Source organism: Ovis aries, chromosome 12 (assembly GCF_016772045.2).
Source record: "Ovis aries strain OAR_USU_Benz2616 breed Rambouillet chromosome 12, ARS-UI_Ramb_v3.0, whole genome shotgun sequence".
Taxonomy (NCBI): Eukaryota; Metazoa; Chordata; class Mammalia; order Artiodactyla; family Bovidae; genus Ovis; species Ovis aries.
In genome coordinates, this window is record NC_056065.1 from 11,211,492 (window position 1) to 11,344,232 (window position 132,741).

General features: G+C 38.3%; 2 protein-coding genes and 2 pseudogenes across 2 annotated transcripts; 3 read left to right on the top strand and 1 right to left on the bottom strand.

Annotated features, from left to right (window-relative positions):
* Positions 1–21,109: 21,109 nt before the first annotated feature.
* On the bottom strand, positions 21,110–110,306 carry CDC73 (cell division cycle 73). The gene is made up of 17 exons (XM_027976263.3): positions 109,953–110,306; positions 107,297–107,402; positions 103,653–103,722; positions 101,628–101,690; positions 101,496–101,548; positions 98,303–98,391; positions 94,345–94,561; positions 90,622–90,720; positions 88,702–88,780; positions 87,077–87,141; positions 48,054–48,111; positions 41,671–41,706; positions 41,288–41,375; positions 33,000–33,161; positions 30,385–30,485; positions 25,110–25,251; positions 21,110–24,239 (listed from the first exon to the last, which is right to left on the bottom strand). The coding sequence occupies exons 1-17, from the start codon at positions 110,081–110,083 to the stop codon at positions 24,203–24,205; spliced, it is 1,596 nt and encodes a 531-aa protein (XP_027832064.1). The 5' UTR covers positions 110,084–110,306; the 3' UTR covers positions 21,110–24,202.
* On the top strand, positions 35,219–36,276 carry LOC105611802 (calponin-2-like; annotated as a pseudogene).
* On the top strand, positions 39,205–40,501 carry LOC101120763 (nucleosome assembly protein 1-like 1; annotated as a pseudogene).
* Positions 59,349–66,975, top strand: B3GALT2 (beta-1,3-galactosyltransferase 2). Its single transcript, XM_004013581.5, has 2 exons — positions 59,349–59,911; positions 64,308–66,975. Exon 2 carries the CDS (start codon positions 64,432–64,434, stop codon positions 65,698–65,700), a length of 1,269 nt encoding a protein of 422 aa, XP_004013630.1. The 5' UTR covers positions 59,349–59,911; positions 64,308–64,431; the 3' UTR covers positions 65,701–66,975.
* Positions 110,307–132,741: the final 22,435 nt, after the last annotated feature.

The window sequence follows — 132,741 nt, forward strand, 5'->3', positions numbered from 1 at the left end:
GAATAAAGTAGAAAATTAATTCATTTAAGAAATCTATAATTTCACCACCCAAAGCTTAATCTCTAATCCTTTGATTACTTATTATATACTTTCCACACTAGTTTTTAGCCTGGATAGTATCAAAAGATATGCGATTTTACCCTGATTATAACTTGCTTTCTAATTCAACAGTATTTTGCTCACACATTTCTTTTCAGTAATGCGGCATCAATATTATTCTTGATGGCTGCATTAGTATTTCACTCTATGGATATATCATCCTTTGTTTAAACATTAGGCATTGCTGGACATTGTAATCTGTTGTTAAGCAGTCCTAAAATAAACTTTCCTATTCGTAACATTTGTTGAGTCCTTGTCAGATTCCTCCTTTAGGATACATTCCTAAAATTAAAATTTCAGGATTAATGGTTTTAAGTGTTTGGATACACTCAATTTATCTTATCAAGTGAGAACTTCTTTCATTTCTTAAAGGATATATTCAGGATCCTCCTTGTTGTTTGATCATTTTATATTTTGTAATATAAACAACTCAATTTCTCATGCCAATGCGTGTCTTGGATGACCACTGGAGGTCATCTAGGAAATTAAATATCCCACCTGCGACTCAAATTTTTCAGTCAGAGATTGACCTTTAGGTAAATCAAAGAGAAAAATCATCTTGAGTTAATGTTTGCTAACTCGAATAACATTAAATATTAAAGTCAAATCTCTTTCCTTCCGCCACATCACCACCTGCTTTTAAAAAATGACTTTGTGTTTGTGGAAGACTCAGCAGCATTGGATTGTGTTCTTTTTGTGGTTGAGAGGTAAGTTAAGAGCTTATGCGGAGCACATGTTTCTCTTTCACAATATTTCCTGTTCCTTTCATGTATTTTGCTCTATTGTACTCATTTGAATTAGTTTATGTCAAATGGTGAATCTAAGAAATCTTGGAATCAAAACGCCTGGTGGAGGTTTGCTCCTGCTCTATTATGGTGGCAGATGTGTTTGCTACCGTATTCTTCCTACCCCTCTGCCACGACATAGATTATGCCAGGGTTTGGTTAGCACTTAATGTTTTGTTGATATATTTTCATCTTGATGGGTATATCATCATAATTTTCATTCTTGAAGGCTGTGGTAATTATACTTTTTAAACCATGTAATAATAAAATTTTTAATTCATTCTAATAATCTTCTATGATTACTTCGAAGGTATACTAGAGATGAGCAACTCCACTTAAATATATGTATTACATATAGAGGTATTAGTTTATATTCTGAACATTTAAGTAGGCACTTATGTATCAAGAAAGTTGTCACACTGATCAAGTGAACGCCTTAATTTTTCTTCTTTTTCAGACTTAACTTTTGATTTATTTATATAGTATCTATCTCAGAGTATGTAACATATCCTGATATAACAGAAATTATATAAAGATTTCATTGTGGTGACATTTATATTATACACATACACGTACAATGTTTTTAAAGTTAAGGGCTGTCACAATTTGTGGTAAGCGAGGTGCTTCATCCTCTTTTGCTGTAGTCTGCTGAAGCTATTTTGACAATCTTTTACAATCTGGACTCATTAAAAGACATGCAATAAAATGTGATAAAAGCATTCAGCTTCTCACATTCTAATTCATACTTCACTCTATTCCAACACAACTAGAAAAAAAAAAAATCGTACCACATCACCTGACAATAATCCCTTGAAGGTCTTTTCTCACAGAAAAGTAGCCTCAGTGGGAATAGATACAGGGATGAAAATGACACTGAATTTCAGGGCACCCCAAACACTGCCAGGCTGAATATGTGCCCGTTGAAAGCCACTTGCAGCAACGTGGATGGACCTGGTGATTATCGTGCTGAGTGAAGTGGGTAAGACAGAGAAATAGCTGTCATGTGATGTTGCTTACATGTGGAATCTTGAAATATATGGATGATCTTATTTGCAAAACAGAGGCAACGGCAGCGAGGTAGAGAACAGACTTGTGGCTGCCAGGGGATGGGGAGCAGAGGGATGGGTTGAGAGAACCGAACTGACATAGACACGCTACTGTATAAAATAGATAACCAATAAAGACCTACTGTGGGCTTCCTAGGTGGCGCTAGTGGTAAAGAACCCTCCTGACAATGGAGGAGACATGGGTTCAATCCCTGGCTCAGGAAGATCCCCTGGAGAAGGGCATGGCAACCCACTCCAGTATTCTTAACCGGAAAATCCCATGGACAGAGAAGCCTGGTGGGCTACAGTCCAAGGGAAGCAAAGAGTCAGACACGACTGAAGAAACAGCGCACACTCATGCAAGGACCTAGAGCACAGGGGACTCTACTTGATGCTCTGCCTATATGGGAAAGGATGCTTAAACAAAGAGTGGATATGGGAGTGTTATAGCTGATTCATTTTGCTGTACACTTGAGGCTAACACAGTATTGTAAATTAACTATATTCCCATAAAAATTAAAAACAAACACAAACATTGTTTATATGATCTTGTTTTTCTCTCTATGCTCTGGTGCTGACCGTGGCATATTCTTCAGAGTTCTCAAAATTTTATTCTTAGGGTATCTCTAGACTCTTAAAAATTATTGTAAATGGAAGTGTAATTATTTTTTAAACATATTCTTGGACTACAAGAAAATTATTGAGGCTCTGAAAAAGCTTTTCTCTATGAGTATATATATCTAGAGATACTTAGTGTATTCAAACTTAAAACTGAAAAAAAAATTTTTAACATATGGATGATTTGTTTAAAAATAGCAAACCCCATTACATGTTAACATAAATAATGTTTTAACGGAAAATAATCTTGGGAATTCCCTGGTGGTCCAGTGGTTAAGACTTGTGCTCTTATTACTGAGGTCCTGCTTTCAGTTCCTGGTCAGGAAGCTAAAATCCCACAAGCTGCGTGGCGCAGCCAAACAAAAAAGTCTTAGTTTCTAAAACTTAAAAATTAACTTTAGCGAGAAGAGTAGCATTGTTTTTATTTTTTTGCAAATGTCTTTAATGTCTGGCCTAATGGAAGACAGGTGTATTCTTATATCTGCTTCTGCGTTCAATCTGTTGTGACATCACAGGTCAGGCAGCCTCTGGTGAACGTCACTGTGGGCTTAAAGCGGAGTGAGAGTAAGAAGACGAATAATGTTTTCTCATTATTATGAACATAGTTTTGATCTCATGGTCTCCCTGAAAAGGTCTTGAGCACCCCCAGGGGTTCCCAGATCACGCTCGTGAAACGCTGGGCTAGATTATAAAAATATGGATATCCTTATACGTACATCTCTCTTGAGGAAGAAGGGCATTTATGGGGACCGTTCCTGCATGGCAGTCCTGGGGAGTCCAGGCTAGGGCTTGAAAAGCTGCTCTACCATTCAGTGGCTTTGTTGCCATGGAGAGTCAGACATCCCAATCTTAGTTCCCTCATGTGAAAAATGAACATAGCAATGTTTACTTCATGGGGTTGCCTTTAAGGATTGGCACTCTAAGTGACCTGTGATCTCTCTTGTGCTGTTCCTGAGAAACTGCTGGGCTCATTGATCAAGACCCCTTTCTGGTTCTGCAACGTGGAGAACTTGGCTCTGTATTGGGGTCCATAGAGAACAATTGAATCATGGGATGTGTGACCCTGGGGCATCTGTGTGCCGTCTCGGGGGCCCACAGGAGGACACGCAGGTGTCATGAACCATGGACAGGGCCAGCGGCTGCACAGATGAGACGGAAATCGGAGCCCACCTCCAGAGTCTGCCTCCCTAGCCTGTTCCTACACAGCTTCTCTAGGTAGCATGTTGATGTGATGCTTCACATCATGGAACTTGAACCTAGAGTTTGTTTCTTGTCATTTTCTGAACACATTTTACATTATGGAAAAGTTATTAAATTTACATCAGTCCCACCTTTGTGTACTCATGGATACTGCTGTAAGAACTTTCACTATAACTGCTATTCTTTGCATCTGGTTTGATTTTGTCAGAATTTTATGTTACTGATGGTGTAGCTGTCTTCTCAAGTTGCTCTTTCTATTCAGTGTCTCAGCCTGATTGTATAAGGAATAATTTTCAGCATGGTTATTATCCAACTAAGATGTGCTTTTCTAATTTTTAAAAATATTTTATTTTTTCTTCCATTTTTATTAAGATATAATTGACATAGAGCACTGTATCAGTTTAAGATACAAAGATTTAATGTGTGTATATATATATATATCAGGGAATGATGACCATTTTTAAAATTTTTAAATAAAGAGAACTGTATGACTCTTACTTTAAAGAGAATTTTTTTCATGTTTGATTTAATTGAATTCTTTTATTTAAATGAATTTTTATCTGTACTGGACTACCCTATGGTATCAGTGACATTATTCTCCAAAGCAACTGAAATTAGGGTAATAGGTTTAATTTGGTTCCCTCCAACATATATTCGGTACAAAAATTGTAATTTTTACATATATGTAGCAGTTAGACAGCTGCATCAGATCTCAGTGTTAAGAAAGGCTCAGATTAATCTTTTCTGAGAAGTTTTACTTTATCAAGGAGGACACTTCTGTGTAAATCTGGACCGCTAACAGTCATTGTTTTGCTTGGATAAACCACATGGCACAATTTAGGCCATAGGTTCAGCTCAGTTTAGTCGCTGAGTCGTGTCCAACTCTTTGTGATACCATGGACTGCAGCACGCCAGGCTTCCCTGTCCATCACCAACTCCCAGAACTTACTCAAATTCATTTCCATCGTGTTGGTGATGCCATCCAACCATCTCATCCTCTGTTGTTCCCTTCTCGTCCAGCCTTCAGTCTTTCCCAGCATCAGGATCTTTTCCAATGAGTCAGGTGCTCAAAGTATTGGAGCTTCAGCTTCAGCATCAGTCCTTCCAATGAATATTCAGGACTGATCTTTAGAATGGACTGATTGGATCTCCTTGCAGTCCAAGGGACTCTCAAGAGTCTTCTCCAACACCACAGTTCAAAAGCATCAACTCTTCGGTGCTCAGCTTTGTTTATACTCCAACTCTCACATCCATACATGACTAATAGAAAAACCATAGCTTTGACTAGACAGACCTTTGTGGGTAAAGTAACGTCTCTGCTTTTTATAATGATGTTTATGTTGGTCATAGCTTTTCTTCCAAGAAGAAAGTGACTTTTAACTTCATGGCTGCAGTCACCATCTGCAGTGATTTTGGAGCACAAAAATAAAGTCTGACACTGTTTCCATTGTTTCCCCGTCTATTTGCCTTGAAGTGATGGGACCAGATGCCATAATCTTAGATTTCTGAAGTGTTGAGCTTTAAGACAACTTTTTCACTCTCTTCTTTCACTTTCATTAAGGGGCTCTTTAGTTCTTCTTCAGTTTCTGCCATAAGGGTGGTGTCATCTGAGTGAGATTATTGATATTTCTCCCAGTAATCTTGATTCCAGCTTGTGCTTCATCCAGTCTGGCATTTCACATGATGTACTCTGCATATAAGTAAAATAAGCAGGGTGACAATATACAGCCTTGGCATACTCCTCTCCCTATTTGCAACCAGTCCAGTTCCATGTCCAGTTCTAACTGTTGCTTCCTGACCTGCGTACAGATTTCTCAGGAGGCAGGTCAGGTGGTCTGGTATTCCCATCTCTTTCAGAATTTTCCACAGTTTATTGTGATCCACACAAAGACTTTGGTGTAGTCAATAAAGCAAAAGTAAATGCTTTTCCGGATCTCTCTTGCTTTTTCGATGATCCAGCAGATGTTGGCAATTTGATCTCTGGTTCCTCTGCCTTTTCTAAATCCATCTTGAATATCAGGAAGTTCATGGTTCATGTACTGTTGAAGCCTGGCTTGGAGAATTTTGATCATTACTTTACTAGCATGTGAGATGAGTGCAATTGCGCAGTAGTTTGAGCATTCTTTAGCATTGCCTTTCTTTGGGATTAGAATGAAAAGTGACCTTTTCCAGTCCTGTGGCCACTGCTGAGTTTTCCAGATTTGCTGGCATATTGAGTGCAGCACTTTCACACCATCATCTTTTAGGATTTGAAACAGCTCAACTGGAATTCCATCACCTCCACTAGCTTTGTTTGTAGTGATCCGTCCTAAGCCCTACTTGACTTCACTTTCCAGGATGTCTGGCTCTAGGTGAGTGATCACACCATCATGGTTATCTGGGTCATGAAGATCTTTTTTTGTATAGTTCCTCTGTGTTTTCTTCCCACCTCTTCTTAATATCTTCTGCTTCTGTTAGGTCCATACCATTTCTGGCTTTTATTGTGACTATCTTTGCATGAAATGTTCTCTTGGTATCTCTAATTCTCTTGAAGTGATCTCTAGTCTTTCCCATTCTATTGTTTTCCTCTATTTCTTTGCATTGATGGCTGAGGAAGGCTTTCTTATCTCTCCTTGCTATTCTTTGGAACTCTACATTCAAATGGGTATATCTTTCCTTTTCTCCTTTGCCTTTAGCTTCTCTTCTTTTCTCAGCTATTTGTAAGGCCTCGCCAGACAACCATTTAGCCTTTCTTTTTCTTGGGGACGGTCTTGATCACTGCCTCCTGTACAATTTGTGTTAATAAGGGTCAGCATTGCCATCTGGACCATAAAAGAAGCCCGCCTCTCGAGGAAAGAAATTATCTCGTTTCTAAGCTTGTTATAAGAGCTTCCTTTAATTTAGAAAGATGGTAATGATAACCCTGTATGAGAGACAGCAAAAGAGACACAGATGTATAGAATGGACTTTTGGACTCTGAGGGAGAGGGAGAGGGTGGGATGATTTGAGAGAATAGCATTGAAACATGTATACGATCATGTAAGAAACGAATCATCAGTCTATGTTCGATACAGGATACAAGATGCTTGGGGCTGGTGCACGGGGATGATCCAGAGAGATGATATGGGGTGGGAGGTGGGAGGGGGGTTCAGGATTGGGAACTCATGTACACCCGTGGCGGATTTATGTCAATGTATGGCAGAGCCAACATATTGTAAAGTAAAATAAATTAAAAATAAAAATTTTTAAAAAGCTTCCTTTTAACTACATTTATTTAATTATGATATTGAAGGGAAATTGCATCCTTTCAGGGACAGTTTTTAAAATATTTCATAGTTAAAGCTGGCACAGATGCTGTGAAATAATATGGTATCCGTGGTTTGGAGAAAGATCTGAACAAAGTGTGAGAAATTAGAGACTGATCGTGGTCCTGTGCTCGCTGGCTCCCCTTACGTAGAGAATTTCTGGCTCTCTCTGCCACCCATCTCCTCTAAGCATTTTGCTTTTAATCTCTTTTTAACCCTGAACTCTATGTCTCGCCTCTCCAGGGTTTCTCATTGATCAAAGGCATCAACATCTTTCTTGCTCTTCTACTAATTCTCTCTAAAACAGACAGACCCCTACCAGGCTGAGTCTGTAAGTTTTCCAGATCATTCTGTTGCACAGTTTCATTTCTCAGGGCTGTGCCATTTCCTTCTCTACTCCCAGTCCATCTCCATCTATATTTGCTACAAGGAAGCATCCTCTTTGTGTGTTAAAAATAAAACTCCACTTTATAATGTATTTTTTTTCTTAAAAGAAATACAGTTTGAAGTATAATTATTTGTTACTATAAATAGGAATCCTTCTGGTGGCCCCCTAATTAGGTGACATAAAATCTTATACATCAGCCTCTGTAACTTAGTAGAATAATTATATATCATTTATATACTTCTGGGGATTAATAAGTCAAATGAGATTTTAAACAATTTCAAATATAAGTGATTTTTAATAAGGCAGATCTAAACATTTGGCTTAGAGAAACACTGAAAAATCTCCTTCTGGTTTGGTTTACATTATTGATGCCTGATTTTCATTTTAATGGATTATTTCAACCCCAGACTAGACAATAAGGAAGAAAACACAGATTTTGGGAGACAGAAGACCGTGCAGATGAACAGTATTTTTGATGTCCTGAAAGGATTGCTCACTTTATATCTTGGAAAATTATTAAGGATTTTACAGATCTGTTTTCCCAGGAATAGCAACAAGAATCGCTTTTTAAAAAGCCATGCTGAAGGCAAGGATTCTAAGATTTCTCCATTGAAATCCCATGGGGGAGAAAGGACTCTAAGCATATCGCCTAAAAAGTTTAATCCAGGTTCAAAAATCATGTCTTAGATTAACACAGTCTCCCATGTGTGGGAGTCAATGTCTTTTGTTGTTGCCCTAGTTGCAGCTGACTCTTTGTGACCCCATGGTCTACAGCACGCCGGGGTCCTCTGTCCTCCACTATCTCCCAGAGTTTGCTCAAACTCATGTCCATTGAATCAGTCATGTTATCTAATCATCTCATCCTCTGTCATTTTCTTCCCCTCCTGCCTTCCATCTTTCCCAGCACCAGGGTCTTTCCCAATGAGTCGACTCTTCACATCAGATAGCCAAAGTATTAGCGCTTCAGCATCAGTTCTTCCAATGAATATTCAGGGTTAGCTTCCTTTAGGATTGACTGGTTTGATCTCCTTGCAGTTCAAAGGACTCTCAAGAATTCTCTCCAGCACCACAGTTTGAAAGCATCAGTTCTTTGGTGCTCAGTCTTCTTTATAGTCCAGCTCTCAAATTGGTATATGATTACTGGAGAAACCAGAGCTTTAGCTTTAACTATATGGACCTTTTGTCAGCAAAGTGATGGTTCTGCTTTTTAATATGCTAAGTTTGTCCATGTCTTTAGTGATTACAATTTGAAACTTTTTCTGTCAAATGAGTACATTTGCCAGGGTGAGGTGGTACACTGCATTTTTCTTTTGGGTGGCTCCTTAACTTGTCCCGATAGGGCTAAAGTAGGAAGCAAATGAGCACTGGCATGTACAGACTCAATGGTCAAGGAAGCAAATGTGATCAGTACATTTCTTCCTAAAATACTTTCAGATTCATAAACTCTTATGAAGCACAAGAATATTCCAAAGGGTTCTTTCTTCATCTCCAATCCAGAGTGGGTTGAGAACATCCAAGAAGGAAATGTTGATTATTCTTCTGGGGCAAAAAAGACATCTGCTGTTGATTCATCAGTTAATCTGTTATTTCAGTCAACGGCGATATAGTGAATACTTACTATCAACTGTCTACGAGGAGTTCTTCTAGTGCTAGAAGGTATTGCAGTGAATAATAGACAATACTTCTGCCTACTTTGGGCTAGTTGAGATGAGTGGCTGCTTGAGGGGAGAAAGAAAATTGGGTTGTTACCCGTTTCCGATTTTTATAAATTTTGTTGCTATAAATATTCTTATATGTAGCTTTTGGTGAACATTATACATACATACATACACACATATACATACATACACATCTCTTTGGGATTATAATTAGGAGGAAATATTTAGGATTGTGGAGAAGATATATATTTGGCTCCAGTCAAAGGTAAGATGTTCAGAAAGTTCCTCTTCTGTGATGGCACATTAGTAGCTTGAAATTGGCTCTCAGGGAAGCATTTACATCAGAGGCAATATTAGAATCCACACCCCTCTTTCCCAGTCCTGTCCAGTGCTCTCCTGAGAGTCAGCTGTTCAGCATTTACAGGCATTCCACTAGCTTTAGTTATTTGCTTATAGTTTTCCAAATTTGTATTTACTAGCTTACCAGTTTATACTCCTGTCAACAACATAAAAGAATTCATATTGTTCTATATTCTCACCACCATTTATTATCTTGATTTTTAATTTTAGCCATCCTGGTGGGTATGTAATAGGATGCCACTTTGAGTTTAATGGCACTTGGGAAAGTTTTAGGTTATTTAAATTAGCCTGCTACATGGATTTGTGAACATAGGCAAGCATTGCGTGAATAAAATTGCCTAAAATTCATGCTTCAGGAGAAATGCTTTTCTTCTACAGAAGACTAGAAATGCCCTCTATGTTAGATAATTTTCATCCTTTTAGAGATTTGAAACTTCATTTTAAACTTTCTCACTACTTCTTTTAGGTAGACATGTCTGGATTTTGATATCAAATGAAATTTACCAATGCCCCTTTAAAAAAAAAAAAAAGACATGTGTGATGTCAATATAAAAGATGAATTTCCTCTTGACTCCTACTTGTGTGGTCCAGTGGGATGACAGATGGTCTGAACAACAATGAGGTATTGGCTCTAACACCACATCAACTTCCTCATGGGTGTTTCGGGGTTGGGGAGGGGTTGCCTTTCTGTCTGTTTCACAACTGCAAGCAGCCTTCTCACTGGTGATTTGTGGTGATTGCTCCAGCCTCTTTAGCTTTATCTAAGTTACATGTTCTTCCACATGAAGCGACTGACTGATGGTGGCAGAGTTTAAAATAACTCAGTGCATTTGGATTTGAAAAGTTAAAAACTCTTTTAAACTAAAGCAGTGTTTGCTACTATATTTGAAAATGATCTATCTATCCAGTTGGACAAGCACAGCATATGCTTTTTGGTACATTTATTATTTCTTTCTTAATTTGGTAATGGGAAGTAAATGAGGGGATATAGGAGTATATAAATACACACATTTTCAAAGAAGGGACACATTCTACAAAGCACTGTAGACATTATATCCGAGGAAGAATTTGAATGCCATGCAGATATGAAAAGTGCAAGTGGCGTGGATGGAAATGAGTCCCCAGATACTGGTGATATAAAAAAGATACTGAGGAAGAACATATGGAAAACTCTGTATGGTGATTCTGGATCTTGCCACTTTGGGGGGCCACCTTTAATTTATCCTTTGTCCTAAAATGTTTTGCTTATCGCATTATGTTGTATAAATAAAACTGTAGGACAACTGTGTTAACAAAACAAACCACAAAATCCTGTATTGATTTGGCTGTGCCATCTTTGCAAACATTTGTGCATTTAGCAAAGTAAACAGTTATTTACACAGAGTTCTTAGGGATTTTAAAGCAGATGGGATGTGTCGATGGTTTGAATCCAGAAAGAGATTTGAGAGTCAAAGTGTAAATGAGTGTGATGGTGTAGCTCAGAAATTCTGAGGTCAGGAGGAGGTGACGGTGACAGGGAACAGTGTTCTCCAAGCTTCTACCAGTAATTCCACACCTCAACTTGGGTCCAATTTTTCCCTATCTCTGTCTCTCTTCACAGTCTGTCTTTCACTTGTCTCTTGGGCCCCATCCTTGCTTCTCAACCATAACTCTCTCCCTGGACCATTCACAATCCTATCAGAACACAAAGATGCTCTGATGCTTCCTGTCTTTGGGACAGAAATATCAAACCTTCTAAGTTTCCCCCACCAATATCCCGTTCTTAGCTGAATGTGAAAGAGACAGAGGTGTGTCTGTTTCCCTGTTGGCTTTCTCTCCTACTCATCCTGGCGGGAGTCTTGTTGCTGGCTCTTCCGTACTATTCCCTGAAGTTAGCTACAGTGAGCGACACTGGTCACATCAAGGTTGCCAAGTCACCAGACATTTCCGCCCTGGTTTTCCTCTTCCCTAGTTCATCCTTCCTTCTCTCCTCTTTGTTTGCCAGGCTCCAGTCACAGCTGTCTTCTCTTGGATCTTTGAACAAGTCTAGCTCTCTTCCCCCTGAGTGTGTGCACTACTTCCATCTTGGCAGGGGAGGGCTTCTCTCCACTCCCTGCATGGTAATTTCTCACTATTAAGTCTGAGCTTTAAGGTCATCTTCTCAGAGTTGCCTCCCCTAATAATTTTATTTAAACTCATCCCCTCAGTGCTTCTCTCTTAGCTACTTGTTTCTAGTTTGCATTTACAATACATTTTACATATTTGTGTGCCGGGGGCCAGCGTGAGGAGCTCCGCCCATGGCAAAGGTCATGAGGAAGGAGGCTTGGCATACGCAAAGGCGTGATCAAGCCTCAGGAAACCCCCTGTTCCCGAGCATCTAACCCCAAAACCAGAGTCTGTTTTATGCTCTCACCTACACCTCTGACTTTACAGGGGGCTCTCCCCCATAACCGTTTCTCTCGGAGAAGGAGTAAACGTGCAGCTCCAAGGCAATAAAAATTCCTGGGCGTGACAAGAGTGTTTCAGCTTACGGACTCCTCTGAAGGTTATCTAGCCCACCTGTATAGGTTCATCCGGCCACATGTGATTGTTTACAGCCTCCCAACCTGAGAGGCACGAGATGTTTTAGACTTACTAAAGGCAAATTCTCTTGTGGAGTTAGAAATTATTAGTATAATGGGTTGGTTAGGAATTATATTGGTGAAGGGTTTTTTCATTTGTTGTGTCAATAATTGCTGCTAATTCCCTGCTCTGGGTGGGACAAGGATGTCTCAGGTCAAACCTCTCAGCTGACAGACTAGCTTGTGTGATAGGATTATCCATACTCCTGCCACATGATTGTTTACTACCTCTTAACCATAAACAGCACAGAGTTTTGGAGTATTTTGAGAGTCTTAATTAGCATAGGGCTTTTTCTTCTTGTTGAGTCAATGATTGCCGCCAGGCCTCCATATCCTTAGGCACCTAGGAATATATTAATCAATGTATTTGGAATATAGAAAAGGAAATATGGTAGTTTTTGATGTTAGCAATACTAGACTTTTTGAGTTAATGGATTTTCTCTTTTGTAATAGATCACTGTACTTTGTTATAAATCACTGTGTCCTTGCTATGTAAGAATGTAACTTTATCATATCTTAAGACTAAATAGATCTTAAGGGGAGCATTGGTGAAAGGATTTTCATTTGTTAGGCTGATGTTTGCTGCTAAATCTCCATGTTCCCTACACTTATAATGAATATAACTAGCATATAGGAAGAAATAAGTATTAACCCTTAAGCATATAGGAGAAATAAGTATTAACCTTTAAGATTAATCTTGTTAACCTTGGGTTAAATAAATTCCTTTCTTGATTGTACCTCACTACACCCTCACCCTATAGGAATGTAACTTTATTTGGAGGGTGGTGCCTGGTTTAAGAAAAAACACCCTTGGAAGAAATAGGTTTTTTGGTTATCAGAAAGAAAGAATCATAAAATGTCAGCAGGTCTCACTCATGGCCAGAAGATGATGTAATATCCCTAAGACCTTTTTTTATACATTTATGTGAAGCACCTGATTTTAAAGGTCAGGGCTGCTGACCCCCCGGCGACTCTGTATTCATCCCTATGTGTAACAAAAGGTATATAAGCAAACCCAAAAATAAAGAAATCGGATCAGTTTCCAGAAAGACTGATTCCCCCATGTCGCTTCTTTCTTGCTCCCGTTTTTCTGGCTGAATTCCCATCTGGAGCATGGAGGCTATTCCACGTAATCCAAGTTATTCAGCCTCCTTTTCTCCACTAATCTTCCTACTACACTATCCATTTCTAATGTCTCTATATCTGTGATTAAATATGTATTTTTCCAAAGACGCCGACTCCGTCCCCACCTTCGAATCACCCTGGATCCACTGGGGCTGGACCCCGGCATTTGTGTATGTATGGTCAGGGGCTTGCTTCTCATTTTCTCCGTCGTCCTCAGAGTATAAACTCCATAAAGACAGTTCATATTCTAGGGACCAGGAACTTACCTAGAACTGTGCTAGGTATTATCTATGAATGAGTAAAAATGGAACCAGATTACAGTTCATATTATTACTATGTTTTCATTCCAAAAAGTGTCATTTTGAATTCAAGTAACTAAGTGAAAGAGGAGAGTCTCAAGTATTTTGTGTGTGTGTTCGGTCGCTCAGTCCTGTCTGACTCTTTGCAACCCCATGAACTGTAGCGCGCCAGGTTTCCCTATTCTTCCCTATCTCCCAGAGTTTGCTCAAGTTCATGTCCATTGAGTCGGTGCGTTTTTTAAGAGTTTCATTTTTCATATATGTGATACTGCTATAAATAAACTAACTTTTCAAAGAATTTTCATCCAAAAAATTTAGGTAACATTTTAAAAGCTTTGGATTTCATCGTCTAATACCCCACTTAACCGAATCTGAGTGCATTCAATTTAAGTAAAAGTGTGTGCCTTTGTGCACTGTGAAAGCTGCTAATATTCCTCATCCTCAAGTCCACTTCTCTCCACTGGGTGACTTTGAGTTCTGCCTTCCTTCCGAGCTCTAATGTCATATGATTTGGGTCACTCCCCTTAGTCTTGTTAGCTTTCGCTTCCCAGTGTAATTGCAGCCAGAAGTGCAGGGTAATTTGAACGCTTTTGACAGGAATAGCTCTGGATAATCTTTTATTAATGTAATTAGCTTGGCTTAATTAAGGGTCAAACCTGAGGGGCTTCTCCAACCATTGGTATTCTATACCCTGCTTTAAATGCTTTTAGTCTTACCCAGGGAACTTCCATTCCACAACAGATAAATCCCAGCAGGACGTTCTGACCTGGTTCTGTCCCCAGAACACACAAACAGATAAATCCAACTTCAGCTCCACGGTCCTGGTGTTTTTGACTTGTTAATCTTTTCCAAGGCTGCATGGCAGAGACATGACTTCTGTCCTGTTTTTACTTCATTCTCTCTTCTTAACTCTCAATTCTCTTTTTTAACACTAAAATCAAAGGATTATCTTCAAAAAGCTATTGATAACTACATATATGTCTGAGAAAAGTGGCAGACCCTGATAGCGACACAAGGGTTTTCCATTATTCCTTTTCTTCAGAAGACAAATTCTTACAAAATAGCTTTTTTTTAAGGAAAAAAAAAGGTATTATTGCTTCATACTGCTGTCAGTTTCTGCTGTACAGCAAAATGTATCATCCACACATATACATATATCCCTTTTTGGATTTGCTTTCCAATCAGATCACCACAGAGTTCCCTGAGCTATACAGTAGGTCTTCATTAGTTATCTGTTTTAAACATAGCAGTGTATACATGTCAATCCCAATCTCCCAGTTCATCCCCCTTCCCCCCTTGGCATCCATATGAATATTCTCCACATCTGTGTCTCCATTCGTTTTGCAGACGGGCTCACCTGTACCATTTTTCCAGATCCCACATATACGCATTTTTTTCTCTTCTGACTTCCCTCTGTATGACAGTCTCGGGGTCATCCACATCTCTGCAAAGGACACAACTTGTTCTTTTTTATGGCCGAGCAGTAGCCCATCTTATCTACTCATGCTGGTGGACATATAGATTGCTTCCATGTCCTGGCTATTGCAAATAGTGCTGCAGTGAACATTAGGGAGCACATATCTTTTAGAATTATAGTTTTCTCTGGGAGTGGGGTTCCTGGGTCATATGGTAACTCTGTTTTCAATTTTTTTTAAGGAACACCCATACTGTTCTCCATAGTGGCTTTATCAATTTACATTCCTACCAACAGTGTGAGAGGGTTCTTTTCTCCACATCCTCTCCAGCATTTGTTTGTAGATTTTTTGATGATGGTCTTTTAACTGGTATGAGGTGATACCACATTGTAGTTTTGGTTTGCATTTCTTAAATTACCAATGACATGTTTCACAGAATTAGAACAAAAAAATTTTACAGTTATGAAAACACAAAACACCCCCTGCCAAGCAACTTTGAAAATGTTCTATTTCATTCTTTCACATGTAGCTGTCCAGTTTTCCCAGTACTACTTGTTGAAGAGTGTTTTCTCCATTGCAGTTTCTTCCCTTCATCATAGATTAATTGACCATAGGCATCTGGATCTACTGACGGGTCTTCTATCCTAGTCCGTTGATCTATGTCTTTATTTTTGTGACAGTAGCATACTGTCTTAATTATGGTAGCCCTGTAGTATCATCTGACGTCAGGGAGCCCGATTCCTCCTGCTTTATTTTTCCTTCTCAAGATTGCTTTGGCTATTTGGAGTCTTTTGTGCTTCCATACACATTTTAACCTTTCTTGTTCTGCTGCTGCTGCTAAGTTGCTTCAGTCGTTTCCAACTTTGTGCAACCCCATAGACAGCCGCCCATTAGGCTCCCCTGTCCCTGGGATTCTCCAGGCAAGAACACTGGAGTGGGTTGCCATTTCCTTCTCCAATGCATGAAAGTGAAAAGGGAAAGGGAAGTCGCTCAGTCGTGTCTGACTCTTCACGACCCCCTGGACTGCAGTCTACCAGGCTCCTCTGTCCATGGGATTTTCCAGGCAAGAGTGCTGGAGTGGGGTGCCATCGCCTTCTTGCTCTAGATTTTTTTTAAAAAATACCATTGGTATTTTGATAGGGATTACATTGCATAATACATGCATATGAATAAAAACCCTAAAATTATATTTCAAGAATCTTGTCCTAATTTTTATTACTCCTGATTGCCTTTTCTCATAGGAAATTTTTTTTTTCCTTTTTCCATAGGAAATCAAATTCCATTTTGTTCTTTTAGTTGCTTTTAAAAAACCTATCACCCTTTTTATCAAACACCCCTAAGTGCAACTTCAGCGCCTGAACTTCCGTCATCTCTGCAGGAGCCAGCTCTGGGGCTCTAGGTCACTTCCCTGAGTTGTGTACAAACAGGCTCTCACGTCCAGTCCACCTCCTACCTCCTATGCCCCTTACCTCACATGAAGACTTCCCTATTGGCACTGAGGTATCAGCTGGCACACTTGGTGACAGTTTGCTTAACTTAACGTGAAGTGAACCTTCGTCCAGTGAGATGTGGAAGCTGGTGATTGTCTTCTTCCCTCTGTTACTGTTTAGTTGCTAAATTGTATCTAATTCTGCAGCTCATCGACTGTAGCCCACCACTCCTTCCTCTGTCCATGGGATTCTCCAGGCAAGAACATTGGAGTAGGTTGCCATTTCCTCCTCCAGAGGATCTCCCCAATCCAGGGATTGAACCCAAGTCTCCTGCATTGGCAGGATTCTTTACCACTGAACCTCCAGGAAAACCTTTCCTGGATTCCCACCAGAATGGGCTGTCTCCAGTCATGGTCATTTATATGGGATTTCACTGGATGTTCTTGCGAGAGTGAACCAGTGGTTGTGCTTGATGAGAGGCTGACCTGCTTTACACCTTGGCAACCACCTTTCATTAGTGCCCTTATTTCCCCATTTATCCTTCTCTGTCCCCAATAAAGGAGCAGCTTGTCTGCCTCTGCCTCAGGGTCTGCATTCTGAGGAACCCAGGTCAAAACTCTGTATTCCTAAGCAACTTGTTCAAAGTCGTATCTCTTGATTTTTCAATTTAAGACATTATCCATTGAATTTCTTCATGAAAGATAAGGACTTAGTGGTTTTACATTTTTATTCACCACCCAATACTTTTTTTCTCTCCCTATTCCCTCTACTCCTGGAGAACGAAATGGCAACCCACTCCAGTATTTGTGCCTGGGAAATCGCATGGACAGAGCAGCCGGGCTACAGTCTGGGGCCACAGAGTTGTACACGACTGAGCAACTAAACCTATCCCCTCTATTGGCTTCCTCGGTGGCTCAGGGGTTTAAAAAAAAAAAAAAAAAAGCCTGCTAATATAGCCAAACACTTAATCTATAAATATCCTGTTTACATACATAATTTTCATAACCACTTTACAATGTTGCTATTACCATCACCATGTAGCAAAAGATGTGCTGAGAGGTTGAGTGGCTTGGCAAAGGTTACACAGTCGGGTGATTTCTAATTGGTTGTCTTTCATATTCATTTGAGATTCTCTCACAGTGAATCCAGGGAAGTTTACATAATCTAAATATCCTTGGTGAGAGCTGAAACACATTTATAATCACACTCTACCAAATGCCTAAGTCTTTTAGAAAGTTGCTTTTGGCTAAATGGTGACGGGATCATAAACCTTACAGTCTTATGAAAGCACTCAGGGGCTACACATTTTTTAAAAATTTCATTTCTTGTGGAAAACAGAAAACGTTCTTAGTTGTATTCTGTTGCTGAATTCTAACCCGGGAGTAAGAGATGCCTTTCTCTGTGAAACAGAGCAGGACACTTTCATCTGTTTTCCCCTGAGGGGCTGGCTTTGGGGGCGAATTTTTGTGGCAAGCTGACTCAGGGTCAGGGAATGTCAGGAGTGCAAAAGCCAACAGAACCCCGGACAGGAAGAAGAAAGGATGGGATCAGGTGAGGACCATATATAGAATACCTGTCCGGGAAGGGTCAGACCCTGGTGATGCGGAGTTAACCAATCAGTTAGAGCTAGATTCAGGTTCTATACACCACCAGGTTGGGTCTAAATCTGGTTAATGAAGCTGAAGTCCCAACTGGAGATAAAAAGTTTAAGCTGGGGAAGCTGCAAAAGTCACGTTTTATAAAAGTGAACACATGCTAGGATTCCCTGGTTGCTCGGTGGTAAATCACCCGCCTTCCAATGCAGGAGACATGGGAGATGCAGGTTCGATTCCTGCGTCAGGAAGATCCCCTGGAGAAGGAAATGGCTCTCCATTCCAGTATTCTTGCCTGGAGAATTCCATAGACAGAGGAGCCTGGGGTGGGGGGGCTACAGTCCATGGGGTTGCAGAGTCAGACACAACTGACTCACCACCACCACCACCTGCAGCTAAATGCTGGTGGAGGTGGGGGGCGGGGGGGAGTATCACACCACAGTTCTGCCTAGTTACTGTATGACCAAAACCCCAAAAAGGATACACTGCTGCCCAAATCCTACTTTATTTCTCCATGGGGTGGAGTCCCCTTATAATTTTTCTCCTCAAATTCCTACATCAACTTGCTTTAAACTACATTAATGCTCCTCAATTTATTTCATCATCAGTAACTCTTTTATACTTCCTTTTTGTGCTCAGTGGTGCATTATGGAATAAAAATGCATAACTAAGAATGCCAACTCTTTAAAATCAGAACCACCATAAACATCAGTAATGCCCAGCTGGGCTAAAATAACTAATGAGCCACGAACAAGTTCCTCTGATCTCCCCCAACCATTACAAATACACTGACTTGATAAATCTTCACATTACTGCATTTTAAAGAGAAACATGTTCATGTTATTTAACAAGTTTAAAAAAGAAAAAAAATCAATGCTATCACCACACTTACATCTTTAACACTGTAAACTGCATAATGGCAGTTCTGTGAATATACATTACCATATTTTTTCACAGTGAATGTTGTATGACCCAAATGAACCTCCACTTGGATTTTTTTGGCAAATGAAGCCCAATAAAATATCCAAATGTGATAAACAGAATCTCTCAGATGTCTTGTTTCTTATGGTCTCAGCCCCATTCATATCAGTTTCATGATATAAATCAACATTCTCTAGATGAGGGTGAATTGTAAACTATAAATAATTCTATGCCAAAGGATCTACAAATAATTATAAGGCAGATTCAACAGCACAGTCTTCTCCAGGGCTAATTTTACTAATTTTACTGTTTTTCTGTGGTTAAACTGACAGGGAAAGTCTTCTAACCAACCATAAACGCTGATCATTATACAATTAAATATAAAAGGAAAGTGTTTTAGAAAATCAGAGGAAAAAACCTTATTTGGCAATGTGCTGTTACTTACATACTAGCACCTCTGAGCCCTAAAACAAATTCAACGTTTACAACTCATGCTACATCTATTTTAGTTAGGTGAAAGCTCACCCAAGAGCAGAGGTTTAAGGAACAGGGAGCAGAATAAAATACATATTTAGTGGGCACTTATGAATTGGATGGAAATTAAGTTTGAATATGGCCCATTGAACTCTTCATTAAAGACATTCTGCTGCAGAAGATTCACACATTATTACTGGCCCCACCGATATGCTGCTGCTGCTAATGATTTGATTATGTGGGAGCAGAGTTTTTTTGAAACTTTAAAAGTTGGGATGCTCAAACTGTAAAGATAATGTAATTTATCAAGATACACTCTTAATTCTATTACAACAAGGATATAGGAAACGTGACCATAACCAAGCTGTAAGTTCAGCCAGGCACATAGTTTATCTTTATTAAGAACTATGAGTCACTATATTGTTTAACTTATTAACAGAAAAGGTGACTATATATGTACTTAGTTTTCAAAGTGGAAACTTATATTCCATTTATTTTCCAAGCAGAGGAATACTACGCCTGAAAAAAAAATCTCATGAATCATTTATCATCTATATCCTACCCCACACTACAGTTTTTGTCTTCTTGATTGAATGTAATTTTTCTGTCTTCTTGTTTGGTGGGGGGAGAGAGAGAGAGAGAGAGAGAGAGAGAGAGAGAGAGAGAGAGAGAGAGAGAGAGAGTGTGTGTGTGTGTGTGTGTGTGTGCGCGCGCATGCATGCATACTGGGGTGGGGGGAGTAGTATTAAAGCACTACAAAACATTTTATTCACAATTAAACCTGAGACTTAAAATCCAATGAAATTAAATTAGAATGAGTAGAACACTTTATCAGGTTTCGACTTAAACTCTATTCAAGAACCACTTTGAGAAATAAACAAACTGATGGATAAACAGTCACTTATACTGCCTACACCATGTACATCAACCGCATGACATATGAAGCACTAAAATCAAACACGGAGGTTAAATAGCTTTTGGTAAATTTGAAGTGGATAGAAACGGAATTCAGTGGCAATATTCTGAGAGGTAGGTCATTTACTAAAATTTGACATAGGATCACCCCACTTTTTGAACTTCGGCAATAAACCTAGTTTTATTTAACTTTACTCACTTAAATGGCACACATTTATAACTCCCAAGAAATTCTTATAAACACTACCTAAAATAATACATAAAAAAACAGACCAATAACCTGCAAGTGTTATCCATTTACTAAATGTAATTCTTTATACATCTATTATACATTTAAATTTATTTTCTTACTTATTATTCCAACATGTTAATGTAGAAACCGTGCTGGGGTCTTGAGTCAGCAATGAGCTGGCAATGTGGCAACGAGCTGGCCAGAACACGTAGCACGTGGCATTTCAAAATTTCTAATCCAATTCTTAAGTCAAATTCAGTCATTTCTCCCCTCTTTCATTTCTAAAGTTAATATGCCATAGATAGAGTAGTCCATTCCACATCAAATACAACTGAATAATAAAAGCTCAGTCATATAATATTAAAGTTAATGCCATTATTTTTCATGGTTCTTTTAATTTTGACCAGCTTTTGTAAAGAATGCATTTGTAATATTATAAAATATACCACTGGTCTTAAAAAATTTTATAAACTAATTTATAAACTAGTAAGACTCATGGAACCGTTATCTGGAAGAGTGGCAATTTATTCCTGGCCACATATGTATACCCTATCATCACAGCCTCTATTATTAATACCAATAAAATAGAATTGCTATGTAATAAGAAATATGGCAACTAAATACCCCCCTCCCCACCTTCCAAAAAAAGAACAATGTCATCACTTTAATTTTATTAGGAGTCACAATATTTTTTATTTAGGAAAAATATTTCCTTCAATGTTCATTAGATAATGAATCTTATTTAAATGAATAATTTACTTTTACTTTTCTGTGTAGACCAATTAAAAAGTATGCCTCTTTCCCTTCATAAGCAAACTCTAATTCTGCATGGCAGATAAGAAATTAATACTTTATTTCCTTCTAACTTAAAAATTATGAAATTTTCCTCATTATGAATCAGTTATTTCTTTTGGACTGTTGTCATGCTGCTGTTGAAAGAAAAAGTTAGTAAAGGATGGATACATGGGAAACAAATCATAAAGTATAAGACTAGTTTATAAGGAAATATATTAAACATTATTTAAATATTAAACAAAATATTCCTACATTAAATAAATAAGACTTGAATTTGTCATCTGGAACCATAGGCCAATACCACCAATAATGGGGATGGTCTAGTGCAAAAGGTGGCCACAAAAGAAAAAAACAAAAACAAAAAAAAGGAGGAGACGACACAATATTTAATTGTTTTCATATTTAACCAGTGATTTTTCAATCCTTTTTCAACAGAAAATTATCTGAAGGACTTTTAAAAAATACTGATGAACGGGTCTCATCCCAGACAAATAAAATCAGAAACAGGATTCAGGTAATGGAATTTTTTAAAAGGGCCCCAAGTGATTCTAGTATACAGTCAGAGTTGAGAGCTGCTGATGGAAACCCACAAGCTTCTGATTGTTGCCCGACTCAGAAAGGTATCCTATGAATGAAGAAAAGGAGCTTTATTTTACTGGTGGGACAAGACACGGGTGTCTCCAGTTACTTGTGGATAAATCAAGCTTACTAATGTGTATTTCATTTCCATCAAAATATGTGCATAGGACACTTCATTCACTGTAATTCTATATTTTCAAGCTCCAAGATCAAGTAGAGTCAACGCTTTGTAATAAACCAGTTATACTGAAACTCCATCACTCATTCATGCACAGAACATTTACTGAAAATGCCTACTATGTGCAAGGCACTGTGACAGGCACTGCTATAGGACCTGGAGTCATGAGAAAGGAAGAGTGATTGGCCAGAAGCTTGGTTGTTTTTTTTTTCCCTTAGAATTCATGGCTATAAAATGAATTCCATGGACCTAGATAAGGGAATGAATTTTTTAAAAAGGAAAAGAAATTAAGTATGTATTAAAGGTCTGATTTTAAGATACATTAAATAGCATATTTGTACTTTTCCTAATGATTTCCAGAGCCTTTGAATACACGTAAGGCAAATTCAAGATAGAAAAATAAACCCTATTGAAAGCAGATGTTCTGAGTTATAACCACACTCTGTAAAAGTAAATTTCATACATAAGTATAAATACTAAAAATCTTTATAGAAAGGTAGTTCATGTCCACTTGTAGTAGTCTTAACAAGTAATCTTACATTAAAATATTACAGATTCTAGTCCTTGACTATTTCATCATGGAGAAAGTTCATACAATACATAATTTATTTTGAAAACAGACTTATATACTGAGAAATTCTAATGTGAACAAATTTGAGTTTTCTTTTCAAGAAGAAAGGATGCAGAGAAGGTAAGAAGGGGGGGTGGGGCACAATCTGTTCAAATCTTATACATGTCCTAAATCCTAATAATTTAAAATGCTGACTGCTTTTTTCCTGAAGAACCTAGTAAATCCCATATGAATAAATACTTTTCCTATTCATTACTGACATGGACTTTTGTGGTTACTTAAAAAATAAATAATAAGTGCTTCCCATTTTTATGACAGCATTAGATTTCAAAATGAGGCTAGGTAATGTCAGCTTAACCCAGAAAGCAGCTACATGTGGGGGGAGGGGAAGGATGGGAATGGCACAAGATGAATGATCAGCAACAATTCTAGTGGTAAAAACTCTTTAGGGGAGTAAAGGGTCCAAGTTGCTTTTTAAGGAATAAAGGATGGATCAAGACTCAAGAAAAATGTTCATTCATTGTACCTTGGAGGCAACACTCTGTCTAAAGTACAGAAGTAGTAAAATATTTTACTAAGTTAAAATATAGGTTTTATATTTTATATGATATTGAATACACACAAAAATACCAGTGTTTTCATCTTGTTTCTGTTCAGACACTTAATTAAGCAAATATGTTCTTTGGTGTCTGGGAGAGTTATCAATATTAAAGATAATGGAAGATAAGAACATGCCTAGAAATAGAAGACTCAAAATCCTATACCATATAAAGGAAGAATTGAAGGTGGACTTATGAGAAAAGATAAACTTACTCTGCAGAAGGACTTACACATTTCTTTCCCCCGAATCATATTCTGGCTCCCAAAATAAAAAGTATTATAGCCTATTAGGTTTTTAATCTTGTGTTTTGAGATTTTTTCAAGTGGAAAGATATCACAGATATCACTCTAAGTTTTACAATTACCAAAGTCAGTGAGAAGAATGTACATTCATTCAATGTATTCATTATAAGTAAAGAAGTCTTGAAAAACTGAACAGTTCAACCAAAGCTGAAGAACTGTTCTTGATTTTTCATTATTCCTTTTTAAATAAAGAGAAAGTATAGTACACATACAGGCTGACATTTTGATTCATTCAAAATAGTCACATCCCTTTGCTTGGTTTTTGAAGTTTCAGAGACTAAAATTTAATACCATTCATAACATAGTATTTTCAATAAAAGGAATTAAAGAGCAATGAAAAATCAGAAGCAAGATGGCTTAGAGAGCCTTATAACCTCTACATATACACACATTTGTAACCTGTATTTATTTTCTAGAGAAACAAATTTTAAGTGATGCTAATGTAACCAATGGAGAAAAAACTTCTATCAAAATATACAATTTCCATTACAGACTAGAAGACTAATATTAAAAAAATAGTTGTAAGCCAAAAAGTTTGCTTATATGGATGATAGGCATCATCCCTTTGAAGCATAAATCATCAAATAAGGTTTTATAAAAGATCGATCCGTGACCTTCTTCACTTTTAAGTTCTTGATAAATTCATAAAGCTTCAGTCCCAGTCTTTAGAGCATGGTGTATCCACGGTGTTATCATCTTAATTCAGATTTCCAGAAAAGCAAGAAAACAAGTAACTCAGAATCTCAAGTGAGATTTGTGCTTTACCATGTACCTGAAAAATATTATAATAGGTCATAAGGATTATAGGAATTTTAGAATTTTTAGAATACTACATGTAAAAATAAGTATTGGTATTTTTAAAGCTTAAAATCAGCAGTGGAAAAGGATGTTTTGCTTTCTAAAAAGTAGATACTGTAACCCTTGGGAATATAAAGATTTCTGAAGTAAGCCAGAAAAACCATTCATCTTATGAATTTCTACAATGTAAGAGCTTCTGGCTAAGATAATTAATGATTCTCTTTAATATATTATCAATTACAACCACTGGGTAATCTCAATCATCTCTGTCTCTGAGGAAACACCCAAGAAAGTTACAGTTACTTTCTAAAAAGTACCTCAAACGAGAACAGGTTCAGTGGTACTGTGATCATACGCTGTCCTTACTTTCCAATTATAAAACAGATATTATTGTAAACGGCTTTAGAAAAAAACAATTTATACTAGTAATTAAGATAAATTCAAAAACCAAATTCCTTTCACGAGCTACCAGGTACCCATACCTCGAGTCAGAAACCTTTCGAAAGGTCCTGTCAAAAAATGACAGGACTGCTTAAAGCCAGTTCCTTGGATAGACAGAAAACAAGGTTCAGACAAGTCACAGGGCTCATCAGAGCCAAACTGCAAAATCAAGACCAAATCTGAGTCTTTGAACTCGGGTTTAGTGTTCTCCCTACTAAGCTTTAAGCCCTTTCTCCCTTTGTTTCCAAAGTCAATACAACAAAGATCAACATCAAATTAGGCAATGTTTCAAAGGGGAGCTGCGGGATATGGTTCACAACTTTAAGGAACCTAAAATACAACGGAGAGACAGGAAAACTACTGCAATAAAGCAGAAGTAAGTGCATTTTAGGATCATGATTACCTATCCAATGTTTCCCAGAATCGTAAGAAAACTGGTCTGTCCAGATGACGTTTGTGATAGCTGAGTTCTAATACTGTTACGTCCCATTTCTGAACGTTTGGGTCCAGACGAACTTCATCATATTTGAGATGGAAGGCTTTAACTAGAAGTAGGAGAAATAACATTCTTTATTCAAACTGCAATCAACATTATAAAAATATTTTATTAAGGAATAAAAAACCAACCACAGACATTAACCGAAAAAACTTAAAAGAAAAAAAAGTTCAATCTTTCTTCTACCGAAAAAGCTTCATTACAACCTAAGTGATCTCTAAAATAGAGGCTAAGCACTGCAGTATCCCCCAAAACATTTAATTCAACAAAAATTTACTGAGGCTTATACACGCCAGCCACTGGGGACTGCAATGAAGAATGAAGTAAAATAAAATGTGTACGATCCAGTGAAGGATAAGAAGAAAATGCCTACTCACATACAGCATGATAAAGGTAGTAGAATATCACAGAAACACCAGAGAGTAGTTTACCCAGATTACGGGATTCAGAAAAGGCTTGGATAGTTAGGGTGGCATAAGAATTAGGCAAACACAGAACAAAAGTGACCCAGTTAACAAAAGAGAATGTTCAAAGAGAAACTAGTTTAGTTTAGAAACTAAAGAAATTTAACAAAGTTGCGTCATGCAAAGTAGCACCGGAAATGGATGAAGGATAAGACCACAGAGATTCAGAGCAATGTTGGTCCTAAAGGCCACATTAAGGAGCTTGCATGGTTGCCTAAGAGATATGACAACCCACTCTGCAAAGTGTTTAGCAGAGACCAATGATACGGTATAAAACCTAGAGGAGAGACAGACAGATCTGCTCTACTGGGGAGAACATACACATACGACAGGAAAGATTCAAGAGGTAATTAGTAAGTGGGACATGGTAATAAATGATGGGACATGGTAAGAAATGATGAAAAAGGAAGAGGAATTGGAAGGTCTCTAGAGAAGTTGACCTGGAAATAGATATTTACTTGATATAAAAAGAGTCTAGCAAAGATCCTGAGAAACAGGATTTCAGGCAGGAGCAAGCTCAGAATGCCCTACCCAAGAACAACTCTCTGTAGGCAATGTCCTACGTGTAGATCCTACTCAGCCATGATTTTAAAAAATCTGAATTTTACTTCAAATGTGATAATAAACCACTGGGTAGTTTGAAGCAAGAAGGTGAAATTATTTTCACTTTCAAACGCTATCTCTGGGGAGATTAGAGACTCTAGGACAAAACTTCCCAACAAATGTATGCTGCCAAGGTTGATAGGTTTTGACCACAAAACACTGACTCTGAATCTTCCTCCTTGATCATCTATCTGGCTGGATAGATGGCAGTTTATCCTCAGCAGTTTATCACTAGTGGTATTTGTAGTCAGTTTATCATCAGTGGAGTGTTAGTTTTACTTGTGCACATGGAGGACATTTTGCTTTTCTTTCCTTTTTTTTACTTTTTCTTCCAACATTCAAGATATAAACATTACTATAACCATTATGATCTAGTATTAAGAGTTTCTAAAGAGAAAATGATTGACTGTTAATTGTTTTTAATAACTCTTTATAGACTGCTTGTTCCATATCATTTGCAGGCTTACTGGCTTTTGATGTTAATAATTAATCAAGGTCTAATTCTTGATTAAAATACAAAATAAACCATTTGTGACCCTCCAACAGCCCAAAAAACACATAAACATTATTGCTAAAGTATTTGCTTTTATACTCTCCTGAGTATATTATTTGCTAAAGTATTTGCTTTTATACTCTCCTCACTGAGTACATTATTTATTTTGAATTTAATTCAAAGTAATCAATTTAAACCAGTTCATTAAAGGGGCTGTATGTTATGGATTCAGAAAAGCCATTTTCAAAATATTTATTATATATGGAGAAAATATTTGTTTCTTTAAATTTTTAAATCAAATGAAGTCACTATTCAGTACTCTCTACTCTGCTCATTACATGTTTCTGTTTTCTGATCTTCTCATTATTTGTTTCGAATCATTCTTAAAAATACATGAGTTATAATTTTTTAAATGACTTATTTAAAGTCACAAGGGCCAATAATCCCCTTTACTAATTTCAATAGATATAGTTTATATAGCATTTATTTTTCAACAGAATGCATAATTTTTAAATTGAAACTGAATATCAGAGTTCAAAAAGTTTATGTTACAAAATGAGGAAACAATTTCTTTCATCACATAAAGTATCTTATTAGCATGAAGCAATGGTGGCAAGCAAACTTAAACCAAGACATCACCATAAAATATCTTTCTTACTCAGAAAAAGACATAGTTTTTAGGCCTCACCAAAAATGGAAGAAGTAAGATTCTTTTATAACTAGACAGTTATCTGGGAGTACTAAAGCAAAACTTTACAAAATGTGTTGTTCGTTTTCTGCAAACTGCATGACTGTTGTCGATACATTTTTTGCAGAAACAAAGAAAAGAAACAGAAAAGGTGCTCTTATATAGCATTTTGGTAGATACATGATGGCATGGAAAATGACAAAGGGGCAGCATAATAGAGAAGATTATTAAATCAGAAAAATTTCTCAATGATAACTAAAAAATTTCAAGAAATTGTCATTTAAAAATCTTGGACTTGAAGCCTAAAAAACAGTATTTTTAAAAATCAGTATCAAGCTCAAATTTCTCATAATTTTGAAAAGATTTTATTTGGCAAAATTTTATAGTTTAATATTTAAGATCTTCTCTAAACCTCTATTTTATTATGCAGCAAAAAGAAAATACATTTTTTTACCAAGTACCCTCAGTTTACCCCTATGCTATACAGATATTATCATTTTCCATGTAGATTGGGGGAAAGGTGAGAAGCTACAACACTCAAGAGTTAATTTACAGCAAGGAGACCAGCTCCTCCGTCCGTGCAGTTTTCAAGACAAGAGTACTGGAATGGGTTGCCATTTCCTTCTCCAGGGAATCTTCCCAACCCAGGGATCGAACCCAGGTCTCTCACATTGTAGACAGACTCTTTACCATCAGAGCCACCAAGGAAGTCCAGCTAAAAGCTAGGAGAGGACATATTTCTAAATTTCTGGCTTATGCAAATTACTAAAAACACTGAGGAAAAGAACAGTCTGGGGAGGAAGGAGAGCATAAGACAACAGATTCCTCTCAGAAGAGGCAGAGCCCGATGCACCAATGGGACTTCACAGGGAGCCACCTGGTCATCGGTGAGACAGAGAGGCCCAGAACATCAGCCAGAGACATAACTTAGAACTAAGGACAGAGATGGTGACAGGAAGCCACCAGATCTCGAGTGCGTGTCTATAATTAAAGCAGGAGAGAAGTGGGAACACAAAAATGTCACTGATGTCACTGAAAGCCAGAGGAAAGATAGCTAGAGTCTGAGTAAATGTAACAAGCCCTCAGAAAAGAGCATTTTAAGAAGAGGAAATGGATCAAGAGTAATATGATAAGGAGACCAAAAGTAGCCAATATCTGGATCCCTGTGGGAGCAGCTCAGTGGGTGAGCAGGTACCACCACAGCTGCCTGCGATCAGACTTGGCTGTGGAGGAAAAGGAGAGGAAGCTAGAAGAAAAGGTGAGGGAAGAGGAAAGGGTTTTTCTTCCATGTGTTTTAGATGGAAGGGCAAGAGTACTTTCATTTTAAATGCTGGTTAAGTAAAGAAGGAAGGTTTACGAGAAAGAATAATTCATGGAAGAAAATCATAATTGTTCATTAAAAAAAATCTCTAAGTCCTTATCTAAATTTCTGAAGACTAATGATCTGAACAAAACTCAATTAAAAGTTACGTTCTTAATGAAATTTGGAGAGTATTTTCATCTTCAAGACATTCTAACCATTGTTTATTACAGTACTAGTCAACAAGGCAAGCAAGTAGGTGAAACACAACAAAACTAGTGTTCAGTGACATTTTGCTTTCATTAAAATTCCCACTCTCTCTGTATCTTTGACTTCTATTTATCAAATCTGTGCATTACTCAGGTTTTAGAAATAACAAAAAAAACTATAGTCATATTAGCATTCATTTTAAAAACTGAATGAAGGTAGGAGAATAATGATTAAAAGCTTTCAAGCTTGGGCAGGTTTTGGCCTAAAAGAATGGTGGCACCACTGACAAAAACTGAACTGCTTTATTTAAAACAACAAACAGCTGGATTTCACAGTAGCACAATCTACATTCAAAATAACTAAAGTTATTATTTCTAACAAACATACTTGTTTATGAGGATGCTTTTTAAAACACGATTTTATTACTGATACTAACTTCACTGGGTACTCAAATTAAATAATAATTTGAATATCCGTACGTATAAAAGGGCTTCCATGGTGGCTGAAATGGTAAAGAATCTGCCTATAATGCAGGAGACCGAGGTTCAGTCTCTGTGTCAGGAAGATCCCCTAGGTACTGGCAACCTACTCCAGTACCCTTGCCTGAAGAATTCCAAAGACAAGAGAAGCCTGACAGGCTACAGTTCATGGAATTGCTATTCAGTCAGACTTCAATTCTTCTTCTTTTGGTGTATCAATAATGCCAAAATGTGACCAATGAAAGATATGATACATGAAATCTACACATTTAACAGGTGTCTACAAAATGGTTCCCAATGCCGTGCTCCTTTCTGTGCTGATGACACGAGAGTCAATGAGTCAGACCACGCTGCTCACATCCTAGAAATGGCATGACAGCCAAGGAGGACTTACAATACAGATATAAAAATGAGGTCAGGTCAAGCAACGAACGTTACCATGAGATCACCAGGAGGAAGTAATGGCTACTTCCAGGATGGTCAGAGGAGGGAGCTCCCTAAAGGAGAGAGTAATCGGCTGAGACCTGAACAAACAGAAAAGGGCCAAGTCTGCTGCAACCATTTCAGACAGCAGGAACAGCAGCCAACAGTCAAGTGGCATTGTTAGTTCAGCAAAAGTCAGCCTATTTAAAGACTGGCGATCAATTCTACATGTACGTACATGCAACAAGATTAATGATTTCTAAGCAACCTACAAAGTAATTATTAATGTTGAAACACAGGCAATAATTCACTTTTGGATATAAAAACACAGAAAACATTAATATTCCAAAAAAGGCTTTTAAAATATTTCACAGGTGTTTAAAAGTAAAAATATATGGTACTTACTAAGAATCCTTTGATATACACATCACATGTGCAGAGCCCTAGATGGCTCTTTCTCTTAAATAATAGAGCAAAAACATTTCTACATTAGATAGGCAGTAAAAATAAAGAGAATCTTACTTTTAGCAAATATGTCAACTGGTGATCCATCAGGCAAAAGCCAAGGCCAACCTTTGAACTGCCACGCAGGACCCTGCACAAAAACTGCTACAACCCGGTCCCTGTTAGTGGAGAAGAGGAAGGGGAGAGCGGAAACTGAGTGGCTCAGGCATTCTCAGTTACTACAACCCTTAGGGAAAGAGTCTCACCATCACTCCTGCAGTGGAGTCTCCTGTCCACACGTCTGTGAGGGGAAACACAGTGCTGCACGTCCACCATTTTCTTTATGTTACAGCAATAGAGTGTGTTAACGACTGCTATACTCCCCATATATTGTTTTTAACACCTAAGTCATTTAAACATAATTACATGCACAGTCCTTACATGAGATCCTTTCAGCCTTTTATCTCTGCCCGATCTGTTAATTAGTGGGCCTATTTTTCTAATGTAATAGGGAACAATAGTGTATCTGTTAATTGAAAAAGTTAGTTTTAAAATCATTTACAATTCAAACACATCTTAAATGTTTAATTAAAAATATCATAAATTACAGTATTTCACTATTTTGAATTCACTACTCACTAAAGCTCCAACACCTTAGTTTGAGTTCTGATTATCTGGAAAATAACCTGAGTATAGAAACCACCTAAACTTTTTCAATTGTTTTACAACTATTTCACTCACTCTGAATTCTCTACTTGGTGTGGTGTGTGCGCGCGCACTAAAGCAACTAGTTTTTCCCAGACATTTAACTTCCTTTTCCGAAAAAAGCACAAATCTCTTTCTGGGGCCTTACATTTCTTTACAAAATATTAATTAACTTGAGAAATTACAATAAAAACAACTACCATAAACAGTTTAAGCCTACAACTAAAGAAATGGAAACAAAATAGTAACATTAACAATAATAACCAACATTGTAAGATTTACTACAAGCATTCACTATGTGCCAGTGCTGGTCTACACAGCCTACTCACGTCTATACATTTAAACTTCAAAATAATCCTGTGAGGTAACCTATTACCCCTATTTTATAGAACAGCAGAGTATGTTGGAGACCAGGAGGCAGGAAGCGGGGAGGGAGCAAGAGCGTGGAGAAAAGGAGGGTGTGAACAGAGAGAGGGGAGAACCAATGACTGGTCATGCTACCGTCCTATATGGGGACTGATAAATCATGACAACAGCCAACTCACTGTTATACTGGAAAACAGTTTTGACCTCATGACTCCCTTAAAGGGCCCTGGGAATGCCCAGAGGACCACAGACCATACTGTGATAATCACTGCATTAGATTACGCATCCAAGAGAGTATTAAGCCAAGGTTACCTTCAAGTTAAAGACCTACAACAACATAGTTACTGTGAAAAGCCACAGCTTAAAATTCTTAACAGCTCAAAAGCTCTTATGGTTAAAATTAAATCTTAAATTAAAAATTTCATAGGATATATGCTCCACACTACCTAAACCATCTTTGGGAATGGAGCACACTATTAAATAGCCTCTCAATTTTATGATGTAACTTGCAGCACACACTAGTTGAAGGACAAAGGTGCCTGCCAAACAAAAGGGAATTTGTCAGACAGAGGTCACCCAGATCCTTCTGTGTCTCACAGGGTCAGCAGGGAAGCAGGATAATAAAAATACGACTCCCGGTGAATTCCCCTTTAGGACAATTAACGAGAAGAGAAGAAGAAAGGTAAGGAAAATCCTTCCCTAGGCTGACACTGATGGCCAGGGCCCAAGCTAATATACAAAGGCAGCGCAATGCACAGTGCCGGCACTTGCGCCCTGCATGACTGCGCCCTGCAAATCTGTGCAAATGTACACATGGCACGCCTTTCCACTTCCTGCAAAGTTTAGACAACCTGAAATGCTCGTCTTACACTGCATATGTAACTCAAAGTGTCTCTGCTAGGTACTAGGACAGAATTCCAATACGACAGCCCTTGAGTCTTCACCAAAGTCTTTAACATACTAGTATTCTCACTGGCTTGATTTTCTAATATCTGAAGACTAATGAGTACGTCAAAGGTAAATTTCGGGTAATGAGTCAATGTGTTACACTCTCTGTATCAGAGAAATGCACACTCGGACTATGTATTTTTATTCTGGCTTAGATTAATGAAATAATTTAAGGTAATTCATGTATCTGAATATATAGGCACTTTATATTATAAATAGCTCAATATTTTATTAAAGGATATTTTAATTCAATAAAAGAGCTGAACTGGGATGATGAGGTTATTATTTTCATTAAATTATCCCCTCACAATGAAAGTAACAATGCTTTCACTTACCATTTCTTTACCAAGGAAAATTAGAATTCTCCAAACCAAAAATCTAAAATATAGGCTCTCTAAAACATTAGTCTACTTGAAAGTTTTGTTCCAAAAGCTGATCCAGAATAAGTGGACAAGTGGGAAAACTTTTCACTGTTTTCCACAAGTTTGTGCTTCTTGTTATAGACGTCCAAATTATATTTACTTAATACTAGAACGTTAATATTATTGAGGACTAAATCAGATACTAACACAGGTTTTAAGGATAGAATTCAGTATCTCGAATTCATGATAAAATTTGCTATCTGTTAATTACACAACAAATGAAGGACTATGCAAAAGCGTCAGTTAACTCACCAGTCCTGAGGCATGAGCTTAAGGGGCTGGTCGACTACTCTGTAAGGAACTGTGACACTAATGGCAGTGCCCCCCGGTTGCATCTGGTCTTTTCTTCTCTGAATTAGAGTTTCATTTTCTCGTTGGCAGCCTTGCTTCTTCTTTTCATCTGATGGAACAAATCTTTTAAAAAACAGGAGACAAAATGATTCCACAACAATCTTAAATGAGAAAAGAAACTGTACTTTGAAATTACTTTTAAAATGACAGTTTTAAACCAAAAACATTATTTTAAAAATAAACTCAATCTGCATATACAGAATATGGGTCTTTCCTTTGCACGCCAAACAGAAGTAAAGCTCACTTACGTGAGAAGTCGCTGTGTGTGAATCTCACATTCAGACGCAATCTGCGTGTGTTAGTGTGACACTTAGCATTCCCAATGGTTCCATACACAACCACACTAATCCTTGATTTCTCAAATGCTAAGAAAAGGGAAATTTTACTATAAATCAAAGATCACTTGAAATGGAGCTGATGCGGCTAGATAAAGATAGGTGATTCAATCCATCAAGGAGTGTCACCAAATACGCCTTTCCACAAGGTAACCACCACACCCACCAAGATACAGAACACGTGCAACAGACCAGAGAAATTTCCTCCTGCACCCTTCAGTAATCTCTACACTTCTTCCCCAACAGGTAACCACACAACTCTGCTTTCCATCATCACAGGTGACTTCTAGGAATTCTATATATGGAATCACACAAGAATGTACTCTTCCATGCCTGGCTCCTTTCATTCAATCTAACGTTTCTGACATTTATCCATGCTGAGGGGCACACTGGCAGTTCATTCTGTTTTACTGTTGAGCAAAATTCTACTGTATGAATCTGACACAATCTGTTTATACATTCTACTATAAACACTCTGGTATAAGCCTTTTTACAGACATATGTTTTCACTTCATTCTCTTACATAAATACCTATGAGTGGAACTGTTGGATCGCAGGGTATGTTTAACTTTAAAAGAAATTGTCAGAAAGCTTTTCAATGTGCAATAAATTATAAAGAGCATTCTAAAGGCATCTCTGAGCTAGCTGGCGAGAAGTAAAGAATCCTTGGGCCAGAGAACTGAGTAAAGAATGAAACTCAAAGGTCAGGACAACACTGCAGACTCCAGCCCATGGAAGGCAGTGGCAAGCTAACGAAACTTCAGTTTTGTCTCTTACTTTACTTCACTAGACTCTTGGAAGAGGAAACAAATCCCATATTCTGCTCAAGGTAGAGAATCTAACAGAAATTCCTTCTTTCATAAAGTTAGGACTCTGGGGTTCAATATAATGTAAACCAGAAATAAACCTACTGCTCACCCATTTTCCTAACCTCATCTCAGCCCTAACCAACACCCTGACAACTGAAAGAAAAATCAAATCTCAGAATTTAAATTGGACTTCATCTGGATTTAAAGCAAAAATTAACAACCCTGACCACAGTGGTTGGTTCAGAAATACACCTGTTACACTGTATAAGCCAGGTAAACAGGATTTAATCCCAAGATTTTTGCTGGAATTACTGGGAAATGAGCACTGTCTCTTTGTGGTGACTGGTAAATTGGAGTTTCTGATAAGTCATCTTTGGCCCTGAAGAAGGAGAACCTGCCTAAGAGATGGAGACACCAACTCCTGCTTATTTCATTTAGCACTGAATTCAACTGTGTCAGAAGCCAGGACTTTTCAGTTACGTTGAGCCAATTATTTTTACAGTAAAGCTACTTTGAGTTGATTTTTAATACTTAACACAAAAAATTATCTAACAAAAAGAACCAGAACTGCACAATTGACTGGATGGATATCTGCAATCTGGAGAAATATTCTGACATCCACCGACTCTACCATTATTTATTTATTCCACTTAACATTCTATGACTATGAAGGCGTATGGGTAATATGATTAAAGTCACCGCTGTTTAAACAAGTAACAAATCTCTAAAATAATTTCCTTAGTATAATATAAAATGCAAATGAGATATCATTACACAAATTCCAGATTTTAAGTCTATATATCATTTTGAAAAATGAACAATTTCATCAGTATTTCCCAGATTAAAAATACAGTTTTCCTTTCTTCTAAATAAAAGAAGTTGAAATTTGCAGGGGAAAAAAAATTAGCAATAATATCTGGTGTTAAAAAAAACCTCAAACAGAATTTAACGTGAAGCTATCGATGTTGGATTGGCTATGCCACCAGGTGCTTATCAAATGCAAAAGCAAATCTTGAACCCCATGCACTCCAACAAGGGGCCCTCGCACAGGCTCTCGGCCACGGTCAAGAACCAGCTCCAGTCCAAAACTGACCCTGGAGGAGGTGGAGCTCCGAAGCTGGATTGAGGACTGACCGGCCTCTCCATCAACCCGGACGACTTCCAGAAGGGCCTGAAGGACGGGATCATCCTGTGCACACGCATGAGTAAACTGCAGCTGGGATCAATCCCTAAGACTAACCGCTCCACGCAGAAGTGGCACCAGCTAGAAAACCTCTCCAACTTTTTCAAGGCCACGGTCAGCTACGGCATGAACCCTGTCGACCTGTTTGAAGCTAACAACCTGTTTGAAAGCGGGAACTTGATGCAGGTGTAGGTGTCTCTTTCTTGCCCTGGCCAGGAAGGCCAAGACAAAGGGGATGCAGAGCAGCATGGACACTGGCATCAAATGCTTGGGAGAACTAGGGATGAGACTGATGATGCCACCACGAAGGTGGTCCAGTGCGTCACTGGGTTCCTGATGGGCACCAACAAATGTGCCAGTCAGTCGGGCATGACCGCTTCTGGCACCAGATTGCATCTGTATGACCCCCAAAACCATATCCTGCCCCCATGGACCACTTGACCATCAGCCTCCAGATGAGCACAAACAAGTGGGACAGGCAGGTGGGCACAACGGCTCCAGGGAGCCGGCGGCACATTTGCAACCCAAAGCTGGGGACAGCCAAATGTGACAATCCCTCCATGTCCCTGCAGATGGGCTACACGCAGGGAGCCAAGCAAAGTGGTCAGGTCTTTGGCCTGGGCCGGCAGATACATGACCCCAAGTACTGCCCTCAAGGCCCAGTGGCTGACGGGGCTCCAGCAACTGCCAGAGAGGGCCAGGCCCAGGGGAGCCCTCAGAGTGCTGCCTCTACTACAGGAAGAGGCGGGCTCCTGAGACACCCATGTGGGTTGTCTTCCCACATCATTGCCCTATATGGGTTTTCCTGTTTTTTGTCTTGTTTTTCTACATGTCAGAGTGTTACCAGTTAAGAGTCTGGGGGAAAGGGGTAAAGGCCATAGCCAGATGCATGTGGGGTGGGGGTCCCTACCAGGGCAGCTCCAGGCATCAGGTTTCCCAGCAGACTTTGGGCCAAACTTGTTAGGTTAGGGGGGAAAAGAAACCAAGGCAGGGAGGGGAACTGGCCCTGAGTAGTTTCCGGTTACATCTACCCCACTTTTTCCTGCCAATCAGTCTGTGGTTTCTGTACCCACAGAAGTTTCAGGCAGTTTTAGTGAAATGAAAATACTTTGTTCAGGGGAGTGTGTGTGAGTGTGTGTGTTGGAGGGGGAAGTTGGATGCTGAGAGAAGGTAAGGCCATAGTCCCAAAATATTTTATGTCTCATCGATTTCCCGAGGACCTTCAAACCACCAACCCTGGCCCCTCCCAGGGGCCTAGTGGGGACACTGAGGCCCCGGCAGGACAGTGGAGTTCTGAGTGCTTGAGACAAAACCAGCCCCCGCTCCCCTCACTCCCCCACCAAGTACTGCACAGGGACCCCCACCCAGAGGCCCCCACAGGGATTAGCCCTGCCCAGGAGCCCTGGGACCAAGAAATAATGCAAAAATACCAACTGTGGACCAAAGGAAATTAAACCTCTTTTTTTGGGCGGGGTCGGGGGGGGGCGCAAATCTTCATTCTGGAACTCAAAGAATTTCTATAAGAAAAAATTCCAAGGAGCATGAACAGAAATTACAAACTGAAAACAAAGAAAACCACTAAATGAACAGTTAAGAGAAAAAAGAAAAACCCCTTAAAACACAAGGAAACAAGGTATCATGAATGAAACAACAGATAAAAGAAAGCGATTAGTAACGACTTCCAATGATGCAGCTATCAAAGACCAAACTTGTGAAACAAGCCTACAAGTATGTAGAGGGAAAAAGAAATCATTGAAAAAAGGCAAGGGGGTGCGAAGGAGCACCAAAGATTTGAAAAAGAACTAAACAGAACCTCTAAAATAGAAACAATAAGACGTCTGAATTTTAAAATGAAATGAATAGAAAACATCACACTAGGAGATAGCCAAAGGAACAGACAACTAGAAGTTAAAGTCTTCAAAAATGATCAGGAATGCAGGTGACAGAAAAACAAAAGGAAAGCAGAACTGTATAACAGACATAGATGATGAAATGAGAAAGTCTACAGTGCGTCTCATTTAAGTTCCAGAAAGAAGCGAGGAGAAGAAAGGGAAGAAGGGAAAGCAAACGGGTCATGTCTAAAGTGCTAAGAGCCAAGACTTTGTGAACTGATGAAAAACACAGATCCACAGATTCAATTCTGATGAATCCCAAGGAGGGATATGTAAGAAATCTACACCTAGGTACAGCAGATAAACAAATTTACAATGACCTTTAACAAGATAAAGCAGATATCCTTCTAAGTACTGATTATCACAGCTGACCTCTGATCATCAAAAAGTAAGCTATTATAAAGATGGTGCAATAACACCTTCAATGTAATAAATCAATTCCTATACAGTTTTCCAAAGTGGTTGAAGCATTCTGCACTGCTGTGGCAGCTGGGTACATGGAGCATTCATGGTCCAGTGTGAGTTCAGGACTGCTCTCCTGCCTGCTCTTTCCCAGGCCTTAAGTAGTCCCCCATAAACATGTGCTGAACAGTGTTTGACTGATGCAAGGGGAACTCTCAGTCTATCTCTGGAGCACTCCCTCTGTGTAATCTTTCCCCACTGGAACTCTGCCCTATGTGAGGACTGTCATAGCCAAAATCACAAGCACCATCCAACCAGTTTATTTTAAATAAGCTCATGGGCCCAGTGAAACTTCTCTCAAGATCATGTTTATAAATGTCAAAGCACTTCTTAATACTTCCATAATAGAACCTTGATTTTGTTACTTAGAATGTTAAAGGTGAGGGCAGGATTTATTTTGCCTCATTTCATTTACTTACTGAAGGGCTAGAAAACTGAAGAATCCTCAGTTTACATGAAACCAAACAGAATCTATGCCAACATGAGCTATGGGATACAGCCAGTACTATAATTGTGTGGAGGAGGTTTCAATTATGCATTAATTACATAGCAAAGCCTCAAGCTGACTCAAGCTGTAGGGGAGATGTCAGTTGCAATGAGGTGTTAAACAATGAAGGGAGTGTTTTAAACTCAGAAGAAAAATTAGGCATGATCTATCCAAAGAAGGTAGTCTGTTAAAACTGTTTGCTTTCTTGGTAGGAAGCCTAACGAGAAAGATGTTAAAGTTTAGTTTCCGACTTCTATGTACTACTTACTACTTTTATTTTAATTATTATCAAATCTATTTCAAGAGGTGGGCAAAAACAATTATGTTTCATATATGCCCAACTGTAGACTTAGCAGCAGCAGCAGATTACTTGAGGAACTGTGGATTATTTAATAAGACACAGCACTGTCTCAATATTAAACTCCATGAAAAAAAAAAAGCCTAACAAAATATGAGGAAATAAAACCTAAAAATTCCTTCTTTCCATATCGTTATTGGAAAAACGGTCACTAAAAATTCCACTCATAAGTATTAAAGAAAAAATACCAGAGATACATTTGCATGCGCCAGTTACACAGGATTTTATACAGCTACTTAAGTCATCAGCACTTACAATTCAATTCTGCATCGATTAAAGCCTAGAGTCAGTAAGCATTCCAACTTATCTTGCTACTCATTTTTAAGTTGTGAGTTATCTAGAAGCAGCATGATTTTCTTTTTGAAGGTTGTTTTTGTTTCTGTAAGAACTGTCACCTTTATTTTACTGCGAAAGTTAAGCATCTGTAAATTTTAACACAGGATATAGGTTTCCTCTTTGCTTCTTCAACCAACGTTTACTAATTAATGTCTAGGTTAACAAACTATGGTCCCCTTTCTAGCATCATCATCGTCGCCTCTTGCTCTTCCTGCCGCCCTGAGTCACTGCCTGCACAGCTTGGGCCACCTGGCTCCCCATGCTAGCCACTGATATTTGGCATTTGTACAACACGGCAGACACTGACAACAAAGAACAGTCTGAACTTGATCAAGATTTGGATGATGTTGAAGAAGTAGAAGAAACTGGTGAAGAAACAAAAATCAAAGCATGCAAGCTGACTGTTCAGATGATGCAAACTCCTCAGATTCTTGCAGCCCTTCAAGAAAGACTTGATGGTCTGGTAGAAACACCAACAGGATACACTGAAAGCTTGCCTAGGGTAGTTAAAAGACGAGTGAATGCTCTCAAAAACTTTCAAGTTAAATGTGCACCGACAGAAGCCAAATTCTATGAGGAAGTTCATGATCTTGAAAGAAAGTATGCTGTTCTTTATCAGCCTTTGTTTGATAAGCAATTTGAGACCGTTAATGCCATTTATGAACCTACAGAAGAAGAATGTGAATGGAAACCAGATGAGGAAGATGAAATTTCAGAGGAGCTAAACACAAAAGGCCAAGATTGAAGATGAGAAAAAGGATGAAGAAAAAGAAGATCCCAAGGGCATTCCTGAGTTCTGGTTGACCGTTTTTGAGAATGTTGACTTGCTCAGTGATATGGTTCAGGAACATGAAGAACCTATTCTGAAGCACCGGAAAGACATTAAAGTGAAGTTCTCGGATGCTGGTCAACCTATGAGTTTTGTCTTAGAATTTTACTTTCAACCCAATGAATATTTCATAAATGAAGTGTTGACAAAGACATATAGGATGAGGTCAGAATCAAATGATTCTGATCCCTTTTCTTTTGATGGACCAGAAATTATGGGTTGTATAGGGTACCAGATAGACTGGAAAAAAGGGAAGAATGTCACTTTGAAACTGATTAGGAGGAAGCAGAAACACAAGGGATGTGGGACAGTTCGTACTGTGACCGAAACAGTTTCCAATGACTCTTTCTCTTTTGGCCCCTCCTGAAGTTCCCGAGAGTGGAGATCTGGATGATGATTCTGAAGCTATCCTCGCTGCGGACTTTGAAATTGGTCACTTTTTACGTGAGCGTATAATCCCAAGATCAGTGTTATGCTTTACTGGAGAAGCTATTGAAGATGATGACGATGGTTATGATGAAGAAGGTGAAGAAGCGGATGAGGAAGGGGAAGAAGTAGGAGATGAGGGAAATTATCCAGACTAGGACCCAAAGAAGGATCAAAACCCAGCAGAGAACAAGCAGCAGTGAAGCAGGATGTATGCGGCCCTGAGGATAACCTGCACTGATCTACCTTCTGCTTCCCTGGAAAGGATGAAATTTACATCATTTGACAAGCCTACTTCAAGTTTTTTGTTGTTTATTTATTTGCTCATTTTTGGTTTTGCAGCCTAAAATAAAAATATCATACAATTAAAAAAAACAAACAAACACCAACTATGGTCCCTCGTCCTCCCTCTGCTGCTGCTGCTGCTAAGTCGCTCAGTCGTGTCCGACCCTGTGCGATCCCCTAGACGGCAGCCCACCAGGATCCCCCGTCCCTGGGATTCTCCAGGCAAGAACACTGGAGTGGGTTGCCATTTCCTTCTCCAATGCAGGAAAGTGAAAAGTGAAAGTGAAGTCGCGCAGTCATGTCCGACTCTTAGCGACCCCATGGACTGCAGCCCACCAGGCTCCTCCGTCCATGGGGTTTTCTAGGCAAGAGTGCTGGAGTGGGATGCCACTGCCTCCTCCCTCTAGGGTATATACATCTATTAATCTAAAATACATTTTACTTTTCTGGTTTTTTACTGGAACTTGGAAATGGGGAGAAGACAACCTGAATTTGTTTTACAACCCCTTCAAGCTCTCTAGCCAAAGCAAAACAATTCATGTTAAAAATTAAATGATAACCTTTTTCATTAAGACTTTTGTCAGAGTTTCTATAGTTTTCCCTAAAGGATTCAGATATAAAAGAATATATTCTGTTTTTTAAAATTATATTTGAGACTATCTGCAAAGCCAATAGCACTGAAATCAAACATTCATTTTCTCAAAATAAGAAATACTGAATCAGTAACTAGTAATTCACAACAAAAGCTCTATGTCTTACAAAGAGGACAGTTTAGCAAATTACTTACTTCAGGTCCTGGAGAAGGTCCTTTGCATTAAGCATGGTTATTAAAGAGGTGGTAGCTGCAGGAATTATGATAATGGGTGTTCGAGATCCTATAAAGACAGAATTTTCAAGGTATCAAATAGGTTATTTAAAGGAATTATAGTTACTTTCCTAATTAAAAAGTAAAAGCCTGCAAATTTATATTTTTCACTCTTTTAGCTAAAAGATATTTTAAGCAGCAGTGATATTCAGACTAGTTAATGACCAGGACAGCTTGAGCACTAACCACTCAGAATGGACACCAAACACACACATCTGCTACCACTGCATGGGAAGGCCATCAGCCCTAGTTGTGTAAGCAAGAGCTTACTTTTTAAAGCAAGTGTAGAGTCACACACACTTTACCTTTCTTCTGATTTGGGGGAGGTCTGGCTTGAGAAACTGTAAGAAAGGAAAAAAATCCAAATATTTGAGTGTTATAAAAATCACATTCTTATTTTCAAACTTAAAAGCAAATAAGGCCAAAAAATTTGTATTTACACATGACTCATTAAAATTTTTTTTAATGTACTCTAAGTTTCTTAAATAACATGAAGCTATTTCTCTGCTTCAGAAAGTCACTATAATGCCTTAGCAGTTCAACAATCAGTAGTTATAAACAAAGTGGATATATAGCATTGCTAGGCACTGAGACAGAGAAGGCAATGGGACCCCACTCCAGTACTCTTGCCTGGACAATCCTATGGATGGAAGAGCCTGGTAGGCTGCAGTCCATGGGGTCGCTAGAGTCGGACATGACTGAGTGACTTCACTTTCACTTTTCACTTTCATGCATTGGAGAAGGACATGGCAACCCACTCCAGTGTTCTTGCCTGGAGAATCCCAGGGATGGGGGAGCCTGGTGGGCTGCCATTTATGGGGTCGCACAGAGTCAGACACGACTGAAGTGACTTAGCAGCAGCAGCAGCAGGCACTGAGAATCTACATTCATAGACGTTAGGGTCCAGAAAAGGAGGCAAATAAATGATTTCTGAATTAACTGATTACTCTGTGATAAATATAAAAACACAGAGTACTACAAGAGGATATAACACTGGGAGAAGGGCTGAGAGACGGAAATGTAATTAATCTTGGTGGAGAAAAAACAAAGATGTTACCCCAGTACCTAAGACCTACAATACCTATCTTTATCTCTCTTTTCAAAATTTTTGGGTTTTATTTTATTAGCAATGAGTCATGTGAAGGTCTTTTTTCTGGAACTGCCCATATTATCAATAATTTTGTATATTATAAAAACATGAATATTCATCTCTCTTTATTATTTACATATACAATGGACTTTATAATAAAAACATTTGTTGGCATAATAATGGTAACATCAGTCTAGTTCAAGAAGAACGTATTTTAGGATAGAAAGTTCTGCTTGTTCAATTTTCAGTATTTATTCATACAATAAATTTTTACTGACTGCCATGTGCTGTGCTAGAATTAACTTTTAAATCACGAAAAATAAAAAGTCAACAATTTAAAATTCTAATTCAACATCAGTTCTTAGACATACCACTTTTAAAGGAAAGTACACACATCTTTGGAATATGTTCTATTTCAAAAGCAGTAAAATGTTACATTTTAACTAGAACTTTGTTCTCCTTTGAATAGCTAGTTCATTGTGATAAAAGATTATGGAGGCAGTAAAATGCTATATTTTAACTAGTACTTTGTACTCCTTTGTATAGCTATTCATTGTGATAAACATTATGGAGACAGTAAAACGCTACATTTTAACTAGTTCTTTGCACTCCTTTGTATAGCCATTTGATTATGATAAAACATTATGGAGTCCAGAAGTATGATCTTGCAGCCACAGAAAGCAAAGAAAGATAAAATACAAACACAAGTTCACATGCATATTTATCAAAGTGTTCTCATCGTTCTTTTTGCTGAGAAACAGATACTAAAACTTTCTTAAATTATTTTTAGAAACAGGACTCATGGATACATCAACATGTAGAGCGAGACATTATCATCTGCAATATAATACAATCTCAATAAACACGTGGAATTTGACAGAGGAATAAAGGAAAAGTGGGATGGACAGACAGATGTACAAACTGGAGACAGGAGTGGCTAGGAGAATGAATAAGGAGAACAAAGCAATCTTTGACTGAAATATCAGATATACTAAGGAAGCTCATAATGGACACAGAATATAAGGGACGATTCTTTAAAATCAAGGCTGAGAAGACAGAGTTAGAAAAAGACAAAACATACAAGCTCACATGTTAAAAATAAACTTTAGATGTTTAGTTAAAAAAAAAAAAAACAACTACAATTAAGGACCAAGGCAGAGACATAATGATGAACATACTAAGGATGAGCTTGATCTAAAGGCAGGAGGAGGGAAGAGTGGAATAATGCTGAGTCCATGAGGAGCATGAAGGAAAGCAAGAGTCGGAGCTTGATTCTGTCTCCATTCTGCCACTTTCCAGACAGACAATGAGCCCCCAAGCACACTGAGATCAATGCCGCTCAGCGTCAGCTGTCCTCAGCCATAAAACAGAGACAATAATTTCTACATCTTGATTCTGTTGTAAGACTCATATGAACAACAAAGCAAGGTAAGTTCTTCTCCAGATCCTGGGCATATTTATATTTACTATTTACTGAACCTCATGGCCATGGCTGATGCTAAAGGTACTGCAGCGGAACTGCCACAACCACTGCCTTCAGCAAACACCATAACCGACCACTGACAAGCTGAGAATAGGCAATTACTGTTGCTGTACTTGCTTCCAAATAGAATTATATTCTCTCCTTAAGTACTTATTCAGAGCCCATGTACAGGGGACTCTGCTAGGTTTTTATTTTTATAATGATAAATAAAACAAAAATAATCCCTGCCCTCAAAAACCATTCAAGTAAAGGACGGGAACCAGACCATAACAAAGCAGGCAAATAAACACATAAACAAATTTGAATACACAATATTAAGGAACAAAATGAATGTACACTGATATTAAAGTGTCCTTTAGACAGAATGCTTAGAAAAAGCCTCTCAAAGGAAATGGCATTTCAGCTGAGATTTGAAGGATAAAAAGGAGCAAACTTGCAAAGAATAAGTGAAAGAACAGTCTAGATAAGAGGTAGGAATGTGGGCCAATGCCAAAGGCAGAAAGAAACTGTCGTGCTTATGGAACTGCAAATGTGCAGACAGCAAAACGAAGGGTGCAGGACAGGAGGTTAAAAATATATGTAGGAGCCAATTCATGAAGGGCTTTCTAGGTGATGTTAAGCTTATATTTAAATTCTGTTAGAAAATCCTGTAACTTTTTAGCCAGAAAGTGACATAATTTGATTTTCACATTACACTTTCTATAAGGGGAAAAACAGTAATTTTAGTTAAGAAGTCAAAGGCGGACAAGCAAAAAAAAAAAGGGAGGGAGGGGGACAACTGTGTAAGCAGCAAGCTCAGGATGATCACCAGTATTCTACAGTGGTGCCACCCAAATTAAATGTGGTTAATTAAGGCAAGGGTTTTCGGTAAACTTTCCAAGGCCGACTGAATAACATGCAATAAAAATGAACAGCTAGAACCCTGGCCATACACCTGGATGCTGTTAACACTATTTTACTCCCAACTCCTATCTGTATCTTGTTGAGGACCAGAAAAAAACAGGTCAGGGACTAATACTTCAAGATGCACTGGTCTAGAGAAATGATGGTAACTTAGACTTGAGTTGTGACAGTGGAGATAAAGAGAAAATAGATAAATACGGAATACAGAAAAGGTAAATTTGACAAAACTCACTGGCATATTAGATGAGAAGAATAAGCGAATATGAAGAATAAAGAATAACTCGATTTGGACTTAAGAAACAGAGGTAACAGTGGTGTTATTTACTGGTGAAGAAGCAGAAGAATGTGAAGACCTTGTGGGGAAAATATCAAAGAAAAAAGGCTGTAAGCCAGTTTTAAGATACCTATGGCACATCCAAATGTTAAACAGTTAATATAAGACACCAGAGGTAAGAAGAACTGGAGACACAAATTTGAAAACCTTCAGCACATTGATTTATAACTATGGAATGAGGCAATCCACCTACATTCTGAAGTGGATGACTGAAGAGCATAAGAAATGTGTTTAAAATATACAAAGGGCTAATCCTCTCTCAATCTCACGTGCAGATCTTAAGAGAGCAGATAAACTAGAGCCACAGGGTTATGGATAGTCACCTCCCCACATCAGCCTATCTGTAAGACAGAAGTAATGACTGAAAGCCGGAGAAGTGACTTATGCATTGTGTACACATTGGAAAGAGGCAGCAAGAGCAGGGATGTGTGCAGGAGATTTAATCTGGCTAAGAAAGGAAATGACATTAAATTCCACTATGGAGCTTATCAAACGCTCGTGCTTCTTAATTCACTTGAAAACATGTGTCTCTTGTTAGTTACATTCCCTAAATGAACGTTTAAAAATTAGGAATGATTGTAACACTTTAAAATACTACATTTACCCAGGGACTTGCCTGGTAAAACTAGTGTAAAATATTTGGTGAAAAATAAGAAGAAGAAACAAACAGTGAACAAAAATGGAACACCATCCCTGAGTCCCTTCACTGAAGGCAAAAAGGATAAATGGTTCAGTCCCTATTTCCTAATAATTCAAACTCTACCTAACAAACAACAGTATACAGATCTATGCTGTCTCATGTATGTTACACTACCAGAAATATTATGTTTTTTTTCTATTTTAAAAAGATAATCCAGATGAGCCTACCCTATATTACAAAATGTCCCTTCAAAACTGGGTAGCACCCAAAAAGCAAATACATTTAACAATCTGCAAAACAAAAATACACAAATCAAGACAAAGATGACAAACTGCTAACACCCACTCAAGTCAGTCTTATTGACTAGTGAGTATTAAAACTTATAATCTCTGCTTCTGGGACTGTGGATCTATGGGGGTCAATTAGTGAGTGAAACGAGACCTCACATTGATGGGCATCAGAGTATCTATTATATCATGAGATATTCTCGAAGATTTATTTCAGTCATTTTAATCACCAGTGCACCCTGGCAGAACTGAGAAAGAATGGCAGATTAGGAGGTGAAGGACCCACAGCTCCCTGCTTCACACGTGACCTTCTCCAAGACTACAAACTAGCTGGGAGGGCCCAGCCCCCTTCCCTGTCCCTCTTCCATGGCACATGCACACAAGCTGGTTTACGCAGGTGTTAGTGCCACCCCGATCCCTTTCCTTTGCTTGCCATGTGATTTTGAGCAAATGTGAAACAGAGACAATTATTCATACACAGCACAGAACAGAGCTAGAATCCTCAGGTGGTGACTTGTTCCTTTTTTATACTATTTCTGAATTTCTCATGTGATCTTCCTTAGACTAACCATCCTTCCCGTCCAAGGGAAAAAAAAGAATTCTACATCAATCATCCCACTGCCTCTACAATATTCCAGGCTGCATTCCTGGGGTCCATGTCAGCCTGCCCGTTTCTATTTCCCTGACTTTTTCTTCCTTCCTGTAAGGAGCTCCTTTAGCTCCTTCTTCTTTCTGGCATTGAGCACATGGAAGGCATTCAAATAATATTTAACTGGATTTAATTGTTCTTTCTTGTACTCGCATAACAGCTTTTGGCATGGTCTTGTCTCCTGAAAAACAGTCCCATAGTTCTGTCATCTGATATAAATTATATCCAGTGTGCTCCAAATTTAACAAAGATTTCAAACCAACCCGATGTCATTAAAAGGAAGAAAGAAAATACTGGTCATGTCAAGATCCAGGTGGATCCAAGACACAGTCAAAGAGCCTATAATACCATCCCAATATAACCTCTCTTACCATCATGCTTTTAATGTGCTTCCAAAAATCAAAACACTTATAATTACATAATTTTAGAATTAGCCTATGTGTGAACATACTATGAATAAAAAGATATCCAAATCTGCACTACTGACACTAACAAATTGAAAAGGAAGACCAACCAGTTAAATTCCTGACTGGGCCTTTTCAATTAACACCATTTTCTTAATAGCCACTTTTAACAGCACTGATACTAGACTAGGCTAAACACTAAAGTAAAATGAACAAATGAACAGTAAATCAAGTCCGAAACACTGAAAATGAACATAGTGTCTGTATTTACGTGCATTTATAAAGATCAATCTTTTTAGGTACCAGGAAAAGGAGAGAAAATATTTTTAAAATAACTTTAGGGAATTCTCTGGTGGTCCAGTGGTTAGGACTCTGTGCTCTTACTGCTGAGGGGCTGGGTTCAATCCCTGGTCAGGGAACTAACAAACATCCCACAGGCTGTGAAGTATAGCCAAAAACATGTAAGGATTAAATTAAAAAAAAATAACTTCAGTATTAGCCTTGTTTATTAATGTATATATTTTTAAAATTTTAGAACCTAATATGCTCAATGATACAGATATCTGAAATCCTAAACATCAAAGCTGCTTATCAATCTATTAAAATTATGGTTTTATGTTTCCACAGGAAAAGACAAAAATCACATCCACCATACTATCACAGAACTCAAACAAGAAACTGATGAGAGAATGGGTATGTAATAAAAAGCTTTTTAAAACATTTTCCTAAAATTAAAAATATTTTCTTAAAATTTTCTATAACTCAACTATACCTATTTACTCAAGTAAATATTCTTATATACTAGTTTTAAGTAAAATTTAATTCCTTCAAAGCATTACATAGTATCAAAAATTTCAGTTGTGATAACAGAAAAAAACTAAAATTTTTCTATTTTTACCTGGTCTTGGTACAGGTTGTGCTGCAGGAGTCTGCGTCTTCCGGGCTGATGCACCTTCCTTTAAACGAATAAAAACTGATTTGTTAAAATTCCTTTGTACAATAAACACTTTTGTTTAATTACTGCAAAAAAAATTCATGTCTATCTCTCCCTCAGTCATGGAACATGCTATGAGTTAAAACAAACAAGCACCTTACCTTTTATGTTACTGGTTGTGAGATGGTTAAGAGAAATCTTTAGTTGAAAATATACTTAAATTGTTACTATTCATTAGTTATTGTAAGTATGTAAGATTTTTCAAATATTCAATGATTTACTTAATTGCTGACAATTTTAATATTCTCAGAAATGTTATTACCGGTTTTAAAATCAAGTCAATCTTTTTCCCCTTAAGAATCTCAAAATGAGTAAGTGATACATAATCTCACATTAGAAAGATGTAAACAGTGTTACTTTGAGTGAATCTTTAAAAAACACAAATATTTCAAATTAAACATCTTTAAACTACTCAGGGAAAATAATCCATTTACAAACATGATATGTGTTACATTTAAGAGTGGTTGAAAATTTCTTAGAAGCTGAATAACAAATCTCAAGTAATTACAAAGCACGTAATATATATAAGGAAATATGCTAAGGATTGAAGTACATCAATTATATACTCAAGAACAGACACCTCTGAAGTGCTTAACAGACTTCAAAAGTTTTCTATCTTTACTGCAATAGTTTCAATCATATTCACACTAAATTTTCATTAAAATATTTTTCTTTATAGAAAGCTACAAGTATAAATTTCAAAACAGCTAGTAACTCATGAAGATTTTATTCTAGCTGTACTTAAGTGAAGAAAATTTGATAAGTATCAGGAAAATTACACAAATCCGTAATAAGAAAAATCACTACTACAACCACAGAAACATTTCTAAAGAAGTCCTGCTAAACAATGTTCACTTTAATCATATTACATTTTCTTCAGAATCTGGTATTTTACTGTGGTAAAATGCAGAGAATGCATTTCACTTGGAATACAATAGGATTCCTGGCATTCAGTTTAAAGGCTTTTTTAAAGAAAGGTTAAAAAAGAGGACTCCCCTGGCAGTCCTGTGGTTAAGACTCTGCTTCCAATGCAAGGCGCACAGGTTCCATCCCTGGGCGGGGAACTAAGATTCCAAACGCCTCATGCATACCTTCCCCCTCAAAAAAGCTAAAAAGCTAAATTTAAAAAAAAAAAGAAGAAGAAGACACAGAGGCAACTAGCAAAAACTCTTTGGGGGAAAAAAGCACTTGAGGACAGCAGAACATCCTTTTCAAATATTTTCACTATTATGCATTTAGTTATATACACTGGTGTGGTTGAGACTCAGTCACTTTGGATGCTGGTTCCATGAATGTGTTAACTTTGTAAAAATTTGTCAAGCTTACTAATGATATGGTCATTATATTACAAGCAAATTATATTCAAGTAAAATTTTAAATGTAAAGAAAGTGAGTCACTATTAAGGTGGAGACCATTTTCAACATTTAACTTCATTTAATGCACTCTATTTTTCTCTAAGTTCATGTTAGGGGACACAACTGCTTTTACTCATCTTTGTAAATCTAGTACCTAGGACACAACAGATGCTCAACAAATGTTGGTCATACTGAACTCAATTCTAGACTTCTAAAAACCAGAAGCCAAAATAGAAATTAACCAAAGAGATTTTAGCTTTCTCTCCTATCTTCTTTTACAAGGGGGAAACAACTAGATATTATATAATAACAAGATTAAGTTTTAACCATATTCCTTTTGAATTCTTACATGTAAATACTGGGACTTCCCGGGTGCTCAAACGGTAAAGAATCTGCCTGCAGTGTGTGGGAGACATGGGTTCCATCCCTAGGTTGGGAAGATCCCCTGGAGGAGGGCATGACAACCCACTCTAGTATTCTTGCCTGGAGAACCCCCAGGAACAGAGGAGCCTGGCAGGCTACAGTCCATGGGGTCACAAAGAGTTTGGACACAACTGAGCGACAAAGCACAGCACATACAGGTAAACTGGGTCAGTTTAAGTACACAGAGAAGGAAGAAAAATGAAGAAAAAGAGACAGGAAGAACAATGAGCATGCACATATGCAGACCTCCTCCTGTCTACATTTGACTAGAAGGCTGGCTAGTCCTGGGTTCAGCCTATAGAGAGTTCCCTGTGTTTTATAAATGGGAGTCAGCTAGTCATAAGCCTGTAAGGAGTTAAGTCTAAAATTACAGATAATCGTGTCTCATGACTCATGGAGAAAAGCCATCTGCAGAATGATGTAAAGAAGTTACCAGCATGCAAGAAGAGACATGGAATACAATATCCCTCCATAACACCTATCTAGTTTCAGTGGCCTGTAAGACCTCTTCTCCTGCTAATCCTTGGAATCTTCTTGACTCCAAGAGACACTAAAATCCCTCATCTCATTCTATGCAACCCACACACTTTTTTGTCTTACTTACTAGACCAGAATCTGTTAACCGCAACCAGGAGAGTTTTATCTAATTTTGTCTTCTCAAATTCACTGAAAATTTTGAGTTGTCAGTCACTATAGTACAACTTTGCTTAATTTTGGATAAGTAAACACAAATAAGTTCAAAGGCACACACATATATAGCCATGCCACTTCAATAGGCTGTGAGCTCCTTGAAATGAAAACAGCAAAGACCTCTGCTAATCATATGGTTAATTCACAGCCATTTCTAGGACTCCCTAACCAATACAAGAGCAGCTAAAAGCTCATATTACTCTGATCTGCATTTTGTATAAGTCACTACATAAAGGACCTCAGAAACCATATAACCTAATTCCAGCACCCTTTAAAGATGAAGAAAGAGAGGTAAAATCGCTTTTCAAAGGCTACACAGAGGTCTATCTGGCATATGTTAAGAAACTGAAATAGAAGGAAAACAAAGAATAAAAGAAACAAAATGAAGAAATAATAATTGGCAGTAATAGGGAACAGACTGACAACTCTGTATTTTTAAAGATATTTGGACTGGGGGAAAAATGCTACTCAGCTGGGAGAAGAAAAGTATCAGCACAAAACAACTGAAAGAGCTGACGAGTTGTGCTAACTGGAGAGGAAAACCTGCTTTCTTTTAAAAAGTCAGAATCATTATAATTTCACCAAGACTTGAGGCATTCTGGAAAAGAAGTAACTGGCAAAAAGGGGATGGGGGAAACAGAGACAGCATCGCTATCTGCAAAACAACACAGTGAAACAAGGCCGCTGTTCACAATCCCTCCTTGCTTTCTTTCAGCAAGCGAAGAGAATCCAGCATCTTCTGGTACTGGGGAAAGAACACTGGTATCTGCCACTTAAACAAGTAGAAAATAACACAATATAAAATATTGTAAGAAAAATATATGTAATAAGTTATCAGTATGAAAAATACACTATATTTAATTCTGGAAAATGCTGTTTATATAAAAATTAATAAGACACTGAAATTTCTTAATGAAGAAAACATATGGACTATACATACACACACACACAGATTCTAGGAGTTGATAATCTACCTCTTTGACTACTGTATTTATGAGACAAAAAGTAACATTTTTAAAAAGTAAATCAATATTAATTGTACACTTGCATGTTTTGTCTTTTTAAAAAGTAACTTATTCCCATGAAATCTGTATTTGATATTCAGAACTCACAAATATTAGGATTTTTTTTAAGCACCTGAATTTTTTAAGTTCCAGAATGAGTCTTTAAGAAAATCATTTTGGAAAAACTAGGTACAAAAAGGAACTGCAACTCTGAGCAAATCACAAAAGAAGCTGAAAAGCACTAAAGGTTTCAGGAGCAAAAAACTTGACACAAACTTTAAGTACAACTTATTTTTTTGTTTTTTAGACTAGTCATAACCTGGAGTATACATATACAATGTTTGCTAACATAGAAAACAGTTGACACATTTCTAAAACCCAGTACAGTGTGTCTGTACAGGCATACCTCAGAGATACTGCTGGTTTGGCTCCATACGACTGCAATAAAGCTAGTATCTCAATCAAGTGCGCCACACAAAATTTTTTGGTTTCCCAGTGCATACAAAAGTTACCTTCACACTATACTGTAGTCTACACAACTAATCAACTATCTCTGCAAAATTACAGGATACAAAATCAATACACAAACATCCACAGCATCTCTATACACTACCAATCAGTAATTTAAAAAAGAAATTAAGAAAACAATTCCATTTGGAATAGCATTTAAAAATCAAATACTCAAGAATTTAATCAAGAAGTTAAAAAAAAAACTGTACACTGAAAACTTTAGATTGATGCTGAAAGAAATTAAAGCCATAAACAAATGGAAAGACATCTATGTTCATGGACTGCTAAGATTAAGAGCATTAAGATTTCAAAATTACCCAATGCAATTTATAGATCCAATACAATCCCTTTCAAAATCCCAAAGGTGTTTCGCAGAAAGAAAAACTTATCCTAGAACTGATGTGGAATTTCAAGCAGCCCCAAAGAGCCAAACTAATTCTGAAAAATGAACAAAGCTGGAGGACTGAAACTTCCAGATTTTAAAACTTGTAGATAATCAAAATACTGTAGCAGGGAACGAAGGCAGATCCATGGACCAACAGAATGAGATAGCCCAGAAATAAACTTTCACGTACATGGCAAACTGACTTTTGACACAGAAGCTAAGACCACGCAATGGGAAAGGATAGTTTTCAACAAACAGTGCTAGGAAAACTGGATATGCACGTGCAAAAGAATGAAGCTGGACCACTATCTTACATCATCTACAAAAATTATTAATAACTCAAAATGGATCAGAAACCTAAATTTAAGAGATAGAACTTAAAAAAAATTTTTTAAACCTACAGATAAAAAATCAAAGTGTAAAAGCTTCATGACATTAGATTTGACATCAGTTTCACGGATATGTGAAAGTAGTACTAAAAGGTACAGGAAAACAAAAGAAAAGCAGATAAACTGGACTTGATCAAGATTAAAAGCTTTCATGCATCAAAGGACACTAACAACAGAGAAGTCAATCCAAAGAACAGGAGAAAAGATTTGATAAGGAACTAATATCCCTGGCATTTGGCTAAAACATTATCTGGACGTGTCTATGAGGATGCATCTGGCTGAGACGAACTTCTGAATCTGTAGACTGAGTAAGGCAGATTGTCCTCCCACTGCAGACGGGCCTCGTCCAATCCACTGAAGAACTGAAGACAACACAGAGGCAGAACAGAGGAGAATTCCTCTCTGCCAGGCTGCGTCGAGGGGGCACACTGGTGTTCTCCTGCCTTGGACGCCGACTAGAGCGTTTACACCATTAGTCCTCCAGTTCTCAGTCCTTCGGGCTCAGACAAGAGCTGCACTAGCCCATCAGCTTCCCTGGGTCACCAGCCTGCCGACAGCAAATCCTGGAACTTTTCAGTCTTCCTAACCACATGTGCCAATTCCTCACAATCAATCTATCTACCCTATTGATTCTTTCTCTGGAGAACCCAGACAAATACAGCAATAAAAATTTTCAAAAGAGTGAGATATAACGTAAAACTCTTTAAAGAGGCATTCTATCATATTGGGAAAATGTCAGCTTTTTAAAAATTATTTATCTGGAGATTAAAAGAATCATGTCCACATGAATGTAGTTCCTTAATCTACAGATAAATAATTTAGATAAAATGCTAATTAGAGCACTGCAACTGGAAACAAACCAAAGTGTGTGTACCGATCTCCTTTAACATCGAAGTCCATCATGAACAATTCTTTCTCACTGAGGTTTAACAAAAGCTTTATCTTTCTCACTTAAAAGTCAGTAGAATTGTTTTTATAGTGGAAGAGGGACACAGGTAATGTAGAAGGTCCACAGCATCATTTGTGAATCTCATGGGTCCATGGGCTAAAAACAATTACACGTAACTAGAGACAGAGTAAATCAGTGCAAAAAAACACCTGACTTACATACCAGTCTTGAGCTCTAGGTTCTAGCTTAATGTGGCTTTGCTACATTAAGAGCAAACCTTTGAGAAAAATCTCAACCTCTCAGGTTCTTGGTTACCTTGCCTGTAAAATGAGGAAACTAGATTTTTAGATGACCTCAAAGGTCCAATTCTACTCTGAAATTCCATTATTCTAATGTAAGTAATACTTTTTCACTAGGAACAATCCCATTACAGTACAACCTGAAGGGTCCAATTAAATGATTACGTTTGAAGACAATTCAACGTGGGTTTCTTCAAACCTATTATACAGCTTATAATTTTGCTCTATAGCTTGTAAATTGGCTCTTCTTTTGTTTCATGTGAATAAACAATACTCTGTTGCCCAGCTCTCTCTATCAAAGGTTACATGTTTGGAATTATATTAATTTGATTATTTTGGGAATCAAAGAATTACAGCTACTGGCCAGTAAGATTTAAAAACAATTTAAAGGTGCGGACCTAGTATGCTTCGCAACTCTATCAAACTTAACACATCCCCGTTAAGAATATTTTACACTGATCCCTCTAACCATTTTAAATGAAATGCATAGGTAACATAACTAACCTATAAATATAGGCAAAACTTTTAATGGAAACCAGTGTCCTAGCAATAGACTTTGTATTCCAATTATGTCTTAGGTTCGTTTAATAATAAAAATGGTCTAACACAGTGGCCCCAAGCTTTTGGCACTAGGGACTGGTTTCACAGAAGACAATTTTTCCATAGACCCAAGGAGGAGGGGTGTGAAGGATGATTCAAGCACATTACCTTTGTTGTGGACTTTCTGTTATTATTACGTCAGCTCCACCCCCAACCATCAAGCATTAGATCCCAGAGACTGGGGACCCCTGGTCTCTCTCACACACACACACACTAGGACATTCGGAAGTCCTGCAGAACACAGGACTAGTCTTTGTTGTTTTAAAAAACTGTCTCAACACTACATTCCCTGGTCACATTCACTAAATGCCCTTCATTTATTTTGTCAGCCCAGAACACCTTCCCTCGTAAACTTCTAGAACATGTCCTAGGAAAGCAGTATCAAGCTCAATACCACCCTCATTGATAACCCCAGCTATAACCTCTAAGATTATTCTGTGTGTGCCAAAAAACAACTGAAAGATTCTGGTTGATTTATGCTGAAAAGAAAGAGCTGTGCTACTGAGAAACCAAAGCATATACAAGCAAAAAGGCATACTTTGTTTAATTGCACTGCATATACTGCACTTTTTTTTTTTAACAGATTGAAGGTTTATGGCACCCCTACGTTGTCAAATCATGGTTAGCATTTTTTAATTAAAATATGTACATTGTTTTTTAGACACAATGCTATTATTGCACAAAATATACTAGGAACATAACGTTTCTACGCACTGGGAAACAAAAAATTCCTGTGACTCACTTACTACAGTAGCCTGAAATTGAACCCCAAATATCTCTGAGGTATGCCTTTATTATTACAGTACTTTCCAAATTACTGATTTTAGATGCTTACTTTTTCTCTTAGGATCATTAATAGTTTGTGTGAATTAAAATGGACAAATGTCAAAGAGACATTTAAATTTAGTTCCACTTTCAAGTCAAAAGAAATTCTTAAACATGATAAGTAACTGCAGCATAAGCTTATGAAAACTGAAGGCAAAATAGGCAGGCAGGCCAACACTGACACTTGTGGTCATTCTGAGATTGCTAATTTGCAATCAGCTAATTTCTGCTCTGTGAGTTCAAAGAAAAGTAAAACTGGTTTGTAAAACATCAATAAAGGTCAAAGGAAAATACCAAATTCTTAATAAACATAACCACTTTTTTTCAAAAAGGAAAACTTCAAATATTAAAGTTAAAAATATGCCATCTGTCCAAATCTTTTTATGTAGTGAAAAAGATGTCATTTGATTTTAAGTCAAAGCAGTCTCTAGATAAACTCCAAGTAAACACTGCCATGCAAAACTGCTGATTATCTCAATAAAACTGAAGGTGTTACCTAACTAATTGGTTCAAATGGAATTTTTCAGTGTATTACATTGGAAATTACATCTGCTCCAAAACATTAAGATTTTTCCCCAGCAGTGGAAAAAGATAGCTGGTTTTTCAGGTGAAATAAATGGCTTGCATTCAGGGGCCTACTAGCCAGACTAAAGCATAAACAGGAATGGAGACCAATGAAGGGAAAATTGATTCATGTCTCCCAAGGCTGTTTGCTCATCACCCACCCAGGTTGAAGTGCTATCTCCCCATTCCTTACTCCAGCATTCTTTTTACCAAAGACATTTAGTTGAATTTATATAGACACATAGTATAATTCCATGAAATCACTTACCTTTCCTATTACATACTGAACAAATCTATACCTGACTGATCATGTAATAATCACTCAAAAACTATTAACAATGTGAATAAAAATAATATTATTTCTGTACCCATTTAAGACTTAAAGAGTTAGGAGGCACAGCAAATTCTGTCTTTAAATTCTAGCTCCTTAAGGGATATTCTAGACATGCACGGGGAAACCCTAATAGGAACCTGGATAATTCTGGCCATGATGCATATAGTAATAGTCACCTATTTTCCCACCAGGGATGTGCTATAAAATTAAAAAGCAGACCTATGCAAGTAAAAATTACAAGACATTTATAACTATAAAACTTAACAAAATAGCTGCCAGTCTGCTGAGTCTGATAAAGAAATCTGTCACATTTAGTGAGAAAGTTTAACCGTAGAATTCAGATTTTAAAAGAAACTAGACTGAAGGAAGAGCTTCTACAAGCTTGCCTGTCATAAGATTTTTACAGCGTCTCTTGGCTGGAAACATGCAGGTTGCTAGAAAAAGTCATTGAAGGAACTTTTATCTCATGACTGCTGTTTTTCTGTAAAGTTCCTAGGCTAGCTTAACTTAAACATAAGAAACAGAATGCAGTTGTACCTGAAAGTTTAAAGTAAACTCCGATTCGGCACACAGGTATCCTTTCATGAGCTTTCAGGAGTCTCCTCTGCCATATGAACACTTGCTCCTCTGCAAGCACAGTTGAGACAATAGTCTACTGGGAATTCAGGGGCTCCACCTAACACTGCAGGGACCACTAACCAGCAGCTTATCTACGGAGTTCTCTTAATAGTCAAGATCCATAAAAAATTCAGTGGGGCAATCAAAAAAACAGCCAAAAATAACTGCTTTATCCTTCCTGGAGGAAAGGCGAGGGATACATCTAAATCTTCTTTGTATCATTTATTAAGGTGTGTCGAATTACAAATGCTGGCACACAGTAGTTGATCAGATACCTATCTATTGATCAAGTAAATAAAACAAAAATACAAACATCCATTTAAAATCCTATGAATGATCTCTGGGTATGCTGTGCTCGTGTGCTCAGTCACGTCTGACTCCTTGAGACCCCATGGACTGTAGTCCATCAGGCTCCTCTGTCCATGGGATTTCCCAGGCAAGAATACTGGAGTGAGTTGTCATTTCCTTCTCCAGGGGATCTTTCCAATCCAGAGATTGAACCCACATCTCCTGAATTAGTAGGCAGATTATTTACCACTGAGCCACCAGGGAAGCCCCATGCTGTACTAGTAACAGCAGGGCCATGCAGCATAAGGTTGAGAACAACTTACTTTTGCTTTAATTCCCAGCTGGACTCTTTCTTATCATTAATCATCTGATATTTGGGATAATTGTTGTATAACTCTAAACACTGGTTCTTCATCTTTAAAATGGGTATTATAATAATAAAACTTTCTCAGAAAAAGAGTCATTTATATAACAGCTCAAGCAGGCTTGGCACGCAACATGAATTGAGTCACTGCTGCTACTAGCACAGTCAAATCCTATGTCAGGAATTACTGATAAACAGTGACCTAGTAAGATCTACTTATACTTTTATAAAATAAGTCATTTTAAGCAGGCACTTAACCATCGCTCTGCCACTTAAGTTTAATTAAAAACAGAGTAGTGAACATGTAATATGTGTGGACTTAGGGACTAAATGCCAAGAAACCTGGATTTTAGTTCTATCCTTCACACTTTACCAGGAAAAGCCAAAGCTCCAGGCCTTAGGTTTCCCATCTATAAAACTCTTAATGTTCCAACTAACATTTCCAGGAAAATCACATACATCCCTTAAAAAAAAGTCTTAGGATTCCTAAAACTACAAAAAACAATTTGTCATTTATACTAAAAAATATATAACAAAAACAAAAAATAAAAATATTAGAGGAAATATAAATCTGTATTTGAAACAACATATATTAGTAAGAAAATAGGTGGGACCAAAAATATATGACCACAAATAAACAGCTTAAGTTTCAAAATGGTAAATTTCTATGAGTTAATGTCCCTAAAATCTGAGGAAAAACTGATAACTCAAGTTATTTTAATAAAGAACAATGCCCCAATACTTGTAGAAAAAAAGCAGCAAGGTGCCCAACAGACTAATCATACAAAGAAATATTTCAGAGTGAGTATCTAGTGTTTATGGAAAACTCTGCTTGATGGCAAGTTACTAAACCATTCTGAAATATTAGGACAAATAAATATGATTACTATGATCTCACTACCCACCAAGAAGATCCTGTGCAACTATGCTTTATCTATTATTTTGTTGAATTCCACCATACAAGTAATTTTAAATAAAAAGAAAAATAAAAAATAAATGACATTAAAAAATGATTAAAAATAAAGTTTTGCTGCCTTCAAGAAAGAAACTGCACATTAAAAAAAGAAGTGGCTGTATCAAACCATGTGTCAGTACAACAATTCATGGCAGCTGATTTATATAAACTCCAGAAAATAATGGGGAGATGTCTAAGTTACTCATTAAAAATGGTCTATGGGTTGTAACTAGATATTAGTAAAACTAAAGTTAGAACAATTTGAGGGAAAAAAAAAATTCAAGGGAAGGAGTGTGATGAAAGGGTTAAATTACACCAAGTCACATACTAACGTTACATGGCTTACGCACGGTAAAATCATGCAGATAACATGAAAACCAACATCTAACACTGAAAACATTTAAAAAATCTGCACTTGAACGTAAAGTTAAAAAATAAAGGGGGGGGGGGGAATAAGCTGAAAAAAATAAAATAATCATTCACTTCATAATCCTTCCATTGTTGTATATTCACTTATCACTACACTTACACTGACTACATACAATTTAACACAAAGAAGCAAAATCTCTAAGCTTCTCCCTACCTTGGGTTTTTAATCAAAATGAATGCAAACTATCACGTGGGATTCAGCCAAGCAGTGACGTTAAATTCTGCTCTGTCAGAGAGAGCATCTGTCAAGCCCACATTTAAACTGCTGCCTGCCTGTGCAGCAGCTGAGGAACCGTGGATTTCATATTACAGACTAAAACCCCAGTGAAACTGCTCAAAATCCTTCCCGCAGCTGCCAGGCAACGACGAGAGAGTTAAATCCTGCTCTTTTCCAATACAATCGAAGCACTCCATTCTAGCTCTGGCTGCTTTACATTGCAGCTCAGGGTTCTTACTAGAAATATGGATACTGAGAAGAGAATAGAGCACTGCATTGTCCGGCCAGGAAGACAGCAGATGTAAAAAGCTTCAATGCATCAACTGTGGGGAAGAGTCGACAGTGCTCCAAACAGAAAGAACCACCACAGCTCTTTTGTTTAAAGAAAGAGAAAATGAAAGAAAGCAAAAACCTCAGAAGATTAGCACCCATATGAACAAGGAAGGGAACTCGAAGACAAGCAGACAGATGGACACTTTGGACACTGTGAAAAGCAATCGCAGGAGGCAGACTGTTGGGGGAGGTGTGCGTATTCGACAGCATCTTTTTGCTGGAGCGATGGCGTGCCAAAAGTATCTTCAGTGGGCATAATCCTCGCCACATAAATGGCCTGACCAAGGAAGGTATGTCGATATCTTGTGTGTGATACTCATTTAAATGTCTGTTACCTTTTTATAACCCAGGAGGCACTAATCTCTAATAAACAAGTTCATACATTTCACTGTCCTTGAAACTATGAGACGGTTTCTAAATATATGATTTTAAAATTTGTCACTGTTTAGAAGACAAGCTGTCACTGCTTTATTCAAGTAAATATGTAGCTCGCAGTAATTATGGATTACAGAAAAGGCAAAGAGTAACAAGCTGTGCTTAAAGGCTTCTCTGAAAAATGAAACTTAAAAAAAAAAATCTGAAACCCGCTAAAGAAAACACAGCAATCCTCTATCAAATTAGGTCAAGCTGAATCCTTATCCAGTAAATTAAAGGGCTCTCCTTAAAATGGCTATCAAAGGAGTCAATGCAGTAAAATTACACTAAATGGTATTAAAAAAAAAATGATCCTAATATTAAGAGCTTTTTCAGTCCTTTTAAAGCAAAATCTTAATATAGAGCAGGTTTTAGTAACAAAATCTTCCCTATGTCCATCTCCCTAAATAAAAGTAAGGAACACAATCTCTGAAGACTATCAACAAATTTTAAGTACCACTGAACTGTAAGATACTAAAAGGAAAGCATTTGTACAGGATCACAGAAGGCAGTGTGTGTTTATGCACAGCACACTACCACAGGAGACTTACATGTCCACGAATACAACTTCAAACAAAGAAATATAAATATTTGCTACTATTACCCCTATTGCTAAAAGCAAGACTTTACTTTAGGCAACAGACTGATTCTAAATGATCAAAATATAAGATTGGTTTTGGTGATCATTTTTAAAGTGAAACTCAAAAACATAATATGAAAATACTCTGAATAAAAATATCCATGTAACAGCAATACAAGGTCAAAAAATTCAACTTAAATGCAGCCACTGTGCCAGGCTATATAAATATGTAACAGTGAACTATTGGCACAGTATGTGTGTGCAGGGCAAAAATGAATCTACTATTTTAGTAACAATCCCAGAATAGCAGCTCATGGCTCAGGAACTCATGTATTTCTAAAAATTTTTACAGGTCCTCAAAGATTCTGATTTTTGCTCAACTTCATAGCACAACTCATTTAATAATCACAAAAGGCAAACATTTTAAAGATATATGCAAGCATTCTATTCTAAAATTAAGATTAAACAAGTCTATCAGGCCTACTATTATTACAGTTCAACATCAACTCTCACTCACAGCATTTAGTCCATTAAAGAATGAAATCAGACAGTATTAAACGAACAAAAAAACCTCAAGTCTCTTTTAGAGCCTTTATCTCTCAATGTTAAAGTCACCCATTAAACATTTTTATTAGCTAGCTATCTCAAAATAGGAGTGCAGTTTTTTATTCAAGCACCCCTAAACTCTAGAACTGTTCCAACAGACTAAAAACATCGACACTTTTAAAAGCCAGATAATAAAAACAGTGCATGAGTGTGTGTGAGAGAAAGGGAACAACATTTTACAGTAACATCCTCTCCATGAGCGTCAACCCATAAGATGTAAGTACACATGCATAACTTAACAACATTATCATAAAAACCCATAAAATACAAATCCAAGCTACTGCTACTCTGAAAATGTAAAAGTGCAAAAACTATGTAGAATATCAAAATATTTGAACTTTCTAGTTTTATTACCACTTAAGAATTAATGTATGACAGGCAGTAACTGGAAAAGAATTTTATCATTTAATAGGAGGAGGAATCGTTACTTTAATTGTACTTTCTTTTTAACAAAACAACTACGATAAATACCTGAAAAACCTTTAATAAAGAATTTTTAAAGGCTACACATATGCACTACATTTACCAACAGGAGAGTTGTCAAACGGGTATATATAGATTTCAAGTTTGAGCAGCTTAATATTTACAAACATACAAATATCATGAATTTAAATTAAGATGCATCTCCATCACATATTGCTACAAAATCACACAGGACCGTGAACTATGGGCACTATGCCAGATTACAATATATAATAACTGGCTCTTTTCTGTAACACTGAAATACTTTAGAAACATCACTTCAGGCATATTTTCATAAAAATACAGTTTACTAATATATTTACCTGCATTCATTTTCCAGTCCTTTATTCATTCAAATATCTGACCTTCTATTTATTGCTTCTTAAACCATCTAATTTACACTCTTGAAAGATCTCAATGATTAGACTTCAACCAGATTTCAAGCATTCTCTATCAACAGAAAGCTGATACACTTACTTTAGTTTTGGAATGTTTAAAATAGATTATCAAATAAACATTAAAAGCAAGTTTTGTTTCTTTTAAATTTACACACATAACCCTCATAGCTATTGACCTCTTTACGGGGTAGAGGAAGAATTATTATTATTTATCTATTATTTCATTTGAAAATAAAAGCTTAGTTTTCTCATCTCAGCAGAATGGCCAACTATAAGGAAAAAAAAATGAGTTTCTAAACTAGAACACTCAGCTCTATTATTTTCAGCTGAATTAACAACAGAACTGTTTTACTGGTACAGTGAAGTCTTGGTCTTCATATCAAAATAATGTGAAATTAAACTAAGTGAATAAATTCTAATTAATAAATAACTAGATTCTATGTTTTTAAAACCTGAAAAATTTTAAAAAAAAACACTGCTCCTATCTCACAAAATGATTAAATAATTTATCTCTGAAAAAAAAGGTAACTTCTAAAAGTACATTTCATATACCAGAAATTATCAAAAGCTGGTGTCTATACTATTATACTTTAGAAGTCCATTCAAATTCCCACCTACTTGCTCCTCCTAGTGGCTGTTACTAGAATAGTAGTACTTTCATTCATACATGTGTCTAATACTTTCAACCAATATTTTCTAAATACTTCATATTATATAAGTGAATGCTATTCTAGTTATTCAATTTTATGAGGACTTCCATGTAAATGCCATTATTTCCCCCAAATAATTAAATTTCATATCGAAGTTAGGTATATCTGCTATTAACCATAAACTTCTCAATATCACAAGCTAAATACATTCACACACACACATATATATACATAATTTCTAATAAACAAATGCTTTTAAACAATAAATTTTTAATTGACAAGTTTTCTTTTCCTTAAAATAATTTTCGAAAAAGTTGAAAAAGTTAAAATTAAACATTAGTCCCCATTTCAAAAAGTTTTCATTCTCTTTTAATAGAATTCAAGCTATAGCTCCTCACCTATCGTCTACCCCCACACCTTGGTCCAGAAAAACTAAGAATTGAAAAAACAGGAACAAATTTGTGCTATGCACTGAAAAACTTCTTCGAAGATCAGTTCTTAATACATGGCATCATGCATCTCCCATACTGACAGCTCATAATTCTTGTCTTCTAAATGTAGGGCTCTAAGTGTCATTCAAGTCCTACAAATGTAATAAATTCTCCACATGCAAATTCAGAACACAGCATAACTCAAAAATCTTTTAAAATGCATTCTGTGAAATTTAAAATTTTCAACAACTGAGGATATAACAGTACCTAATGTCTGTATTTTGAAAAACTTGGAAGACTGTTCAAAGCAGTTGTTTGCTAATTCTAATACGGAGATTCAAATGAAGTACACGATAGTACTCTGTGAAGGCCACAGATAATTAGTTGCTATATTTTAAAAATCAATCTTAAGTCTAAGTAAAGACAGTGATCTGAATGCCTCACATTTGAAGTGGAAGGCTAAAATGAGAAAAGGGTATTTGCAAATGTTCATCATTTATTACTGTCTTAAGATCTTGCACTGAAGTTACTGAACCCTGAAAATTAATTTTGACAGGTGCATCTTCTCATTGACTTTCTCCACACAGTAGGGGCCAATGGAAACATGCCAGGCAGTGTACTGTGACTAACAGAACTCTGCCATAATCAACCTTGCACCGTCTGTCCCACAACCGATACATGACCATTTTACAAAAAAGGCCGCTGACTGTGCACCATACCACCAATGGTATGTCAAATCAATTTTAATTAATGCCAATACATTTTCCATCTGCTCTCAGGACTTTTTACACGGCCTCTCCCAGGAATCCAGCAGCGTTTCTCTCTCCTCCATGCACACAACTTTCAGTCTTTAACTTTAGTCAAAAGAACAAATGATCAGAGCTACTGAGAAGATGAAATAAGTGGAAGAAAAATCCATCACCTCTCTTAAAAGTGCTCACTGCGCTCCAAAGGTATATTTTTAAAGAAATTAATCCTGTTCTCAGGACATTAGGTTGCCAAGGGAAGACAAATTATAAACTTTGTTCCTGGGTGATCATATTTTCACAGCTTACAAATTCCCATCTGCCCTAATTTTATTAGTCTCTTTAAAGCAGTTCTGTGGTATTTAGCATTTTGTAAACTTTTATGATTCATCTTTATAGAATGACTGCGAGGGAGACGACGTGACCGAATTAGAAAATGACTACCAAAGAACAGTATTGATTCAGGAGAAGGACACGTTCCCCAGCCACCAGTATCTCTCATCCATTACTGGATATTTACAACATGCTTCAGTGGAGGAGGAGACACTGCTGCTTTGCAAAGATGAGCTGGAATGCCAAGAGGTCTCTGTTTCGGACCCATCTTATTGGTGTACTTTCTCTTGTGTTTCTTTTTGCTATGTTTTTGTTTTTCAATCATCATGACTGGCTGCCGGGCAGAGCTGGATTCAAAGAAAACCCTGTGACATACACTTTCCGTGGATTTCGTTCTACAAAAAGTGAGACGAACCACAGCTCTCTTCGGAACATTTGGAAAGAAACTGTCCCTCAGACCCTAAGGCCTCAAACAGCAACTGACCCCAACAACACGGATCTGTCACTGCAAGGAGTCACAGGGCTGGAGAACACGCTCGGTGCCAACGGAAGCATTTACAATGAGAAAGGTACTGGACATCCAAATGCTTACCATTTCAAATATATTATCAATGAACCTGAAAAGTGCCAGGAGAAAAGCCCCTTTTTAATACTACTAATCGCTGCGGAACCTGGACAAATAGAAGCTAGACGAGCTATTCGGCAAACTTGGGGCAATGAGAGTCTAGCACCTGGTATTCAAATCACACGGATTTTTCTTTTAGGCGTAAGTATTAAGTCAAGTGGCTACCTTCAACGTGCAATATTGGAAGAAAGCAGACAGTACCATGATATTATCCAACAGGAATACTTAGATACATACTATAATCTGACCATTAAAACACTCATGGGCATGAACTGGGTTGCAACATACTGTCCGCGTATTCCTTATGTAATGAAAACTGACAGTGACATGTTTGTCAATACTGAGTATTTAATACATAAGTTATTGAAGCCAGACCTGCCTCCTAGACATAACTATTTTACTGGTTACCTAATGAGGGGATATGCACCCAATCGAAACAAAGACAGCAAGTGGTACATGCCACCAGACCTCTACCCTAGTGAACGCTACCCTGTCTTCTGCTCCGGGACTGGTTATGTTTTTTCTGGAGATCTGGCAGAGAAGATATTTAAAGTTTCTTTAAGTATCCGTCGTTTGCACTTGGAAGATGTATATGTGGGGATCTGTCTTGCCAAGTTGAGAATTGATCCTGTGCCCCCTCCCAATGAGTTTGTGTTCAATCACTGGCGAGTTTCTTATTCAAGCTGTAAATACAGCCACCTAATTACCTCTCATCAGTTCCAGCCTAGTGAACTGATAAAATACTGGAACCATTTACAACAAAATAAGCACAATGCTTGTGCCAATGCAGCAAAAGAAAAGGCAGGCAGGTATCGCCACCGTAAACTACATTAGAAAAGACAACTTTTTTTCTTCCCCCAAAACATGCAACCTGTAAAATACTGCTAAAAGCATGTGTAGTTAAAATGATTATGATTACATGCATAGGAACAAGTTTTAGTTAAAACTCATCACATAAAGGAATCCAAAAATATATTTTTTAATTTCTGAAGAAAGTAATTCTTAAAAATACATTATATAACAAAAAAGTATCCCAAAACAACCTATTAAAAAATCTACTTAAAAAAATCCACATGGGGGATTCTGTGTATTAACACGCAATAACAGGCATGCATACATCAATGGTTCGAATCTTATGTTAGGGGCCAAGAGGATGTATCTGCATGTTTTCCAAGTAAATTTTAATTTAAGAAATGGAGATGGTCAAAAGACTCTTCATTTTAGATTTAGTTTTCCATTTCAATATATGTAAATAAAACATTACTGTCAATTTTAAGGAAACTTTATAATTGTGCAAAGGACAAATTTTCTGACCTAGGGTTCTAAAAACCATATTCCATGCAATAAGATTTAATGAGGTATTCCATAAACATAGTTATAAAGTTCAGAGGTTTTAGCAATGAAGTTCTCATCTAAGTATTTACTTTCTAAAAACAACTGAGATGTTCATTTTCTTTTATCAGTACTCACATTTATTGGGGGAAATTATTTTGACATGATGTGATAAAATGTGAAAAATCAATGTGTCTCAGGCTCTAGTTTTTATAAAAAGAAAAAAAAATTAAATGTTCAAAACAGAAAGTTTGTTCTCGTTGGTGTTCAGGGCCAAGCTAGTACTTCACTGATTTCCTCAATCAGCCAGTTATTGGACTCTCAAGGAGTATCACCACTTAACTTCAAGCATATCTGAAAAAATCATTCTCCTCTAACTGAAGCAATCGCTGGTTACTTACAGGCACAAACAGGATGCACGGTTGAAAACAGATAAAGGATAAAGAGTGCAGCAGCAGTTTCATTTAATACATTTTAAGATGCATGACTGCCAAACCACAACATATGGGAAGTTTATTTCCTGACATCAAGTGTACACATGCCGATACTTCATCATTTTATGGCACCTACTTTGTTCTATGAGTGCCAAGTTTACAAACTGCCTGCAGTTTTTAATTTGGTGGGTGACAAATATCCTGTTCCACCGATTAAAAACTTTTGGGGAGGGATGGGGGAAAAACTACAAATGTTTGATGAAACACTTGACTCTAGGATGAACAATGTATACAATGCACTTTTACCAAGTTTTTAATAAAAAGGGTAAACTAAATACCTTCACTGAGTGTTATGGTCCAAATATTTCAGAAATTTTGTTGGTTCCATTACAAATTTTAAAATCAAGAAACACTAACCCATCAATTTTAAAACAGTGCTTTTATTTTATACCAGTATATAAATCTATCAATCTTGATTTAGTAAGGATGTTATTTATGCTAATTCTAACATCAGTCATTTTTATCCTTGATTCTATTCTGAAGAGTTATCCACTGAAACATCTATTAAAGTTCAGAATCACAGAGAATGTTTCAGTACTTAAAATTTAATGTGTTGAATTCTACTGATACTCAGCTTATCTCCCATTTTTAATTCAGTCATCTAAATGTTCTGTTCTACACAGAATAATTCTGAATGCTGAGCTATATTACCCCACCTCTGGGTAAGGTCTGTTTTTCACTTACTTTATTCTGCATGGTCATAAAAAGACTAAAATTACTAAGCACCAAAATTACTAGACGAAGGTCACACATAGGAGGATAATACCAAATTAGTGTGATGAAAAGTAAAAGGAACCCTTCCCTCGGTATAGAGAATTCTAGTAACTCTTTTTTAAAAGTGTGCGTGCACATCTGTGCACGCACAGGTATACACACTCAGAAACAGAATCCAAACACTATTCGTTCAAATTCAGTGCACAGTATTTTCCTGCCAGAAAAATTCAAGTTTAAAAAGATAGCTAATGAAAAACAGAATTCTTAACAGACAATAAATTCCTATCTCAGGTGTCAACTTAAAATCATTTCTATATCCCTAATAACGCCATCTTGAAAACTTATGGGAATCTGATGGCACTCCAAGTTCTCAAAGAGCACTGAATCCAATAACAAAGTACTTTAGTAATGCTGAAAATCTTTATTTTAAAATAAATATTCTATCATTAATTTATTTTTGACCTTCCATTCTGAATATGCAAGCTGATTTCTTCAGCAAGATTTTCATGTTTGTATTATGATTTTAAAAATACAATACTTATTCAAACATCTCACCAAATATTAATTATGCCAAGTACCATGTAACTTTTATTATACATGAAAATATAATTTTAATGACTGCACTTACGTCTGGTCAAAGGAAAAATTATAGGAACAGCTATGTAATCTTTATGCTCAAAGTGTCAAGAGATATTATGTAAGATAAAAATACCAAAATTTTCACTATTCACACTAGTTTATTTTGATTAAAATTATAGGTGCTGAAGTTTTAATTCAAGTAAATAATTTAAAGTTCTCACCTCGGAATATACAGTATAATCACATAAAATCAATGGGAATCTTATGAAAATCTATTCCCAAACCCCTATAAAAATAGTGCCAGCAAAGCAGCAGGAACTATTTACACTGGTAGTGTGTTAAAGGACTGTACACACACGTCGTATATAATTCTTCAAAGTAACAGTAAAGGACAGGAAAGACTGCAAGAGGTTAAATATCTGAGACCACACACACAGTAAAGCAGCAGGGTTCCAGCTCAGATTCTTCACCATTATGCTCTTCTGCTACACTCTGCATGTATGATTCCTGCTAGAGTCTAAGAGCTAAGCAAAAAGGCCTGTCCTCTTTCCTAGTCTGTACTCCTCCATCACCTTCTGTGAGGCTCTCAGGCTGCACAACCATTTTCCCACACTGGCGAGAGACCTGATGTCAAGTAAAGCGCAAATAGAGAGGGGAGTAAAGCGCAAATTCAGAGACGGGGAAGGAGAGGAAAGCTGGTCCCTCAGTCATTTCTTCTTCTTTTCAGTTTTGATGTCTGGGGGTCAGAAACTTAGAAAAGCTACAAATCACTGCTTATCTCTTATTCTTTTGGGCACTGAGAGCCATCTGTATACAAACAGGCAGGTGGCACTGAGAAATTATACAAAAGGTGCTTCTTTTCAAGTATAACTTGATTACTGTTAGTAGACAAAAGCAGCACCATATTTTCTCACTCTACTGGTTAGTCACCCACTGTTTTGTCATGAGGTGGTAACACTCATTTTATCCAGCTGATTCAGGTTAGTTTCAGTTTTTAGTGGTTTGACAATATTTGACTATTAACACAGATTTAAGGAGCCAAAAATAAGTCTCTACCTTACACACACCCTAACATACCTCACAAAGTATCAGTGTATCACTTAACATGACTCTCAGAAGATGGATAATGTATTAATACACCAAATATTAACAAGGGACGTTACGAGTTTTGGCAAGAAACCTGTTGCTGCCCACCTCATCAGCACACACACACACACCCTCCCCCAAGTGCAAGGTAACTATAAGCCTTATTACTTTCAAGATGTGATTTACCACAGAAGGAAGAAAACCATTTCTGTATTTGCAGGAAGTGTTTCTCCTCCCTCTACTAGCAAATATCCAAACTGAAGGATGACCAGACAGAAAGCAACTGCCTCCATCCGGTCACTAACCTAATTTAATTCAACTTCCAACTGAACCCTCCACACTCTCAACCTGAATTTCACCTGAGACGGTGTCCTGAACACTGAAAAAGGAAAACAAACCAGTTCAGTTCAATTCGGTCGCTCAGTCATGTCCTCTTTGCAACCCCATGGACCGCAGCACACCAAGCCTCCGTGTCCATCACCAACTCCCGGAGTCCACCCAAACCCATGTCCACTGTGTCAGTGATGCCATCAGCCACCTCATCCTCTGTCGTCCCCTTCTCCTCCTGCCCCCAATCCCTCCCAGCATCAGGGTCTTTTCAAATGAGTCAGCTCTTCGCATCAGGTGACAAAGTACTGGAGTCTCAGATTTAGCATCAGTCCTTCCAATGAACACCCAGGACTGATCTCCTTTAGGATGGACTAGTTGGATCTCCTTGCAGTCCAAGGGACTCTCAAGAGTCTTCTCCAACACCACAGTTCAAAGATATCAATTCTTCAGTGCTCAGCTTTCTTTACAGTCCAACTCTCACATCCATACATGACCACTGGAAAAACCAACGCCTTGACTAGACAGACCTCTGTTGGCAAAGTAATGTCTCTGCTTTTTAATATGCTATCTAGGTTGTTCATAACTTTCCTTCCAAGAAGTAAGCGGCTTTTAATTTCCTGGCTGCAATCACCATCTGCAGTGATTCTGGAGCCCAAAAAAATAAAGGCTGACTGTTTCCACTGTTTCCCCATCTATCTCCCATGAAGTGATGGGACCGGATGCCATGATCTTCGTTTTCTGAATGTTGAGCTTTAAGCCAACTTTTTCACTCTCCTCTTTCACTTTCATCAAGAGGCTCTTTAATTCTTTACCACTTTCTGCCATAAGGGTGGTGTCATCTGCATATCTGAGGTTATTGATATTTCTCCTGGCAACCTTGATTCCAGCTTGTGCTTCCTCCAGCCAAGCGTTTCTCATGATGTCCTCTGCATATAAGTAAAATAAGCAGAGTGACAATATACAGTCTTGGCGTACTCTTTTTCCTATTTGAAACCAGTCTGTTGTCCCATGTCCAGTTCTGACTGTTGCTTCCTGACCTGCATACAGCTTTCTCAAGAGGCAGGTCAGGTGGTCTGGTATTCCCATCTCTTTCAGAATTTTCCACAATTTATTGTGATCCACATAGTCAAAGGCTTTGGCATAGTCAATAAAGCAGAAATAGATGTTTTTCTGGAACTCTCTTGCCTTCTCAATAATCCAGCGGATGTTGGTAATTTGATCTCTGGTTCCTCTGCCTTTTCTAAAACCAGCTTGAACATCTGCAAGTTCACAGTTCACATACTGCTGACGCCTGGCTTGGAGAATTTTGAGCATTACTTTGCTAGCATGTGAGATGAGTGCAATTGTGAGGTAGTATGAGCGTTATTTGGCGTTGCCTTTCTTTGGGATTGGAATGAAAAGTGACCTTTTCCAGTCCTATGGCCACTGCTGAGTTTTCCAGATTTGCTGCCATATTGAGTGCAGCACTTTCACAGCATCATCTTTTAGGATTTGAAACAGCTCAACTGGATTCCATCACCTCCACTAGCTTTGTTCATAGTGATGCTTCCTAAGACCCACGTGACTTCACATTCCAGGATGTCCGGCTCTAGGTGAGTGTGAGTGATTACACCTTCATGATTATCTGGGTCGTGAAGATCTTTTTTTTTAATAGTTCTGTGTATTCTTGCCACCTCTTCTTAATATCTTCTATTAGGTCCATACCATTTCCGTCCTTTATTGAGCCCATCTTTGTATGAAATGTTCCCTTGGTATCTCTTAATTTTCTTGAAGAGATCTCTAGTCTTTCCCATTCTATTGTTTTCCTCTATTTCTTTGCAATGATCACTGAGGAAGGCTTTCTTATCTCTCCTTGCTATTCTTTGAACTCTCCATTCAAATGGGTATATCTTTCCTTTTCTCCTTTGTTTTTCGCAGACAACTAGCCAATTTGATCACATGGACCATAGCCTTGTCTAACTCAATGAAACTAAGCATGCCGTGTGGGGCCACCGAAGACTAACGGGTCATGGTGGAGAGGTCTGACAGAATGTGGTCCACTGGAGAAGGGAATAGCAAACCACTTCAGTATTCTTGCCTCGAGAACCCCATGAACAGGATGAAAAGAAAGAAGGATAGGATACTGAGAGAGGAACTCCCTAGGTCGCTAGGTGCCCAATATGCTACTGGAGATCAGTGGAGAAATAACTCCAGAAAGAATGAAGGGATGGAGCCAAAGCAAAAACAACACCCAGCTGTGGATGGGACTGGTAATAGAAGCAATATTGCTATAAAGAGCAATATTGCATAGGAACCTGGAATGTTAGGTCCATGAATCAAGGCAAATTGGAAGTGGTCAAACAGCAGATGGCAAGAGTGAACATCAACATTCTAGGAATCAGTGAACTAAGATGGACTGGAATGGGAGAATTTAAGTCAGATGACTATTATATCTACTACTGTGGGCAGCAATCCCTTAGAAGAAATGGAGTAGCCATCACGGTCAACAAGAGTCCAAAATGCAGTACTTGGATGCAATCTCAAAAACGACAGAATGATCTCTGTTCATTTCCAAGGAAAACCAATCAATATCACAGTAAGCCAAGTCTATGCCCCCACCAGTAACACTGAAGAAACTGAAGTTGAACAGTTCTTTGAAGATCTACAAGATCTTCTAGAACTAACACCCAAAAAAGATGTCCTTTTCATTAAAGGAGATCAGAATGCAAAAGTAGGAAGTCAAGAAACACCTGGAGTAACAGGCAAATTTGGCCTTGGAGGACAGAAGGAAGCAGGGCAAAGGCTAATAGAGTTTTTCCAAGAGAACGCACTGGTCATAGCAAAGACCCACTTCCAACAACACAAGAGAAGACTCTACACATGGACATCACCAGATGGCCAACACCGAAATCAGACTGATTATATCCTTTGCAGCCAAAGATGGAGAAGCTCTATACAATCAGCAAAAACAAGACCAGGTGCTGACTGTGGCTCAGATCATGATCTCCTTATTGCCAAATTCAGACTTAAATTGAAGGAAGTGGGGAAAATCACTAGACCATTCAGGTATGACCTAAACCAAATCCCTTATGACTATACAGTGGAAGTGAGAAATAGATTTAAGGGACTAGATCTGATAGAGTGCCTGATGAACGATGGACAGAGGTTCATGACATTGTACAGGAAACAGGGAGCAAGACCACCTCCAAGCAAAAGAAATGCAAAAAAGCAAAATGGCTGTCTGAGGAGGCCTTACAAATAGCTGAGAAAAGAAGAGAGGCGAAAAAACAAAAAAAAAAAAAAACAAAGGAGAAAACAAACCAGCAGCATCACAAAAAATAAATGTTAAACAACAAAAAGCTGTAACATTATATGCCAAATCTTAAATTCATATCTGTGTAAGTCTTAATTAAATGTTTAAAATACACTAATTTACACAATGTAATAAAATTAATAAGGGCTGTCTGCATCACTGTCATACCTAAAAGACTACTAAAAACATGTATTTGAATATAACAAGAACCAGAACCAGTGTTCGTCTCTACTGGCAATGAGAACCTTTCTAACATACCTGCAGATGTCCTTTGGGAAGCTACACCATCCTCCAACGAGAAAGTTCCAGGAAACTTTCAATTGAGACACCCTGCCTGGCACTGTGCCTGCGTGGCACAACCAGAGACCCTCTCTCACAGCAATGTGAATTCTGAAGGAAATACACACATACACGCATCCTGAGGTGCGGCCACATACACAAAACGGCTGGGGCTGATTCATTTGGGCTCAGTACCTGCAGAGATTACCCACTAATTCTTGCTCTCTACATCCCCAGAGCTGCTATGGTTCCTGTCCCTTCTACCACTTGGTTCTCTCATTTTATGAACTCACTCATAGTATTCTGATACTTTTTGTTTTTCTGGCTTCAGTTAGCCAAAGTCGATTTTTTCTCATCACCAAAGAATCCTATGTGAGAGAAAACCCACGGCCAGCAAACGCTGCAGTAATCAAGTTGTTCCTCGGTCCTGTGATGACCCCAGAGTACTCCATAAGACCATACCCTCTGTGCGCTTCACCATGTGAACAAGTCAGGAGCGTAAAGGGGTCCAAGAACAACTTCTCTGTTAAAGAAAACAGGCTGAAAATTGTAGAGTTCTTCACAGTCCACATTCATGGCCAAGCCTCACAAGAACAACAAAGTAGCTTTTCTGCATATGACACAATACTCCCAAGAGCAGGGTGCTGTCGATATCTTATTACTGAAGAGTAAGGAGGGAAACATGCTTGGGAGCTGTGTTTCTAGTAATACCAGTGTGGGGGAGAGCCCACTGTCTCCCACATAACCACCAGCAGGGAAGTCACCACCAGCATGGCTGCCTGAGCCCCAGCACTGTAAAATGCTGTGAGCTTAGAAATGAATGCAGGGAGAAGCCTGCAATGCACATTCACAGTTACTGTTTAAAATTATTCCTTTATCAGAGATCTTCTCATCTCCTTGAACGTGAACGTGAATGTGAAGTCGCTCAGTCATGTCCGACTCTTTGCGACCCCATGGACTGTAGCCTACCAGGCTCCTCTGTCCATGAGATTTTCCAGGCAATAGTACTGGAGTGGATTGTCATTTCCTTCTCCAAGGAATCTTCCCAACCCAGGGATCAAACCCGAGTCTCACACATCGTAGACAGACGCTTTACCGTCTGCAATCTCAGCCTAAGGTTTAAAAGAAATAAGTTACAATGTTCTTCCTGGCAGATTTAGAAAAGAAAAAGCTAATAACTGAGCAAAAGACAACAAAAGTTAATTCTTACAAAAATAAAATCAAATTTCTTAACCAAAGTTCACAAGTATAACTCCAAATTAAAGTAGCTGTATGTTTTGAGCATCTCTAAGTACAAACATTTAACAGTATATTTAAACCCAGTTATCGTCTCTCATCTCCAAATTTAAGAACTTTTAAAATAAAAGATCCTACCATCCAGTCAGTGGCCACATAAAAATATCAAGAGTCATCCTCGCCTCCAGAGTCATCCTTGCCACTGCCTCCTCTTATTATCACCCATATCAATCTATCCCCACGACCTGGATTCCTGGTGAAATCCACCCACTTCTCCTCACCTCACACCTCCAGTAATTCAAGTGAGCAATACCTTAACAACTGGTTTCTTCACAGTCACCCAAACTGTTTCTCATACTGCAGTTGAAACAATACTGTAAAAACCACAAAGCTATTCAAATCATCCCACTGCTTTCATGGGGATGCTGTTTATTGCCACAATGAAAAAGTGAAAGTGAAAGTCACTCAGTCGTGTCTGACTCTTTCCGAGCCCATGGACTACACAGTCCATGGAATTCTCTAGGCCAGAATACTGGAGTGGGTAGCTGTTCCCTTCTCCATGGGATTTTCCCAACCCAGGGATCAAACCCAGGGTTCCTGCATTGCAGGCAGATTCTTTACCAACTGAGCCACCAGGGAAGCCCACTGCTGTAATAAACAAACCAAAAAATCCTAGATTATAAACACTGAACTGCAACCTGACTCCATTAAACATTCTCACCTTTTTGGTTTGCAGCATTCTCATATTACTTGAAAGGAAACTTATTTTTAAGATGTCAAAATCAATTTCTGTCTACAGTGATGAGTCAACCACTGGTTTGGATACGGGCTCATCCACATTGCAAGTAAAGCAACATAAAGGTAAATACATGTTGACAAAAAGAAAGCACAAGTATTCTGAAAATAATTACTATAATCAGTTCTACAAATGTGAAGGTCCCTCATATCACAGTGCATTTCTAAGCAGCGACCAAGACGCTGAAGAAGATCAAGAAGCGTTAACTTTCCTCAACAGAAACTCAATGCCGAAGAAACATCATTTCCCAACAGACCAGTTCACCATGCTAAATTCCACAACTCTAACACTAGCTCAACAGAAATGTCTTGAGTCAAGCCCTCCTTAGTGTTGAAGAAACTTCCAAAAGTCCACTTGATAAATATTTACTGAGAGCCTGGGCATTAATACATGAGCTGTAGATACAATGATAAACAAAAACAATCATTAAGTTGTTGCAGTAATACTCCTTTGATAGAGAAAGTCATGAATCAGATCTTCATAGAAACGAGTGGAAAAGACAACTATCTTATCTATCACAAAGGACAGAAACAGTGCTCTGCAAGCATAACAGGAGAGGGACCCCATCTGTGCTGCCTAGAGTCAGAACAGCCTTCTCTGAGGAAATGTTTATGTTAACATCTAAGCAATAACTAATCAGGCAAAGGGGGAACAATTCCAATAAGAGGAATCCGCAGGTGCAGTGGCCCTCAGGTTGGAGTAAACCAAGGCACAAAAATAAAGAGGAAGATTGGTATGAACTGTTGACAAAAAGGTAAAAACAGGTAAAATCACATGAAGACTTATAGCACAGAGTAAGGATTACCTATGGCTTTTATCCCTAAGAGAAGTGGAAAGCCACTGGAGATATAGCAGTATTTGGAAAACAGAAAACACTGAGGCTAGCACATGCCTAACAGCTCCTCTCTCGGTGCGAGGCATCCTGAAGAGATAATTGAGTGAAACGGAAGACCAATTCAGAGACCACCGCACACTCCAGGGAAGAAACAAAAATAGCTGGACCAGGAAGGATGGTGGTGGTGTGGAAATAAGAACTGCAGAGATGTTAGCAAGCAAAGTCCACAGGCCTTCAAGACATGCGGCTATTGGAGGTGAGGGAAAGGGAATGAGTGGCAAGGCCTAAGATGCTGGCCAGGGCACTGAGGGGGTAAGAAGGGAAGATGCCGTGTGACAACCTGATTCATCGAGGATAACATAGTGAAAAGCCACTGGAAACTGTACAGAGGACCGTCAAGTGGCCTGACCGCCTATACACCACAAAGTACCGACAATAATGATAATAAATTTTAACTACTAGTCCACACGCATATGAAAGGATGGTAAGTAACTAGAAATATATGGATAATAAGAGCTTAAGATTCATTCATCCAATAAATACTTTTCAAGCAACACCCATGTAACCACTACTCTGTCCTCAGCACTGGGGATGTGGTGGAGGGCAAGAAAGATGTGTTTCCTAACTTCAGACCCTCACTGGCGAAGAAACCATCCATGTATACAAATACGTAAAATTACTTGCAGAAAAAAACTGGGAGGGTTTCCTGGTAAAGTGACCATTAAACTGAGATCTGAATTCTGAGGAGGCAGTCTTATGAAGAGCAACAGGAAAAATGAGCCAGGCAAACAGAACTAAAAAGACAAAGGCCAGGAAGGTTGAGATAAGTCTGTAGAAAAACCAGAAATGAGCCAGTGAGGCAGACCTACAGCCAGGCTTTCTTAATATGCTTACTCTAGAGTAGGGCGTTGCGGATAGAATTCAGAGTTCCTAATTTGGATGGGAAAAAAATCCACAATTTAATTTTCACCAATATCTAACAGAAATTGACACAGCCTTCTCTCATGAATGTAGGCAATAAACCACAGTACTATTAACAATGGTTGTGGCTTTGTCACCAACAGAATTGAATATTTTCATATCACAACTGTTACAGATATATTCAAACAGTGTACATAGTACTACTTTAAAATTCTGTGGAGAAGGAAATGGCAACCCACTCCAGTATTCTTGCCTGGAAAAGTCCATGGACAGAGGAGCCTGGAGGGCTGCAGTCCATGGGGTTATATGACTGAGTACACGGGCATGAGGGTGGAGGGAGATGGGCTGGTAGCAATAAACTGGTAGAATTAAAATAAATAAATAAATAAATAAAATAAAATTCTGGCATTTATTAGTTTTGTCCCTACATCTTGTTATATAATGCATTAGTAAAAGCAGCACAAAGTACCATTATCATAAATTTGTATTTTTTTAATTTTGATAATTTAATACAATTGGCTTTCTGTGTTATCTTTTGTATTTCATGCATTAAAAACATGAGAGAGAGGACTCAAAGGATTCATTAGTCTACTAAATGGGTCCATGACACCGCCCCCCCCCCAAAAAAATCAGGAATTTCTAACCGAAAATAAAAGAAGTGTAAGATTCCTATCAACTAAATGCAACTCCTGTTAACTACTAGTGGTTCTTTGGATCCTACTTCCAATAAACAAACTACAAAAAGATTTTTCAGAAAAATCAAATAAGCTGGAAAATGAACTGGATATTAGATGATACCAACCATTACTATTTGTTTTGTTATATGTAATAATGCGAGGTTAAAAAAGACCATTTTTCTTTCTAAGAAGTGCAAAGTACATAGGAACAAAATGTCAGTGTCTGGGTTTTGCATCACAATAGTCCAGGAGAAGGGGGAGAGGTGAACAACTGAAGTGAAAGTGATTAAAAAATAATCCTAGAATCTGTGTGATGGACAGATTAAAAAAATCATATACTACTTTCTCTAATTTTATTTATATCTGAAATTTTTCATAATTAAGAAACAAGGAGGTGGGGGGGGGGGTGTCGGTGGGGAGGGATTCAGTCACTACTAAAGGTCTCCTGGCCTTTGCACTTGGTCTGACTTTACTAAGAAACACAAATACTATCTCTGATTTCCGAGAAGTTTCTGAGGGAAGAGAGGAACTGAGTGCCTGCTGTCCTTGGCAATTACCTTCCTCACTGGAAACTGATAAATCAGCATTTAGCATTTGAAATGTTACTGTTTCACAAGCTTGACAATGAAACACCAATATTACCCAGTTTCTCAGCCTTGCTCTGGGCCAGGCAAACTGCTAAAGAAAGGCCACCTTATAAGGCAACCTGGGATCTACACGACTGATCTCTGCCAGGGTGAATAACCTTCTGCACTGCTGCTCATCCCCAGCAGTTATTTATGCTTTGATCTGTTACTACAAAGACAGTGGTGAAAATTCTTCAGGTACTCACAACCAGATTGTATGACCAGGGACTGGTCTTCAGTAATCTACAAACAGGGTTCCAATGTAAATTATAAGTGTAACACTACCATGTGTTACATGGGGAAGTTACATGGGGAAGCACGTTTTTGTAAAATCTACTATCCTTCGACCTTTGTGCTGATGATGAGTGCTTCTAAAAAAAATTATATGAACTTTTCAAAACTACTGAGGACTCAGGAAATTTATAAATAAGTCAAGTATGTGTCATAAAGTTGCTCAATCGTGTCCAACTATTTGCAACCCTATGGAATGTGGCCCATCAGGCTACACTGTACGTGGAATTCTCTAGGCAAGAATACTGGAGTGGGTAGCCAGCCATTCCCTTCTCCAAAGGATCTTCCCAACCCAGGGATTGAACCCAGGTCTCCCACACTGCAGGCAGACTCTTTACCATCTGAACCACCATGAAAGCCTCCAAATGCATGTCACAGATCTCCCCCAAACTGGAATCAATTTATTGCAAGGTATTAAATCGATTGTATCTATTACATTTAATCCAGATAAAGAAAAACTGTTCCCTAAATCAACGTATTTAAATAGTTAAGCTTTTAACATTTACTTTCCCTGTTAAAGTTACTTGGGGAGGGGGGCGGATGTAATAACATACACTAAAGTTATTGACGAATTATAATGTATCCACAAATTTACCATCAGAATGACTGGTTATTAAAATGTAGCTCTCTATGTTAAAAGCCAACAATTCCTAAGGATATAACGAAGCATTCTGTATTGCCTTTTAGGATTAATTATATTAGTCTAGTCATATCAGAAGCTGAATTTGGGGCTGTGGGGATTTATAAAGAAAACTAAAATCTTTTGGCATAATTGAAGTTAAAATTCTTCTGAAAAGTCAAAGAGTTGCCTAATTTAAATTCTCAAGCTTGGTATATTAAATACAGAATTGAATTATAGGATATTAATGGCAACACACATGAAAGAGAGAAATGACAAACAGACACTGAAAGACCAAACCATCTAAAATGTCAAAAGTAGGGGAGGTAAATGATTAGTGTGATAGTGTCCAGAATTCACTGTTGATAAATGATGATAATACACCGAAACCAACTCTTTTCTGGCTTAACTAGTAATCTGTAAAAAATGTTACACTGACTTGATTTCAAAATAATTTTGTGTTTGGTCTTATACACTTCTGCACAAACCTAAATGTTAAGGAACAAATGCTTTTTCAATGACAACATAAAATATGACTTCAACAGCAAGACAACTACTTGAGTTCTACAGTTTGTCTCCAATTAAAACAAAACTAAAAAAAAAGTTAAAATATTTAATTCCTTAGCATTTCATATGTGTATGTCTTCAACTTATTCACAGTAAAGCACCATTCTGAAATTTCAGCTAAAAACCTTAGTTCTGAACAGTAAGATTTGTCCAGACTAAGTTTTTTAAAAACAGGTATTTAAAATAAACATGGGAACAGTCACTCACAGAGGAACATGAGAAGCAGGAAAGACAAGAAGAACAACACTAAAAGAAATATCCATCAAGAAAATGACCTGGAAAAGAAACCAAAACTTAGAATTAAAGACCAAATGAGGTTGTCAGAGTGTAGGACAGAGGGGATAGTGAGGGATGAATTAACAATCCAATGAGTTTTAAGAGAAAAATACTAAGACACTAGGAAAATAAAACTTGAATGTAGGATTTATATAAAAGATTGGAAATTCACTGAAGATTTAAATCAATTTATGAAGACCTAGAAATTGATACAGCAAACAAAAACTCAGCCAACAATAGCCTAACAGAAAAGTACCCATCAAGAGAATATCTAAATGCCCGATTACTAGTTATTAGTGAAAGTGAAGTTGCTCACAGGTTAAAGCGTCTGCCTCCAATACAGGAGACTTGGGTTCGATCCCTGGGTCAGGAAGATCCCTTGGAGAAGGAAACAGTAACCCACTCCAGTATTCTTGCCTAGAGAATCCCATGGACGGAGAAGCCTGGCAGGCTACAGTTCATGGGGTCGCAAAGAGTCGGACATGACTGAGTGACTTCACTAGTTATTAGTAATTACTAGTTATCAATATACCATGTGTTTTTCATATGAATGAACTGATTCAAATCATGTCATGAAATTATATATTGAATATAATCTTTTCCCCTCAAATTAATGAAGAAAAAAATATAAAATAAAATCATGTCTGAGTAAAAGAACAGTAATAGTCAGTCTAAAACTACACTCAGAAGTTAGAATTTAAAAGTGGTGAAATACGTTCAATATTGATAGTAATTCTGTTAAAACTGAATGTATTAAAGTTGCTGTGATGAAGGTAAATAGAAATTTGAATAAAAGACTATACTGTAGTATGTTCACATTGTAGACAGACGCTTTACCGTCTGAGCCACCAGGTAGAAGAATATAGACAAAGTTATTCTTGACATATGTGCTAGAATTAATTTAGATAATTGTCGTAGAATTTTTGATAATAGTGTTAAGATCGCTCTGTTTCAGGGTGTTTTAATAGTGTTTATTGTGAGAACAGAAGAAAACAGTACCAGTTTGGAAATATGTCATTTTGTTAGTAGAAATGCTACAGTTACTTATGACTCATACATGCACAAAAGAAAAAACTCTGTCTGTGCTTCTTTCAAAATAGGTCTCAGGAGCTGTGTGACCACAGTGTTAACTATACGGTCATTGGTAGAATAAATTTAAAAGGTATGTTACAGACAATGTTAAAACTTTAAGATTCTGTGGATAAACTGATAACGACTCTTTAACGAAATGACAAGCTACATCAATAGCATCTAACCGTCTAGGCTCACACTGGAAGCACTGTCCGCTGTGTGATGGGTTTTCAATAGTCTTGACAAGACACACAAACTGAAAGCAACAGCATAGAAGAGCGACATGTTTTGCTTTATAAGCATTAAAATCCCCTGACACTTATTGACATGATCTGTACTGTTATTTGCTTTTTCTGAGTATATCAGCATCAAAATGCCAATTCTGTTAACAAACTATTAAGGTAAAATGAGATTTTAATACCTTTAAGAAGATATCAGTGTTAGGAGATGAATACCCACCCAAAGAAGGGTTCACTCTACCTACCACCCAACTATTTTAAAAAAGAGAGTTGGGGGCACTGTATTATTCGTGTAGAAAGTTTATAAAATACCTATAATATAAATATTCCTGCAATAACTACAATTAATTCAGTGCTACCAACAGCACTGAAAGAACAATGCTAAACTAGGTACATCTGTGCACATTTAAAACCCTGAAGACCTCAAAGGAGGTTATCATAGTCCCATTTTTCAGATGAAAAAATCAATACCTAATCTGTTGCAACAAAGAGGCAAAGAAATCAAAATAGGTGCTCTCCTCAGTCTCCCTCATATCAACAATATGCCCCAAATCTACAATAAGCACATTATAAAAGAATTTTTAAAAACCAGTATGGAAAAATCACTTGGGGAGAACTACTATAAGAGGGATCCAAGTGAAGCTAAGAATACAAAGAAAACATTCAATTTAATGGTGAAATCTTAGAAAAGTCTATGAAAATGCAGATATAATAAAAAATAAACTATGCACAAAATATTAATATGTTAAAAGTTAAGTATTTACTTCATGTAACAGGTAAAGATATACAATTGACTTTCAAAAGCTTAAGACATATAATGAGTGACTGACAGAAAACATACAATGCTCTGTTTTGTTCAGGGGTACACCTTTATGTTGCTCAGGCTGACAAAGGACAGAGTGCCCCTCCCATTCCCCAAAACATCAAGAGAGTCAGCAAGTTCTGAAAATTATTTCAAGTGTAATGTTCTCAAGCAAAAACATGCCAATCTAAATATAGAATGCAGAAAATTATAAAAGTAATATTCTTACTTACAATTATGTGACCATACATTAAAATCTAAATACTTTACATACTTTTTGGATCAAAATAAATAGTTTAAGTAGTTAAGCCTCTTTATATATATGAGCCCTAGCAGGTATACGAAAAGCCTAACTAGCTAAGCTGTCACACCCTCAATATGATAACATCTTTGCAGTGATTTTATCTCAAAGAATAAAGAGCTTATAAAAACACAAGGCTACAGTAAAACACATTCTAGTTACTGGAGAAGAAAAGGGTTCTCATAATAGTTAGATAAACCAGTCTTCACAGCTTTGAATGAAAATTGTATCATTAGACATGTAATATCAAGTTCATCACTGGAAGTAGAGTTGCCTACATTTACACATTCAACAAACTGAGATTATACATAAAATTATAAACTCATAATAAAAGTAGCCATCATTTATCTACTGAGTCCTTTCTGTGCCAGGCACTTTACTCACTCATTAATAATACTATGAAGTAAATTCTATCCTTATTATAAAAACAAAACCTCTGGCAAAAAGGTTACATAACCATCTCAACTTAATTAGTGGCAGAATGAATGGAAGAGCTGAGATTCAAAGCCAGGACTGACTTCAAAGCTTTAAATTTGTGTTTCCAACTGACTGACTTCTTTTTAGCAAGCCAGCACTGCCTTTATTTAGAGCAGGGATTTCAAACTCAAAGGCCAATAGAATCTAAGCGGTGTACAGAAGTGAAGAAGGTGACATAAAAGACCAGAGTAGTGAGGCTTGGAGCAACCCAGAGAACTCGTAGCAGGTAGAGAAAGTAAACTGCTCAGGTGGACATGGGGCTGTCATGCTGGGCTGTGGGCCCAGGGGCTTCTCAAGGGGCTGGAAATGCAAACTGTTTATGTCACAGACTCCGATCTTTAAAGTGTTGGTGAATAAAATAAAATTTATGTGGGGCCACAGTGAAGGACCCCAGAAATGCATCAAGAGGCCCAGGCAAGCACAGACAGGCAAGCTGCACCTAGCTCTGGAAAGTTCCTTTCCCAGAGGCACCATTCAAACACACAGAGTAACCCATCTTCTTTCCAATCTTTCAAAGTGACACATCCTTCCCCCCGGGCATTGCTCCTCCCTGCCTTCTGATCCCTCGCTGTAAAAATGTGCTCTTCTGCAATATTTATGTCAGCTCCTACTCAAACTCTGGACCTTACTTCAAGAGCTACCCCCTCAGTGAAGTGTACTGACTCCCATAGAATACCAATTTTAGGTTTTATGGCACAATGGATTTGCACACACCTGGCACAGTCATAATTGCACGAGAGCCATGTGCCTCTCCAACAGTCCACTTAAAAAGAGTCCACGTGCACGTCTGGTTGTGCACACCAGTGCTGTGAGCCTAGCCTAGCACACAAGCACCCAGCAAACATCTGCTGAAGGGAAAGTAGAGGGAGGCGAGTCTCACGTAACAAGTCTTGATCAGCTATCCCCATCTCCCACTGGCCTGGGCTGCGGACCCACCTCCACAGTAGCCCCGGTACTATTTGGTACAATTCGAGCCCAGATGAGCAAATGTAACTGACAATGTAACTTTGTGAAAATTGAGATTCTGGATCCTTCTGAAAAGTGAAAATTGATGGTGCTATTATTAGACCTCTCGCACAGATATGGGAAACCCACCCCAGTTTACGATCAGGAAAATGGTTTCCCAAAAAAAGAGATCATAAGAACTATGATGAGTGTTGGAGTGGCCTTCAAATAACAAATGAAAGCTTTTCATTTGTATGATTTCAGAGTGCAAAAGGTTTCCTCAAAAATAAAACAGCAAAAGGAGTCAATGATATTCAGTAAGAACAGGAGCTAGAATATGTGGCCCTTTCACATAAACAAGCCAGACTGGGAGGTTAAAATAAAGCGGTTCGTGATGAAGGATTGCCACATCTTCTCATTCCCTCTCCAGTGGAACCATAGGTTTGCTACCACCCAACAAAAAAAGGTTCATCACCAGCTCTTATTTACTATACAATGAAAAGCATTTTCTAGTGGCATTTTTTTAGTCTAAAAAGGCCCCTTTCATTAAAGAAATTCATGAAAATATACTCTGATGTCCTCCATAGCGAACGGTTCCTACTCCCAAACCATGACTCCTAAGATCACGTCAATTAAACTGATTCCATGCAACTCTGGTTCTCTGCAATGTTTTCAACAGGAGGGAGAAAGGGGCCAACCTGGGGGGTAAACAAGCCCGGGAAAGAGTCCACTCTTTCAGTTAAGATATTTAAAATTTTAAAATGACGACATTCCTGTACCACAAAATATGTTTAATCCAGTATTTCTTGAACATTAGAGAACCCAAGTGACACATGTGGAGGGAAGTCTGTCAACCAGGAAAGCCCCCAGCTATTCTTCAACATAAAGGTCCTGTGCCCCTGCATTTCTTGGCATGATTCAAAAGCTAACCAGAGGCCCAACTACACAAACTTGTGACTTTAAAGATGCCTGGGCTTCTGTTTCTATAATAAACTTAAATCATCATCTTCATGAAACGTTACAAAATACACTGCCTGGGCCTTTACTTCTATAGACTTCAATTATGATTCTTACGAAGTATTATCAAAACACATATCCTTGGAAATTCCCCAGTGGTCCAGTGATTAGGGCTCCATGCTTCTACTTCTGGCGGCGTGAGTTCAATCCCTAGTCAGGGAATTAAGATCCTTCAAGCATCACAGGGCATCCAAAAAAGATGCAGAAAAAAAAAAAACACCCCATATATTCCTTCTGTATAATACATGTAGAGAACTCATTTGTACAAAAATTTTCTAGTCTGCATAAATCAACTTACTAGTTTAGTCTAAAATCGAAGAGAACTCTAGTGTCTTGAACTTAAAAGGTATGTAGATCAATCCTAATGAAGACTGAAACTAACCTTAATAACTATGTATATCAACGAGGCATTTCAAAACCCTGAAGAACAAGGGTAGCAAAAATAAGCTGCACATAAATTAGTAAAGAAGTCATATCTGTACAACAAAGCCTTTAACATACTCTTAATAGCTTTGTACATTTGCCTGGATCTCACAGGAGAAACTTTCTTAATTGGAGAATAAGGTAGAAAGCTGGTGAAACTCACAAGCTCACAAACAGGTAATAATTTTTTTTTTAAAAAAAAGGAGAAAAAAAATTACACTGAAAGGATGAGTTAGAGGTTCAACTAAAATTTCAAAGCTTTTAGATTCAAAGTTCTCAGTGTATTATTCTCTAACAATGCTAAAATGAATCAGGTCATAAGCAGGACAGAGATTCAAACCAGGCATTAAAACATTAAAAGTACTAGCAATTTAACCATGTTTAGTCTTTCTGCTGCATTCCTACACAATGTGTTTCTGTGATTAGTCCTGTAAAATCATACACCATAGAACTGTTTAAATTTGCCTCTTACAAGTATATTTAGGAACAAAGACTCTGATAAGGAAGTACAGCCTCATCATTCTCACCCTGTTTAATTAAGAAGCTGTCTTGGATTTTAGAAAAACGGTTCTGTAAAAAGCATCTATTAAAAACTATCACAGATTTTACTACTCGCATAGAAGTTCAATTATGAAATCTATTTCACAGCATTTCAGATGAGACAAAAGTAAAACCAACAGTGACAAAAATAACCACAAAAACCTTACTTTGATGGCTATGTAACAGCATCAGTTCTATAGTTCACTTGGAGAATGGCCAATAGGCAAGTTCTGCCCCCAAATAAATGTCAATAAATAAATCTTTAAGAATTTAAGTTAAATCTTACAGCTGTGAGTTACCTTTTGAAGTCAGGAAGAACCAAGCAGATCTGATAAAATGGCTTACCTAGTCTTTTATCATGTTCCCCTCACCCACTCTACTCCAGTGACCTGGCCCGCACACTGCGGCGTATGGGGCCTCAGTCCTGACCCCCGCACGTCTTTCACACAATGCTCTTCACCAAGTCTCTCCTCAGCTGTCACCTTCTCAGAGAGGCTTCTCTGACTCCTCTGTCTAAAGAGTCCTATCGGTTTATTCACAGCAACAACCCTAGCAACCAGAACAATGCCTGACACAAGTACTCAATAAGCACTTGTTGAATGAATAAGGAATCCTCATACAGTTTTAATAATATAAAATCAAATCTGATGACAGTTTAAAAATAAGTGTATTAGCAAAACAGAGATAAAGACAAATACCATGTGATTTCATTCATACGCAGAAACCAAAAAAAAACAATGACAAAACAAATGGGAACACTCAAGAACAACTCACTGATACAAAGATGACTGCATTAACCATAAGTGGTTACCAGAAATACAGGTAGTTGGGAGGTGAGACACATGGGTGAGGGGATCAGCTGCATGATAATTAGACTTGTGGCGATCGCTCAGTAGCGTACACAGATGTTAAATTACAACGCTGTACAACTGAAACTTATTTTTTCTAAAAAAAAAAATAGGGCTTGGTCAGATCATCTAGAAATAATAATCTTTAGGAGGTTAAAAAATAAAAAAGACAAGTTTGCTAAAACTGAGCCAAAGGCTTACAATCACAGGCATTAAGCATTCTCGGTTGTGTCAAGTATGCAATTTGTAGCATGACATGAACTACTACAATCTGTCTTTTCAGGACATGAGATATTATGGCAAAGAACTCTTCCAAATGGAACCTCGTATCTCATCACTAACTTTAAAATCTCCAACCAGGTAGCATCCAATCTACTTGCAAGTTAATCGAAACAACTTTCATTTAAACATACTCAGCTTAAAAAATAAAAAAGACACCCATGAATCAAACAATACCCCTCAGCTCTGTCAGCACAACTGGTCATGAAAGATAAATGTCTGAAATAGAAACTACCAGAGAACACAGATTTCCTTCAACATCTGCTACTCACATAATATGACTGGAATAAAAGAACCTCTGCAGTCAGAGTGACTTACCGTCACAGACTTGAGAGTCATCCCATGGTAGGTGCCCATAGTGTCAATTTTGAAACCTTCCGTTTCTATAAAGAAAGTGAGATTACCATTAGATTTTATATATTTTATGATAAATAGCAAATCTAAAGTAATAATCTATATTATATCTGATAGCTCAACAGAATAACAAAGCCTTGAATCTACTAGACATACAGTTAAATTACATACTTGTGAAGATGGAAATTTTCAAAGGAATACCAGCTCAAAGATGCAAACAATACACACCAATGGGCCCAAAGTACAGAAGCTGGTTAGGATTGTCTCTACAACTGTGTTCAAGTCATATAGCTGGTCGGAAATACAAAAAGCTAAACTGAATAAAATATTTTATAATCCCCAAGTTATTTAGTCCTAATATGAACTCTTTACCATAAAGATCTGTGTTCCAAAGTAACAATCACCAGTACACGTTTTGTAATTCGTAGAAAAGCAACACTAAATATCGACAGGCACTCCAGGACAGAGTCTCAGTTTACCTTTCTGTAACAGGTCAAAGAGGTAAATATTTCACACACTGCAAACCATACAGTCTGTCACAACTCCTGAATTCTGCAGTTGGAGTGCAAAGGCAGGATGAACAACGTAAGTAATCAAATGAGTACAGCCTGATTCTACCCCAGGAGATTCAGATTTGGTCTATGGGCTGCAACCTGCCAACCCCTACTTGACAAAAGTCATTCCAAGAGAAAAATTGGATAAAAGGATGAACTACCATCTTTCCATGCCATATGTTCAGTACATACCTTTATCCAGCCAATGAAACAAGCACACAAAATTCACTGCATCAAGGCAACAAACTCTTTAATAAACTTACGGGGATTTCAGATTATGCAGGAAAGAAATCATAAATGCTACCCTTTTACAATTGCTTCTCTCTCATTTTTTCATGAATGAGATAAATGAAGAGCCCAAGAAAAGTTACACTGACATTAGTCCCACCCTCACTAAGCGCCTTGCTGATATGGCAACGGCTCACTGCTGAATGAGCCATGGAGCCATCACAAAGCCAGTCCTCAAGTGGTTACTCCAGTCTATGCACCGAAGTCCTCAATGCACACCTTTATAACTGGGGAAATATGATTTGATATGTAGAGTTTCTACCCTAAAATAAACTTCTGAGAAATAGAATTAAGGCTAACAATAGCAATTATTTATAGGTAGCTTATTATATACACCAGTCACTATTCTGGGGACTTTATTAACTAGTTTAATCCCCACAATAACCCAAAGAGATAGGGACTACTACTAAATACTATTGGTATCGTAATGACACACAGAAGGAAACTGAGACAGACTACTGTTAAAGTAACATCAAAACTTTTCTGTAAAATGTCAGACAGTATTTTCAGGCTTTGTGGGCCACATGATCTCTGTCGCAATTCAACCCTGCTGTCACAGTGCTAGAGACACGGGGAAAACAAAAATGAATGAGCGTGGCTGTTTTCCAACAAACGTAATTCAGAAAAACATGTAGTCACAGACTTGGCCTGCAGACGTGTGCCAACTCCTGCTCCCACATGAAGTCGCGCTGCCTCTCGGGTTCAGCACAACCACAGCAAGGGGAAGAGAAAGATCAAGTAACTCGCCTTCTTTTCCTTTGAATCTTTCCTGGTCATATCTGTTGTAAGCAGCCGGGATAGGCTGTTTGGTACGCAATGTGGGATCCTGCAGAAAAACATCGTTAAGTTATATGTCAATATTGTCTAAACTGTTACTTAATACTTATAATAAAAATCACAATAAAGCTATTGTTTTCTAAGCTTTCCTCTTAATATTTTGGCCAATAAGACCAAAACAAGGAGTAGACAAAACTGGGGAATCATCTGAAGCTGATTTTCAAGATACTGTTTACTGCTAGAACACCAACCCAACTAGGAAGGAGGTAAAGACCACCAAGTAAATGTGCATCAAGGCAAAAAACAAAATTCTCAGAAACTGCAGAAATAACATGGGTACACTTAATAATTTCATTATGATTAAATTTCTTTAAAAATAAACTCACTCCAATCATGAATTATTTTTCTTTAACCCAAAAAATAAACTTTTAATTCAAACCGTATATTCAACTGGCATGTTGGAGTCTTTTAACTGAATTATTCCCCAGATTATTAATCCTTATATTAAATAAATAAAATAATGACAATAAACCCATTTATCAAAGTACAGTGCAAAGCTGAAGTTAACAAAGCTGTTTTCTTAAAACACTAGCCAATCTAACTTGCCAATCTAACATGTAATTAATTCACAAATACTTTCTATAAAAGTCTATGATAAACTAAAAAAGTATATTTAAAGAATATTCCCAAAATTGCTTGGGAAATTCATGTTATTTGTAAAGACTGAAATATTCTTCATTTTGTTACAATAGGATGCTACCACAATTATTACTCCAAATCAAACATATTCATTCAAGAGTGTCACTAGGTATATACTTCCACAGTCAAATGCCAAACATTAAAATTTTCAAGTAGTTTAATGATTATGAGAATACAGAGAATATTCAGTCACAAAGGTAACAGTTGAACTGTTTTAGGAGTTGATGTAAGCTTCCTACCAATTGCTATTCAACAAGTCCACCAATTCATAATTATAAACACTGTTTTGCATAACAGCACCTATCACTGCCTTTTTTATTTATCTGTATGTCCCACTAGACTCTAAGTGCAAAGGAAGCTTTTCACTCTTACACATCCTGTATCTCTGTCGGCACACTGCCTGACAATAAGAGGCACTTAAAAATGTGCACCTGTGGTTGACTCATGCCGATATGTGGCAAAAACCACAAAACTGTAAAGCAATTATCCTCCAATTAAAAAAAAAATACCTGGCCAGCAAGTCACCTGACGTGTTTATCTAAATACTAGCAAAAATTCACTACCTCGAAAAGGTTAAACACCAAGAATTTCATGAACAAATAAACCTACTTACTCTTGCAAAGACTGTATTAGTACTCTACCAAATTTTGACATACTTTTAGAAATTATAAAATGAAAAAGGTTTTATTTGCATGTTATTTTTCCTTTGCTGAATCTTATGAAACTGGCTTCATAGATTTCATTTATATGTGGAATCTAAAAAAAGAAAACAAATCAACAAACCAAACAAAACAGAAACACACTCACAGAAAGATGTAGAACAAATGTGCGGTCATTACAAGGGTTGGGAGGAGTTGGAACAAAACAAATAAAAGGGATTAGGAGGTACAAACTTCCAATTATAAAATAATTAAGTCACAAGGATGCAATATGCAGCATGGGGAATACAGTCAATAAATAATATTGCAATAACTCTGTATGGTAACAGATGGCTACTAGACTTCTGGTTCTGATCAATTTGCAATATATATAAATGTCAAATCACTGTGCTGTATACCTGAAAAAATATAATTTTGTATGTCTCAATTCTAAAATAAATAAGTAGATAAATACTTAAAGATGTTTTCAATATTATAACACCAAATAATCACTTTTAATAAAACAACTATAGAAGCAACAAAATGTTCTTACAACAGGCGCTGCATTTGGGGCCGGTCGCTGTTCAGGTGCACGCCCTTCTTCTCTGGCCTTTACTGACTGAAGAATTGCAAAAATATTCTTGGAAAAATTCTGAAACAGAAATGGATTTCAATTATTGAGTCCACTTAAAATTAAATACTCAATAAACAATTTCAGATTCAGTTTTCTCTATTAATTCTTCCCTTACTACATCATAATGAGGCATGATTACTACACACGAAAGTAAAAATCAACTACTACTAGGAAATTCATCCAAAGACCAGTTATTATAAACCCAATGTTATTCACTTATTTTCATTTTACCTAAAGTACACAGCTGGCTATAAATTCATTGATATTCTCCATTTATTCAAAAAATGTAAGCAGCAAACAAGGTAACATTTAAAAACAAAAGTACAGCAGATTTGTTGTCAAGGGGGCTTCTTAGTTGTAGAAGAAATGAATTCTTCTGAAAGAAATCAACTATTAAAGTTTCTTCTTGATGAACTCCAATGCTAATTTCAGACTGCTACACTTCATAGGTTGCAAGTTCAAGATACTGTTAGGAGTCAACAGGCACTTTTCAAAGCTGTGTGAGTTGGAAAGATTTTTAAAAACATAACAACTTTTACATGAACAACCTTAGCAACATTGAACAAAGCTGACAAATCTGACCACTCCTTCATGAAATATTCTTTCACCTGAGACTATCCCCCTCAGTTCCCTTGGGGCTCTTCTAACTCTGCCTGTTAATCACTTATCATTTTAAGCAACATTCTGTCTCCTGTTGAAGAATATAACCTTTGTGAAAACCAGAACCAAGGCACCCCCAGTCAGTGCCCCCATGTGCCTGCTGGACGATGTTACATAAACGTTACACAAATAAACATGGATAGGAGAGGAGAGACAGCCTGAAACATAATGTTAACCACTGCCACAAGAACAGTACTTACTAGCTCCTATAATTCTTTAGGACAACAAACATACATCTCACAACCACTTACTCTTAAAAATTATGGCACACCCCAAAGAGACTTTGTTTATATAGATTATAATATTTATCAAATTAGAGATTTGAACTATTTTTAAAATAGTAATTCCTTCAAAAATGAGAGGAAAAGGTACTCTAAGTAAAAATAACTTGTTTTCATGAAAAACTATTTTCCAAAATGTACAAAATGTTAATGACAAGCAAGTGTGACACTATGTTAAACTTAGGAAACTGCTATGGCCTCAGTAGCAAAAAGGAACCTCCCAAATTCTAACTTTCTTTTAACTGACAAAAAAATACTGTCAATTTCATATTTTGAACCAACAGCCTTTCCTCCCTCATTTTCCAAAAAATGCCAAATGCACAGGTGCTTTTCATGGAGACAATCATCATATTTTGGTATGCAGAAGTGCTTTGCATGTTCTGATTTCATCACAGAAAATACTGGTAAGAATATACCTAAAGGTTAAGATTTAATAAAATTAGTGAATTTTTGAATTTCATCAAGGACATCATTAGCAGTGAAGAACAAAATGGCCACTAGCAAAGACTGGTGCCAATGCTTTAATTCACATCAAGATACCAGCAGTTAACTAACCACTGCTTTTGCACCAGAAATGCAAAGGTCAACACAGTGACAAATGCAAATAAAGTCTTAATCTTATTAAGAAAATAGCTGAAAACACGAAAAGCAAATTTCACTATTTTAAAACTCTAGAAAAAAATTAAAATGTTACTAATTTTATGTGGTAGAATTACAAGTGATTATTATACCTTCCTTTTAGTGATCTCTTTTATCAATTTTTCAATAATGACTATATATTAGTGTGTATAAATTTAAAAGTATATCTTAAACAGTATCATAAAATTAGACTGCTTTTTTGTGACGTGCTTGCAATGGAATTTTGAAAAAATAACTTTTGCTCAAGAAACTCAGCTAATAAGAAAACCCTGATCGGTGGTAATAATGAAGATCTGCTTAAAATCATAGGGCCATTCAGGGCAATAAGCACCTAAAAGTTTTTTGTTTTTTTTTTTAAGAGTTTGTCAGATGAAAACAGTATACAGAGGGACTACCTACCAGTCAAAATCATCATTTTGATTTTTAAAAATGTTAATACTCACAGAAGCAAACCTAGCTACAAAACAGTTCTTCTAATACTAACTTATTTTTAAATTACACATTGGTGCCAACAATGCTAAACTCTACTACAACACTTAGTTTTGAAATAGTGGTACAATCCTGCCACCTAGAGCTCAAAGAAGTTATTCATTTCAAAAATTACAATGAATACTGGTAGAATGTAAGTAATAATACTTAACTATTAGCCACCCTAGGCATTAAAAATGAGTATCAACAGATCTGTCTACGATGGCTCCCTCATAGCTCAGGTGGTAAAGAATCCGCCTGCAGTGCAGGAGACCCTGGGTTTGATTCCTGGGTTGGGAAGATCTGCTGGAGAAGGGAAAGGCTACCCACTCCAGTATTCTGGCCTGGAGAATTCCATGGACTATACAGTCCATGGGGTCGCAAAGAGTTGGACATGACTGAGTGACTTTCACTTTCTTTCATCAACAGATCACTTAAATACAAACTTAGGATTTACTCGTGTTTTCAGATTTCTTCATAATTCTAAGCTCTGGAGAATGATTCTTAATCTTGACATCAACTGCTCTACGAAACAAGCCAAAGTACAAGAGAAAAAAATTCTTCCCTTCATATATTCCTTCTAGTAGCTATTCTACTAAAATGGCACAGTGAACTTAGGGCCAGAATCCAAAAAATGTGCAAACAAAATGAGTCTGCCTAGACCAATGAAGAAGTTCACTTTCATCAATAATCTCACAATTTCTAAAAAATCTTCTTACCAAATCATCACTGTGAACTGTGTCTCAGTGAAGAATTAACATTTAAGAGAAAACTCAGATGTGTGGGAGAAAAAGAGAGGTAAAAATAGGTAAGTGAAACAGAACTGATTCAACCTCTTTGGAGATCTATTAAGACACTGAATATCCAGTATCTTTCAACTTCTTATCTTTCAAAATTTAAAGTACCTTCTCCTTTAACCAGCAACTGGCTTCTAGGCATTAATGCCTCTGCTATGTAGTCATAAATGCATGAAGGTGTATGTACAAGGATGTTTTTTAATGCAGTTATTTATAATCATGAATAGGAAACTAGAGAAGATGACAGGAGAGAGAAGGAGGCAGCAAAAAAGGGGAAAGGAAATGAAGAAAACCCACCATCCTGCAGCCAAAAACAAAACAACTCCATTAATGAGGAACCAGCAAACATTGCCACAACCACCCAACAGAAGAGACTGTATCAAATACACAAACAAATTAATGTTTGTTGGGCCATTTTCATTAAGTTCTCTACTTTGTGAGGAAAAAAATCAATATTGGTATTAATGACCAGAGAGCTTACCATCAAGATTCCCTGTTCATTGGGTTTAAGCAAAAAATCTCACCAATAAGAAAACTGTAAATCTCTGGATTTACAAACAAAGCGCAAAGAAAGGGACTCGCACTTTGACTCAGATTTTTTCATCAGCTTCTCTGGTGACCAACCACCAATCATACACTAGCATGGAATGGTAAACAGATCAGTTAGAAAGCTAAACGATTACTGCTCTCTTAGATACAAAAAACTTCCTCCTCACAGGAAATTTTAACCAACTTTAAAATCAACCGTAGTTGAAACACACACAGACACTAACAAACAAGAAGTGGAATATAATTACCTTTCCTGTGCTCTGTAAAATAGTTGTTCGCGTCCGCCACACTCTTTCTCTGCTGACAATATCTCGGGTCACATCTACTTCAGCGTCCACAAAACTCCTCTGTTTTAAGGCAGTTATATCATCATCTAAGTCAGTCTTAATGGTAGATCTTTTCTTAGCCATAATTTTGGCTTTGATTGCGGCAATTTTTTCCACTGACATAGCTTCAGACAAAGACCTGAAAGCAAAGTCTTTTTTAATATTCACAGCAAGGATCTCTTGAGCACACTATAAAATATTTTGCTACATTTATAACTTCCTGGTAATAATACTTTAAGTGGCAATAATTAAGATTTCCTCCATATATATATAAAACTGACACACTTGATAACTTATAACCATGTAAGGGTCCACATAAAAACACTATAAGCAAATTAGTAATTTTTAGGAGGAACGATGCACAGTATTTTTCACATTTTTAAAAATCTCTTCCCCTACCCAAATAATTAATTAATACAGCCTTTTAGATTGATCACCATCAACCAATCAGAGAACTCTGCACAAGCCGATCACATATCCTGGGACACCGCTCCCTCCGTCTTTAAAAATACTTTGCTGAAACCCATCAGAGTTTGGGTTTTCTGAGCACAAGGCACCTGTCCTTCTTGTGTGGCCCTGTAATAAACCTTTCTCTGCTCTCCCTCCACAAAAAAGCCTTTTATATGAGACTTTTATTTGCTAACCCTCCCCATCCTGCATACAAATTACACACACACACACACACACACACACACACACACACACACACACACACACACACCCATAAGCATGTGCACACAGCACCTTGAAAGGCAGGGGGAAGAATTTCATTCTGTAAAGAATCCAAAGTTTAGGTTTTCCTTGAAATTTATTTCAAGGTTTCAATCTATGTTATAATATACAACATATCAATTTTACAGCTGACAGAGACATTTATGTGCCACATAAACATATACCCCTTTTAAAGTCTGGAAGATAAAACAATACTTTGAAGTTCTCATTTTCTTTCTTTTACTTCATTTTCAAAAAGCACTGAAATAGCAAACAGAAGCTATGCTTTCAGAAGTAATGAAAAAAAAACAGACTTAACAATTAAAGTATAGATTTCATTAAAATCATATGCTTAGTGTTATTTCTCACAACGTAAAAACAAGAAAAAGAGTTTGGATACCTTAACTGCAGTTGATAAAATTATTACTCTAATCACAAGATGACAATCTTGAAATACGTTTAAACAACATGTGGGGAAAAGACAGGAATTCCTGCAGGCGTAAACATGGTAGTATTTATGCAGTATGCTATTTTATTTCCATTAGGTATGGAAGTACTTTACAGCAGATGCTCAATATGTATCAGCATTTGACTTATTTTAATATAATACTATGCAACTTTCCCTTAAAATCAAAAGCATACCAGCACACCTTGAGCCAAATTTAAACACTTTTCTAAACTATAATCAAAACATGCACTGGACAAGCTCTGGAGTTTCACTTCCAGCCAAGATGAAGTAACAAGAGACTGGTTAATCCTCCTACCTTGAAACAATCAGTCAAAATATATGACACAATAGTTTACTCAATATCTTCTATCAAGTAATGAAAGACAGTGATCTCTCACACATGAAAACTAAGTAAGTAAGCCCTATGGAGGTTGCAATTTACAGCCTTCAAAGTTCCCAACACAGCACAGGGAGGAGAACTCAGGCAAAACTTACCATATATCCTGATTTGGGGAAACAGAGCTGGGATTCCAGTAAGATCAAAGGGTACACCAACTCACAGGCCAGAGTGCCTAAGAAGAGAGCTGCACAGGACCCCTTGAGTACTCTGGCAGATTACTGATTAGCCCATAAGTAGTTGGAAACTAAAGTGAGGAACAGAACCACCTAGAGGGAATGGAGTCCAGCACCCACACAGGAGGAAGAGCAAAACCTAGTCCCACCAGCCAGACTGAAAACCTCATATTTATGGGGCGTTAGATGGAGTTAACGGTCAAAATGGTCCTGTCTCAACAACAGTGGGCAGTAACTACCCTAACTCCACACTGTTCAAACAACAATTCTTAAACCCTAACTAAACACTGTTCAAACAACAATTCTTTATAAATTAAAAAATCAAGACTCAAAAGGAACGAACTGTTTCAAAGGATTAACTATGCCCCAAAACAAAAGAAAATTTAGAAAAACATAGAAACATCCAGCACTCAAAAACATAAGATGCACGATGTCTGGTATCCAAACAGTACAAGAGATATAAAGGAGCAGGAAAATGTGAGCCAGAATGAGGAGAAATCTAAAGTGAAAAACACTGCAGGACTGACAAAGGCACCAAAATAATACAACTATTCCACACACGCAACAAAGAGAGACACGGACTGTGTATTTAACTTGTAAAGGTAAACAATATGATGCTCGAGACTACCAATATAAGAAGACTATAATTACATTAAGAAAAAATGGGAGAACTACATACAGAACTACAGAAACTATCCAAAATGAACAGAAGAAAGAACCAATCCAAAAGAAGAAAGGAACGTAAGTGAGCTATTGAATAATTACAAGCACGAGTAATCAGGTCAGAAAGGGGGGAGAAAAGGAAAAAGAAAAAGTTGAGGAAGCAGAATAAAAGCTTTTCTAAATTCACTGAAAATTATGAACCCAAAAATCCCCTCAAAAACTCAAGCACAAGAAACATGAAGAACACTCTCCCAAGTTATGTGATTAATAGTTCCAAACCGACAATACAGAAAACTTTTTAAGTAGTCAAAGGAAGAAAGCCACATTTAAAGATACAGAAGAGAATTCCCTGGTGGTTTAGTGGTCAGGACTCCATGCTTTTACTACCAAAGAGCTCAGGTTCAATCTCTGATCAGGGAACAAAGATCCCACAAGCCACAAGGTGCAACCAAAAAAAGAAAAAGGGGTAACAGATTTTTAACCAAAAACACCACAATCAAGGAGAGAGTGGTATATCACACTTTAAAAAGAGGTAGTCTGGAATTCCATATCCAGTGAAAATTTTTTAAAAGGGGGGGAGGTGATTTTTCTGAAATAAAAAAGTTGAAAGAAACACCAGCAGTCCTAAACGGAAATAAATGTTAAAAGAAGAACATTAAATTAAAATAACAAAAACAGTAAGTCAGTCAGGCCAAAGAGAAAAAAAATGGGTACACAAGTCTACAACAGGGAAGAAGAGGCATGGAGGCAGTACACAGCATTTTTCCTAGATGTTTAAACAAGGGTTAAGAACAATGCACTGTGGTGTTTGGAACACATGTATGAGTAAAACGTATGACAACAGCAGCACAAATGCCAAGAGAGAACAGGAAGCCCTGGTGCTGAGGTTCCTGCACTGCACACGAGGTGGCAGACCCTGCAGGCAGACAGTGACCCCACACACCACACGCAACGAACCCCAGCAACCACTCGAAGAGAACAGCAGCACACACTACTCAGCCAACGAAAGGGTAGAACAGAATCACAGCAAATATTCATTTAATCTAAAATCAAGCTAATTTCCATTTTAGGGAACAAAATTTTGAAAAGAACAGAGAGACATAGAGAAAACAGCAGCAAATTATTGACCTAGAATTAAGCATGTTAATAATCACATTAAATGTAAATATTTAACGTATGGTACTTTACAGGGAAAGTCTGCTAATCACTGCTATAAACCAACAAGAGATTTCATGACAAATGAGTGGCTTGGATTATGGAATAATTTAATATCGTAACAGAATCAAGAAACTTTCAGAAAGCATAAGCACAATGGCTTCCAATCCTCCATCATAAAAAGTACTCGAGCATCTTCTTTCAAACTGAGAGCAGGGAAACACACACTGAAGAATGCAATACATGTGGACAGTATGTTAATACCCCTGTTTCCACATACACTTATATATATTGTCTAAATTGCCTATTTTCTATCAAAGAAATTCTTACCTGATTTGTTCAGTCTGTACAATCCCTTCTTTGTGACCCTCCAAACGAGCAGCCAATCTCTCTTTATCAAGGCGTACACACTCTTCATCCTGAAAATAATGAGTCAGTAAATATTTTAAAATTTCACTTAACTTTTAGTACAACAAAAAAAACAAACACTGCAAGTAACTTTTGCCAAAGTTCCCACCTACAAAGTCCCAGGCATCACTGGCCTTGGGTCAATTTTATAATACTTTTAGTTACATACAGAACTGACTCATTGGAAAAGACCCTGATATGCGGAAAGACTTAAGGCAGGAGGAGAAAGGGACGACAGAGGATGAGATGGTTGGATGGCATCACTGACTCGATGGACGTAAGTCTGAGTAAACTCCAGGAGTTGGTGATGGACAGGGAGGCTTGGTGTGCTGCAATCCAGGAGGTCGCAGTCAGACACGACTTAAGCAACTGAACTGAACTGAACATAAAAACAGTAACAACTGTATGTTGGAGCACCTAAGATTAGAACTGAAAGCTTACAAACAAACTTTAGTAAGTTTTTCCTATAATTAAGGCTTCTTTTATAATATATCATAGCTACTCTTATTCGGAAAGACAATATACAACAAAAAATTCCTTCTCCTCAGAAAAGTAACTAAATTTTATTAGTCCTAAATGTTCATTGGAAGGACTGATGCTGAAGCTGAAACCCCAATACTTTGGCCGCCTGATGCGAAGAACTGACTCACTGGAAAAGACCCTGATGCTGGGAAAGACTAAAGGTGGGAGAAGGGGATGATAGTGGATGAGATGGTTGGATGGCATCACCAACTCAATGGACATGAGTTTGAGCAAACTATGGGAGATGGTGAAGGACAGGGAGGCCTGCCGTGCTGCATTCCATGGGGTTGCCAAGAGTCAGACACAACTGATCGACTGAACTGAACTGATGAGGAGCCTTCACCACAGTTAAAACTTTCATCTTGGATTGAGATGGTTTTCGTATGTTGCCCCAGGTCTTGAATCTTTTAGCACAGAACACCAGAAGTGAAAGCTGAATGTTTTTCAAAGGATCTTCTTCAGAACACCAGGTGCTTCCTACAAAGTACCCATGAGCCATTTCATACCTGACTTCAACCTTTGCAACTCAGCTTCTACCTTATTTAGATATTAGAATCTCAGGTAAAAGTTAAGTCTGAAAAGTGTTTGGTTACTTAAAAAACAAAACTTATTCTGATCTAGTTCAATCCCTACATTCAGCAAAAGAGAAAACTGAGAACCAGAGTCAGTGTCTATGGCTAACGAATACGAAATTGTGTAAATTCCATCAGTAGATTCTACAGACCCAGAAAAACGTCATGCTCCGTATTCTAACCATGTTAAACTTAAAACAGCCATCTTGCCGGGGTGAATGAAAAAATTAATATCTCAACAAATGTGTTAAATTACATCTAAAATAAAAGTTTAACACATATTACTCAAGTTCCTTAAGAGACTGATTTTAAAGACAACTGCAGCCTAGGTTTCAACCAGATCCCAAGGTTTCTCTCTGCTGGCATAGTGCCTAGCAGGCCCTCAACAGATATTTACTGAACTGAAAACTCTCAGTGTGTAATATGGCTACTCATGTAATTCATTTAACTCTATAAATACTCTGGAAATAATTTCATTATGCTATTTCTTGTTGATTTTTAAAGTTATCAGAATTCTAGCAAATCTGCAATTCTGAGATATTAAACTCTTTCAAATAATTAAACCATGAATTTCAGTTTTTCCCCAATAAATCATGTCTTTAAATTCACTTATTTTGTACACAATGTGTTACAACCTCCTTTCACACAGAAAGAGTTGTGGAAAATTTCAGTTTTGCTGTTACAAAATCTGTACCCAGCAGAGGGGAGCAGCCAGGAGCCAGACTGCCTGGGCTCTAATCCTGGTTATGTGCTCCCCAGCAAGTCACTGCTCTCTGAGCCTGTGAGCTCACAGATGACATGTGTGGCTGCCAATTTCAGGAGGTGATGGTGAGGACTACAGGAATTAATCATGTACATAAAGTACAGAGTATCACCTGGCGCAAAATAACAACAATCAGCTAATTATCTCTATCATTATCTGAAAAAACAAGTCTCAGAGTACACTGAAGCAAAATCACATAATCTTGGGATTAAATTTTGTCAGTGATTCTACTGTATGCATTTACCAACCAACTTTGCCCCTAAGAGTTACTTTCCTTATCTTTCTCTAACTGTGGATGCTTTGCTGTTCATGAAGCAGGCAAAAGGTACAACTATTTGATTGTTACACGAGTGTCAAATGAAAAGACTTACAGTTTCTAGTAATGTTAACCCTACCAGTGATTACAAGTGTGATTCCTATACTGGTCATTTATTTATAGCCGATTTAGTCATTTCTCAGATTTTAAGTAAGCCTCTAATGCATTATCTTCCATTTTCAGAGTGTTTATATGTAAGTGATCTGAGGCTTGTTAAAAACAAACAGTACTATAATTATACAATTTAAATTCCTAACATTCTAAAACTTTGTAAAGTTTTAAGACAACTGAGCTAGTTAATAAATTATCTTTTCAACATTAACTGCATTTCTTACAGGGTTCTATTCAACATGAACTGTCCTGTTTACCAACAGTAATATTCCACTTGCTGGCTATAAAATACTACCAAATCATCTAACCTGATAAGTCAACATTGGAAAAAGTAACTGTTCACAGCTCTTCAGAGGGGAGCAAACTCCAACACCACCTTATTCCAAGGGAAAGTGAACTACAACACAAAGGCCAAATCTGGCCCATTGCCTGTTTTATGAAGTTTTTTTGGAGTACAGCCTCGCCTTGTCATTCATGCACTTCTCTGCCTACAGTGCAGAGGGGAGGAGCTGGATTAAGACACGGCCCCAAAAGCCTGAAGGAGGGCCTCTCTGGCCCTTTATAGAAAAGGCTCTGACTACTCATCTAGTCCAACACTTCCATCAACAAGGATATAAAGGCAAAGAAAATAATTTGTCCATCATGCAGCCTGTATGTGAGAGCTCTTATAGAATATAAGAGCTTAAGCTAATTATTAATCAACTGCAAATATAACCACTTTTCAAGAAAAAAAGCTCTCAGGACTACGATGAGCAAAGAATTCTTACTACCACACAATTTCAATCTCCATTTTAAAAAAAAAAAATCACTTTAGAAATAAAGTTCCATTACCTCAATTCGTGGTTTTTTTGCTTCTGCCAAAACTTCATCTGCAGCTCGTTTGACTGTAAGAAAAAAAGAAATAAATGTACAGTTTGGGGACAGGTGTTTAAAAGTTCAGTATAAACATGAAACAAGACATACCTTGAGTAGATCTCTGCAGACCTATTTCTAGAGGGGCACTTCTGTCTATACTGGCCGATGTTGCTGAAGATTTAAAAAGATATGTGAAAAGATAAATATTTGAATATGTAAGATCAGAAATTTATGCAAGGGAAATACTCAAGATCTGTTACATTTCTTACTTAATATAGGATTATATCTCTTAAAAAGCTAAGTTTTAAAGCAAGTTTGTAAAAGTATTTTATTATAAAAAATTGATCTGTAATAAAAAGTTATGTAAGAGGACAAACTATTTTTGACCATTTAACTTACAATCTGACCGAAATCAACTACAAAGAACATATTCCCACATATTACAATGTAGGTATTCAGAAGTGTATGAAAACATAAATAAAAATATAGATGTACATATTAATTCACGAGGGATCAACATTAGAGCACAGCTCTGAATCGGGTGGCAAGTAGTGAGCCATGTGACAATGTAAAACAAAATGTAACACAGAGTTCGGAATAGCAAGTGCGTAGGATCTAAAGACAAAAAAGCTACAAGAGCCAGGAAGACTGAGAGCCGATGAGGTCACAGAGATGAGCAGAAGCATGACTGTGCAGGTCAGGGAAGAAGGATGAGCTGTATTCCAAGTGTGATGGGAAGGCACAGGATGGCCTCGAGCAGGTGAGTGACACAATCAAGTTCAGATGCTCTTCAAAAACAGGTCCCTCTAAGTGGTGAGCAGAGACTACATGGTAGGAAACGAACAGCAAGGACCTTCAAGAGGGCTGTGCAATGGTCTAAGGAAGAAGGTGGATCAGGGTGGTTATACGATACTAAGAACCTGTCATACTTTCAAAGATAAAGAAAGGACTTGCTGGTGGAAAGGATGTGAGCTGTGAGAGAATAGGAATTAAAGATTTCTCCAGGGTTTGTGCCTAAGCCAATACATGAATGGGGGACCATTTGCTGAGATGGAAACACTGGGAGACCACACCTGCTCTTTCATTGTCTGTGGAGAGAAGGGAAAGAGGGAGTCAGCACTCTATTTAGGATACGTTACATTTCAGACACCTGTTCAGTACCCAAGAGAAAATGCTGACAGTGAATTTATAAATGTGAAGCTCAGTAAAACGTCAATGTTGGAGATAAGGAATCAAGAAAAAAAAGTGAGGTGAACAATGAGTAGAAAGAGATCCTCAAGAGTCTGTTGCCCCAAATGCCAAGTCAAGAAAAGCTTTCCAAAGGGAGTAAGCAATCAACAGTATCAAATGCTACTGAGGTCAGGTTAGCTGTGAAAAGCAGAGACCAAAGGATCTGCCAATCATGCGTCAGCACTGACACTGTAAGAGTGATGCGAGTGAGACAGTGAGGAAGAGTAGACTCAAGAGAGAATCAGAGGTAAAAAGGAAGCAGTGATACCACGCAACTCCTGCAAAGAATTCTGTAATAAAAGGAGAAGAAAAATGGAGCAGTAGAGAATAGGAAGCGTGTGTGTGCTAAGTCTGTTCAGTTGTGTCCCACTTCTTGCAACCCCATGGACTATATCACCAGGCTCCTCTGTCCACGGGCTTCTCCAGGCAAGAATACTGGAGTGGGTTTCCATTTCCTCCTCAGGGGATCTTTCCTACCCAGAGATAGAACCTGCATCTTATATCTCCTGAATTGGCAGGCAGGTTCTTTAGCACTAGCACCACCTGGGAAGCCCAGCGAATAGGAAGGAGGGAGTTTAAAGTTTTTAATGAGAGACATTACCGTGTACATCCTAAAAGGAATGATTCAGAAAAGAACTGATGATGCAAGAGAGAAGCAACAATTTAAAGGAAAAGTCTCTGAGAGTGCAAAAGGCGATGGACTCCACATGCAGGGAAGGGCTAGCTGGTCCTAGGAGTAAAGTGCATACACGGTAATAGGAAAGAGAAAGCAGCACGTAGACAGAGTTGCAGGTAGGGGAAGTTTATAATGAGAATTCACAATATCTCCCCACTGATTCTTATTTCACAGGGAGTGGAAACCAACTCCTGTTTAAGAGTGAGAGCAACTTAAAAATTACTCACATGCTTCACCATTGAGATATCCAAGTAGATCTTTTCGGTCAGGTCTTCTAACCACTGGAATATTTTCGGTCTAAAGTCAAAATTTTAAAATAGATATCAAATCGATAACAATTATAAGAAACTTTAGTGAAGTTAAACAACTTTTAACATCTGAATTTTATTCCAACTTATCTTGGCAACATATATTAGAATCATATTTCTAGAAAATAACCAGGCTAAACAAATCTAATAAAACCTTGAAAATTTTTAGGCATATTAATTTTTGGTAACTTTATTCTCAGTTCCAGTAACATATTCAAAATTCCAGTAACATATACAAAAGATAACCATTAAAAATAAAACAATAATCCTAACCCTCTTCAAAATACCAATTATATTCTTATTTTTCCCTTGGATAAGTATTTATTAATTCTACTCATGATGTTTTGGATTTAGACCCATAGACTGCTCATTTTATTTAAGGTTTCCAAATTGCTTTTGTTTCTCACACCCTAACCACACCTCCTCAAAATACGGTACTTGAACTCTTTCAAATAAACTAAATTAGCCACTAAAACTAAATTTTCATAATTAACAATAAGTACATGTCCCAAGAATATACACTGGGGAAATGACAGGCTTTTCAATAAATGGTGCTTGGAAAACTGGACTATTACAGGAATAAGAATCAAACTGGGCCACTTTCTTATAACATATACAAAAATAAACTCAAAATGGATTAAATACAACAATGAAATTCCGGGAGAAAACACAGGCAGTGTGTTTTTTGACACGAATCTTAGCAGTATTTTTCTGGATCTGCCTCCTCAGGCAAGGGCAACAAAATAAAAAAAGAAACAAATGGATTACATCAAACTAAAAAGCTTTTGCACCATGGAGGAAACCATCAACAAAATGAAAAGGCAACCTACTGAATGGGAGAAGATATTTGCAAACAATATATTCAATAAGGGATTAGCCTCCAAAATAGAGTAACTCACACAACTCAATATCAAAAAACAATCAATCCAATTATGAAGTCATGGGAATGTAATGTATAGCATGAGGAATATAGTCAATAACACTGTTAAGATGTTGTATGATGACAGACGGTTACTAGCTAGACTTACTGTGGTGATCAAGTCACAATGTATGTAACTGTAGAGTCACTATGTTGTACACCTGAAACTACTATTAATGCTGACTATACTTCAATAAAGAAAAAAGAAAATGACTAAAAAACATTTATGTGTGGTTTAGGCATGGGAAAAAATTTAGGAGACTATACAGTAAAATGTTAATGACATCTGTTTACTTTCTACATTACATATCTCTTTTCTTACCGTTGAGTGTGTATAAATTTTGTAAGCAGGAGAAAAAGAGTAAAAAATTAAATCTGGAAAATGTGTCTATTGTGCTAAATGAGTAGTTTTCCTTTATTCTCTTATATTAGCAATTTGTAAAGAGATGAGCAAAACAAATAAAACAGTATACTTTAGGCACCAAGTCATCCTTGGACGATAAAATCAATGAATTGTGTTATTACCACAGTTTTCCCCAGTTTTCATAATGTAAGCAAACAACAGCAGAGTACAGAGAAAAGCTGGTTACCAGATTATACAGTTATAAACTCTGTTACTTTATATGGGCAACAACAAATAAGCACCCTTAATATTTTGGCCAATTACCTTATACTGAATACTGACCATATTTAACTGCACCAAATATTCTGCACATACACCTTGATGACACGAGATAAACAATATTTAATCACTTGAAATTAATTTGTCTTTTAAAAGTTAGGTTAAATTTTAATTTCTGCTTATGAGTATAAACAAGTAAGAGCGCCCAGGTTTTTTTGGGCTTGTTTTTAAAAACTAGTCTACATGGACTACCATTAACAGTTAAAAGATTTGAATTAATTTTCTTTAAATTACTGTATCTAAGCTTGATAATATACTCGATCATTTAGTCTCTGATGAATTATGTATTACGTTATCACCAACAGAAAACAGGAGCTATGTGTCAGAAAAAGTTGTTTCAGAAGGTCTGCTCAAAAGAGCAACAAAGGAGTTAAAAACTTTGTAGAACCCTAGACTTTCCAAATTCTACCCTTTCAATCTAACAAATATTCAAGAGAAATGATAGTTAAACCTTATGTGACCAAAGGTCCTAAGGACCACAGTAACAATTATGGCATCAGTTACCTGCTATAGTCATTCCCCAGAGACATAATATAAACCTAAACAAAGAGTGTGGACTATCTTTATTACCTCAAAATGAATGGACCTATTCAACAAAACATTCTAATCAGTGTTTTAAAATTTCATTTTTAAAGATCTGAGTTAACAGAGCTTTATGGAGCTGCTGCTCTTTATAGATGCTGCTATTTTATACCACAATTTCCCAAGTCACAAATAGTTTCACCCCACATATTGCATTTTTAAATACACACTTGACACTAAATATATATTTCTTGTTCAGAGAAGCAGTGTTCAAGCACTCTAAGGCAGAAAGCAGGCACCTTTCAAGCATCTGAAAACAAATAAATTTATCAATAATGAAGAAAGTTTGTTGATTAAAAATTCATTTTAAAAAGATGTCTACTGGGACTTCCCAGCAGTCCAGTGGAAAGGACTCTGCACTTCCACTACAGGGGGGTATGGGTCTAATCCTTGGTCAGGAAACTAGAATCCCTGAAAAAAGGAAAAAAAAAAGGGGGGGGGAAGCTGTCTACTAAATCTGACTCTTTTTGATGCCAAAAAATCCTTTTTTCGAGATTAAACTAGAGCTCCAAAATCACTGCAGATGGTGACTGCAACCATGAAATAAAAAGATGCTTGCTTCTTGGAAGAAAAGCTATGACCAACCTAGACAGCATATTAAAAAGCAAAGACATTACTTTGCCAACAAAGGTCTGTCTAGTCAAAGCTATGGTTTTTCTCCAGTAGTCATGTATGGATGTGAGAGTTGGACTATAAAGAAAGCTGAGTGCCGAAGAATTGATGCTTTTGCACTGTAATGCTGGAGAAGACTCTTGAGAGTCCCTTGGACTACAAGGAAATCCAACCAGTCCATCCTAAAGGAGTTCAGTCCTGAATATTCATTGGAAGGACTGATGCTGAAGCTCCAATACTTTGGCCACCTGATGTGAAGACCTGACTCATTGGAAAAGACCCTGATGCTGGGCAAAACTGAAGGTCGGAGGAGAAGGGGATGACAGAGGATGAGATGGTTGGATGGCATCACCAATAAGATGGACATGGGTTTGAGTAGGCTCCAGGAGTTGGTGATGGACAGGGAAGCCTGACGTGCTGCAGTCCACAGGATCGCAAAGAGTTAGACATGACTGAGCAACTGAACTGAACTGAAACTAGAGTTCTGAATATCAGGGTCTTCCCACAGGCTTACATAATTTTTAAAACATCCCTAAAAAACAGCTCTGAAACTCCTACTACTATAAACGTTACCCACAACTCACAAGTTAAAAAAAAAAAAAACACAAATTTTTAAAAATCCACATAAATTGATCTAACTTTGACCCTCCAGGAGACTTTCTTACAGATAAACCTTTCATTCTTTTGATCTGAAACTCATGAGGGAAGTTATCACCAAATAGGATCAACTATCAAATTCAAACAAGTCTCTAAATGAATTCTACTTACAGCTGCACGTCGGACATAGACAGGATGAGATAGGTGCACATTATTAAGTAGAAATAAGATCGAATCCAATGTGTAGTACTCTCTAGGTTGGCCTTCCTTCCCAGTCCTGAAATGATTAAGACAAGATTTTTACTCACAATTCTAATACAACTCCTTGAGCTTAATCATATAGCATTATCTACACACACGGTGCTATCCAAAGAAAAATATTCTTAAGAGCATGAAATCTAATAAGTGAAAATGTCATTTGGGCACACAAATGCAAACAATGACAAAAAGCAAGAGGTAAGGAAAGTACTATTCAAACTTTATTACTACAGACTTCTTAGAATTTGGTCCAAATTAGCTTCTGGGCTTTGTTAATAGAGAAACCTAATCAGTTAGGAAGGATCCATAAGAGAAACAAACTGATTAAAAGAAGCATACTAGTCACTTAGGCTAAACTTACAAGAAACTTATCATGTCTTCTAAGTAAGATTCTGCTGAGAAAACACCCTTACCAACATTCTTTAACACTACAATTAACTTCAGAGATATGATTCTTATGACTTCTCTCAAATTAAACTAGTGATGTAAAACCAAAACTAATTCTACCTGTGATAAAACAGTCATCCAGGAGTGCAAGCCCTTTCATGCAAATACATACTACTACTTGCTCAACAAATGTTAGTGTCCAATCCCACTGTCCTATTACATTCTCCCCATCTAGAAATATCAACGTATTGTTTAAATTCATCTGAATATGGCCCAATATAATCAGTCCCAATTATTTTTCTAGGCTGTATTTCCACTTTTTCCCTAAATCAATATACTTCAAACCACATATCACTTATCAATCACTGTATTATGAAGTAGATAATACATGAGTAACAAGCTGTATCTCTTCGTGATATCGTGATATATTAAAAAAAAAAACAACAGGATGCACTGCATTCAGTAAGGGTAAATATTAATGTCATGCATATGTGTGCATTTCCCTAAACACAGAGAATAACACTCAATCAAAATACATGTACTGGTGTGATTCACTGCTGCAAAAGTTTGAAATCTACTGTTGTAAGCACTCTTTTCTTACTACTGGCTTCACTCAGCTATCAAAACATTTCCTTTCCAGCTCTCAGGTCTTTAAGCATGCCATTCCCTCAGCTGGAAAGACCTAGCCCACTACTTCGCCCTCAGAATTCCTATCCACTCCTTAACATTTGTTCATTCATTTATTCAAGAAAAACCTAGCATGTCCATAGGCCAAACACACTTCTATGAAAACTTTCCAAGTTAGAAGTGATTGCTCTCTTTAGGAACTGGAATTCGATTCTTATCAAGTTATGTGTCATCTCTTCCACTCTGATTGAGATAACCTCCTTTGAGGCACCGACCTAGGTTTTCAAAATATTTTCCAGTTCTGGGACTGAACAGCCTTACACTGTGAATACTCAACCATTTTTTAAAGAAAAACCAATCAGTTAAAAATCCAATCAGCGCTGAGCTCCTACACAATGTGTGGGGCAGAGGACTCCTAACCTCTTCCAGCTTGTTACTCCCCAAATCAAATAGACTTTTCATCACATAAGCTGTTAATTTGTTTTTAAAATGTAAATCTGCCTGTGCAAGTTCCTTTTGAAAGGAAAAAAAAAAAAAAAAACCAGAAAACTCAGAATGATTTTACCCATCTGCACAAAGCTAATTAAACCATAAGCAGCCCAAGATGCCAAAAAAATTAAATAAATAAAACCCAAGGAACTAAACTTCCCCTAGCTTTTCATCAACTCTTCCTAAAGCCCACTGCTCCCATTCAATCAAGCAAAATAAGTATGAAAGTTTTCGTCTAGGGCTCTAGCTATCCAAATGAAACGCCACTGAGAGAGGAAGGGTTCACTCAAAAAGCCCCTCATGATGATCAGACCTATTTTTCTTTTGAAATACATATGCATATATCTATTCTTTTTCAGATACTTTTCCCGTGTAGGTTTCAGATCTCCCTTCGGGTGTCTTCCTTAAGGACTTACACTCGGGCAACCCTCACTGGGATCAACATTCCCAGACACACACTCTTCACACACATTTCCCACACAATCGCACACTCTATTCGTTCCCCACTTAGAATGGCAAAGTTGACTTCATTTCAGCAGGAACTTTCTCCCTGAGGGAGACCCCTGCCTTCACCTCCAACAGATTCCGACGACTTGTCCCAGGTCGCCGAAATCTTACCCGTCCTAACCTGACGGAGTGGGTTCCCTTCTCTCTCTGCTTGAGGGAATCGCGAAAGGAGACGGAACCGACCAGGAGCTGCAAAGGGCCAGCAGAGACCATCGCAGAAGAGCCTCCGAGAGAGATTTTAAAAAACAACAACTAAAGGACAAAAAGAGCCGCCCGAGGACCCGGCGGGGCGCTCCTTTATATGCACCTATGCACCCGGCCGGCTCTCCACACACAGGGGCAGAGACCTCCACACGGAGCCGCGGAGGAGGGACCCCTCCGAACGCCGCTCCTCCCGCGCCCTCCTCACAGACGAGCTGCAACTTCTGCTCCCGGGAAAACTTTTCCCCGGAGCACCCGTTTTCCTCAACCCGCAAGGGGAGCGGGGGGGAGGGGTTCGGGGAGAGAGAGAGGGGGACCCCGGGGCGCCCAGCCCTGCCCCCCGCCGCAACAGACTCACCCCCAAACCACATAGTTGGTCTTCACGTTCTTGGGCCAGGAGAACTCGCCGAAGATCACTTCGTCCCCTTTCACCACAATCTCCTTCTTCTGGATGTTGTACTGTCGCAGGACGCTGAGCACGTCCGCCATCTTCGCCCCCCTCGCCGCCGCCGGCCCCGGGCCCCGCCGCCGCCGCCGCGCCCGCCGCCCCTTTCGCCTGTCGCCTCAGCCCCCCCACCCCCCGCCCCTCTGCCTCGGCCGCCGCCGCCGCCGCCGCCGCCGCCGCGAGCCAACTGCAGTCGCACTGGCAGCCGTCCGCGCCTACGACAGCAGCGGGGGAAGGAGCCACCCAGGCCGCCGAGGACCCCGCGCTAGGAGGCAAGGCCCCGCCGCGGGCTGCCCGCGGAGAACGCCTGACCGCGCGCGCCGCCGCCGCCGCCGCCCGCCGCCAGGGGGCGCCGCGCCCGCCCGGGAAACGCCCCTCCCAGACTCCCACTTGGCGCGCGGGGCCGACTCCCGGCCCGCAACTCATAGGGCGCGGGGACGCAGCGCCCACGTACGGCGCACGTACGGGGGAGCCTTGCCCGGCGCACGCGCGGGAGCACGGACCTCATCCTCCTTTCCCCCGCCCCCGACTCGCCCCACCACGCGCAGCGCGCACGCGGCAGGCGACAGGTGCGCGCGCACCTGCGCGGGGAATCTGGGACGTCAGTTCCCAGAGCGCGCAATGGGTGCTCCTCGACGGGCCCGCAGTGTTGGCCGCTGGCCAGTGCAGTGTGGTCTCTCCTTTAACCAGGCTGCAGCCTGGTGAGAGGTTTGCAGAGCCAAGGTTGCCGTCCCGACGAGGTTGGACCCACCTAACAAATGGCCTCTTGATAAACCCCTGTAGAAGGGAAAGGTGTTTGGGGAAAGATGTTGCTTTGGGGGTTATTTTTTATTTTGTGTTTTTAGTGGGCTCGCCTAGGCCAAAGATCAATGCCGGGGCACTGGTGTTTGTTAGCTGCCTTTTGACCTCAGTCAAGTTACACACCTTCTCACAGAATCAATTGGTTAATGGAGAACATGGAAGCTAAAAGCATCAGGCAAATCAAAAAATCATAAATATTGGATCTTCCCCTTCTCAGTTCCTTAGATGGTGGCTTTTTCCTTCTTGTCCCCTTCTCCTGGCCAGCCTCAAGGGGCTACAGTTTAATAGCTGTCTTCCGAGATGCTAATAGGAGAGTTAGAGAACACAAGCTCAGTTTATTGATATAAATTCAGTTTACTGTGGCATGTCTACCTTAAACATATCCCATGGGCCATTTTTTAAAAATGTCTTACTATAGCAGAAAAGGAAAAAAGTCGACTTTGTGATTGACATAACCAAATTCTTTTACCCGATTTGAAAGAAAGCAATTTTCGTTATGTGCACTGCAGAGAGATCTGTAGAATGTGGTTCACTTTTCTGTATTCACTCTTCAGCCATTTTGCAGCTGAATTTGAGAAATTTTGACTATTCTGTAAATTTTCCTAAACTTCACCCCAAACATGTTAAAAATAACCTTTTTATTTATCCCCAGTACTATCTACTCTATTTATACTTGTATCAGAGCATCCAGTACTACTTGACTATCTCACCACAGAGGAATTCAAGGAAGTCAGGGTTTTATGATACATTAGGAGAGTCATTAGAGTCTCCTCAGAAGATGCTGAACTTTGTTTCCCACACAAACGATGACTTGGTCCATTAAGGCTGCTACAAGAGAATGACGTATACCAGGTGTCCTATAGACAGATTTATTCCTGATAGTTCTGAAGGCTAGGAAGTCCAAAATGAAGGCACCGGTAGACTGGTGCGAGCCTGCTTGCTGCTTCAAACACCTGAGTCTTCACATTGCATCCTCATCTGGTGGGAAGAGTGGTGTCTGAGGTCTTTTTTGAGTAAGGTCCTAGTCACCCCCACAAAGGTCTCACTCTTAGTACTATCACTCTGGAATTAGAATTTCAACTTATGAATTTGAGGAGGACAGGAACATTCAGTTTTATGGCAATAACCAAAACCAGTTTCTCTGTTGGGGTAAATTATGTGGGTTTTTTTGAAGGGTAATTATTCTTTTTTTCTATTCCGTTAAAGTTTATTACAAGATATTGAATGTAGTTTCCTAGGCTATACAGTAAGTCCTTGTTGTTTATCTGTTTCACATATAGTAGGTTGTATCTGCTGATCCTAAACTCTTAATTTACCCCTCCCTCTTTCCCCCTTGATAACCATGTTTGTTCTCTATGTCTGTAAGCCTGTTTCTGCTTTGTAAATAAGTCCATTTGTATAATATTTTAGATTCCACATGTAAGTGATGTCATACTATTTTTCTTTGACTTCACTTAGTGTGATCATGTCTAGCTCCATCCATATTGCTGCAAATGACATTATTTCATTATTTCTTTGGCTGAGCAGTATTCCGTTGCATACTATGTCTTCTTTATCCATTCATTCAGGTTGCTTCCATGTCTTTACTATTGTAAATAGTGCCGCTATGAATATTGAGGTGCATGTATCTTTTCAAATTGGAGTTTTCTCCATATATATGTCCAGGGGTAGGATTGCTGTGGTGGTTCTAGTTTTACCTTTTTAAGGAACCTCCAAACTGCTCTCCATACTGGCTGCACCAATTCATATTACCACCAACAGTGTAGGAGGGGGTACTATTTCTCCACATCTTGAGCGTAATGATACTTAATGTAGTGAGATATAGCATTAATAATCTATTGCTTGTAACAGTCAAAGGGCTGAAAATTGTAGATCATTTAGTTTTTAAATCCCTTAAAACTGCCTCACTACTGTTGGTTCAGTAATGTTGCTGTCAAAATACAATAAAAGGCAAGGTCAGTTGTAGAGCTGAAAAATTAGAAAATTAATTTTTCCTGTAGTCATGTACGGATGTGACAGTTGGGCCATAAAGAAGGCTAAGCACCAAAGAACTAGTGCTTTCAAATTGTGCTGGAGAAGCCTTTTTTGAGAGTCCTTTTGGACTGCAAGGAGATCAAAGAAGTCAATCCTAAAGGAAATCAACTCTGAATATTCGTTGGAAGGACTGATGTTGAACTGAAACTCCAATACTTTGGCCACCTGATGCGAAGAGCTGACAGATCAGAAAAGATCCCGATGCTGGGAAAGATTGAAGGCAAAGGGAGAAAGGAATCGCAGAGGATGAGTTGGTTAGATAGCATCACTGACTCAATAGACATGAATTTGAGCAAACTCCGGGAGAGAGTAAGGGACAGGGAAGCATGACATGCTGCAGTACATGGGGTCACAAAGAGTCAGACATGAGTTAGCAACTGAACAACAACAAACAGAAAAATATTGAGAAATTAGCCTTGTTTGTTGGTCTTAGAATGAAAGCTGCTCATTTTCTCCAGTCATTATCATCTTCTAAAGAATTCCTGACAATCCTCAATTTGAAGTCTATGAGTAGAATAAAGCCCAGTGGGATTTCCGTGGTGGCCCAGTGGTTAAGAATCTGCCTTGCAATGCAGAGGACCTGGGTTTGATCCCTGGTGGGAGAACTAAGATCTGACATGCCATGGGACAACTAATCCCATGCACAGCAACTAAAGAAGTCCCTGCAAGCTACCACTAGAGAAATAAGCCCATGCACCACAACACTTAGCACAGCCAAAATTTAAACAATAATTTTTAAAGAGTATATCAGAGGACAGGAAACCAGTAATTATCTCGCTAATTTTTTTCTCCATGAATGTGCATTTTTATATCATTTTAATAATTTGGAGGTAGTAAAAATAAGCATACATACTACCCAGAAACATTTGTTAATCCACTGCTTTTCCTAAAAATAGGAGTAAACAAAATTATGTTTAGTAACCAGTGGTTTTCCATTCTGCTTTTTAGTTAGAATTTGTCTGGGCATCAAAAGATTAGTTATTAATTAATTTAATTCTGTGTCTCATGTCTTAAAGTTAGTTAAGGATCTGGAATTTAGGATTTTTAGCTAACACATTAATTCCTCCTTATTTGTAGCATTCTAAGAATTTATTGAAAAAGATATCTGTTATTACCATTTCATTTAGTTAAATACAATTACATATATTTTATTTTTATATATGTATTTATATATGCACACATGTATGAATATAATTTTAACCATGGTGTAGAAACAATGATAATTCATTTAACTCATAAAACCAACTTTGCAAATTTAAGAAATTTAAATTAAGAGAAGTTTAACCCTAGTCCTGTATAAAACAAAATATTGTGTTGACATTATTTTTATATAGTAAAATAAAATGTAAAATACATACTATAATGTCTTCTTTTGGAATTAAGTTAAGCTTTGTATTCTTATAAGCATATAACTAGGGCTATTCAGTATAAACACTTCTCAGGGTTCACAAAATAAACGCTAAGACTTTGACGACTTTTTTTTTAATATTTTAACTGTTTATCTGGACTAGATATTCCTAACTATGCCAGTTAGAAAGCTAAGCATACAAGTTAATATTGTGGTGTGAAACATGAAGGAAGAAGGTTTGGGACATGGAAGTGGCAGTTTTCGATTGCAAGGAACCCACGAGAACTGCAGTGTTCCCCAAAGATATGCTTGTGCAACGCTGCATCTCTGGAAGTTGGCCAAAGGCTCAGCATCACCAAACACAAGTTGGACAAACCTCTTGCTTTGAAGCAGGTGGAATTATAATTTTAAAACAGAGACTTGAGGCAAAGTTGGTTCAGAGACACTGGTCCGAGGAGACTATGCTCATCAGCCCAGGACCAGCTCAAGCAAGGACTTATGAGGTCTCTGCCTGTCCTCTTCCCATAGACTTTCCCTCTAATAGACAACAAAAGAAGCAGACAGGCCTCAGGAAAAAAAAATGTTAGAAAGCTAGAAAACAGTTTTACTAAGGAGCAGTTCAGATAACAGATATCTGATAACAGATACTCTTCTGATCAGATAACAGAAGGATCCCCTGACACTTTATTCCGAAGAAAAGAAAGTAAAACCCAACACGAAGGCCCTCAACAAAATACTAGAGCTCAATTAAACATCAGTTTACCTCCCCATTCCAGGAATGAGGGCTTTAATCAGGAGACTATGGAAGAGATTTCAGCTGTCCAACCTAGAAAGTTGTGGGTCCTGTTTGTAGACATGAAGATCTGAACTCAATCTTGGTGGAAATTTCACTTCTGTCGGTGACCTTCAAAGAGTGACCACCAGGAGCCCACTGTAGGGGAGAGGCAGTCCACCAAGGGCCCTTGGAGCCCCTGTGTGTTCTTTCTGAGGGTGCCAGACTGCAAGGCTCACCCATCTTCTGATTCTAAATAGTTTCTGTGTAAAGTAATAGAGGCAACTAAATGTCAAGGTACCTGCAACCTCACTTCTGTTCAGCCGGCAGGCAAAAGAGACTGGTTTAATGGCATCTTGTTATAACCTTTGCTATTGCTCGAAAAGTGCTGGATGCTTAGCCCTGGGTTCTTTTTCTGTAAAGCAACACCCTGAATATACTGGTGTCATCTGGCCCTGCACATCTCCCTGTTAGAACTGAGGCTCAGGAAACCAGTGTAAACATGCTGACAGTCTAGCCACTGCTTCCAAAAATAAAGTCCTTCTCTGATCCAGGAATCTTGTGTCTTTTATCATCATCTATGAAACTGATGCAAATTAGCTTGGCAGCTTGTAAGTACAATAAAATCTCAGACCCTTCACAGTTCTTGACCAGGAGTTGGCAAATTTTCCTTGAAGGGTCGAATAAGAGATATTTTAGCATTTGTGAGACATATATAGTCTCTGTTACATATTCTTCCTCATTTGTTTGTTTAATTTGAAACAATCCTTTGATTTACATAAAATCACTCATAGCTTTCAAGTCACAGGAAAACAGCCCACAGAGAGGATTTGGCTTGAGTTTGCTGGCTGTTGTTCTTAATACATTTGTTAGTCAAAGGAAGTTGGGCATATTGACTGTTTGCTCTAAGAAAGACTATGCATTATGTGTATCTGTACAGTATCTCCATAACAGGATGTTAGGATTACTGTAGGCTTTGGGGCCTGACTAAGGTAATTTGGGGAAGTATTTATGGATGTGGAGCTTTTCTCAGCTATGACTGGATTTCTTAATTTTCTCCAACACAAGGGTTGATAAACTTTTTCTGTAAATGGCCAGATGGAAAAAACATTTTAGGCTTTGCAGGTTACCTATGGTCTCTTTCACATATTATCCTCTGTTTTAGGGGGTTTTTTACCTTTAAAAAATGTTAAAAACCACTCTTCACTCAAAGGCTATATGGAAACAGTCAAGGTCCAGATCTGGTCTTATCTTGAAGGCGAGAGGAATGAAGTGAGACCTAAGCTGTAACTGGCAAATGAGCCCCGATAGTGCTCATGTTTTGATGTGTGCTCAGATCTGATTCCTGAGTGATCTTGTTTTGTCTTGATCCACCGTGGTCACAGAGTGATCTCATTTGAAGTTAGTTCTCTGTAAAATTCTCTGTAATTAGCAGGAGAGCATCATGGCCTCACTGTTGGTGTGGACCCAGACCCTAGATGGCAAGGACAACTTTTCTTTTTGTAAATGGACAGAGGGCCAGACTGACTTCTCTCACTGTTGGCCTAGCTGGGCCCACCTCAGGTGCCCACTAAGATTTACACTTTACAGCAAACAGTTTAATGGGCCTTTTTTTCTGTACTTGATCCTCATAGCATACTGGAATGTTGGTGAGATTTGAATTAGAGAAACCTGAGATCAAATTTCAATTCTGTCAGCAGTAAGTATAGCCTTGGTCCTGTTACTTGCCCTTCCTGTTTTCATTGCTGGTTAGAGATAGAAATATTTCATCATGGGGTTTGGTTTCAGACTACTTGGATTAAAAACCCAATCTATCAGCTGTATAACTCTAGACAAGTTACTTAACCTCGTGGTGCTTTGGGTTCTTTATATGTAAAATGGAGGTAAGAACAAACCTGTTTCATAGAGTGGCTAACAATAGTCAATGAAAGAACATGTCAAGTACACTGGATCCTTGAACAACAGATTCAGAATTAATGTGTCCACTCATATGTGGACTTTTTTTCAACAGTAGATACTACAGTCCTGCACAATCTGAGGTAGGTTGGACTCCTAGATGCAGAACCTTAAATATAAAGAAATCAAGGATACAGAAGACCAACTAGGAATCCCCAACATGGGGATTTCTGACTGTGCAGTGCCCTTAACCCCAGCATTGTTCAAGGGTCAACTGGATTTTCCAAGTAAGCTGTTGTTTGCCATGTGACTTTCTATACTGGAATCACTCAAATGCAGCATCTGACATATCATTAAGTGTGAGTTATTTTCCCCTCTTCATGGTGCTGATAGCCTCCTTTTCACCTGAGCGAGGGTCTGGCATTTTGATCTTTGTTACCTAGTAGGAGGATGGAGTGAAGACACCAGTGGTCTTCTACAGGCTCCAAGTCCCTTCCTTCCGGCTCAGACCTGGAGCATTGCTGAGAGGTTCTCTGTGTGCCTTGGACCTGCCCCTTTACCTTTTTTTTTTTCCTTCCTTCACTTCAGCTGTCCAGACCACCTGGGCCTGCTTCAGCCACAGCTTCACAATCAATCCCTTTGTCAGTCACCTCTAATCTGACTTCTGCTACCACCATGACTATTCATGAGAATTTGGTCCCGTGAAAGATAACAATATCTTTCCTCTTACAAATCTAAGAATCTGTGTAAATTCTCACTCCCTCACTCTCATCAATGTCCTTTTTTTTTTTTTTGCTACTATAGACTCGCCTCTCTTCGGAAAACTTTTTCCCTTCATAATTCTGCCTACATTGTCTTGTGGATTTCCAGAAAGGATAAAAGATAAAATTCAAGGAAAAATAAACGGGTTACTAAAGTCCCTCTAGGTCCCTTGCCACTTTTTATTCTATTATTACTATCGTTTTAATATTTCCTTGGCTGTGCCATCCAGCATATGGGATCTTAGTTCTCCAACCAGAGACAGAGCTCACACCCCCTTGCAGCGGAAGTGGAGTCTTAACCAGTGGATCACCAGGAAATTCCTCTCTGCACCTCCCCCACCCAGAACTTGCCATCTCTTGTTTGTAGAAAAGCTGGAGTCTCCCAGGCTTCCCAAAGTCACACAGTAGCATTCTCGAGCAGTTGATGATTAGGACAACAGAGTCAGAGACTCAGTGTTTGATGCACATTGCTGAATTGTTTTACAGATACTGTAACTGCCACCAGAGGACATGACAGAGCGATTCCAACCTGAGCAGTACTGAACCTATGGCTGGTGAGATTCTAAGAACTGGCCTCAAGACCATGGGATTAACATGATTGCTCATAGTAATCTATATCTTTGTGGGCATCAAAATAATTGTAACCTGCTCTGCCCATATACGTAAGGGGGCAAATAAAATAGTCACCAAAGAGATGCCACATATACGTAACGGGGCAAATAAAATTGTCACCAAAGAGATGCCACAGACCCGTGTTGACATCTTCCCCTCGGAGGAGATGGCGCCCTATGTCAGTATGAGAAAATTACAGAAGATAAACCTTGGCCCCCAGCCCCACAGAAATGAAATGATGTCTGACAATGGGGCATTGAAAGCAGCTCTTCTGACCAACCTAGACAGCATATTGAAAAGCAGAGACATTACTTTGTCCACAAAGGTCTGTCTAGTCAAGGCTATGGTTTTTCCAGTGGTCATGTATGGATGTGAGAGTTGGACTATAAAGAAAGTTGAGCACCGAAGAATTGATGCTTTTGAACTGTGGTGTTGGAGAAGACTCTTGAGAGTCCCTTGGACTGCAAGGAAATCCAACCAGTCCATTCTAAAGGCGATTAGTCCTGGGTGTTCATTGGTAGGACTGATGTTGAAGCTGAAACTCCAATACATTAGCCACTTGATGCAAAGAGCTGACTCATTTGAAAAGACTCTAATTTTGGGAAAGATTGAGGGCAGAAGGAGAAGGGGACGACAGAGGATGAGATGGTTGAATGGCATCACCGAGTTAATGGACATGGGTTTGGGTGGACTCTGGGAGTTGGTGATGGACAGGGAGGCCTGGCATACTGTGGTTCATGGGGTTGCAAACAGTCGGACACAACTGAGCGACTGAACTGAACTGAACTTCTGCCCCTTTCCTGTTTACCTATTTCTGTCCCCTCTGACCTTCAAATAACCTAAGAATGAGATCACTAGGCAATATAACCTAACTCCAGACTTATGCTCTCCTGAATGCACACCATGCCTTGTCTAATCTGTCAGTTCTTTTCCTAGATAAAAAGAAGTAAGAATTAAGAATTAAATAATTGAAGAATGATTAACTCTTTCTCCCCAAAGACCTCCTAAGGACCTGCAGGCAGATCCTGCAGGTAAGATAACATCTGAAGAAAGAATCAGCCAGTCTGCTGTCTGCTCATAAGGGACACTGATGCAGAACCCAACCACCTGCCTCCATGGTTCACTGAGATTCTTCCCTTCACCCCACTTTTCCCTTTAAAAATCATCGTGGTTGAGCAGAATCTTTGGGGTTGGTCTCTGGATATGAGTCCAGATTGTCAACTTTTCTGGTTAAATCACCTTTCTTTTCTACTGGCACTTGCCTTCAGATTATTGGCTTTTGAGCAGCAAACAGCTGAACCTGAGTTTTGTAACAAGTCCAGCTTCCTCTTAAGAAAACAGATAGGACAGCACAAAGCAATATTGACCTCCATACAGACAGAGAGAAGAGATAAAACTTTGGAATGCAAAGGTTGCTGCTGCTGCTGCTGCTGCTAAGTCACTTCAGTCGTGTCTGACTCAGTGCGACCCCATTGACGGCAGCCCTTCAGGCTCCTCTATCCATAGGATTCTCTAGGAAAGAATACTGGAGTGGGTTTACATTTCCTTCTCCAATGCAAAGGTTAGGAAACATTTATCACAGATGCTGTTTGTTCAACACCAGATGGCACTCTGGTTATTAATTTGTCTAGTGCAAAGCTTAAAGACTACCCGAGATCTTTTTTTAATGTGAGGTATGGCTGATTTATAATATTATAGAAGTTGCAGGTATGCAATTTAGTGATTCACAACTTTTAAAGGTTGTACTCCATGTGTGGTTATTACAAAATATTGGTTCTATTCTCTGTACTGTACAACATACCCTTAAAGTGAAAGTGAAGTCACTTAGTCATGTCTGACTCTGCAACCCCATGGACTGTAGCCTACCAGGGTCCTCTGTCCATGAAAATTTCTAGGCAAGAATATTGGAGTGGGTTGCCATTTCCTTCTCTCTGTAGCTTATCTATTTATGCATAGTAGTTTGTACGTCTTAATCCCTAACACCTCTTTTGCTCCTCCTCTCTTCCCTCTCCCCACTGGTAAGCACTAGTTTGTTCTCTGTATCTGTATGTTCACCCAAGATTTAAAAAAACAATTTGCTCACATTTCAAAACATAATATTTTCTGGTCTTGTCAGTGTATTGACCAAAGACTTAAGGACACACATATTAGGAATGTAGAAATGACACAGAAGTTAAGAAGTTCTTGATAAAAAATAAAAGCTAAATAAATATTTTCATTAGAGCATGTTTGTGTGTGTGTGTGTGTGTGTGTGTGTGTGTGTGTATTGCTCAGTTGTGTCCGACTCTTTATGACCTCATGGACTGTAGCCTGCCAGGCTCCTTTGTCCATGGAATTCTCCGGGCAAGAATCCTGGAATGGGTTGCCATGGCCTCCTCCAGGGATATTCCTGAACCAGGAATCAAACCTGTGTCTCATGTCTCCTACACTGGTAGGTGGGTTCTTTACCACTAGCACCACCTAGGAAACTCTTCATTAGAGCCTACTGGATGCTAAATCTTCAGTGAATTAAAGTAGTAGAGCTACTTTTTTAAAAGTTCCCCTAATTCACGATTTATCTTTCATTTCCTTCTTAAGTATGTCCAGGGCATACTTGTTTGGGGAATTCCAAGTCTTCCATATAGGTATAAAATACTCCTTATCTGTTTTTCTGTCCCCTGTTCTCCAGGATCAGAGCATTTGAATATCTCTCAGTTTGACACTTAAAGATTCTGAGTAACTTTTGACATAATCCTTTCCCTTCTTGCTATGCTGGCTGATATTCTAATCTACCTATCAAAGATATTTTCTTATTCATTTCATTCTTGAATTAGGAACCTTAGCTATATGCTTTCTGAGTATAAGAACTTAAATAATGTTTGACATGCCCATTCCTTATGGCTTACCCTGGGTTTCTACAAAAAGATCAGATAGGTCCTTGTGGTGTAATAAAAATATATATATTTGAGTTTTGCTTCTGGTTTGATTCCCAGCACAGAGCTCCTAAAACTCTTGCAATTTCCTGAGTGACTGAAGTGTCTTGTTATCCATATCGAGTCTCTTTCTCTCATAACTGAGTTTATGTTAATGAAGTTATTATTATTTTTTTATTATTCATTTATTTTTGGCCATGCTAGGTCTTCATTGCTACTCGAGCTTTCTCTAGTTGCAGTGAGCAGAGGCTACTCTTCGTCGCGATGCGCAGGCGGTGGCTTTTCCTGTTGCCGAGCACGGCCTCCAAGACACATGGGCTTCAGTAGTTGCAGCTCACGGGCTCAGTTGTTGTGGCACACGGACTCAGTTGCCTTGCGGCAAGTGGGATCTTCCCAGACCGAAGATCTTCCCAGATCAAACCCGTGTCCCTTGCAGTGATAGGAGAATTCTTAAACCCTGAACCACCAGGGAAGTCCCTGTGAGATTATTCTTGATGGCCCCATATTTAGTTTCAAGGGAAGTGCTGCTGCTGCTGCTGCTGCTGCTGCTAAGTCGCTTCAGTCATGTCCAACTCTGTGCGACCCCATAGACAGCAGCCCACCAGGCTCCCCCGTCCCTGGGATTCTCCAGGCAAGAACACTGGAGTGGGTTGCCATTTCCTTCTCCAATGTATGAAAGTGAAAAGTGAAAATGAAGTCGCTCAGTCGTGTCTGACTCTTAGCGGCCCCATGGACTGCAGCCCACCAGGCTCCTCCATTCGTGGGATTTTCCAGGCAAGAGTACTGGAGTGGGGTGCCATTGCCTTCTCTGAAGGGAAGCACTAACTCTGCTTAAAAGATGGACTTCTGATGGCTCTTGCCCCTTCCCCAAACACACATCTCAAAGGAAGGGACTATGTCAAGTACCACCAAGTCAGTGATCCAATCTGTGTCACCCACCCAATGGGACTTTAATACAACTCTGGAGTAACAAGGTTTCAGGGGGCTTCCAGGTTGGTGAACAAGGTGATTTGCTGGGAGGGTGCTGCTCCTGGAGAGGGTGCTGGACTTTGGAACCCAACCTCCTCCCAGCTGCATCCCAAGCATTCCTTCCATTTGCCTGTTCTTGGATTGTATCCTACATAATAAAACTGTAATTGTAAATAAAGTTTTGTTTGTTTTGTCAATTATTGAACCTGAGGTGAGGTCATAGTAACTTGTAAGTTTACTGGCTAGGCAGAAGTGTGGGCAGCCTGGACACCCCATTAGTGGCTCGTGTTTGAAGTGGAGACAGTGTTGTAGGACTGAGCCCTTGATCTTTGGGGTCTGTGTCAATTCTGGGTAGTTAGTGTCAGAATTAAATAGAATTACAGAACACCGAGTTGATGTCAGAGCACTGGAAAATGATGCTGTTTGAAAAACTGGAGTCCTTACCAAGCTTTCCTATGAAATAATGTGTTATAATTTTTGTACTTGTTGAATGAGAAACTCTGTAATGCCAAAAAGCTTGTAATGGATTTCAGGCATAGTTTTAAACTGCTGCTGCTGCTGCTAAGTCGCTTCAGTCGTATCCGACTCTGTGTGACCCCATAAAAGGCAGCCCACCAGGCTCCCGCGTCCCTGGGATTCTCCAGGCAGGAATACTGGAGCGGGTTGCCATTTCCTTTTCCAATGCATGAAAGTGGAAATTGAAAGTGAAGTCGCACAGATGTGTCCAACTCTTCGCGACCCCATGGACTGCAGCCTACCAGGCTCCTCCGCCCATGGGATTTTCCAGGCAAGAGTACGGGAGTAGGGTGCCATTGCCTTCTCCAAGTTTTAAACTAATGTGCTTTTAATTTAGAGTTGGAGTCTATTTGGGAGGAAAACACAAGGGGGAGACATTGTACAGAATAAGACAGTGCATGGGTACACTTAAGTTTGTTTCTACCTTTTCAGATGGGGGTGTTTTTAACAGCGATGTCAAAGTAAAAATATGACACTTCTTTGTAAACAATGAAGTTTACACTGAACTTTTTATTGAATGAAAATAAAAACAACAAAAAACAAATGAGATCTAATTAAACTTAAAAGTTTTCGTACAGCAAAGGAAAAGAAACCATGAATAAAACAAACAGACAACCCTCAGAATGGGAGGAAATACTTGCAAATGAAGCAACCAACAAGGCATTAATTTCCAAAGTATACAAGTAGCTCATGCAGCTCAATATAAAAAAAGAAACAGACAACCCATCAAAACTAGGCAGAAGATCTAAATAGACATTACTCCAAAGAAGATGTACAAGTGGCCAAAAAGTACATGAAAACATCAACAGCACTAATTATTGGAGACATGCTAATCAAAACTACAATGAGGTATTGTCTCACACTGGTCAGTACAACCACCATCGAAAACCTACAAACAATAAATGCTGGAGAGAGCATGAAGAAAAGGGAACGATCCTACACTATTAGCGAGAATTTAAATCGGCACAACCACTATGGAAAACAGTATGCTGGTTCTATAAAAAAACTAAAAATAGAGCTACTATATGACTTAGCAACCCCGCTCCTGGGCATATACGTGAAGAAAACCAGAATTCAAAAAGATACATGCACCCCAGTGTTCTCTGCAGCACTTTACAATAGCCAGGACACGGAACCAACCTAAATGTCCATCAACGGAGGAATGGATAAAGAAGATATAGTACATGTATACAATGGAATGTTACTCAACCGTAAAAAAGAACAAAATAATGCCATTCATAGCAACATGGATAAACCTAGAGATTGTCACATTGAGTGAAGTAAGTCAGATACAGAAAGACAAATATCATAACAATTATATGTGGAATCTAAAAATAAAAGGTACAGATGAGCTTATTTACCAACAGAAGTAGAGTTACAGATGTCGAAAACAAAATTATGGTTACCAGGGGATAAAGGAGGAGAGGGATAAACTGGGAGATTGGGATTGACATGTACACACTACTAGACATAAAATATAATAGTGTATATATGTCAATTCCCTGGTGGCTCAGAGAGTGAAGAATCAGCCTGCAATGCAGGGGACCTGGGTTCCGTCCCTGGGTTGGGAAGATCCCCTGGAGAAGGGCATGGCAACCCACTCCAGTTTACTTGCCTGGAGAATCCAATGGACAGAAGAACCTGGTGGGCTACACTCCATGGGGTGGCAAAGAGTAGTCAGACATGACTGAGCGGCTAACACTTTCACAGTACTCTGTAATGGCCTATATCAGAAAAGAATCTAAAAAATAAAAGAATATATGTGTGTATGTATGTGTGTGTGTGCTTAATTGCTCAGTTATGTGCAACTCTTTGCAACCCTTTGAACTGTAGCCTTTCCTCTGTCCATGGAATTTTTTGGCTAAGAATACTGAAATGGGTTGTCATTTCCTCCTCCATGGGATCTTCTCAGCCCAGGGATTGAACCCTGTGTCTCCAGCATTGCTAGCAGATTCTTTACCTGCTGAGTCATAGGGAAGCCCATATATATAAATACACACACACATACATACTATATACATACATAAAAGTGATTCACTTTGCTACACACCTGAAACTAGCACAACATTGTAAATCAACCATACTCTAATAAAAATTAAATAAAAATTGTTGAAAAGATAGAGTGTTATTTCTTAATAGTTCCTCATTATGAGGGATACCTTTTTGTATCCAATGTCTAGAACAGAGGCTGACATAATAAAAGATGAAGTAATACAGTAAAACAAACCTAGAAAATGAATATAATGTGAAATCCAAAGGATTTTAACAAAACACACAGGACTTCAATGAAATATCAGGATTTCTCTAGGCTGTGTTATGTGTGGTAGATTGCAAAATGGTCCTTCACTCACCATGTGGAGGTCAAACCCCTGAAACCTGGGAATGCTACGTTATGTAGAAAACTGAGTCTGTAGAGGTAATTTAGTGAAGGGCCTAGAGGTGAAACCATCCAGGATTATCCTGCTGGGCCCTCAGTCTATTCACAGTGTCCTTGTAAGAGACTAACAGATGAAAAGGGGATATGAAGACAGAGGCAGAGATTGAAGGGATGTGGCTACAAGTCAAGGAATATTTGGAGCCACCAGAGGTGGAAAAGGAAGGAAATGAATTCTCCTCTATAGTTGCCTCTAGAAGGAACACAGCCCTGCCATAATTTGGACTTTTGGCTTCCAGAACTGTGAAAGAACAAATTTCTGTTCTTTTAAGTTTGTGGTAGTTTTTTTTACAACAGCCCTAAGGAAACAACAGCAATACAATAGCTGATCCTTGAGGACTCATGATCACGTTCTATTTAAAGGAAGAGTTTTGGAGGAAGAATTTTCAAAGGTTCCTAGATGCCTAAGGTCCACAGGTTGGACCCACTCTAGAGAAACTCCCTTAAGGTTCTTTCAAGGAGATCTCATTTACTGATCTCAATGACTTTCAATGCTAGGAAGGGGAAAACACTGCTTTCAATGTAAACACAATGTGTGAGCTTTAATTGAAAATTAAAATATAAAAAACAAATTTGAAAAAAACATTGAAAGATACGTTAATTCTTTTAATGAATAACACATTGAATCATGAAAAAAAATTATAGAATGCCTAAAACTGTGTTTGGAGCTTCCTAGTTGGCTCAAGTGGTAAAGACCCCACCTGCCAATGCAGGAGACATAAGAGATGTGGGTTCAATCCCTTGGTTGGGAAGATCCTCTGAAGGAGGGCATGGCAACTCACTCGAGTATTCTTGCCTAGAGAATCTCATGGGCAGAGGAATCTGACAGATCTATGATCCACATGGCTGCAAAGAGTTGGACACAACTGAAGCTACTTAGCAGGCATACTCACAGGTTGTAATTAACAATGTATCCTTGATCTACCTATACTGACCATCCCATCTTATAGCCACAGCTTTCATGTAAATAAACAGCTGGCATATTTCTTCTTATGTCATTGTAGACATCACAATTTTGCCTCCAAAACACCACTTCTGTAGCTACTCAGAGTTCAACACAGTTCAGTCACTCAGTCATGTCCAACTCTTGTGACACCTTGGACTAGAGCACGACAAGCCTCCCTGTCCATCACCAACTCCCGGAGCTTACTCAAACTCATGTCCATTGCATCAGTGATGCCATCTAACCATCTTATCCTCTGTCATCCCCGTCTCCTGCCATCAATCTTTCCCAGCATCAGGGTCTTTTCAAATGAGTCAGTTCTTCGAATCAGGTGGCCAGCGTATTCGAGCTTCACCTTCAGCATCAGCCCTTCCAATGAATATTCAGGACTGATTTCCCTTTAGGATGGACTGGTTTTATGTCCTTGAAGTCCAAGGGACTCTCAAGAGTCTTCTCCAAGTCCACAGTTCAAAAGCATCAATTCTTTGGCACTCAGCTTGCTTTATAGTCCAACTCTCACATCCATACACGACTACTGGTAAAACCATAGCTTTGAGTAGATGCACCTTTGTTGGCAAAGTAATGTCTCTGCTTTTTAATAGCAGAGGTTGGTAATAGCTTTTCTTCCAAGGAGCAAGCATCTTTTAATTTTATGGCTGCAGTCACCATCTGCTGTGATTTTGGAACCCCCAAAATAAGGTCTCACATTGTTTCCATTGTTTCCCCATCTATTTGCCATGAAATGATGGGACTGGATGCCATGATCTTAGTTTTCTGAATGTTGAGTTTTAAGCCAACTTTTTCGCTCTCCTCTTTACTCTCATTAAGAAGCTCTTTGGTTCTTCTTCACTTTCTGCCATAACTGTGGTGTCATCTGCATATCTGAGGTTATTGATATTTCTCCGGGCAACCTTGATTCCAGCTTATGCTTCATCCAGCCCAGCATTTCTCATGATGTACTCTGCATATAAGTTAAATAAGCAGGGTGACAATATATAGCCTTGATGTACTCCTTTCCCAATTTGGAACCAGTCTGTTGTTCCATGTTCAGTTCTAATTGTTGCTTCTTGACCTGCATACAGATTTGTCAGGAAGCAGGTCAGGTGGTCTTTCAGAATTTTCCAGTTTGTGGTGATCCACACAATCAAGGCTTTGGCATAGTCAACAAAGCAGAAGTAGATGTTTTTCTGGAACTCTCTTGCTTTTTCGATCATCCAACCAATGTTGGCAATTTGATCTCTGATTCTTCTGCCTTTTCTAAATCCATCTTGAACATCTGGAAGTTCACAGTTATGTACTGTTAAAACCTGGCTTGGAGAATTTTGAGCATTACTTTGTTAGCATGTGAGATGAGTGCAACTGTGTGGTAGTTTGAGCATTCTTTGGCATTGTCTTTCTTTGGGATTGGAATGAAAAGTGACCTTTTCCAGTCCTGTGGCCATTGGTGAGTTTTCCAAATTTGCTCACATATTGAGTGCAGCACTTTCACAGCATCATCTTACAGGATTTGAAATAGCTCACCTGGAATTCCATCACTTCCACTAGCTTTGTTCATACTGATGTTTTCCTAAGGCTGACTTGACTTCACATTCCAAGATGTCTGGCTCTAGGTAATCATACTATCATGATTATCCAGGTCATGAAGATCTTTTTTGTATAGTTCTTCTGTGTATTCTTGCTACCTCTTCTTAATATCTTCTGCTTCTGTTAGGTCTTTACTGTTTCTGTCCTTTATTGTGCCCATCTTTGCATGGAATGTTCTCTTGGTATCTCTAATTTTCTTGAAGAGATCTCTGGTCTTTTCCATTCTATTGTTTTCCTCTATTTTTTTGCATTGATCACTGAAGAAGGCTTTCTTATCTCTCCTTGCTATTCTTTGGAACTCTGCATTCAAATGGGTACACCTTTCCTTTTCTCCTTTGCCTTTTACTTCTCTTCTTTTCACAGCTATTTGTAAGGCTTCCTCAGGCAACTATTTTGCCTTTTTGCATTTGTTTTTCTTGGGGATGGTCTTGATCACTGCCTCCTGTAAAATGTCATGAACCTCCATCCATAGTTCTTCAGGCACTCTGTCAATGAGATCTAATCCCTTGAATCTATTTGTCACTTCCACTGCATAACTGTAAGGGATTTGATTCTGTCTAGTCAAGGCTATGGTTTTCCTATGGTCATGTATGGATGTGAGAGTTGGACTGTGAAGAAGGCTGAGCGCCAAAGAATTGATGCTTTTGAACTTTGGTGTTAGAGAAGACTCTTGAGAGTCTCTTGGACTGCAAGGAGATTCAACCAGTCCATTCTGAAGGAGATCAGCCCTGGGATTTCTTTGGAAGGAATGATGCTAAAGCTGAAACTCTAGTACTTTGGCCACCTCATGCGAAGAGTTGACTCATTGGAAAAGACTCTGATACTGGGAGGGATTGGGGGCAGGAGGAGAAGGGGAAGACCGAGGATGAGATGGCTGGATGGTATCACTGACTCGATGGACGTGAGTCTGAGTGAACTCTGGGAGTTGGTGATGGACAGGGAGGCCTGGCATGCTGCAATTCACGGGGTCGCAAGAAGTCGGACATGACTGAGTGACTGAAATGAACTGAACTGAACTGATTTAGGTCATACCTGAATGGTCTAGTGGTTTTCCATGCTTTCTTCAGTTTAAGTCTGAATTTGGCAATAAGGAGTTCATGATCTGAGCCACAGTCAGCTCCCTGTCTTGATTTTGCTGAATGTATAGAGCTTCTCCATCTTTGGCTGCAAAGAATATAATCAATCTGATTTGGGTATTGACCATCCGGTGATGTCCATGTGTAGAGTCTTCTCTTGTGTTGTTGGAAGTGGGTCTTTGCTCTGACCAGTGCGTTCTCTTGGCAAAACTCTATTAGCCTTTGCCCTGCTTCCTTCTGTACTCCAAGGCCAAATTTGCCTGTTACTCCAGGTATTTCTTGACTTCCTACTTTTGCATTCCAGTTCCCTATAATGAAAAGGACATCTTTTTTGGGTGTTAGTTCTAAAAGGTCTTTTAGTCTTCATTGAACCATTCAACTTTAGCTTCTGCAGCGTTACTGGTTGGGGCATAGACTTGGATTACTGTGATCTGAATGGTTTTCCTTGGAAACGAACAGAGATCATTCTGTCGTTTTTCAGATTGCACCCAAGTACTGCATTTTGGATTCTCTTATTGACTATGACAGCTACTCCATTTCTTCTAAGAGAGTCTTGCCCACAGTAGTAGATATAATGGTCATCTGAGTTAAATCCACCCATTCCAGTCCATTTTAGCTTGCTGATTCCTAAAATGTCAATGTTCACTCTTGCCATCTGTTTGACCACTTCAAATTTATCTTGATTCATGGACCTAACATTCCAGGTTCCTATGCAATATTGCTCCTTACAGCATCAGACTTTACTTCCATCACCAGTCACATTCACAATTGTGGTTGCTTTTGCTTTGGCTTCATCTCTTCATTCCTTCTTATTCCTCCACTGATCTCCAGTAGCATATTGGGGTTCATCCTTCAGTGTCCTATCTTTTTGCCTTTTCATACTCTTCATGGGGTTCTCAAGGCAAGAATGCTGAAGTGTTTTGCCATTCCCTTCTCCAGTGGACCACATTTTGCCAGAACTCTCCAGCATGACCCATCCATTCTGGGTGGCCCTACATGGCATGGCTCATAGTTTCATTGAGTTAGACATGGCTGTAGTCCATGTGATTAGTTTGATTAGTTCTCTGTGATTATGGTTTTCAGTCTGTCTGCCCTCTGTTGGAGAAGGATAAGAGGCTTATCACTTCAGGAAGCTTCCAAAGGCTTCCTGATGGGAGAGACTGAGGGGGAAACTGGGGTCTTGTTCTGATGGGTGGGGCCATGCTCAGTAAATCTTTAATACAATTTTGTTTTCTAACACCATACACAAAAATAAACTCAAAATGGATTAAAGATCTAAATGTAAGACCAGAAACTATAAAACTCCTAGAGGAAAACATAGGCAAAACACTCTCTGATATAAATCACAGTAAGATCCTCTATGACTCACCTCCCAGAGTAATTGAAATAAAAGGAAAAGTAAACAAATGGGACCTAATTAAACTTAAAAGCTTTTGCACAGTGAAGGAAACTATAAGCAATGTGAAAAGACAGCCTTCAGAATGGGAGAAAATAATAGCAAATGAAGCAACTGGCAAAGAATCTCCACAATATACAAGCAGTTCATGCAACTCAATACCAGTGAAATAAACGACCCAATAAAAAAATGGGCCAAAGAACTAAACAGACATTTCTCCAAAGAAGACGTATAGATGGCTAACAAACACGAGAAGATGCTCAACATCACTCATTATCAGAGAAATGCAAACTGAAACCACAATGAGGAACCATCTCATGCCAGTCAGAATGGCTGCCATCAAAAAGTCTACAAACAATAAACGCTGGAGAGGGTGTGAAGAAAAGGGAACCCTCTTACACTGTTGGTGGGAGTGCAAACTAGTAGACCCACTATGGAGAACAGTGTGGAGATTCCTTAAAAAACTGGAAATGGAACTGCCACATGACCCAGCAATCTTACTGCTGGGCATACACATCGAGGAAACTAGAATTGAAAGAGACACATGTACACAATGTTCATTACAGCACTGTTTACAATAGCCAGGACATGGAAGCAACCTAGATGTCCATCAGCTTATGAATGGATAAGAAAGTTGTGATACATATACACAATAGAATATTACTCAGCTATTAAAAGGAATGCATTTGAGTCAGTTCTAATGAGGTGGATGAAACCAGAGCCTATTATACAGAGTGAAGTAAGTCAGAAAGAAAAATGCCAGTACAGTATATTAACACACGAATATATGGAATTTAGAAAGATGGTAACGATGGCCCTATACAAGAGACACCAAAAGAGATACAGGTATTAAGAACAGCGTTTTGGACTCTGTGGGAGAAGTAAGGGTGGGATGATTTGAGAGAATAGCATTGAAACAAGTATATTCAGTTCAGTTCAGTTCAGTCGCTCAGTCGTGTCTGACTCTTTGCGACCCCATGAATCGCAGCATGCCAGGCCTCCCTGTCCATCACCAACTCCCGGAGTTACTCAGACTCACGTCCATCGAGTCAGTGATACCATCCAGCCATCTCATCCTCGGTCGTCCCCTTCTCCTCCTGCCCCCAATCCCTCCCAGTATCAGAGTCTTTTCCAATGAGTCAACTCTTCACATGAGGTGGCCAAAGTACTGAAGTTTCAGCTTTAGCATCATTCCTTCCAAAGAAATCCCAGGGCTGATCTCCTTCAGAATGGACTGGTTGGATCTCTTTGCAGTCCAAGGGACTCTCAAGAGTCTTCTCCAACACCAAAGTTCAAAAGCATCAATTCTTTGGCGCTCAGCCTTCTTCACAGCCCAACTCTCACATCCATATATGACCACAGGAAAAACCATAGCCTTGACTAGATGGACCTTAGTTGGCAAAGTAATGTCTCTGCTTTGGAATATACTATCTAGGTTGGTCATAACTTTTCTTCCAAGGAGTAAGCGTCTTTTAATTTCATGGCTGCAGTCACCATCTGCAGTGATTTTGGAGCCCCCAAAATAAAAGTCTGACACTGTTTCCACTGTTCCCCATCTATTTCCCATGAAGTGATGGGACCGGATGCTATGATCTTCGTTTTCTGAATGTTAAGCTTTAGGCCAACTTTTCACTCTCCAGTTTCACTTTCATTACTTTCATCAGGAGGCTTTTTAGTTCCACTTCACTTTCTGCCATAAGGGTGGTGTCATCTGCATATCTGAGGTTATTGATATTTCTCCCGGCAATCTTGATTCCAGCTTGTGTTTCTTCCAGTCCAGAGTTTCTCATGATGTTCTCTGTGAAATAGATGACCACTCCAAGCTTGGTGCATGATACAGGGCACTCATGAAAGCCGGTGCACCAGGACAACCCAGAGGGATGGGATGGGAAGGGAGGTGGGAGGGGTTTTCAGAATAGGGGACACATGTACACCTGTGGCTGATTCATGTCAATGTATGGCAAAACCCACTACAATATTGTAAAGTAATTAGCCTCCAATTAAAATTAATTAATTAATTAAAACTAAGATCATGGCATCTAGTCACTTCATGGGAAATAGATGGAGAAACAATGGAAACAGTGACAGATTTTATTTCTTGAGCTCCAAAATCACTGCAGATGGTCACTGCAGCCATGAAATTAAACGCTTGCTCCTTTGAAGAAAAGCTATGACAAACTTAGAAAGCATATTAAAAAGCAGAGACATTGCTTTGCCAAGAATGGTCTGTCTAGTCAAAGCTATGGTTTTTTCAGTAGTCATGTGTGGATGTGAGATTTGGACTATAAGGAAGGCTAAGGGCTGAAGAATTGATGCTTCTGAACTGTGGTGTTAGAGAAGACTCTTGAGAGTCCCTTGGACTGCAAGGAGATCCAACCAGTCCATCCTAAAGGGAATCAGTTCTGAATATTCATTGGAAGGACTAATGCTCAAGCTGAAACTCCAATACTTTGGCCACTTGATGTGAAGAGCCGACTCATTAGAAAAGACCATGAAGCTGGGAAAGATTGAAGGCAGCAGGAGAAGGGGATGACAGAGGACAAGATGGTTGGATGGCATCACCAACTCAATGGGCTTGAGTTTTGGCAAACTCCGAGAGATAGTGAAGGACAGGGAAGTGGTGTGCTGCAGTCCATGGGGTTGCAAAG

What these genes read in the sequence shown, in the direction of transcription:
- B3GALT2 (XM_004013581.5), top strand. Translation starts at nt 64,432, where the DNA reads ATGCTTCAGTGGAGGAGGAGACACTGCTGCTTTGCAAAGATGAGCTGG.
- CDC73 (XM_027976263.3), bottom strand. Translation starts at nt 110,083, where the DNA reads ATGGCGGACGTGCTCAGCGTCCTGCGACAGTACAACATCCAGAAGAAG. An exon ending in TCTGCAGAGATCTACTCAAG is followed by an intron (nt 101,549 to 101,627) that starts GTATGTCTTGTT and finishes TTTTTCTTACAG; the next exon opens with TCAAACGAGCTGCAGATGAA. An exon ending in TGACTCTCAAGTCTGTGACG is followed by an intron (nt 48,112 to 87,076) that starts GTAAGTCACTCT and finishes ATTCGTTTAAAG; the next exon opens with GAAGGTGCATCAGCCCGGAA.